This window comes from Mirounga angustirostris, unplaced genomic scaffold (assembly GCF_029215605.1).
Source record: "Mirounga angustirostris isolate CCGP_5_RB_7025 unplaced genomic scaffold, mMirAng1.0.hap1 SCAF_11, whole genome shotgun sequence".
In the NCBI taxonomy this organism is placed as follows: Eukaryota; Metazoa; Chordata; class Mammalia; order Carnivora; family Phocidae; genus Mirounga; species Mirounga angustirostris.
Genome location: NW_026991719.1, coordinates 30,998,419 through 31,142,597, shown reverse-complemented (window position 1 = coordinate 31,142,597; position 144,179 = coordinate 30,998,419). Strand labels below are relative to the sequence as shown.

General features: G+C 38.4%; 1 protein-coding gene across 1 annotated transcript; it reads right to left on the bottom strand.

Moving 5' to 3' along the window:
- Positions 1-25,279: 25,279 nt before the first annotated feature.
- MAGEB16 (MAGE family member B16) lies at positions 25,280-134,240 on the bottom strand. Its single transcript, XM_064574823.1, has 4 exons — positions 134,207-134,240; positions 49,048-49,137; positions 30,882-30,932; positions 25,280-26,864 (listed from the first exon to the last, which is right to left on the bottom strand). Exon 4 carries the CDS (start codon positions 26,796-26,798, stop codon positions 25,767-25,769), a length of 1,032 nt encoding a protein of 343 aa, XP_064430893.1. The 5' UTR covers positions 26,799-26,864; positions 30,882-30,932; positions 49,048-49,137; positions 134,207-134,240; the 3' UTR covers positions 25,280-25,766.
- Positions 134,241-144,179: the final 9,939 nt, after the last annotated feature.

Here is a 144,179-nt window from a genome sequence, read left to right as displayed (position 1 = left end):
GCTAAGTGAAAGAATCTAGAACATCAAAAGACACATAATTTATGATTTCATTTATATGAAATGGCCATAAGGGGCAAATTCATAGATATTGAATACAGATTAGTGGTTATAAGGAGCTGAGGGGAGGGGAGGAATGGGGAGTGACTGTCAAATGAGTATGGGTTATTTTTTCTGGGTGATGAAAATACTCTTGAATTGGATGGCAATGATGGTTGCACAACTAAAATCCACTAACCTTGTCCTTTAAAATGATTAAAACAGTTGATTTAAGTGAGGTGAATTTTACCTCAATAAAGAGAGCGAGAGAGAGAGAAAATGTTAAAGACCAATTTCACATATCTTGGGTGTCTCTCATTTAAAAAATACTGTGAGAATAACAAGCATCAAACATGTTGAGAGTATTTGGCAAGGTGCTGCACCAGCACATGGTCTTTGATGAAGAGAAATTGGAGTAAAATTTGACATGTCATGTGCTGCACTAAGCCATACAGGTAAATTTGGAAGGTGGCATCACCATGATGAAATTATGGTTCATCATTATTAAGAATATCTTTAAATGGCAGGAAATACAGGATAATATTACAAACAAGTTTAGATTTTAAAATGTTGATATTGAAAAATTGAAAATGTGGATTTATATATAAAAAGAGCTAACATAAAATTAGGATGACTAATCTTTACTGAAGCCATTGACAGCATCTCTGTATACTTACAATATGACTGTCCTCCCAAAAATGGAATCATAAATTTTGCAGAAAAGTAAGTACATGTAATAAGAGGTAAATCTATACTTTACCATCTAGAGATAGAAATAAAATAACTCTCTGACCTTTTCTTTAGAGTTTGAACAAATCTTAATCTCTCTCTGTGTCTTTTTCTTTCGCTCTTACTTCACTCTTGTCAAATGCTTCATTTTGACAGAGGCCATGTAGTATATATTAGGTAAAATTTGTTCACAACCAGAACTATTGCAGTTACATTTTATAATATTAATTTCATTATATGTGTCATTAAAATACATTTAACTACGTACTAATTAAAGACCCCAGGTATGTTGGCAAAATGCCAGCTGGAGCCACTCTGGATCACATTACAAAATAAAATGATTAGATAACTCAAAATTTTTGTTCAGTGGACACTTAAAGAAAATGTTATGGAATGACATTCAAATTGGTTATGAACATTTCTCCATAACTAAAAACCAAATATAGTCCCAATGACAAAGTAAAAGACCCCAAATCAGGTCTGTGGCCAACACCAGCCATATCTGTTGCTCATTTCAGAGTATAACCACACAGAACCTTTAGAAAAATCACTGTGCCTTAGCATACACAAATGAAGGGAATTTTTTTTATTAGATCATCAGTTTATTATAAAAGGATTTAACTCAGGAACAGCCAGATGGAGGAGATGCACAGGGACAGAGATATAGGACAGGGCAGTTTCCACACTGCCTTTGAGGTTTCCACTATCCCCAGTTTTGCATATGTTTACCAACCTGTAAGTTTGGGAATTTTTAATATATGGCATCAGTATATTAAGTGGAGTCCAGCTTAAAAAATTAAACCTAAGATGTATCTTCATGTAAATGGAATGGTTTCTGTTATTTACATATGTTTCGTTGGCCTTAGTAGGTGCTAATATGAGATTAGTGCAAAGCCAGACCTATTTAACTCAAAATATGAACCGAGGGGACCTACGTGGCTCAGTCAATTAAGCACCCAACTCTTGGTTTCGGCTCAGGTCATGATCTCAGGGTGGCGAAATGCCCCACATCAGACTTCTGCGCTGGGCGTGGAGCCTGCTTAAGATTCTCTTTCTCCCTCTCCTTCTGCTCCTTCCCATGTTCACACTCTCTCTCTCTCTCTCAAATAAATATATAAATAAGTAAAAATCTTAGAAGAAAATATGAACCCAAACCTTAGGCATAGAATTACCTAGGAATGCCTGTTAGAATGGAATTTGAGGCTTTACCCAAAATGGCCTAAATTAGAATTCTTGGGCTTATTTATTACCTGGTAATCTCCTCTTTAACAAACTTATCAGTGCATTATTTTGCATATTCTTTTTTTTAAGATTTTATTCATTTATTTACTTGAGAGAGAGAGAGAGAGAATGTGAGCAGGGGGAGGAGCAGAGGGGTAGGGAAGGGAAAGAATTTCAAGCAGACTCCAAGCTGAGCAAGGTGCGTCGTGTGGGGCTCCATCTCTTGACCCTGAGATCAGGGCCCAAGCTGAAACCAAGAGTCTGACGCTTAACTGACTGTGCCACCCAGGCACCCCTACTTTGCATATTCAAACTTGAGAACCACTTTTGCCCCAGATGTGGCAGTATTCATTCTGTCTCTCATTGTTTCTCTCTCTCTCCCCTCCACTTCTCTCTGTCTCCCAGCACCCCTCCTTACTCTCAGTCAGCCACTAAAATATTACCAGTGGTTTTGCTGCTGATAATCTATCTTAACCCGTGGTCATGTTTCAAAATTCATGGCAGTATCTGGGGGAAAAAAATCATGGCAGAAGGGGAACTATTATTTTTTCTTATCAGAATAATTGTAGAAGAATGAGTTTAAATGTTCCCTTAAAATAAGGGGCTCATTGATATTCTTATTAAATGAAGTCAGACCACACAGTTCTCAAGGAGAAGAAGGGTTGCTTGAAGCTACTAGTCTAATTCCCTAAAGGTCACAGGGGATAAAACACTACAGAGGTGTCCTTTTTTGCAGAGATTTTTTGGACTGGAATCTATTTTTGCTGAGAAACAGCCAGGATTAGAGCTGTATGCCAAGATATGACTGCTTAGAAGGAATAACTGTAATGATTAAAAACTCAGGAACTCTTGGTCACAAGTGTGTTCTCAGGAGCCAAGCACTATCCACATCTAGGAAACCTACTGTTGCTACATCATTCTCTCACAGGGTCTCGCTTGCCCTAATACACACTGGTGTAATTGTTTTAGCTGCACTTCCAGTTTGGCAGGCCAAGTGATGCTCTCCAGCTTTATATCCCCATGCCTTCTGATTTCCCCCTCTGACTCTTCCTTCTGAGAAAAAGACTTTCATTTCCCTTTTGAAGTATAGGATATTTATCATCCACTTTTCTAGTATATTTTCAGTATCCTCTATTTCAACATAATAAAATCTTCCAATATGAGGAACTATGCAAGGTCCTGTAGGGTCTAGAAAAATGAGTAAGCTTATCCCTGTCCCCAAGCATCTCTATCAGAAAAAGAAAAACGCAGTATAAATTATTCACCTGAAAAATATAATATAGAGAAAATACAATGAGTGTTGAAATGGAGGGGACAAAGAACACGAGAATCAAAGGAAAGCTGCCTGGGATTTTGACATGTGCAGATTACATAGAAATCATTTGAGGTAGAAAAGTCAATATAAGCAAAGAGCAGGAGGTGAGTAAACTTGCATCATATTTAAGTGGCAGCTCAGAATACAGATTAGGATATTTCATAAATACAGGAAGTAGTGAAAGATAAGATTTTAAATATTATGGAGATTATGGAAATCACTGAAGAGTACTTTCTTTTTCAACTACTTATTAGGAAGGCACAGGATCAGTCGCATTTTAGAGTAACTAGTCCACTGGCTATATGAAGGAGGAATTAGATGGGGGGGAGTGTAGTAAGCAGAGCAACAACTACTGAATAAGTGAACATAAAGTGATGTGGGGCCATGATGGCATTGGAGATGGAGAACAGAGAACAAATGTGGGTGTGGTTTTAAGTCCAGATCTGTGGAGCATCACCACTGATTGGATGCAGAATATGAAGGATAGTCAAAGATATGTTTAAGATATCTGAACTGAGTCCCTGTAAAGAGTGAAAGAAAGGAATTGACTTGGTGGTTAAGATAATGAGCTCCATTTTGACCATGTTAAATTGGAGATGGAGCCATGTGGGAACGTTTTGAAAAGCTGGAATGAGGTTGAAGTTATTGAGATGGGTTTGGGAGTCATTTGATGAAGGCCAAGGAAAGACTCTTGGATGAATATAGAGAGTGAGAAGTTGGAAAGGATAATTTCATAAAGGAGCAAAAAAAAAAAAAAAAAAAGATGAAGTGGTAAAACTAGGCTCTCATAGAAGATAAGTGAAGAGATCATGTGTCCAAAAAAGAAAATGACAGGCTGAGGAAGGTGACTATTAAAAACAATTGCATCAAAAATCCTGATCTCAGGTTTATTTTGAGTAACACTTCAAATTGTGGAGATGGATACAAAATGCTTTAATATATAGTCTCTGCTGTCTGCAATCCAGTCAAGGACCTAACTATACATGGCAAACAGCTAAGTGATCTATTAGGGCTATAGATTTGTTAAGTCTCTAAAGCAAGTGGCAGAAATGGAAAACACTAAAGAAATCTAGAGAACAGAGATGGTCAACGGGGATGCAAAAGCTTAGAGGACGTCTCTTAAACAAAAGGGTTGGGGAGTAGATCCAAAAAAAAAAAGAAAAAAAAGATACCTTGGAAGGTTAAACAGTAACTCCTAGACCTACAGTTATTTTAAGCACACTGTTTACTTCCATACAAGGAAACCCAATTGTTAAAATGGCAGCCTCAAATAGTCATGGGAGATGGATGAGGTGGGGACTGCATAACATCAGCATTTGATCTGGCAGGACTGAGAACTGACTGAAATGTCTTTGGCCTGAGCCTTCTGTGAACTCACCCAAGAGCACAAGGTACCAGACAGTCAATCACAGTTTGGAGAAATTTCTTTCCCTAACCACAGATGGTTGTGTGGTGCCATGTTAAAAAAAACAAAAGCAAAAACCCTAGTCTGTGTTTGAAAATTCATAACATGTGACGATTTGTTTTAAATGTGGTGAAAGTAAAAAATTATTTTCCATTTAATAAATAGACACCTACTCATGTGAATAAGGGGCCTTTGTAATGCTTGCCAGTGCTTGCTATTAAATACTCATCCTTCTGTTCCCAGTAGCTCATTGCATTGTGTATGCATTAACACTTTTAGCATTAACTCTAGAGTTAAGATTTTTCACTGATTACCATTTTCTCACACGTTAGTGGCAGTATCTTTTTCAATAGGTCATGGCTGTGATAGTGTCTTCTATGTGATTCCTTGGGACCCTTTGCTTCAATTGTTACATTGGATTGCTAATGGAAATTTTGTCATCATGGAATCACCTAGTGGTTCTGAGAGCAACAACAGATCATTTTGTAACCTCAAGTAGAATTTCTAACAGAACTAAATACTGCTACTTGGCTACAGTCTTAGCAAAATCTGGCAATTGGGGCATTTTGAACTGTCTGTTCAAAGAACTACTGTTCTACAGAATGAAGTACTACCATTTACCTTATGTCTATTTAGACACTTTTAATGAAATAATAACTGTAGTTCTTATGAATGAAAGATGCTGCTGTTTTGCTTTTTTTTTTTTTTTGAGAGGAGCACAGACTTCAGCATATTTGGTAACATTTCTGTTTAATTTTATGTACCATCTAAAGATGCCCTTCACTTTCAAAAAAAAAAAAAGATGCCCTTCACTTTCTGAATGAAATTTAAGAGCTGATTTTGTAATCGTTTGCTAAGGTAAAGAATATTCAATAAAGGCTTGGGACATTGGATGGCCTTTTAGTAATTTTATGTATTCTTAAAATTAATGTGGTGCTCAAGTCTTAAATCTGTATGCACTATTTCAGTGTGTCTAATTTTCAATTTCATTGAATCAGCAAGGAATCATTATTTACAAAGAAGTGTGTGTTTCTTTCAGATGCTACAAATTATTTCTTTAAATTTCAGCATTAAATATTTATCGTTGATGTTGCAAGATTGAAATGCCCATGGACAATAGAAATAGGATAATCTGATATTGTTACATTATGTTTACATTTGTATTTCAGTAGTGTGACCATCAGTCAATAGGTAGATGCTGTGATTAGTGTGAAGCTCAGCACTAAATTCAGAGAAGTGCCAAGGAAACAAAATGAATGTCAAAACAGACAGGCAAACCATCTCCAGTGGAATGGTGACATGGTGCCATAAGCCCTAATGAACAAGGCAATAATCATGTGTCCTGTAAAATAGACCACTTGCCAGACACTATTCTCTCTCTTATATTCATACCTATCTGTTATCACCAAGTAGAATTAATCAAGGACTCTTAACTATGACTCCATCTGCCTGAATCAATAAACACTAAAAATTTTTAAATAAATGTGAGGGCAGGAGATATATGGGAAATCTCTGTACCTTCCCCTTAATTTCACTAGGAACCTAAAACCGCTCTAAAAAATAAAATTTTTAAACTAGATGAGAGCTTCTACTATTATTTAAAACCATTATCAGCATTATTTATTAAGATTAAATGCCCAACATTAAATTTTGCCAGTAATTGCAGCTTACATCTTAACTCCTCCCCGAGGGACAGAGTAGGGAAAAGACATAATAATATAATGATAATGTAGCCAAATACTGAAATGGGATGCTTTTGGACTGTTTTGTTTGGGGATCCAAAGGTCAAGAACCAAGGAATTGTGCCATATATCCCAAAGGTATACAAAGATTGTAGCTGATGAGTGGGGGGCGCCTGGGTGGCTCAGTTGTTAAGCGTCTGCCTTCGGCTCAGGTCATGATCCCAGGGTCCTGGGATCGAGCCCCGCATCGGGCTCTCTGCTCAGCGGGAAGCCTGCTTCTTCCTCTCCCACTCCCCTTGCTTGCTTTCCCTCTCTCACTGGGTCTCTCTCTGACAAATAAATAAATAAAATCTTAAGAAAAAAAATAAAGGGCGCCTGGGTGGCTTAGTTGGTTGAGCGACTGCTTTTGGCTCAGGTCATGATCCTGGAGTCCCTGGATCGAGTCCCGCATCGGGCTCCCTGCTCGGCGGGGGGGCCTGCTTCTCCCTCTGACCCTCCCCCCTCTCATGTGCTCTCTCTCTCTCATTCTCTCTGTCTCAAATAAATAAATAAAATCTTTAAAAAAAAAGAAAAGAAAAAGAAAAAAAATAAAAAATAAATTCTAAAAACTTATTTACAAATGATACAACACACCACTCAAGTAGCAGCACTGGTCATTGTGCTGCAAGCAAGTCTTTTTAGTCATTAATAGGGGAAAAGAGAGCCCTTTCTTTACTTCAGAAATAATAGCAATATAATTCAATTCTGTTAATATTTATTTAGGACCTGCAGTGTGCCTAATATATTAGTGGAAGTTGATATTGATTATATAAAGCATATATGGAAATGTGCAGATTTTATGTTTTCCTTCCATCCATAGTTTTAAGTACAATGACCTCAATATCATATTTACATGTGCGGTTATATAAAGAAGTCTTCAAAAGCCTATATTTCACTATTTCAAAATAGTAAAATATTAAAAACACATTTAATAATGTTAAGATATGAAAATATCTTAAATTTTTTTTTAAAGATTTTATTTACTTATTTGACAGAGAGAGACAGCGAGAGAGGGAACACAAGCAGGGGGAGTGGGAGAGGGAGAAGCAGGCTTCCTGCTGAGTAAGGAGCCCAATGTGGGGCTCCGTCCCAGGATCCTCAAAGGCAGACATCTAATGACTGAGCCACCCAGGAGTCCCGAAAATATCTTAAAATTTAAGGACTAATGCGCATAAATAATGGAAAATTTAAAGTCAGAATTATAATGGTCTGCAAATTATTTGCTTGTCCACCTGGAAAACCCAGAATTAGTCATTGAAAACCCATTAGAACTCAGAAGAGAGCTTAGTGATATTGCCATTTGTTAAACAAACTGGTAAAAATCAATAGCTCTCCTGTATGCCAGCAATAAACAGGCCATTTAATAAAAATTACTACTTCAATAGCAAAAGCATATAAAAATAACTAGAATAAGTTTAATAAGATATGGACCAATACTACATTAAGAAAACAAAATAACTTCCATATTGATATAAAAGAAAATTTAATAAAAGGAATTACATAACATATTTCATTTTGGATAAACTCAAATGTATAAATGTCAGTTGGCTCCAAGCTAATTTGTAAAATTTATGAAATTTAATACCAATAGGAATTTTAAAGGAAGCTGATAAAATCATTTTAAAATTGACTTGGAAAAATAGGTGGTGAAAACAGGACAACATTGAGGATAACGAAATAGTGAAGCAGGCAGCAACTTATTATTCAAAATATTTTAAAATATATTATGAAGTGAAAATGGTTTAAAACTTTTGCACAAATAGACATAAAAATAGAACATAAAACTCTGAACAATGCAAGTACATATAATAGAAGTTCAATGTCATAGTGCTTCTCTGCGAACTAATTAAGCTTCTAAGAACAGTGACACTTTTAATCATGATATAAGTTTCATTGCTTGTAATATCTATGCAAAAACAGGAAAACAGGGAATGAGGCAGGCAACCAACCACCACATTCCAGGATAATCAGTTATTGTGTAGAAAATGTATCTTTTGGTGAGTTCTTACGTATTTATTTTGGTTTTATTATATTACATGTGGCACTCTAGTCTGCAAAACTGTGGGTTCCTTCCATCAATCCAGATATTAGACACCCTACAGGTATCCTCACAATATTTAGCTTTAACTCAAAATGCTTTAAAAAATCCTTAATGTCCTTGAGTTCTTTGATGGCAAGCAGACTCAGGGCTATTTACAAAAGAACCAGAGCTAGTCTACAGCATTACGTAAGGAAAGCATGTCTGGATAAGGCAAAATGACACAGAGATTTTACTTATACTCTGTTCTTCGATATTGTTAAGAAGAAAAACCACAGGCTCACAATGGAGTCACTTATATTATGAGCCCCATGTCGGTAAACCTGACTGCAGTTTCAACCCCTCTCCCAGGAATGTAACCTTTACGAGTCAACGTGGAATTTCCTGGGCAGCACTATGAAATTTATGGATAGATCTCTTCCTTTCCCCTTAGGAGGACGACCTTGCCTGAAACAATGCATTCTTTGCTAATAATTCTCTTTTTTCCACCCCACTCCCTGGATACCTTTAAAAACCTTTCCTTTTCTACAGCTTGATGGAGCTCCATCAATGCTGCCTGATTCATTAATTGTTCAATAAAGCCAATGTAATCTTTTAAATTACCCAGTTAAACTTTTGTTGTTTAGCAATATAATTTGCTTTAACTTTGACTGAGTATTTGACAAACCCATGATTAATAATATAATAATAACTAACATTTGTTGAATGCCAGGAAAGGACTGAGCATGTGACATATATGTTTCCTTTAGTCCTCACAACAAACAACGTGATTAAATATTATCACTACTATTATTAAACTTATGGAGAAAATGAAGCACAAAGAGTTTTAAGTTACTTTCCTGGAACATATAATTAATAAAGAGTCTACCTGGGTTTAAATTGAGGCAGTTCGACTCCAGAGCCCATGATTTTTATCATTGTGGGCTACTGCTTCTTCATAATATTAACATTAGACTTTTTTAACTTAGACCTCTAAGTTCTCACAAACTCTCTTCCTGTTGCAGCCACGGAAGTGTTTTGTCAAACCTGGGTGCATATAAAAATCACCTGGAGAGCTTAAATAATTACAGGTGTCTGGGACCGATCCCAAATCAACTGAGATTGGTAGGGGGTATCCTCAGCACCTGTAGTTTGCAAAAGCTGTCCAGGTGATTCTGATGCACAGTGAGGGTTGCAAACCACTGACTTGGGGAAATATAGAATTAGAGATAAAATTAAATAGTACTTTCCTGGTTGCCTTATAAGATAACTTATGTATGCAATAAATTACATAGTTTATATCTTTTATACTTGTAATGTGATATACTTCTTACCATTTATTTTTTATTAATTTCCCATGATGTACATAGGCCTAAATATTTGTTTCAATTTTGGTAAAATTATATACCCATCATGGCAGCCCCAAACGATCTCCTCTTCCCTTTGATCTTCTCTAGCATTTATTGTCTTCACCATTTAGCAGCTAGTTATGTAAGGTCTCGCAACAATTCTGTTTTCACTTGGAACAAAATTTGGGGGATAATTTTAAAAATTGGAAGAATAACTCTGAAAATATAATGCACACTCAATATTTACAATTCAAAGATGGCAGAAAAGTAAAAAAAAAAGATATCACCATGCATGATTCATCAACTTTTTTGTTGAGTGAACAGCATTATAGGCTTTTCCTCTGCTTACATGCAGTAGATGAGTGAATGGATAGAAACCTAGATTTCTTTTCCTTTTATTTTCCCAGCTTTATTGAGATATAATTGACATATAACATTGTGTAAGTTTAAAGTGTAGAGTGTGATAATTTGATACATATATATGTTGTGAAATGATCACCATAATGAGGTTAGTTAACCCATCTACCACCATATAAGTACAACTGTGTGTGTGTGATGAGACCATTTGAGATCTAATCTCTCAGCAATTTTTAAGTATATAACATGGTGGTGTTAACTCTAGTCACCACGCTGTATATTAGATCTGCGGGACTTCTTTATCTTACACCTGGAAGTGTGTACCCTTTGACTATCAACTTCCCATTTCCCCAACTTCCCAGCCCCTGGCAACCACCACTCTGCTTTCTGTTTCTATGAGTTTGACTTTTTTGTTTTAGATTTCACATATAAGTGAGATTGTACAGTATTTATCTTTCTCTGTACTCAGGACAGGTGTGGGGAAAATGGTATCTTTGGCAAGAAGCTAGATTTCAGTTAAGTATCATTGCTCAAAGAATGTTTCCTGGGTTTCAGTATGATATGTCTCCATGAAACTTGAATTTTAGTAATTCAAAATCTTACCTTTGAGGTTTTTATTTACTTGCTTGTTTGTGTGTTTTTGTTTCTCATTCCCTGTCCAGGGAGGACAGTAACATCTTTGGTGGAAGTAAAGGTGAACTGGCCATTGTGAAAATCTTATCCCAGGGTCCAAGCATTACAGCCTACTTCACTTCAGTCCCGAACTGCCACTTTGTGCAGAGGATTCTTCATGTCCCAGTTTGACCCCCAGAAATGTTGGCTGTAGTTTATTTCAGTATTTACATATCTCCTTTTAAGACACATTTTTTCGATCCAAATATTCTATGCTATATTGTTCTTTTTTAAGTTTGTGTATCCTATGAGTACTGATAACTTTTATTATTATAGACTATAAGTATAGGGTTTAAAGAAAATGTGTTTCTGCCAGAGTTGGAGATTTAAGAAAAAAATTTGTTTACATTTGGGATCCTAGCATAAAAGCAAGCCTTGGGAAGTTAGAACCTCGGAAAGATTTAGCTAAATCCAGAGGTATGTATTTGCATTTTAACAGAAAATGAGACCTTGGAGACATTCTCTAGGCTGTAGAATCTTGGGACATCAGGATTTGTTGGGCCCTGAGAAAGATTTGTTTATATTCCAAAGGTTAGGGTGAGGGTGTGGGTTTTGTTTCTATCCCATCTCCATAGAGCAAAGGTTTTTCTCCATCATTTCAAGAGGGGAAGAAAGGTAGCTGTCTCTTGCTCCTGTATAAAAGCAGGAAAAAAATCCATTTTTCTCCATTCTTCACTGATTGAATAGCTTTAAATTTGTAAGTATAGGACATTTGACTTGGCTTTCAGTAGGTCACTTGAGGAGTAAGAATCAGGGTGTGACAAACAATATGATTTTTATTTGCATTTAAGTGAATTTGTATTTTATTTTTTAAAATTTTTAAAAATTTACTTTATTATGTCATGTTAATCACCATACATCATTAGCTTTTGATGTAGTGTTCCATGATTCATTGTTTGCGTATAACACCCAGTGCTCCATTCAGTACGTGCCCTCTTTAATACCCATCACCAGGCTAACCCATACCCCCATCCCCCTCCCTTCTAGAACCCTCAGTTTGTTTCTCAGAGTCCATAGTCTCTCATGATTCGTCTCCCCCTCCGATTCCCCCCCTTCATTTTTCCCTTCCTGCTATCTTCTTTTTTTTTTTTTAACATATAATGTATTATTTGTTTCAGAGGTACAGGTGTGTGATTCAACAGTCCTACACAATTCACAGTGCTCACCATAGCACATACCCTCCCCAGTGTCTATTCTGAGCGAAATAAGTCAATCAGAGAAAGACATGTATCATATGATCTCACTGATATGAGGAATTCTTAATCTCAGGAAACAAACTGAGTGAATTTGTATTTTAAATGAATGATAAGTCTGTGTCTGAGCCAGAACGTGTCATGTGAGCATTCAGGATGAAATTAATAAAGATGACTGTTAAAAGCACAATAGCGAGTTTTAGTCCCATTTTCTCTGTGTGTGTGTGTAAGTGTGTGTGTGTGTGTGTGCATACATGACTGAACAATGCTGCATAATTGACAGGTTATTATGAAAGTTCTCCATGAAATTGTATTTAGCATGGCCATATACAATTGAGTGCCTTTATAACATGCATTCTATAACCATCTTATGAATAATCTTTATTACTCTACTTCTTTGTATTATTGCTTTGTTCATACATTTTTAATGTCTGAATTGAAAAAGAATTTTCATGGGATATTATTACAGAGTGGAAACTAAAATATGGCTCCATATAAATCTACTGCATTTCTAAAAATATGTAGAAGTATGTATACCCAAGTGTGCATAATTAGAAAGTAGTCTTAGTGAGAAGTCTGGGTTTCATAAGCCAAGAGAATGAAGGTTGAGCACTTTATTAACCTTACTCATGCTGTAAGAATAAATTTAAAAAGCACAATGGCATTCATATAGATGCAGTATTATCATTTTCTGTTTTAGTAGTAAAAGGAAAGTTTTTCATTTTTGTCAGTTTTTAATTAAGTATATGTGTGTCAAACTCTACAGTAATAGCATACATCCTTGTATTTGGGCCTCCTTGTTATAATTCTACTTGGCCTTTCACATCAAGTTGCTAAGAGCAATTAGCAAAAATGTTTTTTATGCTTACTATTTTGAGCCCTTTGCTCTTTGGGGGAAATTTGATGATATAAAAATGATTCCTGCCTTTGAAGTATATACAGAATGATTGGGAGACATACAGAAGAAAGAGTAGAATTAAGATAAGGGAAGAGATCAATTTAATCTAAATTTATCAACCAAAGACTTTTTGATGAGGCAGGAATTATTTGGGTTCCTAAAGGATGTATTAGATTTGGATCAGAAGTAGAGAGAGAAGATGTTTGCTAGGAGGGAATGGCGTGGCTAGATTATAGAGTGTGTACAAATGATATACATTTAGGAAATTGTGTGGATAGGTTGTTGAAGTTTGGGATTAGAAAATTATATATGACATGACACTTTAGGTCTCCTCAGCTCTTGCACCATTTGTGTTTCCAAAGCTAGGCCTGGATTATTTTCAGTTGGTAACTTGACTGCGTGTCATTAAGACATAACAGATTTTCATTTCATGGAAGTGTGGAGAGCTCCCTGTACGTTGACAATGACAGAGTTGATGAAGTGTATGTCTTTGAATCCCTGCTTCACATCAATCCCAAAGCTTCTTTTCTATAATTACCATCCACCAGCTCCCCCCTTTCCTAGGAGATCCTAAGCACTTTATAAACTGATGGAAAGAATACCTCCTTTCTCTGAAGCTGGCCTCTTTTTTACTGTAACTTACATTCTGGTTATTTATTGTCCCTGATGTCATTCCTCTGCATTTTTTGAATTTTATCTCAAATCCAATCCCCTTTATAATTTACCTTGTTTATCAGTATAATTACCTTTTCAGGCTTATTATAATATCTCTCTGGGGAAAAGGACATCCCCCAAACACTCCTGTCTAATCTGCCTGAATTGTTGCTCTTGTCATATTATCCCTTGTTCAGAAACGAAGTCCCTTGCGCTGGTATCCGAGCCCTCCACAACATGACCTCAGTCTCCTCACCCACTTGTCTCTTAGTTTCTTTTGCATAAGTCAAAGGGTACTTCTTCCCTGAACAAACACTATCTCTTTGCCTTATACTCATTCCCTTTCTGATAGAATACGCCTTTTCCCTTGCCCCAAACACAACCATTTCAAAATTCTAACATTCTTATTCTGGGCACCTGGCTCAGTTGGTAGAGCATGCGAGTCTTGATCCTGGGGTCGTGAGTTCGAGCCCCATGTTGGGCATTAGAGATTACTCAAAATTCTAGCATTTTTCACTGCCTATCTCAAAGGCCACTTCCTCCCTTGGAAGCCTCCCTTGGGCTTTTGCTTAAATAACCTTGTCATCTTTTACCTAATAACACAGTAGTTTGTCTACTTGTCATTGTCCTTTTATTTGATTACAGATTTCTTTAGAGCAGAGATGATGTCTTAGTCACTTTAATCATTATTTATAGTGTACAGTATTCTTTCTCACATCTGACTGGCTTTTATGGGGTCTTTGAGACTTTGAGGTCAGCGTTATTTTTAGAACACCCCTAATTCATTTTTTAACTCTTCTGATTTATCTTTTAACACTGAGGCTAAGGTCTTGTGATTGATCTAAATATACTGTTTGCTGGGTCTACATTTCACTGTCATTGCCAGTTAGTGACTTTTTAAAGTAATACAATGTTTCAACTAGGTTACAACCCTTTATTTTTTTTAAGATTTATATATTTATTTTAGAGAGAGAGAGAGAGCATGAGCAGAGGGAGAGGGAGAGACGCAGACTCCCCGCTGAGTGCGGAGCCCTCAGGGGGGTGAGGTTCATCCCACGACCCTGAGATCATGACCTGAGTGGAAATTAAGAGTCCCAGATGCTCAACTGACTGAGCCACCCAGGTGCCCCTGTTTCAACTCTTTTGATATATTTTAATTAATCTGTATAACTTTTTAGTTCATATTTTTCTTATTTGAAACTAGGCCACTGATACCTGTGACCCAAATCCAATCCTGATGCTCATGCTTTTTGTCTCCATTTGTGCAAGTTTCCCTATACACCTTCCCAAGAAGAAAACCCTTTTCATTTTACTTTCTCACCTCTGTGCTGTTGCAGGTATAGCTGTAGGGCCCTAAGGACACTTGTTGTTTTAGATTTTTTTTTATAAGCCCAAATTCACTGTAAGTACCTAGATGATGCTCCCTCTAGGTGAAAGGTTTAGAAGTGTGAAAGAAACTTGTTTTTCTTTATTTTTTTAAAAAGCTTTATTGAGGTATAATTGATATACAAAGAACTGTAGATGGTGTGTATAATTTGATGAGTTTTGACATAGGCAAACACCTGTGATACCATCACCACATTCAAGGTAACGGACATATCCAACATCCAGTGTGTATAAAGTTTCAGTGATGAAACTTTATAGTTTCACTATAAATTCACTAGATGAATAAGTTCTAACGATCTGCTGTATAGCACAATGCATATAAATAACAATATGGCACTGTGCATTCAACATCTGTTAAGAGGGTAGATCTCATGTTAAATGTTCTAACCACAAAAAGAATAAAGGACACTACAAGAAAATGTCTCACTTAATAAGAATCACCACCTGCAATGAAATAACCATCCTTTCATTTCCATGCATGAAATGGATGGCTTTGGGGAAACAGATGATCAAAGTTCAGAGGTTTTGAAAGTTCTTGAAAATCCTTCAAGACCACTCAAGATCCATTTCATGCACTAGAGGACTGACACTGTAAGTGGAAACATGTGATCTGAACTTTCCTTTGGGGAGCAGTTTATACACCCAATTGGATTGATTCAACTGAGGACATAAAAGGGAAATAATGGAAGTGCTCTTAAACTGGGCTAATTAACCACTAAAGATTTTTATATGTGCTGGTAACTGTGTAGAAATATACTTTTCAATTCACAGAAGAAATTGAAAGTACAATTTTTGAGTCCAGTGGTAATAATATTTCTATATAAATATACTCATGTTTATAGGTGTCCTCTTGGGAGGGAAAATATCTTGTCAAGGAACACTGATCTCAATTTTTTTCCAACCATTTGTATCTTATTAGCACTTAGGAAATATTTTCTAGCATAATTTTTAAATTGTTTATCTAAAATTGTCCCTTCACTAGTTTTCATAAAATCATCAACCAGATGTATAGGTCTCTTTGTACTGCTTTCTCAGGACAGAATGGGCTGATATAGCCTTATTCTGTGTAATAATTAATTTACCACGTTAGTATAATTCATGTTTATTCCTTTCCATCAGGCTATGTTGGGTATTCTTACTCATATTTTATAGAGAGGAAAATAATTTCACACCTTTGTGGCAAAACTTGTTGATATTTTTTCTGATGATCTTTGATTTGTAATTGTCATCTTCTTCAAAAATAATTATGCAGGCTCTGTGAGGTGGTGGGTGAGGGTTTACAAGTTTTAAGTTATAAATCAGAAAAGAATATGTTCTTGTCTCAAAAGGGCTTGCTTTAGGAAAAGAAAGCAACCACCTTCTGATTTTCTGCTAGTAAACATTAAGATATATTTTCTTGTATTGAATTTTTTTTCCATTTTAGTTTGGAGAAAAGAAATAATATTTATTTGAATTTTTTTTTTCAACAGCATTTCCTAGGATAATTCTTTAAGTGCTGTGCTATTTAAGGGCTTGGGGTCCTCAGGCTAACTGGCCTAGAGCTGTAATTAATTCACTTATTTATTTATTTATTTGCAGGGGGTGGGGGAGGAGGGAGCACAAGCAGGGGGAGCAGCAGGCAAAGGGGGAGGGAGAAGCAGACTCCCTGCTGAGCAGGGAGCCAGATGCAGGGCTAGATCCCAGGCAGATGTTTAACCGACTAAGCCACCCAGGTGCCCCAGAATTAGAAGTATTCTTAAACTTACGAGTGACTGGAGAAGACTGATCAGATTAAGAAATTAAGTCTTATTACAGTTAATTTATTACAAGTTCTCTGTTGCTATCTACATATTTGCATTTCTTTATATCATTAAAATATTTAATACCAATGCCAGCTAATGTTTAAACTTAAATTTTAACTGTGATGTTAAAAATCAAATTAAAGTATATTTAAGTGGACGGGCGCCTGGGTGGCTCAGTTGGTTAAGCAACTGCCTTCGGCTCAGGTCATGATCCTGGAGTCCCGGGATCGAGTCCCGCATCGGACTCCCTGCTCAGCGGGGAGTCTGCTTCTCCCTCTGATCCTCCCCCTCTCATGCTCTCTGTCTCCCATTCTCTCTCTCAGATAAAAAAAAAAAAAAAAAATCTTTAAAAAAATAATTAAAAAAAAGTATATTTAAGTGGAAACATGCTTTCTTTCCCCATTTACCTTTTTACCAGAAATAATGCTTAGGCTTCAAAGCTACTAATGAGAGCACCGGGTGATGTAGGGAAGTGTTGAATCACTGTATTGTAACCCTGAAACTGACATTACACTGTATGTTAACTAACTGGAATTTAAATAAAAACTTCAAAAATATTTTTAAAAGACTATAGATTGAGATTATACAGATATGGCTTTTATTTTTCACAAATGTAGAGTAGGTTTCTTTGAGAGAAAATTTAAAAATTAAAAAAATGTAATATAAAGCATCAGTTATAACACCTCTTGACTTTAAATCGCATTTAAAAAAATAACCTTTTTGGAAATTGCTAACTGAAGTCTTAGGCGCAGTTTGCCCCTGTGAACCAACACCATGAAATGACAGTGCCTAAGTCATAGATTGCCATTATTACCAAACCTTTCAACCGTCTAGAATATAGAAAAATCTCAAAAGGTAGCTATTATATTTGAAAAAAATATTTCTGTACACATGTATGACTAATGGAAATATAAAATGTTGGCCCCAGAAAAAAACTAGCGATCACGTTGTTCAGTAGTTTTGATACTGGTTTTCTAAAAACTGAACTGTTATATACATTTTTTTTCTTTTTAAGACAAAATTTACAAAGAAGCCCAGTAGTTAAAATAAAAATGTCTTTCACAGCAAAAGAGGAATGGAGACCACATTTTTTGTTTTCCTTCTCTTGAACAGTTTCCCTTCTCCCCTACCCACCTTTACCCACTCCATGAAATACTAAATTTCGGTGGAACAGGTGTGTTCAATGTCTTTGTGTCGTTACACATAATTAGACTGAGTGGCTTCCTTAAGATCTCAGAGCTGGTTAGGGAAGTTTCAGGGTTATCAGCTAATAATTCATGTTTAGTCTACTATGATTTTTTAAATTTCCCTCCTAAAAATGGAAACCAGCAACTTAAATCTTGTTATTACTGATCAATATGGGAATTAAAATTATCTGATATCATACGAACAAAAGAAAAAATCCTGCCCTCATCATTAGTGATATTTATAGGTCTTTGAGCAACCTGGCTGAAACACTGTCTTGGAGTTGGAAACGCTCACACCAGGATGGTATGTGATACTTCTTGCATTGGGCTCCTCACATCCCCATCACCAAATCAGTTCAAAAAGGAAGAGTACTATCTCCATAGGTTCTGAATCCAATCTGCAAATCTCTGCACCTTAGGTTAACCCTCTCTGTCAGCCAGTATCTGTTGGCAATGCAGGCCAGTGACCATAGTCATAAGATACCTACTCTCTGGTGGATGCCACAAACTCAGGAAACATGAGAAGCAGTCTGTGCTGGGGACGCCACCGAGATTATTTTAGGAGACATGTCCACAGCTAGCCCTTTATCTGAAGAGCAACTGAGGAATTTAGTACTAGGATAGCCCGTTAAGTTTCCTCCTTGTTGTTCTTGCATGCTGCCTCCCACTGCTCATTGGTACTTCTGGCCTGTCTCAGCTGTCTATCATTACTCACTAACATTCATGTAGCCTGGACCTCAAGAGACAGGGTGCACAGTGCACAGAGGATGAAATGCCTATTGCCAGCAGGAATCAAGACAGATCCCAGCCCTGATACACAGGCAAATGTTCAGTGGACCACAAGAGTAGTCAAAACATGTAGCTTTCCCAGAATCCACTAGTAACATTATCATTATTATTATTATTATTATTGGATGATGTAGGAGAGACTGCTATCTTTGGCCTAACAGTACATGCAGGACTTCTACAGAATGGTGGGTGTTTCTGGTCCTTTCATCCAGTAACTTCCACACTTAGATAACCATATAGGTTCCAGCTGTTAATGGTGATTCAGAGATTTCCCAAGCCTATCCATGTGTATTGTCTTGGGCCCTCCATGCAGATTCCCCACTCTCTCTTCTTCTCATCCTTTCTCCCCTACACTGAACTCTGGATTCAGAATTTTTTTTTTTAAACCATTAAGCTATTTTTTTTTTAAGATTTTATTTATTTATTTATTAGAGAGCGAGCGAGAGAGAAACAGCATGAGAGAGGAGAGGGTCAGAGGGAGAAGCAGGCTCCCCGCTGAGCTGGGAGCCCGATGTGGGACTCGATCCCAGGACTCTGGGATCATGACCTGAGCCGAAGGCAGTCGCTTAACCAACTGAGCCACCCAGGCGCCCCTGGATTCAGAATTTTGACTACCAACCTGGTCTGGGCTCTCTGGACTTGGATTTCCATGTAGTCTCTCTCATGAACCCTGGACATTGCTCTTTCTCTGGATCTTCATCTGTCACTAAATGTAAGTGTCTTGTCTGGCTCCATTCACAGTCAACTGGCCATTTTGAATTCTTGCTTTTCAAATTGCTTTTGATTTATAAAATAATACATGTGTGAGTGCTTATGGTATTAACATGCCTTAATTTGTGAGAATATGAACTGGTAGAGTATTTTGGGGATGAAATTTTGGCAATATTTATAAAAATTTACAATCTCCAGATACTCTCCACTTTAACCTAATTTCTACCTTCTATCAGACCAATAAACTTTAGCCCAATAAGTTGTGTTCAAAATATTTCAGTTCTTTAAGTCATAGCAAGAAACAGGAAACAAATTATGTGTCTGTCTGAAGGACATGGTTAGGGGCACCAGGGTGGCTCAGTCAGTTAAGCATCTGATTTTGGGTTAGGTTGTGGTCTTGGGGTTGAGGTCTTGGGGTCAAGCCCTGCATCCAGACTCCACAGGGAGTCTACTTGTCCCTCTCCCTCAGCCTCTGCTCCTCCCCCTGCTTGTGTTCTCTTTCTCTCTCAAATAAATGAATAAAATCTTTAAAAAAAAAAAAAGGACATGGTTAAATTAATCATGACACATACATGCTATGGGAGCAGTTATAAAAGTAAAGCAGATCTATATGTGTTGTCATGGAAAGATCTTGCATTCACGTTAAGAGTGAAAGACTTACAGCAGAATAACATGTATATCATGACCCATTATATTTTAAAATCATAGATAATTTTATAAACAGCTATGTTGAGAAAGTCTACAATTAGCTTTAAAATAATATACTAGATTAATCATGGCTATCTCTGAGACCGTGGCTGAATTATGAAGGACTATTGTAAAGGTGGAGATAGTGATTTTTCTGTATTTTTAACATTTTTGCACCAAGAATATGTGCATTATCAGCTTTGTCATTAAAATATTTAAATAAGCCTAACAGCAAAAATAATAGCTGTGTATGAATTAAATTTTATGCTAGTCTATGGAAGAGAAAACATCTGAAATCTGAATGGCTTAACATCACAAAAGTATATTTCTTGCACACATAAAATCTGATTGATTTGGCAAGGAATCTTCACTACCAGGTAACACAGAGATCTAAGCTGCTTCCATCCTGTACTTTGACAACTCAACATAGGGTCCCCATGTTTGCTGCTGAATGGAAGGAAGGACGTTATGGTGGCATCCTGGCTCTCAAATGCTTTGGCCTGTGACAAACATTGTTTCTGTTCATATTTCAGCAGCAAGGGCTGGTCATAAGATCCTTTCTAACTATAAGTGAACTGGATAATGTAATCCTCCCATGTACCCAGGAAAGAGTGGAAGACAAGTTGTGGATGAACACTTGTAGTCTCTACCATAAACTCTTACATAGTAGGGGCCTGGTAGAGAGCAACCACTAGAATTTGTAAGGTCAATGACCCTTTTCATTTCCTGGTGGAATTTCTGAGGAGGCAAAATATTCTCGGCAATTCCCCAACTTCGTGAGATCTTATGATTTAATAGGTCTTTTCCAATACAGAGTCACATATATTTTTCAAAAGGACCTTGTAAATCTTTGCAGGAAGTGTTTGCCATACTTCACTTTTTCAAATGCACCATTATACACTGTCCTTTTCAATAACCACTATGATCTCAGTACACTGAGAATTTTCTCCTTACTCTTGGTGCATTGATAAAACTTTACCTTATGGATCTCTGCTATCTATCACCTAACTGAAAATGCCTGGACATCTGCACAAATGCAATTATGCACATTGAAAACCGAAATTCTTTCTATTCTATCTATTCTATCATCTATCTATCTACCTACCTATCTATCTATCATCTACCTATCTATCCATCTATATCTATCTATCATCTACGGATCTATCATCTACCTATCTATCTCTATCATCTATTATCCAAAGGTAATTCCAAGGAACTTAGGTAATTCTACCTCCTAGAAGGACTCGAGAATTTACAGAAACTGAGACACTGTAGATGTTTGCTTACTTAGTTATTTCAATCATCTCTCCTCATCTATCACTTATAGGAAAGTCTTTGGTCTTTAACCACCAAGTTAGGCTCACTCATTGCTGTATGTGTCCAGTAGCCCCCTTAGCCCCCTCACCCTCTCAGCCTCATCTTGCCCTACATCCAAATTTAGCTTAAAATGAACTTTCACTGAAGAAATGGGAGTTTTTTTCTTTTTCTTTTTTTTTTTTTAAGAAACAAAGGGAAGTTCAGCTTTTATTAGGTTTTAGCGAAAATTTGGGAGGTTTGTTTCGAACAAAAGTTCACTGGAGAAGAATTTGAGGTTGTGGTGGTTTCTCACTGGCTGCAAGCAGTGGTTAGCACATTGCTAGGGCAGAGGGGGATCTTCCTTTTTCTTAAAAGCAGAAGATAAACTCCTATGTGAAAAGTGTTCTCTCTTGTCAAGATAATTCTTATCTTCCTTCTTCCTGTTGGTTATACAGGCTGCAAGGAGTGGTACTGGCATGAACGCTTTCCCTTCAGGGTTTCTGGACTTCATTTTATTTTATTTTACTTTTTATTTAAATTCAATTAGCCAACTTATAGTACATCATTAGTTTCAGATGTAGGGAGTTTTATTCTTATACTCAAATAATAAATCCCATTAAAATTCTACTGCAAATATCAAAATCCCATCTCTTGAAGATATAGCACCCAAACTAGTAGATTCTTTGCCAAATCAGACTACACTCACCAGATCATTTAGAAATCATTTTTTTAAAGATTTTATTTATTTATTTGACAGAGAGAGAGAGAGAGCGAGAGAGGGAACACAAGCAGGGGGAGTGGGAGAGGGAGAAGCAGGCTTCCCGCAGAGCAGGGAGCCCGATGCGGGGCTCGATCCCAGGATCCTGGGATCATGACCTGAGCCGAAGGCAGACGCTTAACGACTGAGCCACCCAGGCGCCCCTAGAAATCATTTTGAGAATGTGATAAAGACACCCAGTGATGATGACCAGGTCTAAGTTTCACTGTCAAAATGACCTTTTGTGTGGAATGGGATATTGCTAGGTACCATGGTGAGGGATGGGGGTTCCACAGTGAGGGATGGAATTGCCAGGGAACTGGAATACTCTAGGTCAGGGAAAGGGCAAATGAATCTGGGCTGTTCAACTGAGAGCAGGGTGCAGATATCAGAGGAGGATGCAGTGAAGAGCTGGTCAACAGATTCAGGTTCCAATCTGGACAAGAGAGTATACTGGAGAACACCTGGGGAAGGGTACTGTAATGCACATGTAGGAGAGGAAAAATAATTTATCCTCTACCCTTCAGGTGCTTGACTGAGAAGCCCCCCTGTAATAAAAAGACAGATTAAAAGGAGAAAAACAAATTTAATTACATACATACATATGTATGGGAGCCCTACAAAGATATGAAACTCAAAGAGGTAACCAAAGCAGGAAGCTTTTATACCCTTTTTTTAAAGATTTTTTTTTTTTTTTGACAGAGAGAGACACAGCGAGAGAGGGAACACAAGCAGGGGGAGTGGGAGAGGGAGAAGCAGGCTTCCCATGGAGCAGGGCCTGATGCGGGGCTCGATCCCAGGATCCCCGGGATCATGACCTGAGCTGAAGGCAGTCGCTTAACCACTGAACCACCCAGGCACCCAGCTTTTATACCTTTTAGACAAACACTAACTGCGTGAAGAATTGACAGGACAGAGGGGCTTGGGCTAGGGGTAGTAAATGGTGATGAATTAATAAAGCTTATTTATATAGCCTTCTTGGTCCCAAATTCCATGTCTCTGGTGAGAAAGATGCCTTGTACCCTCCTGGTACAGTGAGGGCATCTTTCACATGGGAGAGTCATCTCCTTTTTGGCGGGGGGTGGATAAAGGAAGGTTGGAGTGTCCCTCCTGCACCATCAGTTTCTCAAGTACCTTTAATTCAAAATAATCAATATGCCCAAGTGGCATATTCTGGGGTGATATATTCTGAACCTCTACACACAAAAGAGGTGGAGCTGGACAAAAAGTCTAGCCCCTGGGCAGTCAGCTCTCAAGGGACCCTGGGGTTAAGGGCAGTTGGACCCTAGGTAAATGAAGCCCACAGACAATTCCCAAATTGTATTTGATTATCATTTTTACCTTTCTTCTTCACATGTGTTTTTAGTACTTCAGATTCAAGGTCCTTTTTATCCTAAGAGGCAATGTGGAGTAGTGAGAAAAGAAATGAATCTAGAGACAGAATATGGGCCTCAGGCTGGAGGAATGAAACAACATGAGCTCTAGAATTCAGACCATGAGTCTAGCTTCAGCTCTGTCACATACCAGACCTGTGAACTTGGGCACATTCTCAAGCTTTGTGAATCTTAGGCTCCTCATCTGAAGAGTGAGTCTGATAAGCCTTGTCATATTGGACTGTTTGAAAGAGTGCAATAGGGCGCCTGGCTGGCTCAGTTGGTGGAGCATGCAACTCTTGATCTCAGAGTTGTGATTTCGCACCCCATGTTGGGTGTAGAGATGACTTAAATAAAGTGCCAACTGGATATTTCTAGAAAAAAAAGTGCAATATATGTAAGGCACCTGTTACAGTGCCTGGCATAACTTAGGTCTTTAATGAATAAGTTATTACTGTGATTATTTTGACTACTGACCCTACCAACCTCACATATGTGATTTCTAAAAATCCAGGATGTCTAAAAAACATGAAGTCCTACAGGCCATGGAATATTTGATCAACCAAAACACTGCTTAGCAAATAAACCTCAGTAAATATATCCTCTCTGAGGTTGTGTTCTTTAATAATAGGGAATTTCTGGGGCACCTGGGTGGCTCAGTCAGTTGAGCATCTGACTCTTGGTTTGGGCTCAGGTCGTGATCTCAGGGTCATGGGGTCCATGACCTGAGTTGGGCTCTTCACTCAGCACAGAGTCGGATTGGGATTCTTTCCCACTTCCTCTCCCTCCCCGTCTGTTCCATCCCTGGTCCCCCCAAATAAATAAATAAATAAATAAAATCTTTAAAAAAATAATAGGGAATTTCTTCCCCACATGGATGCAATTCAGAACTCCTAGAATTTGTGACAAGGACCAATTCCTTGCCTCCTTAGCTTCTGTTCCACTCAAACCACTCCTATTCTCATTAATTTCACACCCATAAAAATATAAACATTTCTTAGACTATGCCAAATTACACTGAAAATAGCTTATTTAAAATATGTCTTAAATGGAGTAGTCTCTGGCTCTCCTAGGCCAGGGCAACCAATGGTTTCTCGGTGTCTCATCTCAATAAAGTATCACTGTTATCTCTGAAAACTCTTTGAAGACTATGTGTATAAAAACTTGTTTGTGAATTATGTTCAATTGCACAGGGATACCAACACTTGACAACTTCCAAATCTGCCCCAAAGATTTCTTTCTTTTTAAACCATGCCCCCTAATTAACTACAAAGAACAGTTTTCCAGTTCAGGTTTTTGAGTCTCAACTTGGTGACATACTATCTGAAGGTCTGATCGCTGATCACCACCCCGTCAGGCTCAGCTTGCCCTAAATGCAAATTTAAGTTAAAAATTAACACTCATTACAGGAATTCCAGCTCCCCTGTCCCCCAAACTTCTTGTCCCAGGGCATTTACACTTGACAGTCTCATATGGAATACCTCCACTTATCTGCTAACTCCTTCTTTTACTTGCCCCTTGGTTATTAGAAGGCATCCCACTGTAATTATAGGATTGCTGATCCTATACGTAAAATTTATAAGTGCAGTTGTAGGTATTATTCATGCTATAATTTCCAAGACTAACATGGTGATTTCCAAACAGCCAATGTTCAAGGAAGGTTTGGGGAATAAAAGAAACAGTGAGCATGGGGTCTAATTTATTGATGTTTATTTTTAATACATCTATAAACAAGTTAAGCATATTCAAGCGTATATAATTTAATTGTATAAAACAAAAATGTAAAAGGTATAAGAGGGCCATAGGTTGGCAATCTTTAATTTGTTCTCTATTTTTTGAACCCAACCACCTTAAAGCTGATCACTCTCACATTTCCAGTAAATACCTATGACAATTCGACGTTATGTTATTCCAAATTACAAAATAAGATGGTTTCACATTTAGTTTTACAAAATAACAAAGCTCCTACTATTAAATCTCAATATAACATTAAATGTATGATCAATATCTTTAATAAACTTGGAGATTTTGAAGCTAATTAAATCTACATTAAAGAAACAATATTTGAACAAATACATATGTTAAAAAAGAATAAATTTTCAAGTTACACAATAATATAGGAACACATAGGCACATATAGTGTGTTCCTTTCAGCCCCAACTCAGACCTAAATTCTCTGAACACTACCTGCCCTTTTACAAACACAAAGTGAAAAACCTGCCTCCGGCTTCTCTAGGACAAAGAGAAATGAGTGGACTTGGCACTAGAACTTGCAGTGGCCACAGAAGCAGAGACAGACCTGGCTGAAATTCTGGCTCGGGCTCTCTCTTCTTCATCTTGCAAAGCCTCCTCATACTGAGATGGGAAAGAACTCGGGTCAGTCCCGTGAAACTTGGCCAGCATCTCCAGGACTTTCATCTTGGTGGTTTCAGCGTGGGCTCTCGGGCCCCACAGGAATTCAAACTGTGCGGGATCCCTGTTGGCCACCTGCCGGTACTCCAGGTACTTTTCCTTGACGAAATCTTGGGTGATGAGCTTCCTGGGCTCCCCAAAGATGGTGTGCTTCCTCCCAGCATATATCCCCGTCAAATTCAGCACTTCCCAGACTTCCTCTTCAGTGGCACTGTTGCCCTTCATGAAGATCACACCCAGGATAAAGATCAGGATGCCGGTCTTGGGCACGCCCTCTTCACCATCCAGCACCCCATCATAGGTGAGGCCCAATTTGATGAAGAGGCCGTAGCAGTGGTTGATGGGATCCACTCTCTTCACATCAAGGCCAAAGACCATCTCCATGTGCTCAGAGGCTCTCAGGAAGATCTCAGTGAAGTGGTCTTCATACTCTTTGATGACAATCTTCATGTCTGCCTTTGTCACTGGCTCTTTCATGTGATACTTGAACAGCATGAAATTGACCAACGAAATCACCTTCTTATCTAGAGCATCTATGGGCACATTCCTGGGGTCAGGCCCAGCCCATGAGGTGCTATCCTCTTCTTGGCTCCTGGAGCCCTCATTCAATTCACTTGATGAGGTGGTTGTGATGGCAATGGAGGATGAGCAGAAACTCTGATGACTCTCAGGGGTACTGGGTTGACCAGCATCAGGAGCCGCCTCTGAATTGCCAGGCATCAGAGGATAAGAGGAGAGATGGGTCTCTTCCAGAGCCTTGGAGACCTGTACAACTTCCATATCTTGGATCTCACTGCAGGTCTGAAAGCACTGATCGTATAAGCACCGTGGATTCTTTTGGTTCTGAAGCATGGTGACTTTTATGAGTGGCAATAGACAGGAGTGAGGACAGGGGAGTGGGCAATGGGGAATCACAGCCTAAGAGGAAGAAGGAGATGTGAATGGCCTCAGCTGCTAAACTCCACTGGGGTGGCTCTGATAAAACTGCCTCCAATGGACTTCTCCCCACAACACTGTTATAGGACCTCACAGGTCTCCCAACCTCTTGGTTGCTATGTCCCTGAAGAGCAATGAAGGAGGATGTCTGAATGCTCCTGAGGATGCAGCCAGCAAACCCAGGCTGAGAATTCTCAGAGATCGCAGTAAGCACGTGTGGTGGGGCTCTAGACAGCCATTTCTGTTCTGAGGAGGGTGGACCCATCGGTCCTCACTCAGGTTCATTAACTTGGCATTCAGTAGGGCCTGGTGTACCTCCCTTATACTAATATGGGGTGGTCCCCGAAGACCAAAGTCACATCTCCCAAGACAACTGATGGAGGAACTTCCTCCAGAAGGCCTACCTGGGGTTTCCCAGGGCTGACAGCAGGACCTAGACCGTGTGGAGGCTATCTATACTGCTGTTGGTAGTCCCCCCGCCCCCACCCCGGTTCTCACTTAGTTGCCTCACTCTGAATCCAGGCAGGTCCTGGGATCTCTTCATTTGCTGACCTAACATTGTCCCTTCAGAATAAAGCCTCCACCTTCTGATTTCTAGATGGTAATTAGGGCATATGTCTACAGATAGCCTTTCCCATAGCCTCTCAGTGCTGACGACAGTTCAGGGCAGGATTCATTCATCATGATCCCCACTCTCCTGGGGTCAGTGGACCCTCAGTATTCACTCTGGGTTCTTGACTTGGCAACTGGTGGGGTCTCAGGTCTGACCACTCGATGTGATGTCAACTCTTTTCTGTGTAAGAATGCCTCATCTTCACGAGTTACCTGAGAAGGAAGTGAAGAAGGACACTGCCTATCCCCCTCTATAAGGGCTTCCTGGGCTAACAGAAGGAGGTAGAAACTGTAAAGAAAAACTCTTTTCAGGCGCCTGGGTGGCTCAGTTGGTTAAGCGACTGCCTTCGGCTCAGGTCATGATCCTGGAGTCCCGGGATCGAGTCCCGCATTGGGCTCCCTGCTCGGCAGGGAGTCTGCTTCTCCCTCTGACCCTCACCCCTCTCATGCTCTCTCTATCTCATTCTCTCTCTCAAATAAATAAATAAAATCTTTAAAAAAAAAAAAAGAAAAGAAAAACTCTTTTCTGGGGTGGATAGACCCCCTGGATCTCACTTAATGTCCTACTGTGACCCATGAGAGGCTCTGGATCCCTTTCCTTGATGACCTCATATAATGTAGGTACATACACCAAGGATCTCAGCTGTGTGGAACCCCCCTCCCCTCCCACCACCACCACCAGCAAATTGGTGATCTTGTCATGTAGTCTCTGCCCAGAGTTCTCTGGACTAATGAAGGTCCAGGGTCTCTTTGATGACCCTATGTTTTGGGGTGGATCCTTTTCAGTTCTTACTCTGTATGTCCACACGGACTCCAGTAGTGCCTGGCCACCCTGTCCATTGCTGACTCTGAATATGTCCCAATCCCCTCGGTGCCCAGTGTATGAAGTGAGCCACTGAGAATCCTGACCATCTTTGTCTGGGACCTATCAGGTAATGACTACAGGGGGAGGACAGGTATCAAAGGGTCTCACTGTGCTCAAGTAGATGGTCACCTCCTTGCTCAAACAAGGTGTATACTTTGGAACTTGACACTTTATGAGCCTCTTCCCCTCTACTGAACTGCTCTTGCTCCCTCAGGCTAGAGACTCATTCCTGTGACCACTGAGGAGCAATTAAGGGGTGTCACATCCAGAGTTTCCAAATGTCACAGCAAGACAGGGCTCTTTTCAGACTATTCTGTTCTGGAGCAGGTGTCCTCATCAGCCTCACTTAGGGTCCTTCCCTTGACTAATAGTAGGACCTAGGATCTGAAACCCTTCCACAGACCATTCTTCATCACCCTGAGCTTGCTGAGCAAGAAATGCGGGCATGTCCCAGTTCTGCTCCAGGCCTCCCAGGGGTGACAGCAGGGCTAAGGAGAATTATGTTTGGCTCCAATCTACTGGGATAGGTGGTTCTCTCAGCCCTCATTCAAGGCCTCTATTTGGCTACTGGTAGACATATGCCCTCTCATGCCTCAGTCCCCACCTGCTAAAACCTAATGTCACCCCCACCAGAAAAAGGACTATTCTGCCTAAGACAACTGAGAAGGGAGGAAAGAGAAATCTCATTCAGTCACCATCGCCAGGCTTACCACTGCTGAGAATAGGGGCAAGAACTCTGGAGCTTCTCTGTTCTAGGGTGGCCAGGCCCCTCAAACCTCTTTCAGAGAACCTACCTTGGTCCTAACAGACCTTGGGACTCATCCTTTGCTCACCTAATGTGCTGTAGGCCCTGTACATACAAACACTCCTCACTGGAACCCCACAAGGAAGAGGAGCAGTATCTCATCAGGTGATCCTTGTTGACACACCCTGGACTGACAGCAGGAGTGCTTTGCCAATGGGCCCTCTGTCCTGGTGTGACTGATACCCTCAGTACTAATTCCGTGTCTTCATAGGTTCCTGCAACCCCTTGTGCACTTTTCTGTTTGTTAACCTGAGGCTGCCGCTCAGACAGACACAATTACTTCCCTGAGGCCCCTGTTAGATGAAGGGAGAATGTGAGAATTCTGACCACCGACCTCAGGCTTCCAAGGGCTAAATGCAGAGACAGAGGGGAGCTCATGGACTTCCCACTCTACTGGAATGGGTGGCCCCTTAGTCCTGACTCACTGTCTACACCTTGGTTCCTGGCACTGTGTGAGCCCTCCCCTCTGTTGTACCGTTGTTCACTCCTTATACCACACACCCACCTCCTAGTGACCTCCAAGGGAGAATTAAGGGGACATTTTACATGGATACCCCTGCCCGTGGCCTCCCAGGATTGCCAACAAGGGTGGATATTGTGGGGCCACCTGTGTTCTGAGGTGGGTGGTCCCTTTAGACATAACTCTGTGTCCTTACCCTGAATCCTTTTTTTTTTTTTTTAAGATTTTATTTATTTATTTGACAGAGAGAGACACAGTGAGAGAGGGAACACAAGCAGGGGGAGTGGGAGAGGGAGAAGCAGGCCTCCCGTCGAGCAGGGAGCCCGATGCGGGGCTCGATCCCAGGACCCCGGGATCATGACCCGAGCCGAAGGCAGACGCTTAACGACTGAGCCACCCAGGTGCCCCCTTTACCCTGAATCCTTTAAGCACCTGGAAATCTTCCATCTGACCACCTGACTTCACTCCCTCAGACCAAGCCTCACACCTCTCTCAAACCCAAAAGGATGACGTGAAGTCACCTACACGTGGTCATTGCTTTCAGGAACCTCCCAGGGTGGACCAAAGTGGTTGGTGATGTGCCCGCTGCCATCTATTACCTGAGGTTCCACCTTCTAATCAACGCCCCACGTGTCTGAGACGCCCAGAAAGGAAGTGAGGGAACACCTCATCCGCCCGACATGGAGACCTGACCACAGGGGTTCGATTCTGCGCCACAACCTCTACCCGCGGTCAGGGGAAGCATGAGAACTCACTCGGGGTCCTCGCCTGGACTCCTACAGGAGTCCCCCGCAGGGCCTGAGGCTCCTTCCTCTGCCGACGGGACACCGCCTGCCTCAGACTAAGCTCTTCCCTCCCTCAGACTCTGGAGGCAGAAGTCAGTCAGCAACACTTCCCGCCGCCCCTGCCCGAGGCCTCCCAGGGCTCACACACTGGCCGAGGCTCACTGAGTCCACCACTGTCTGGGGTGGGTGGTCCCCTCAGGACTCACTCGGGGGCCTTTTCCGGACTACCAGCAGGTCAGGGAACTCTTAGCCCCGCAACAGAAACGCTGTCGCCTCAATTCCTCCAAAGAGGAAGTGTGTCGTAGGTCAGCCTGACAGACCGGTCCGGGGCTTCCCTGAGTTGGACTGGGGCTCTCATCTAATGAGTCCCCTCATTTCTGTGATACGAGGTCTCCTCAGCTCTCATTTGGAATCTTACTTGACTCCAAGTAGCACCTGGGACCCCTCCCTCGGCTGACTCGGTTCCACGTACCTCAGATTGAATCCCGCACAGCCCCGAAGGAATCCCGCGCAGCCCGACAATCTGGAGGAGGAAATCAGGGGGCGTCACATCCGGTTACACCGGCCTGGGCTCTTCCGGGTCAACAGCAGGGGCGGGGCTGTGCGCGCCAGCCTCTTTCACGGTGGAGGTTGCGGCTGGTCGGTCCCTCGTCATAGTCCTATTGACTTCTGGTAGCCTTGGAATTAATCCCTCTCTTGAACCCATGTCATGCCTCTCATGCCAATGTCCTCATGCCCCTAGAACCCTCAAGAGGAATTGAGGGGATGCTTCAGTCGGAGAGCCCTGCCTGGGCCAATAGGGCTGAAATAGGCACTGGCTCGTGTCTATGTGACCCACCCTTATTCTTTGGTTTTGGCCTCTTTTCTGTCCTCATTCACTGGCAGTTCTCGTTTTGGCTCCTTTCTTATGACTCAAGGCTTTCTGGGAAATGCTACATCTCGGCAAACTCTTGATGACTTTACCCACCGAAACCCTTGCCAAGCGTGGAATGGGTCATGTCCCAGTCTTAATGTGAAATGAAGAAGTTGGAACACAAAACAGGCAGGGGCCAGGATCTGTGGTGGTCTATCAGAGATGAAGGCTGCAATCAAGATGTAGCAACTGAAGCAGAATCTACATAATGCAAAGGAAGAAGAGAAGTTTGGGGCACTCCCATCCTCCTGAGGTCTAATCTCCTCTGGGTTCTCCTGTTGCCTGAAATGAATTGGCATCTTGATGCCTAGGAATTGTGTATAGAAGAGTATGGAACAGAGCAAGAGTGAAGAATGAATCTGAAGTCAAACAGGTCAAGGACTGGCATACCACATCAACAGATGAATTTTAAAAATATATTTCAATTGATAGAGAAAAGTGTTTCATAAAAATAATCATTATTCATTCTTGATGAAAGGTATGTTTTCAAAGTAGATAAAGGATATCTATAAAAAAATCCCTAGAGTAAAAATCGTATCTCATGTGGAAAAGTTGAAACCTTTTAATATTGAGAAGAAAACAAAAATGCCTGCTATCACCATTTCTAGTCTACATTTTCATAAAGAAACTACATAATAAAGTAATGGGAAAGTAGTAATCATAGAGATAGAAACTAGAAAATAAGAAGCAGTGTCAGTATAATTAAACATGAATAAATTGTATATGAGGAAAATATACTAAAGAAAAACTATTAATAAAAATATTTTTAAATAAAATTGCTGGGTATGAGATCAATATACAAAAAGACACTTTTTTGGTAGCAGTGCAGTATAAAGATGAAATTAAACAAAGAATATCTTGTAAATTACCATAATAAATGCCTGATTCCTAAAAATATATATAACAAATATAAGAACTCTATAGAAAAATTATACAACTATTATTTAAATTACTAAAGACTTAACTAAATGGAGAAATATGTTTTTAGATGGAAGATTCAATTAGGTAAACATGTTAATTGTCCTCAAATTTAATCTATTAATGACTGTATTCCCTCCTTCTCAATGAAGCCACATAATTTTTATGTGTAAATGTTTATATACTATACATGTGCATTCTGTGTGAAAGCTGACAAGATAATTCTAAAATATATTCTTTTTAAAGATTTTATTCATTTGAGAGAGAGAGAGAGTGAGAGAGAGAGGATGAGAGAGAGAGAGTACAAGAGGGGGGAAGGTCAGAGGGAGAAGTAGACTCCCCGATGAGTGGGGAGTAATTCTGAAATTTAAATCTACTTGCAAATGGCTATGAATAGCTAATATACTCTTGAAAAAAAAGATGTGATATTAAAGACTGTAGTAATAAGAGTTTGTGTTATAGATGTAGGCATAGAGAAATAGACCAAAAGAAGTGAATAGCATGTTCCAAAACAGACCCACTATATATCATGTCCTGGTTTGTTAAAAATTATCTACTCAGAGATGTAGGGGAAAGAATATTGTTTTTTAATAAGAAATCACATTGGTACATTTTGATATTCATATTAAAAACAAATGTGACTAAAATCCTCCCTTATACTTAATAGAAATTCTAGTTCCAAGCAGATTAAAAACCACTTTAAAACTTTTTATTCTGGAAGTTTTATACTCACATAAGTGAAGGGAATACCACATTAACATATTAAATGAAAAAAAAAAACATTCCTAAATTGCTAAACTGGTTTATAAAATTCAGCATTCATTCATAAAGAAAAGATATGTTATCTCCCTCGATAAAGGATATCTAGAAAAACCCTACAGTAAACACTATACTTGATACCAAATCACTGAGAGCTTTTACTTTAAAACTGGGAAGGAGATGAGGATACCTGCTATCACCATTTCTATTCAATATTTTAATGAAGATCCTATATAGGGAAGTAATGGAAGCATAAGAAATCAAAGAGATTTGGATTGGAAAATAAGAAACAAAGCTAGTATCATTAACAGATGATTAGAATGTATGCGAAGAAAATCTAATGATAAATTATCAAATCAATAAAAGTATTTATAAAGTTTGCTGGGTGCAATATAAATATGCAAAAATATACCTGTATCTGTGGCAACAAAATGTCTGAAAAAAAATTAAACAAAATAGGGGTGCCTGGTTGGCTCAGTCATGAATTCGAGCCCCACATTGGGGGTAGAGATTACATAAAATTTTTTTAAAAATAAAAAAATGAATTAAACAAAATACAACTTGTAAATTACCATAACAAAATACTTGGTACCTATAAGTAAATATAATTTTAAAAGTTTATCAAGTCAGTGAAGAAAATACATTGATATTATTTAGAGAAATTAATGAAGGCCTAACTAAAGATAGAAATATGTTTGCAGATAAAAGATTCAATATTATGATCATACTGTCTCCCCAAATTTAATCTACAGATGACTATCATCCTTCTCATACAAATAAAACCCCAAATGTTAAAAAAAAAAACAAAACACAAATATTTGTGTATGAATGTCTGTGTCTATGTGTATATGTGTTTGAAACTTGACAAGCTGATTATAAAATTTAAATTGATTCACAGGGACACCTGGGTGGCTCAGTCAGTTAAGCATCTGCCTTCAGCTCGGGTCATGATCCCGGGGTTTTGGGATTGAGTCCCACTTTGGGCTCCCTGCTTCTCTCTCTGCCTGCCGCTCCCCCTGCCTGTTCTCTCTCTCTCTCTCTGACAAATAAATAAATAAAATCTTTAAAAATAAATAAATAATTTGATTCACAAGTGGCCCAAAATACCTCATAGCCTCTTGAAAAATAAAAATAAAATATAGCTTACTTTACTATTAAGAATTAGTAAAAGTCTATAGTAATCAAGAGCTTGTGGCATAAGTGCAGGCATAGGCAAAGAGAACAATGTAACTAAACAGTGTCCTCAGACAGACCTATTTATACACTATTGCTTGACTGATTCAGTGTGCCATTGCAGAGAAGTGGGGCAAGAGCAGTATTTTTATGAAGAAATGACAGTGGAAGAGTTGGCTGTAGGAGAATTCAGACCAGCGGTACAGTCCCACTTTTGTCATACTTTAGCCCTGTGAAGTTGGGCACATAACCAAACTGTATAATCCTCAGGCTCTTCATCTATTAAATAGGTTGAGAAGCTCTGTCCTCTAGGACTGTCCGAATACATGCGACATACATAAAGGGCATATCACAGTGCCTGGCGTATCTTAGATCATTAATGAATGGTTGATGGATGCATGTCTCAGAGAACATGAAGTGCTGTAGGACATGGTACAACAAATCAATCAAAATGCTGCTTTGCAAGTAAAACTTCACCAATTTTCCCCATTTGAAGATAGATTATTTGAGTGTTGGGGAGTCTTCTGTAAATGTAGCAACTCCAAACTCCTAAATTTTTTTGAAGGGCCATCTTCTTCTGTCCCTCCCAGCTGCCTTTCCATCCAATCCACCCCTATTTTCATTCATTCTACTGCAAGCAGAACTGTATCCCTTGGATGTAGATTTACAAAATCACATTCAAGATAACCTAATTCAAATGGCCTTTTTAATGGAGTAGGCTCTGCTCTCTCAGTGCAGAACAAAGAGTGCCAGCCCAGTGTCTCCTTCACATCCTGCCTCAACAGAGTCTCAAACTTATTTCTCAGAAACTCTTGGGACACAATATTCCTAAAACACCTAGTTTGTGTACTGAGCTCAACTGCCTGGGACAAGAGTGCACAAATCCTTCCATTACTGCTGCAGGGGGAGATTCTCTCTGGTTTATCTAAGATACCAAAGTAACTGTTGTGAGCAGTTTTTCATTCCAGGCCTAGTCTCTCAACTGTAAGATACATCATCTGAGTGTTTGGCCTCTGCTTACCACTCTGACAGCTTCATCTGGCCCACCACGCAATTTAACTTAAAATTACCTCCCACTAAAGAAATGGCAGTGTCCAAAACCTCAAACTTCCTTGTTTCATGACATTTACACTTGACTGTTCTGAAACCCACCCCCCCAACTCTTTCTTTTTATTTATTTATTTATTTTTTTAAGATTTTATTTATTTATTTGAGAGAGAGAGCATGAGCAGGGGGGAGGAGAAGAGGGAGAGGAACAGAGGGAGAGGGAGAAGCAAACTCCCAGTTGAGCAGGGAGCCTGATGCAGGCCTCGATCCTAGGACCCCAAGATCATGACCTGAGCTGAAGGCAGACGTTCGATCAACAGAGCCACCTAGGCTCCCCTCATTTATTTATTCTTTAGGTCTTAGAGAGTATGTCACCGTCTTCCTTATGTGATAACTGTTCCTAGACTCCAAAATGCTGTGGGCTACGGCTGAACCTTCTTTATTTTGGCATCCCCGGTACTAAGAAGGAGCCTTCCAAAGAGCATATTCTCAATGTCTGAATAGTGAAAGGGCTGGGGTTAATTTACTACAGTTTTATTTTACCTACATCCTTGAATAAGTTAAGCACATCTATGTGTCTTTAATTTTACTGGAAGACTAACATATAAAGGAAACCAATAGTTAAATATTTTTATTTCTTCCCTCTATTTTGTGATCCTATTTTACTGTGTGATTCTCTCATATTTCCAAGAAAATACCAAAACTGTTACTCTTAAACCTGATAAACAACAATAGATGTGTGATAGAGGTCATTCATAAACTTTGATTCTGATGCTACATAAACCTTCTGTATAATGGACATCTGAAAAATACAAAAAAAAAATTATTCACATAGAACAGGAACACAAAGACTATATACACCGTGTTCCCTCCAGCCCTGTTTTGGCCCTCCACTACTTAGAACATTCACTGCCCCCTTCATCCACAATGTGAATAATCTGCCTCAGACTTCACTAGGGACAGGAAAAGCTACTGGACATAGCTTTGTAATTTTCCCTGGGCACAGCAGTACTGCCAGCCTTGGCTGCAACTCTAGCTCAAGCTCTCTCTTCCTCATCTCTCGAAGCTTCTTCATACTGGGACTGGAAGACACTGGGACACTATTGTTGACCTTGGCCCAAACTTCCATGATTTTCATCTTGCAGTTTTCAGCCTGGGCTCTGAGACCCCACAGAAAATCATAGCACGGAGGCTCACTGTTGGGCACCTGCCCCTACTCCAGGTACTTTGCCTACATCAAATCTCTGGTGATGAGTTTCATGGTTCCCTCCAAATTAACTACTTCCCCCCAGCATTTATCCCAACTATGTTCAGGAATTCCAAGATCTCTTCCTCAGTGGTATAATTGCCATTCATGAAGATCACACTCAGGAGAGGGATCAGGAGTCCAATCTCAGGCAACCCCCTGCCAACACACTAACTCCCTTTGCTGGAAATGCCCAACTTACTGACAAGGGCACAGGAGTGACTTCTGGGGTCAACTTCTTTCATATTAATGCCAAAGATAGCTCCATGTACTTAGAAGTTTTCATGAAGATTTCGGGGTCCAAGTGCTTGTACTTTATGTCAACAATTTTTAGCATGTCTGCTTTTGCAGTGGGTCTTTCATTTTATACTTGTACAGCAGGAAGTGCACCATTAACTGCACTATTCTTTCTTATTAGAAGGCCTTAGTGTGAGCTCTTAATTGAGAGTGGGGCCTTAAAAGTGCTTGGTCTTTCTTCATCTTGGCTCTTGGCACTTTCATCTGATCTCATACATGAAACACTTGCAAGAGCAGTGGTAGTAGATGTGGCTTTCTGAAGTTCCAGGGGAATACCAGCAACAGGGAAGCTCTGGAGTGTATTTCCTGAAGTGGAAGGGTGCGGGGGCGGGGGGGGGGTGTTTCACCTTGGATCTTAAGTTTCTCACAAGCACATTGCTTATTACTATGATCTCAAGGCATGGTGGCACTGGTCAAGGGCATCAGGCAGAAGTGTGGGCAGGAAAACAGGTAATGCCGGCCCACTGGAGGAGTGAGGATGAGAGGGTGTGTTCATCTTCAAAAGGGAAATACTTCCCTGGCTCTAATAAGGACCTCCTCTGAAGATTTCTTTGAAGTTGCTTTTCTAGGAACCCACAGGAATGTCTTCTGTTCTCCTGATCGGCCTGTCCCCTGAGAACTCTGGTGTAGTGAATTGAATTGTGTGTGCCCCCAAAAGATGTTCAAGCCCTATCCTCCAGTACCTATAAATGTGACTATATATGGAAATAGGATCTTTTTGCAAATGTAATCAAATTAAGATGAGGTCATACCGCAACAGGGTGGACCCTAACTTTAATGACTGGTATCTTTATAAGAGAAAAGAGAGAGAAATTTGGATACATGCAAGAGACACAGAAAAGAGACAAAGCGAAGAAGGCCATGTGATGGCAGAGGTAGAGATTGGAGTGGTGCCTCCACAAGCCAGGAATGCCAAAAATGCTGTCAGACCATCAACAGTGAGGAGAGAAGCACGGAGCAGGTTCTCTTTCAGAGCCTGCAGAAGGAACCAACACCGCTGATAACTTGATTTCAAATCTCTAGCCAAAAGGACTGACTGAATAAATTTTGTATTATTTTAGCCACCAAACTGTGGTAATTTGTTATGGTAGTCCTAGAAGTCAATACACCAAGGAAGGAAGTTACAGTGAGCCTTAGGGTGAGGTTTTCCATTACTGCCTGAGATGTACTGGGGTGGCAGGAGGAGTTGGCAGTGGACCCCCCCCTCTGTTCTGGGTTGTCCTTTCATTTCACATTCAGGATTAACAACTATTAGCTAGGCTTGGGTCCCCTCTACTCTACTGCTCCAAATTTGACACTTTAAACAAAGGCACTTACTTCCCTGGTGCCTCAGCTACCACCCTTATCATGGGGTACCTAGTGTTGACTATTCTATGAGGCAGTCTCCATTCTGGGATACTTATGGTCAGAACTCAAGGAGGGTCCTCGCCTTTTCTCCAGATAGGATCTGAGACTACTTGCGACCTTTGGTGACCAGTGGCTACATCTTTAGACCAAGGACTCATGCCCTTAGACCTGATATAAAGAAGTGAATAGAACCCTCAGACTGACAGTCTGGCTCAGGGCCTTCAAGGGCTGACCAAAGAAATTGTAAGATAATAACTTTGTGTTGTTTTAAGCTACTAAACTTGTGGTAACTTATTACTGCAGCAATAAAAAAACTATTATGCTAATTTAAAAAACTGGATATTAGTATTAATTAAATTATTAATATAAATCATTAATAAATCATTAATATTAATTATACATGATATAATTAATATCAGGCAAATTTATTTTAATAAATAAAAATTTTAAAAATCAGGCAAGCTGTCTTTAGAACAAAGAAAATTATTAGTGACAAAGGAGACTATTATATGATAAAAGGGTTGATCCACCAAGAAAACATAACAATCTTAATATGTATGCTCACACAGAAGAGCTTCAAAAACATAATATAAATGTGAGAGAACTGAATGGATTTATAGACAAATCCATGCTTATAATTGGAGATTTAAACGCCTCTCTCCAAGGGATCAGCAGTAGTAATAGAAAGGAACTCATCAGGGATTTAGAGGATATAAATATAGGATAAAGGTATAGAACTGAACAGTAGCACAATCCAACAGGATCCAATTGATGTTTATACAACACAACCCAACACAACAGAACACATGTTGTTTTCAAGCATATGTAGAATATTCAACAAGTTAGACCGTATCTTGAGTAATAAAAGAACCTTAACAATGGTAAAAGAATGAAATGACACAGAGTATGTTTAGTGAACATAATGGGATGAAACTAGAAATCAAAAACAGCTATAACAGGGAAATCTCTAAACCACTGGAAATTAAACAACATAGCTCTAAAATATATATGGGGCAAAGAGGATTTCTCAAGGTAAATTTAAAGTTGTGTTCAGATAAATAAATGAAAAATACAATACAGGATATTAAAATCTACAGAATGCAGGTAAGGCAGTAATTAAAAGAATTTATAGCACAAACTGCTTATACTAGCATATTAGTTTTCTCTTCCTGCCTTAACAAATTATCACAAACTCAGCAGCTTAAAACAACACACATGTATTATTTTACAGTTCTATTTGTTCAAAGTCTGACATGAGTCTCATCAGGCAACAATCATTGTGTTGACAGGACTGTACTACTTTCTACAAGTTTTAGGGTCAATCTACCAAGAAAATATTTCAATGCTTACTGTGGATTCACCAAACAACAGAGCTGAAAAATATGTGAAACAAAAGCTGATAGAAATGAAAAGAAACACAGATAAATCTATAATTATGTTTGGAGTTGCTGAGAGTTTAGCTAAGCTACTCCATGGTATTTTTGCCTTGGCATCCATTTTGTTTGGCAAGCAGCCTGCAGGGACCTTAAACTGACATTAACCTCTCATGCAAGTGCATGTCCTAGGTAGGATCCTGCAGACTCACAAGCAATATAAGTTCCTGATATGACTTCACCGACAGCCCTTTTGATCAAGTCTCTCCCCTGCCTCCCAGAACCTTCTCTTTGATGTGCCCTTTAGATAAGATCCCTGTGTAATTTACCAAAACTCCACTCCTTTGGTTTGAATTGACCAATCCAGCCTTAGCCTGGAATTCACCCAGAAACCCTAATAAAGACATGTGCTCCATGTCCTGCCTCTTTCTACATTCTGCTTTGATCTCCCTATGTGGTCCTTCAAGGCATGCTTCCTCCAAGATCTGTGAGTAGTAAACTCGATTTCAATGTCTCTTGTGGTCTGTTGTTGAACTGCATAGCTCACCATCTAGCACCTTGTGCTCCATTTAACAAATGTTAATTTAATAAAGACATAAGAGGAGTGTTTAACACTCCTCTCTCAACAAATGATAGAACAGATACAAGATACAAAATCAACAAGGATATAAAAGAATCATCAATCAATAGAATCTAACAAACATTTATAGAACATTCTACACAAAAACAGGAGAATGCACATTCTTTTCAAGACCCTATGAAACATATATCAAGATAGACCATATCCTAATTAATAAAAGAAACCTCAACAAATTGAAAATAATTACAATAATACAGAGTGTGCTCTCTGACCATAATGGAATCAATATTAAAATCAATTAACAGAAGAACAAGAAAACCCCAAATATTTGGAAACTAAAAAACATACTTTTATATAAGCCATGGGTCAAAGAGGAAGCCTCTAAAAAAATTTACAAATGCACAAATTGATTTAAAATAAAAATATAACATTGCAAAATTTGTGGGGGCACAGCTAAAGCAATGCTGAGTGAAATTTATAGTACTAAGATAGTACTTTTAAAAAGTGGGGAAAAAAGGTGGAAAATTCTCAAATCAGTAATCTAAACTCATACCACAAGAACCTAGGTAAGGAAGAGCAAAATAAACCCAGAGGGAAGGAAAAAAAATGGTAAGGAGCAGAACTTGAAATTGTAAGCAGGCAACAAATTGATGGGGACAATTAATGAAACAAAAAGCTGGTGTTTTTTGTGTGTTTTTTTTTTTTAAGGAAGAATCAGTAACATTGATAAACCTCTAGTAAGACTGACAAAGAAAGAAGAAAAAAGAAAAAAGTCACCAAAGTCTGGAAGGAAAAGAACATCATACTGACAGAAAATAATAATAATGATTATAGTTATTATCACAGAAAAAATTAGCACCTATTTGTGGCAAAAGTCTTAGGAAATAATAGAGGGGGGTTCCCTCAACTTGATAATGAACATATATAAAAATCCCTATTTTGACATTATACTTAATGGTAAAAGACCGAATGACTTTCCCCTAAGATTGGGAACAAGGCCAAGAATGTCCACTCTCACCACTGTTACTTAACATAGTGCTAGAATGTCTAGATAGCCCATTAAGGCAAGAAAGAAAATAAAAGTCATAAGGACTACATATGAGTAGATAATCCTGTGCCTCTTTGAAGATGTCATGACTGTGTATATAAAAAAACCCAAGAAATCTATAAAACAACTCCTAGGTCTAATAAATGAGTGCAGCATGGTTGCAGGTTATAAGATCAACATGCAAACATCAGTTGTATTTCTTTTTTTTTTAAGATTTTATTTATTTATTTGACAAAAAGAAAGAGAGATAGCAAGAGAGAGCACAAGCAGGGTAAGCGGCAGGCAGAGGGAGAAGCAGGCTCCCCGCTGAGCAGAGAGCCCGATGCAGGACTTGGTCCCAGGACCCTGGGATCATGACCTGGGCCGAAGGCAGATGCTAAACCATTTGAGTCACCCAAGTGCCCTGTTTTATTTCAATACACTATCAATAAACACATAGAAACTACAGATGCAATACCATTGGCAATTGCTCAAAAAAAAACCCCAAATCTGAAATACAAAGGTGTAAATCTAACAAAACATCTACAGACCTTGTTTGCTGAAAAGAACAAAACTCAGAGATCAAAAAATATCTTTTTTAAAGATTTTATTTATTTATTAGAGAGAGAGCACAAGTGGGGAGGAAGGGCAGAGGGAGAGGGAGAAGCAGACTCCCCGCTGAGCAGGGAGCCCAAGGTGGGCCTCGACCCCAGCACCCTGGGAACATAACTTGAGCCAAAGGCAGATGCTTAACCAACTGAGCCACACAGGTACCCACAAATAATACCTAAATAAATGGAGTGCTATAGCATGTTCACAGATTAAAAGAATCAACATAGTAATGATATCAGTTCTTATCAAATTAATAAACAGGTTTAACACAATTCCTATCAAAATTTCAGCAATATTTTTTCTATATATAATCTTATCTAAAAATTTATATGGAAAGGCAAAGGAACTATAATAGCTAAAACTACTTTTTTTAATAAATATTTTTATTTATTTATTTGACAGAGAGAGACACAGTGAGAGAGGGAACACGAGCAGGGGGAGGGGGAGAGGGAGAAGCAGGCCTCTCATGGAGCAGGGAGCCCGATGCAGGGCTCGATCCCAGGACCCTGGGATCATGACCTGAGCCAAAGGCAGATGCTTAACGACTGAGCCACCCAGGCGCCCCTAGCTAAAACTATTTTTAAAAAAGAAAAATAAACTGGGAAGAACTGCTTTATCAGATTTCAAGACATTATTTAGCTATAGTAATCAAGATTCTGTGATATTGATGGCTGGATGGACATATAGATGACTGGAACAGAATAGAGACCATAGAAATAACCCCACATAAGTATGGACAACTGATTTTCAACAAAGTTGCAAAAGCAATTAGATGGAGGATGGATAGATTTTATAAACACTAATGCTGGAGCAATCGAACATCCATTAGGGAAAAAGTAAACATTGACCTAAACCTCACATCTTACATAAAAATAAATTCAAATATAACAGATTTAAATGTAAAATGTAACATAATAAAATTTTAAAAAATAAAAATAAATAAATAAATAAATAAATAAATAAATAAATAAATAAATGAATGTAAAATGTAAAGCTCATTTTTTAAAGAAATATTGGAGCGCGGCACCTGGGTGGCTCAGTTGGTTGAGCATTCATCTATGTAAAAAAGATTTATATGTGGAATACCTTAAGACCTCTGAAAGCTCAGTATTTAAAAAAAGGAAACAATTTAATTAGGAAATAGGGTGCCTGGGTAGCTCAGTTGGTCAAATGTCAGACTCTCGATTTCAGGTCAGGCCATGATCTCAATGTTGTGAGAGCCCCCATTGGGCTCTGCACTCAGCGGGGAGTCTGCTTGAGAATTCTCTCTCACCTTCTCCCTCTGCCCCTCCCCCTGCTTGCACACACACACTCTCTCTAAAATAAAAATAAGTAAATCTTAAAAAAAGAAGAGAAAAAAATGGGTAAAAGGTATTGTGAAATAAAAAATACATATAGTGGTCTCTGCTCCCATTCCTGGAACAGAGCTCCTAAAATCCTTATAATTTCCTAAATGATAAGAACACTAGGAACATCTCACATCTCTTATTGTAATATTTGTCTTTGATCCCATCCCTGAAACAAGGATCCTAAAACCCTTGTGATTTCCTAAGTGATGAGCACTAGGGGCATTATTTTTTCTAATGAGGTGACTCTGGGTGGGCTCCTGGATGGCTCCTGGATGGGGCCTGGTCACCAGAAAGGCCAAGTAAGCCATGATTAGAAGCTTGGAAATATTAGCCTCATCCCCATCCTCCAGGGGGGAGAGAGGCACTGGAAAGGGAGTTAATAATTGATCATGCCTACATGAGGACGCCTCCATAAAATCCCAATAGTGGACTTGGAGAATTTCCAGGTGGGCAAACACCAGACCTCACCCTATGTACCTCTTCATCTGGCTGTTCATCTGTATCATTCATCATATCCTTTAATAAATTCTGTGAGCTGCTCTAGCAAATGAATTAAACTCAAGGAGGGGGTCTTTGGAACTTCTGAAGTTCACCAGCAGCATAGGTCACTTGTGTATGAACTGTGTGTGTGTTGTGGGGTGGGGAGAGGGTCGTGGATGGTGACAGTCTTGTGGGACTGAGCCCTTATCTTTAGGTAGATAGTGTCAGAATTGAGTTAAATTGTAGGATACCAGCTGGTGTCACAGAGAATTGTTATGGAGAAAAAAACCACATATTTGGTGACCAGAACTGTCAGAAGTGTGAATGTTCTGTGTATCTAGTAAAGGAGACACATAGGACAGAAATATACAGTAGGGAAGAACTGGATTTTTCCTTACAGAGGAAGGTAGAAAATTGAATTATTTCCTATACAGATATGAAGGGACATTTCCCTAAAGAGGATATACAGATAGCAAATAAGCACATGAAAAGAAGTTCAACTTCACTTCAGGAAAATGCAAAATAACAATCATGTTAAGATACTTCTTCATACTTATCAGAACAGCTAAAATGTTTAAAAAATGGTAACAATACCAAATGTTGGTAACGATGCAGAGAAACTGGATGACCCATACATTGCTGGTGGGAATGTAAAATGGTACAGCAACTCTGAAGATAGGTGAAAAAACAAACAAACAAACACAAAACACTAAATATACATTCACCATATGAACTAGAAGTTGCACAACTGAATATCCCAGAAAATGAAATCTTTTGTCCACAAAGAAAACCTATACAGGGGCGCCTGGGTGGCTCAGTCGTTGAGCGTCTGCCTTCGGCTCGGGTCATGATCTCAGGGTCCTGGGATCAAGCCCCGCATCGGGCTCCCTGCTCGGCGGGAGGCCTGCTTCTCCCTCTCCCACTCCCCCTGTTTGTGTTCCCTCTCTCACTGCCTCTCTCTGTCAAATAAATAAATAAAATCTTTAAAAAAAAAAAAAAGAAAACCTATACATAATTGTTCACAGTAGCCTATTCCATTATTTTAAAACTCTCATTATGAAAAAATTATTCCTGCTAACCACACTCTCTAATGTGTCAGTTTAGGATCACCTTTTTCAAAGTGAACAAATACTTACCTTTTTTTCCACATTGTAAATGGGATAACTGAAAATTTGAAATGTGTAACCAAGTATAAAGAAAAATACAAACTCCCATCAGATAAACACAGTTATATTAACAGAACTGGTAAATTTCTCTCTGATCTTTTAGTATGTACATGTCTGTGTTTATTACACATGTGTGTATATATGTATACATATATATGCACACGACGTGCTACATATACACATTAATATCTATTATTTAATGCTTACTACATACCAGATGTTAAGAACATGTATTTTATGTACATTTTCATATTTAACCTTCATTATAAACTTATTTACCTCCTCATGTTTAAAAAAAATTGAAGCAGAGAAACATTAAATTTCCCAGTATCCACAGCTATTAGGTTACTAAGTGTTGGAGTAGAGGTTCAGAATGGCATCTGATCAGCCTGTCTGTCATACAGTAGGCATGTAACCATCATATAAATACATACATATACAGACATATACCTGAATATATCCCAGAAAACTTGGCATTAATTTAACAAAATTGTTGACTTAACTATCTGTAGGAAGTCCTGAAGATCCATGGTCCTTGACATTTAATTTATGGAAACAAAACTTAATCATATTTTTGGCAGAGCTAGTTTGCAAGAATAGAACATTTGTGTGAACCTAATAGACTGATTCCCACCAAGTGTGTCATGGATGTTGAGGGAAAGGTGAGAATGAAACTGAACTGGGGACATGCAGTGGGGACTCGTAACAATGGTAATCCATGAACATAACAAATGTTAACTACATGAAGATATATGATAAATGCCATCCAAATAGAAAAAGTCTATGTGAGCTTTTAAATTACACAGAGAATGAATTATATTTTGTATTTCTAATTACAAAATAAATCATAAATTATTTGCATCATTTGGTTACCCTAATTGATTTTTCTTTGCCTACTTCTAGTTTCCAAAGATCCTGATGATTTAAATAGTCTAAGTCATCCATCAGATAATAAACATGACCAGTCAACCTCATGTACTTCATAAAAACATTTTTCTTTCTTAATGATCATAGGGATGAATATGAAGACACTCTAATCATTGAAACCCATTCATTTGAACTCAATCTTGGTATTTTAATTGTCTGCAGGATATTGAGTGCTCATCAACACTGCTTATTTCATAATTAATGCAGAAATTAAAAACTTATTCTTCCTGACCTTTGCTATCATAACATCTGGATACTATCACATCACAAAGTATCTATTTCTTTTTCATGTATGACATCTAATTTTTTGTTTTAGTGTCAACTAAATTTACCCACCCTTGCTTTACTTTTACTTTAGAAGTTTTAAGGAAGCTATAATGTATGAGAACTTTACATTTTATTTTATGAGATAATATGATTTGGTTAGAAAAATATAATTAATATGATGGATTATGGAAACAGAGACATACCACAACTGATCAAATCAGTCATTTCTTTTCTAGGGCCTCCTCTTTCTTTAACAACCCAACTCCAAGTCTCTTCTATAGCTTTACTGAATTCTAAAAGTTTTTCTTAGATCCTTGATTCACCAATTGTCCTCTAATCTCCTCCGACTGCTACCGGTCCATCAAATTTACAGCGATTAGTCTATTAACTAATTTACATTACGAAACAGATATATTAGCCAATTTCTTATCATTGTAATTATTTGACCAAAACATTTCACTAAGATTCTAGTGATTATCATTACCCTCCTCCAATCAACTGATGTTTGCTTCCCCTGCCATTTATTTGTCCTTGATTTGGAGTGAAATTCTATTCCAGTCCTAATACTCTTTGGATGATAGATAATGGGGTTTAGGGAAGGCCGCCGAAGAATAACTTTGGCCTATTGATTATTTTGGATTAAAGCTACCTGAGAGGGGCGCCTGGGTGGCTCAGTCGTTAAGCGTCTGCCTTTGGCTCAGGTCATGATCCCAGGATCCTGGGATCCAGCCCCACGTCAGGCTCCCTGCTCTGTGGGAAGCCTGCTTCTCCCTCTCGCCCTCCCCCTGCTTGTGTTCCCCCTCTCACTGTGTCTCTCTCTGTCAAATAAATAAATAAAATCTTAAAAAAAAAATAATAAAGTTACCTGAGAAACAGCCATGCAAAAAGAATATTCTGACCTTCCTTCTGCCTGCCTGAAAGCAGGAAATAAATCCCCAATGTGAAAGGTACCCTCTCTGCACCAGGAGGTAGAGAGACATCCTTATCACCTGAGATAAGGAATCAGGGCCCAGAAGACTATATAAACAATCCCTGCTTAGATTCTTCACTAATGAATACGCAAACCTACATTTCTTTGTTTTGTTAATTCCTCAAAAATTTATTATTTGTCTAAAAAGTATAAAAGCTGACTGCTTTGGTCCCTTCTTAGGTCCCATATCTATAAGACCATCATACATACTAATTAAATTTTTTTCTCCTATTAATCTGTCTTGTGTCAGTTAAATTATTAGAAGAACCAAAAGAAATCAAGAGGTGTAGGAGGGGGCACCTGGGTGGCTCAGTTGGTTAAGCGACTGCCTTCGGCTCAGGTCATGATCCTGGAGTTCCTGGATCGAGTCCCGCACTGCTTCTGCCTCTGACCCTCCCCCTCTCATGTGCTCTCTCTCTCTCATTCTCTCTGTCTCAAATAAATAAATAAATAAATAATCTTTAAAAAAAAAAAAAAGAGGTGTAGGAGGGATAATTTACCCCTCCCTTACAAAGCTGGTAAGTTCTTTGGTGAATGAAGTATTTGCTGAATAATTTTCTCTCTACCTTTCTAGGTCCTTGGGTGAGACCCCTCTCCCCCTATAATAAAAGACAAAGTAACAAGAGTAAAACAAACAAAAGTTTAATAACATATATACATCCTATATACATGGGAGAAACCCAGAAAAACTGAGTAACTCCCCAAAATGACCCAAGTTACCACCTTCAGCTTACCATCTTCAGCTTAAGACAAAAGAGAGATGCTGGGGGTGGGGGGAATTCATGGAAAGGTGAGAGAAGGAAATATTTACTACACAAAGTTTGCCTTGCCATGCAGATAAATCTCTCACATAAAAAAGTTATCTCTGGTAATAGCTGTCTGTTTGGTAAGGACCCCTTTCTAATATAAATTTCCTTTATAAATGTAGGTTTTCCTACGAAGAGGTAACTTCTCTGTTCAGAGCTTCTCCTATCTCTAGTTTCTCAAAACCATCAGCTCAAATTAATCCTTATGCCAAAGAGGCATATTTTGAAGTGGCATATTCTACTCCCCTTCAAAAGCATCATTGGACTTTCAAGTATTTTCAATGTTGTTGTTGCCATGATGAAAAATTTCAAATTCTGTTCACATTGCTTCTCCAGAACACTTCTTTGATTTCTATCATTCCTCTTTTTCCTTACATGAGCATAATCTATTTTTCCAGTTCTGGATTATGCCAAGCATGGGTTGATGGATTTTGTAAGTGAGCAAAGAAGCAACTATATTTATTGAAATAGTTCACTGAATGATCTTACAACGGATTGCCTTGCTATAGCTGTGTAATTGATGGATTAAGAAACTTCTTTTGTGTTCCACTTAGTGCATGTATATGTATGCAAATGTATGCATGTGTCCACATGTACATATGAATGGTGTATGTTTGTAGCAGAAAAGAGGAAGGAAGTCAGTGCACATAATGCAGAAGGAAAATGATATAAACTTCATTAATTAATCTTTTTTTATGATTTTATTTATTTATTTGAGAGAGTGAGAGAGAGCACAAGAGCGGGTGAGGGGCAGAGGGAGAAGCAGACTCCCTGCTAAGCAGGGAGCCCTGTGTGGGACTCAATCCTGGGACTCCAGGATCATGACCTGAGCTGAAGGCAGCTGCTTAACCAACTGAGCCACCCAGATGCCCACTTTATTAATTAGTCTTAAGACTAAATTAATCTCACTAGTTTCTTACCATTACACTAACTCACTTATCACAGAATCAAGAAAAATATTTCAGCTCAAATATAAGAAGTTCTCAAGGATATTAAAACTACACATCTGCTCTATATAACTAAATTGTTATTTCTTTCATGGTCTACATACACTATTTCTTCCTTGCAAAGTGCATTATCCATTTATATTTAGCATTTAAAAATCTTCAAAATTTTATGCAAAATACACATATTAGGTTTTCTTTTCAAACCATTTACTAAACCAATCATTCTATTAACTGTAGCCTAAACACATACATTGGATATCCCTGTTGAATGTTAATTTGCATTTGTATGCTGTCATAGGCAGAATTCTAAAAATGGTCCCCAAGATTCCAGCCCCCTAGTTGTTCAATAAAACACTAAGCTAAGAAGAAATTTTACAGATGTAATCAAAAGTTCCAAATCAGTTTACCTTAAATTATGGAGATTATCAGTTTACCTTAAATTATGGTGGGCCTGACTCAATCAGGTGAGAAGCTAAACAGTTGAGTTTCTCTGGATGTGCAGAAGTCAGAGGGATCTGCTCCTGCTGGACCAAAAAAAGAAGGAATAAAGTACCATTGAAACAATGCCTATACACTTAATGAGGTTAAAAATGTCACCAGTAAGACCTTCACTGACCCCTTTTTTCTTCACAGGAATGTTAACCTTATCCTTTTGGTTTTTTAAAAAATTTATTTCTTTATTTGGGAGAGAGAATGAGTGTGGGGGGTAGAGGAAGAGGGAGAGAGAATCCCAAGCAGACTCTGTGCAGAGCGTGGAGCCCAACTCGGGGCTTGATTTCAGGACCCTGAGATCATGACTTGAGCCAAAACCAAGAGTTGGATGCTTAAACGACTGCACCATCCAGGTGCCCTTAACCTTATCTTTTATTTATTTTTTTAAAGACTTTTTATTTATTCATCTGAGAGAGAGAGAGAGAGAGCTCACAAGAGCACGAGCATGGGGGAGGGAGAGAGGGAGAGGGAGAAGTAGACGCCCTGCTGAGCAGGGAGCCAAACGTGGGGCTCGATCCCAGGGCCCTGAGATCATGATCTGAGCTGAAGGCAGATGCTTAACTGACTGAGCCACCCAGGTGCCCCCCTAAACTTATCTTTTAGAGGCAAACAACAAGAAATGCTCTGGCCAGCCTAGACCAGTTTGAACTTGGCCACCTACTCACACCTACACAGATGGACCATGGAATGTCAGACAGCTACCTCCACCTAATTATAAAGTTATAATCCCTGCCTAAGGAGGAGCATAAACCTCATTAACATAATATACAATGCATATATAGGCATGTTTCCTAAGTATGCATGTGTGACCTTATACCCACCTCTACATGCAATGAAAAAACTCCCCTTTCTGAATATTCATCCTAACCCTAGATAAACCTAACAACAACAACAAAAAAGACAAACCACTCATGCCTGGTTTGGGAGTCACAGCTTTGAAAATTAATCCCCATGATCTCCTTATTTGTGGAAATAAAGTTTCCTTTGTGTGACAACTCCACATGGGATAGCATCTATCTGTAACTCACCAAGGAGCAAACTGACTTTAGTTTGGTTGCACCATGTTGTGGGATGGCTCATGAGTGTGAAGCCTTTAAGAGCTGACAGCTGCTCCTGCTTGACAACCAGCAAGAACATAGCCCTCAGTCTTACAAGCACAAGGAAACAAATTCTTGTAACAACCACTGTGTTTGGAAAAGGAGCTAACCAAGATTTAGATGAGCACTGTAGTCTGGATGATACCTTGATTTCAGCCTGTGGAACCTGAGCAGAGAACCCTGCCATGCCACGCTGGAATTTGATATACAGAACTAAGATAATAAGTGGTATTATTTTAAGACATTGAGTTTATGTTAATTCGGTATGACAGTGTTGGGAAAGAAGAATTTCCTCTGCCCTTCAAGGTCCTTCTAACTGGACTAAGAATCAAATTGACATGAGATGGATTAACAGAGAAAATCAAATTTAGTAGCATATGTACTTACAGGGAATTCACACAGACATGGAAATTCCGATAGGGAAGCAACATGATGCTAAGGAGAGGTGTAGGGGTCTGAGGATATAAAGGAGAGAAAGACCATTAGCAGGAAAGTGAAAGATGTTTGGAAACCAAAGTTTCTGTATTATGTGGATAAGTTTCTTAGGTAAAGAAGAATGTGTTAATAGTTCTCTTCCTGGTAAAAGAAGACAGTTGAGGGAAAGGCAAAGAGCTTTTTCTGAATCTGTTGGGTTTGGATTGCTTTTAACTCAAAATAATGTTCATGCTAAAGTGGTTGATTGTGGGGCACTCTGCCCCAACCCCTATAAAAGCACCATCAAATAAGTGGTATTAAACCCTCTTAGATTATATTTATGTAGGTATGTTATTCAAGTAAATGTTCCAAAAATTATATGAAACTCCTAGAAATCTGATGTCCTACCTAGTATGTTATTATCTTGAAGTTTTGTGTGTCACAGAAATAACAAAATTTCCTTGTCAATTGAATTCTAATCAGATATTTAACCTTGTCCATTTTTAAGTCTTTTATCATTTACAGACAATTATACTTTTACTCAGATGCCTTCATAAAAATTCCCTGCAAGTTTGCTTCATCTTCAATGAGACTCATGGGAAAAACTCTTGAGTACAGGTTTCTGATAACCTTAAGATCATAAAACTGAACTAGATAAAAATTTCCAAAAGTAATGGAAAAATCAGATTCAAGCAGAACAAGAATTAATAACATGGGACTGAATAAACTGAGGAAGATAATTATACTTTTTATGACTTTTTGCTTGAAACATTGCTGACTTTAAAAAAAAATGTTTTATTTTCTTCCAGATTCAGTAAAATTGTTTCTCTTTAAGCTAATGGGCTTACAGCAGTTTGATAAAATGTACTTTTATGAACAAATTGAAACATTTACCTTTTCTCCCTACCTGAACCCTCAAAATTCAGAAACTCTCAGAGAGTATTCTTATATTTTTATGACAATATATTTATTTGCATAAGTTCAATAAGAATCTGTTCTCCTTATGACAGGACACAATTGGAAATACTGGTTATATTACCAAGGCTTTGACTGGAAAGCCATAGCTGGGAAAAACATGTATAGGATCAGATATGACCAGACAGCTTTAAGGAACTAAGGTTGATTTTATGGAGCCAATAAAGTGCCTTGGAAATCTCAGCCTGATACCTTGCTCACAGAGTTCCCAGCACTCTTACCAGGTGAGCAAAGGTCACTTCCTGGCATGTGTGGGAACCTCAGGATATTTGGGGGAGCTTGAGAAGAGAGGAACTGACCCAAATCTATAGGTATATTGCAGACAAAATCTGATGGCAAGTATTTGGCTTGGCTTTTGGCCTTGAGAAGCTGTTAAAAGTTCAATCTAGAGATTTCTTATAAAAAGTTCCAGCAGGGGCGCCTGGGTGGCTCAGTCATTAAGCGTCTGCCTTCAGCTCAGGTCATGATTCCAGGGTCCTGGGATCGAGCCCCACATCGGGCTCCCTGCTTGGCGGGAGGCCTGCTTCTCCCTCTCCCACTCCCCTTGCTTGTGTTCCCTCTCTCGCTGTCTCTCTCTCTGTCAAATAAATAAATAAAATCTTTAAAAAAAAAAAAGTTCCAGCAAAGCAGGTTTTAAAGAGTCTATATGGTGAATCACTATTCTTGCTGTACTTATGTAAGTGCAAGTTTTTTTGAAACTAGTCTTATTTTGCAAACAAATTAATATTAACTTAACTATCTTTAGTAAGAATGAGGGTGATTTGTGGAGAGAAAATATGCTTCAATAACACATCTTTGTAGATATTCAATTTTAATAGTATTCATTATAAACTAGACTAGATCCTGATTTCTTCTAGCGTCCTCCAATGCCTGGTTACAACTCTCCAAACTAACATTTTGATTTTTCTCCCATCTTTCTAACTTGGAAGCATTTGAAAGCTAAAACTGCCTTTTTTCCTGAAGCCCTAAATATAAATGACTTGATGTAAACTTCAGAGAAATCCCCACAATAGCTCATATATAGACAATCTTCATGCCTGTTTCTTAGTGAGCACTCAGAGACCACCAGAAACATCTGAACTACAAACCAGGAAGATCTATCAGATTGCCACTACCTGCCCTCACTGTATCTGAAGATGCTTTGAGACTGACATCTGCAAGTCTTCTCAACTGGCTACCCTCAGAACTCCAAAACCGGCTTAACATTTGAACCAAACATTAACCCACTGCTTTCCTTTTTTTTTTTTTTTCATAGAAATGCCTCTTATTGAATGCCTGAGTACTTAAACCACAGTCTTGAGTCTGCCTTGATCTTCCTAACTAGCATGGTGATGTTTAATAGATGTTCTTAAGTTCATATGATTGATTTACTGACCCTTCTTGTGGATGTATAAATCTTCCACTCCTTTCTAGAAGGAGAACAGTAAGTTCATGCAAGTCACAGAATAGGAATTAGACCTCTTGTACAAGCCTCAAGCACTGAGATAACATCTAAAACCTGTAAATAGGCACCATTAAATCTACATGGAGTCAGGAAATGTTACAGGCCATTGCACCTCTTCACTGATTAAGGACTCCCTGTTCTTTTAAAACCCTCTTGGCTAGGCAGAAACCACAGAGTTGGCTTTGGAAAAAATCCTGCCGTCTCTCCAGGTGGCCTGCTTCCTGAATAAAAATCATAATCCTTTCGAATGAGCACCTGTCTCTTGAGTATTGACCTTTTGGGTGAGGAGCAGCCAAACTTGGGATTCGGTAACAAATTCTGGCCAGCCAGCCAGCAGCCAATGCCCTTGCGGGGTCCGGTTACCCTGGGAATCCACAAAGTGAAGTTGGCTGTGGCAGCTCACTAGAGCTCGCCCATATTTGGGCAGAGGAAGCAGCTGGCCATGGCAGTATGAGTTTGTTTCCAAGGCTAGTAACTTGGAAGACCACAGGTTAGCTGCTCAGGGCTAGTTGGTCTTGAGGAGGGAATCTGAGGGATCTGTCCCTTCAGCTGCCTAGGCTTCTTTTGTCTAGAGGAAATTATCTGTTGATTCCCTACCAACACTGCCAGTTTCACTTTTTGACTTGAATGGAAAAGAAAAGAGCATTTGGGGCAAGAGTTTCTGTACTGGGTACAGAAGTTTGTCAGAAGTGCACATTGACAGTTTCTCTTTTGTGAAGTGCTAGGTGCTTTTGTTTTTTGTTGTCTGTACTTTTTCCTTCTGGAAGAGGCACAACATTTGGGAGAAACTAAGAACTTGAATGACAGTCAAGTCCTTTGGGATTCAGGGCAGATCTGTCTTTGGTGTCTGTGTGTGTGTGTGTGTGTGTATGTATTTGTGTTCGAGTTTATCATCTTTGGTATAATGGGAGGTTCTATCTCTATCCCACCAACTAACTCATTGGGTCAAATTTTGAATAAATGGAAAGAATATAGCCAGGAACCTAATAAGAAAAAGATGATTTTCTATTGTAATATTGCCTGCCCATTGTACCATCTAGAATCAGATGAGATGACCCCTCGATGGATCTTTAAACTATTACACCATTTTACAATTAGAGTTGTTTTGTCTAAGGGCAGGAAAGGGTGATGGGATACCATATATTCAGGCCTACATGTCCTTACACAATGAAGATGCTGCCAGGGAAAACAGTAAGTTAATGGTGCAGAGACAAGGAGAAAAACCAAAGATTTGTCTTGATGATGCAAATGAAAAACAAAGAGAGAAGGAGAAAGAATATATGGCAAATCTAGCTCTACCACCCCCTCCTCCAGGGCTCTTACCTCCACATCCTCATCCTCCTGTTGGGGCTTTGGCCCCATTATCCTATGGGAGGGGAAAAAGTAATCCTGGAACAGTCTCTTTACCACCCAGCAGGGCTCCCAATTTGGACAAGGAGTACCCACTGCTGGGGGGCCAGGCCATGTCCTTTAAGATAATACCTAGTAGGGGGCATTGGTGCTCAAAGACAGCCTCTCAGATATTATTGGACACATACCCACTCCTTTTTCAACTTCAGACTTAATGAATTAGAAAAATGTCAACTCCTCTTATTGAGATGACCCCCAAGAGATGGTGGAACTCTTTTTGAGGATTTTTGTGACCCATCAGCTGACTTGGGTGGACATACAAGCTTTAATGAATATGATGTTAGCCGCCACAAGATGGCTAATATTGGCCAAAGCATATGAGGAAGCTCAGCGCCTACATTAGGAGACCCCAAAACCAACTACTGCCATCCCATTGGTTGAACTCAACTGGTACCTAAACTGAGGAGGTTTATCTTGGCTTGAGCATTACCCACAATGTGTACTGACAGGGTTGAATAAGGGGGTACCCAAGCAACATAGTTTGAACAAAATTCAGGAACTGAGGCAAGAAACAACTGAAAACCCAGCAACCTGGTTAGAAAGAATTTATCAAGCCTATTGGAAATATACGGATATGAACCCAGGAGCCCCAGAAAAAATCCACAGGGTAAACATGACATTCATTGGACAGAGCACCCCTGACATAAGGAGAACATTCCAAAAGTAGAAAGAAACAATAGAAATGAAATGAAGAGGCCCCGGGGCTCCCTACCACCTCATTGGCCATTTCCTCACAGGAACCCCAGGTACAACTGACAGTGGGAATCCAACTGATGGACTTTTTAGTAGACATAGGGGCCACATACAGTGTCTTGAATACTAAAATTGACATGGAATGCCCAGAAGGCAGTCTCTATAGTTGGGGTCAAGCACAAGTCAAACACAACAAAGAAGGGGCCATATCTACAGAAAATAGTCCATAAAGTCACCCAGAGATGCCTGATATGTGCAAAGAATAATCCAAAAAAAATGAGAGATCCCCACCAGGCCAAGGGATACAATATAAAGAGGAATATCCTTTTGAGGATTGGCAGGTAGACTTTACCCAAAGGCTCAGGACTCTGGGGAATTTTAAATATTTACTAGTGTTCATAGATATCTTTTGGGGATAGGTTGAAGCTTTCCCTACCCAAATAGAAAAAGTTTTGGCCATTGTAAGACTTTTGCTAAAGGAAATTACTCCTAGGTTTGGTTTATCCAATATTATTCACAGTGATAATGGACCAGATTTTGTATCTGGTGTAGGGTAAAAGCAAGTGCGATTTTCCATATCAACTGGAAATTACATGCTTCATGGAGACCTCAATCAACAGGAAAGAGAGAAAAAAATGAATCATACATTGAAAAAGATTTCGGCTAAAATCAAACCCAAAAAGAGGTAAGGTTCTACTCATTGCTCTGCTCCACATTAGGGTTGCTCCCAAAAGTGGGCTAAAATTAAGCCCTTTTGAGATTATGTATGGGAAACTCTTTCTGGCCTCGGCTCTAGGGATACCACATTTAGACTTAGAAAATGATAATAGGATTAAACAGTATATACAACATTTGAGTCAAATATTAACTGTGTTGTACCGGTTGGTCCTTTCCAGGTCTATACAGCCTTCAGATGAGCCACTACATCTTTTCAGCCCTGAAGACAGAGTATTGTTAAAGACCTAGAAAAATCAAGGACCCAATCATCAGTTGGCTGAGAAATGGCTGGGGCTTTAAGACATCTTATTAACCACTCACCTCTGTAAAACTAAGGCCCATAAAGACATGGATACACCACACCAGAATGAAGAGGTCTCCACCTATGACAAAGAGGCCAATAAAACCCCCTGCTGGGAAAGCCATTCTCTTCAGGATTTAAAATACCTATTTAGGAAAAGAAACCTATGACAACTATATTCATTCTGTGATCCATATTAACCATGTCTTCTCTCTCCCTAGGTCGGAAAGACAATGCAGTAGTATGGGCAACAGACTTTGGCTACAGCCACGTATGCTGTCAATTATTGGATATGTCATCCAAAAGCCCTATCAATGCTGGACCACAGAGACCCCTTGGTTCACTCTGTTTATAACACCTCAGAAATCCTCAGAGGCAATTGGTTTCCAAGGCCCAAACAACGTATAGGGTTTGAATAGCTACATTCTCTCAAAATGATCCTGAGGCACCTCTATATCTATGTAACAGTCCCTCTATTACTGTACTAAAAGAGGTTATTTTCAAAGGACAGAAAACAGGCATGTATTCCCAATTAGAAAGATTGGGCTAGCTCCCTGAAATTATTTGCCAGATTGACTTGTCACCTCTCAAGCAATATCCCTGATGGGGATAAATATTTCTTTGGTTATACGTTATTGCCATGGTGGGGGGCTTGATGCCCACCAACATGTGCTTTGTAACTTGTCCCAAACTCTGACCATCCTGACTAATGAAACTGCCAAACCTTTGGCTAACTTAAAAAATCCTTAGATTCCTTTCCTAAAGTTGTCCTAGATAATCATATGGCCCTAGACCATATCCAAGCTGAGCAAGGGGGAGTTTGTGTTGTTGCTAATTCATCTTGCTGCATGTATATCAATACCTCCTTGGAGGTGGAAACCGGTATTGATAAAATCAGACAGCAAGCCACTTGGGTGTAGCAAACCCTAGATTGTCATACCCCATGTTTCAGGGAGGATGGGATTGGTTCATGAACCTCTGATCCTGGATACCGTCAGGACTTAGGTCCACATTAGAAGGCATTCTAAAATTAGGACTCACCCTCATGTTAGGGGCACTATGTGTATACATAGGAATTAAGCTCATTACAAGGTATGTAACAAAACTTGCAAGCAAGCCATATCAGTTATGCCTAAAGAAATGCTTCAAACCCATGTTAACATATTCCATTCCAAGGTCATGACTATGCACTATATCAGCAAGAAGAATCTATAGAAGATTGACCTTCATCCTTAATCCCATAGATATGGAATGGTAATATTGGGGACAGTGGGGAATTGAGGCCACCTAGATCTTCATAACCAGCATGGTGATCTTAAAGGTGTTCTTAAGGTCATATGATTGATTTACTAACCCTCCCTGTGAATCTATAAATCTTATATTCTATTCTAGAAGGAGAACAGAAAGCCCTCACATGTCACAGAACAGGAATTAGACCTCTTGCACAAACTTCAGGCACTGAGATAACATCTAAAACTGTAAAGAGACATCATTAAATCTACACAGAGTCAGGAAATGTAACAGGCCACTGCACCCCCTTCACTGATTAATGACCCCTGTGTCTTTAAAACCCTCTTGGCTAGGCCGAAACCTCAAAGGTGGCTTTTGGAAAAGATGCTGCCTTCTCCGCAGGTGGCTGGCCTCCTGAATAAAGCTCATATTCCTTTCCAGTCAACACTTGTCTCTTGAATATTGGCCTTTCAAGCAACAGAGAGCCAAACTTGGGATCTGGTAACAGGCCTAACTTTGAGAATACACCTGCATCATTGCTTCCTGAAATGAGTTTGACTAAACTAACCTATTGTCAGGACTAAGAGACTGGTTCAACAAGATAAAACAACCTACCAGCTCAACTCTTAATGTGTAAAACTTCAGGAAAACTTCAGAGGAGGGAATTGTAGGAGCTGAGGGCAGGCTGCTCTAAGATGGCCACTTTGGCATGAAGATTACTCTGAGCTGAAGGCAACTGAGACCATGTGGGCTCAAGAGAAACCTTTTGCTCCTCCCTTAACTACATAAAAGAATCTAGGGGGGGGGTCTTCTTGGGGGGGCCATTTCCAGAATAATGGTTATTATCAGAGATCAATTTTATCTGAGTGACCCAACTGAGTATGGCAGGGCAAACATCTAATCACCAAACATCTGCTCTTCTTATTGCCCTGTCAATTGCATTCTTTTCCTCTCAAGTTCCAGACCTTTACCCCCTTCCTTCTCCTTAGTTCAAGATGACATATATACCTCACTTTGTGTGACTCTCTTTGGAATTTCTATGTCTGTGTGGATTCTCCATACATATAAAATTAAATTTGATTTTCTCCTGTTAATCTGTATCATGTCAATTTGATTCTTAGTCCAGTTAGGACTTTTGTAGGGGACAGTAAATTCTTGCTCCCTGACAATATTTTAATTTTAAATAAATTATAATTTGATATTAATACTACTTTTTTTTTTTTGATAGAGCAAGTGGGGAAAGGGGAGGGGCAAAGGGAGAGGGAGAGAGGTAATCCCAAGCAGGCTCCATGCCCAGTGTGGAGCCCGATGCGGGGCTGGATCTCACAACCCCAAGATCATGACCTGAGCCGAAATCAAGAGTGCACACTTAACCAACTGAGCCACCCAGGTGCCCCTGATATTAATATATTTACAGTTATTTTACATATAATACCATAACATATTATAAATAATAAGTACTATTAAAGTTTTTTAAAAATTAAATTTAAGTAAAAGAGCTTATTTTAATAAAATATTTCCTGAAATATAGGACAATTTGTGGTACCTTATCAGGAAACAATGGTAATATTTATGGATTCCCTATGGCAATCTATGCAGAGAGGAACAGTTAGTGGTAAGGAATTTATTCGAAAAATACTCAATATTAGAGTGACAGCAAAATGAAAAGGCACAGGAAACCATGAATTTCAACTCCATTCTGGGATTTAAATAACACTCTTCTGACATTAATGATTTAGAATGTTTCTACTGGGCATAAATGAGGATGGACATGCTTAGTGACACCAGGGAGGATGATCTGGTGTGGATTTTGATGAAAGTGATGGTAATGGGCTTGTACTATTTGTGTCAGGTACTGTGCTGAATACCTAATGTGCATTATCTCATTTCTATAAATCCTCTCAATACTCTTATAGGGTAGATGTTATTATCCTTCTCAGACTTCATTTATAACAAGGCCCTGAGATGTCATTAATTGTTTAAAGTCACACAATTAGAAAATAATGGGGCCAAGTTCAAGTTTAATCTGACTGAAACAAAGCTATGTTCTTAGTCACAGAATGGGAGTGGTTAGTTTCCAGATCTGTTTTGCTGCACAAATGCTTAAATTTAGGAGGTCTGGGTAAAACCATATAGACAATGATAGGTGTAGGCACTTAAAACTTTTTCACTAACTTACATTCTCACTTATATCATCAACACACACTTTAGTAATTTCTAGCTGTTCCAAAAATGTGCAATAGTATACATTCACAGTAGAAAGTAGTTTAAATAGTAGCCTTTTTGGAAGCTATAAATATTCCCCTGGTTCTCAGGAAGAAACACATGATTTAAATGCTCCCCAGAGGAAAGAATAACCCATACTTACAAAATTGACTTGACCAAATACTTTTATGAAGCACGTAAGTTCTTACAATGGCAGAAAGTTTGAAGTTTTGTACAGAGAAAAAGGTACTCTTGAATCCTAAGGAACACTATAAAATGAAACAATAGAGAAGAAATTCTAGGCAATTTCTGTCTAATGCTAATTCACATGTCATTCTCATGTACAAACTCCTGATATATCTGTACAATGAATCAAATAAAAAATACCGTAATGCATAGAGAGACAAATCTGGAATGCACTATTTAGTTTTTATCCTCTTTATGTTCAGACACACTCAATATTTCTTTTTTTTTTTAAAGATTTCATTTATGCATTTGAGACAGAGAGATACAGAAAGAGAGAGAGCATGAGCAGGAGAGAGGCAGAGGGAGAAGCAGGCTCCCCGCCGAGCCAGGAGCCAGCCAGACGTGGGGCTCAATCCCAGGACCCTGGGATCACGACCCGAGCCGAAGGCAGATATTTAACCATCTGAGCCACCCAGGCGCCCTATCACACTCAATACTTTTATTTATTTGAGAGACAGAGTGAGTGAAAGAGAGAGCATAAGCCAGGGGAGAGGCAGAAGGAGAGGGGAAAGCAGACCCCCCACCAAGCAGGGAGCTGGACAGAGGGCTTGATCCCAGGATTCCGGGATCATGACCTGAGCCAATGGCAGATGCTTAACTGACTGAGCCAGGCACCCCTAACTCTCTACTTTAAAATATTCTAAACTTACATAAGAATTGAAGACTAGAACAATAAACACATATACATCCTCCATTAGCTCACCAATTAACATTTTGCCATAGCTGCTTTCTGCTGTTGGGGAACAAGAACATCTTGTCCCCTTTGAGGTCTTTCAAGGTCAAGATTAACAAGAGAATATCAAATAGTGTACATACAGGAATCCACACTGACATGGAAATTCCAAATACAGGCAGAATGAGGTATATATGTCATCTTAAACTAAGGAGAAGGAAGAGGATAAGGGTATGGGACTCAGAGGAAAGGAATGCACCTCATAGGGCAATGAGAAGACAAGCAGATGTTTGCTAATTAGATGTTTGCCTTGCCATACAGTTGGGTCAGTAAGATAAAATTTGCCTCTGCTAATTGTCCTTATTCTGGAAAAGACCTCTCAATTAAGCCTCCCCCCCAACCCCCGACCATAGATTCTTTTATGTAGTTAAGGGAGGGGCAAAAGTTTCTCTTGAGCCCCTAGGATCTCAGTTGCCTTCAGCTCAGAATATTCTTCATGCCAAAGTGGCCCATCTTGGGGTAGCCTTCCCTTGGCTCCTACAATACCTTCCTCTTATTTTTGCCCTGTTTTATTTGCAATGTATTTTCTTAAGGTATATGCTTGTGTGTACATGCACATGCACACACACGCACACCCCTAAATATTTAGCATGCCTCGTCTAAGAAAAAAATTCTCCTATATAACAGCAATTCCATCACTACAGCCAAGAAATTTAACATTTATAAATTTAAATTTAATTTAATTTAACAATTTAAATGTAAAATTTAAATTATATAACAACATTATTTAATTTGTAGTACATACTCAAAAGTCCCAGTAGTGTCAGAGTCCAAACTGGGACCACCCATTGAATTTAGTCTCCTTTAATCTAGGACAGCCTTCTTTGGTCCTTCATGGCATTGACATACTTTCAAGGGTCAAGGCCAGCTATCTGAAATCTCTGCTGTCCTTTCATGATTGGAGGCGTTTACATTTTTTCTGCAAGAAAAATTTCTATGTACTGCAGTATAGTTCTCAGGAAGAGAACCATTAAGAAGCACAGCAGGTCAGAGTGCCAAGTCATTAGTAATGCTGAGTTTGGTAATTTGCTTATGGTGGTATCCACCAAATGTTCTCATGTTAAATCTATCTTTCTCCCTCAGTGATTAATAAGTAATCTGTAGGTGAGACTTTGAAACCATGTAAACACCCATTTCTTTATCAACCTTGCCCTCAATGGTCCCACATTTGGGTTGTGTAAAGCCTTCTGGAAGGACTCACTCCAAGCAGCTAGGTCAGTAGTTCTCAGGGCTAAAAACTACTGAGCCAGATCCCCAAACTGAAAAGTGCAGGGCAGGACAGCAGCAACAGAAGATGAAAAAGAAACCAGATGCCTTTTGCAACAGTATGAGAAAATAAGTGTATAAATTTGTTTTATGTCCTGTAGGTACAAATTTACAGAATCAGTACATCTCCTTCCAAGTAACACAGTCAGAAATTATTGCCCCTCTATACAAACTTCAGGCCATGCATGCAGTCCTCGAGATGAGAACTATAGGAAATAAATTCTTTTGAATTCCACCAAGGCATTAATAATAGCAGTCTTTCAGAGCCACAAGAAACTAAGAATTAGGAAGATATTTTATCTAATTCAGTATAAACCAATTATTCTTATGATAATACTTTTAATATGATGCATCCTTTTTGCATAATTTGATTTCTAAACACAATGTATTACTCTTTTATTGGTCCACATTTTGTAGGATTTAAGTTAGTTTATTCAATAAAATCATTTGTCTAACTTTTGCTAAAGATTCTATGACAAAAATCTGTTGATCTCTGGTATAAATCACTATACAATAGATGTCACTGATTCACAGTTGGAATGATCTAATAACATGGTTCTAAAAATGAACATTTATAATGACTATGTTTTCACAGCATGGATGCTTTCAGTCTCCTATTAAACACAGAAAACTAAGATTATGGACACTGCTTTTATAATTTCCATGTATCTTAGAGAGTTCTGTTGTTTCTTTTATATAAATACTCAGGGAAGTAATTAAAGAATGATAATTCCAATTTGTTTCAGATCAGAAAACTTCATTAACGTAGTTTATGAATCAAATTAAAGAGCTACGTAAATCAGTAAATTATTTAAAACTACTATTATGGAAACGAGAATGTATTTACTTCAATTTTATTTGTACAAATTTCATTTGTTTATTTAATGTATCATTCTAATGTCTGTGTAAATTTTAACCAAACCTAATATAGAGATACTACTATTTTCTTTCAGTGAGCTTATCAGTTTAATCCTAGATAAGTTTTTTTTTTAATTTTAATCATTTGACAGAGATACAGAGAGGAGCGAGCATGAGCTGGGGAGAGGGGGAGAGGGAGAAGCAGGCTCCCCTCTGAGCCAGGAGCCCAATGTGGGGTTCGATCCCAGGACCCCAGGATCATGACTCGAGCCAAAGGCAGATGCTTAACCATCTGAGTCACCCAGGTGCCCCCTAGATAAGCAGTTTTTGATGTTGGAACACTCAAGCATGTCTCAATCTCTTGTGATGTCATTGTGATTCATATTTTTAGTCATTAATAAAGTAGAATTTTTGAAATATGTATTGATTTTTATTGAATTAGACTCAAAGTTTTCCTGATAATGATGTAACTCTCACTTGTATATTAATAGCTTCATGATGTTATTTTAGGCTTCTATTTCCTCTTATTAAAAAAATGATAACTTTTGGATAGTGTGAGTATAATTATGGCATATGCCTGGAGCTGTAGTGGTACTTATTAGATCACTACTAAAACTGGTTGCATCAGAAGAATTTTTAAATATTGGGTTGAACCATATGAAACTGTCAAGTACAAAAATGGCAATCTAATTTGATTCATCTAATACATCCGTTTCCCCAATATATTGGACACACACACACACAGACTTGTGTGCCCATATAAATACCATATCCCTCTCTCCAAATCCAGGCACACATTACTATCTTAATTCAATTTTCCATTTCTCCTCATTGCCAAATTGTAGGGGGAAAGTCACAGTCTGCTATAAAAGGGGAAAGCAAACAAAAATACCTTTTAATAAACAAAAACATCAGTGTAAATCACTCAAAAAGTTTTAAATTCACAGTGGAGAATAACCACTACAATGCAAACGATGGTTTTAAGCACCACGATTTTGAAGTTGAATGACATGATGACTATGTATAACATATTAGGGAAAGTGTGCAAAGTCTCACCATTCATCACCTTGGTCATTAACTGGGTAATCCTAACATTCAAATCTCATATCTGACTTTTCCCATCAGTGAAGATAAACAACCCTTATTCTCGTCTTTCCGAATTATGGTGGGCTTGCAACTTTGAATCTTCATGGTAAATATTTGTGATAAAGGACTTTGTAATTACAGTATTTTATTGCTTACCAATAGCATATGAACTACAGTGAAGGCCTATTGAAAATATGCTATGTACTGTAAAATTGTGATATTATTTATATCTTTCTGCTCTTAACTAAGGTTCTATTCCTATTTGTATTAATGAAAGACAGATCTTGTGTCCACAAAGGAATTCAATTAAATATGGCTTTAATCATAGAAATAGGGTCAGAGCAAGATGAGGCAACAAGGTTCCAGTATGTGGTTTTTAGGAGCAGGTCTCACTAGTCTTAATATGGTTGTGTATATAAGCTTTCTCGACAAGGCAACTAAACTAAAAATTACATGTTAACAAAATAGGCAGTGCCTACGGTTAATGAAGAGTTTACTGCTAACAGTGCTTTAGACTGATATACCACAAGTCTTGTAATAGGGCTAAATAAACTCAGAAATAGAAGGAAAAAAACCCATGCTGGGTCAACACTTTGAAAGTGCTTTATATAATAAATCCACTACCACCACTCTCACCATCCAAAAGAAATGCTTATTACCATCCACCTACTAGTTAAAGAAAACATAATCAATGAAATTGATTTTGAATGCCTATGTTTGCTTCAGAGACAGTTATTACAGAAAACAAATTTCATTCAACAAGCTTTCTAAAGTTGATTGTACTTCTCGTATCTATTCAAAGTATTTCTCCAGGCACCTGGGTGGCTCAGTCAGTTAAGCCACCAACCCTTGGTTCAGCTCAGGTCATGATCTAAGGGTCCCGAGATCAAGCCCTGTGTTGGGCTCCACCCTCAGTGTGGAGTCTGCTTGTCCCTCTCCCTCCCCCTCTGCTTCTCCCTCCACTTTCTCACTCTCAAATAAATAAATAAAATCTTTAAAAAACATGCTTCTCAACTTAATAACTGGTAACAAAAATATTCACATGTAAATTTATTTATGCACAAAAGGGTTCATCGATGCTTATATGAACTATGGGTAGCATATGTGTGTTAGGACAATTGACAAGACAAGTAAATTTTAATTCTGATGCAGTAATATATTTGTAATGATAAGAGTTCATACATGGTGTTGTAAAACATAAGAATGTTTCTATCACAAATCATTTTGTTAATGAGGAATAAAGTTCTTGTTTTCATTTATTTTCAAAAATCAAAGCAGACTCAAATATTCCTGATGATAATGTGACTCTCACTTATATGTCATTTTTTTTTTAAGATTTATGTATTTATTTTAGAGAGAGAGAGCAGGGGGAGGGGCACAGGGAGAGAGAGAGTACTGAAGCAGACTCCCCACCGAGCACGGAGCCCAATGCAGGGCTCCATCCCAGAATCCAGAGATCATGACCTGAGCTGAAATCAAGAGTTTGCCCCTTAACCTACTGTGCCACCCAGGCCCCCACTTATTTGTCTTTCAATATCCTTCCTTTAGAGGAGGAAATAGGGAGTAGATTTACAGCTACTCTTCTAGGTATTGCAATAACTCAGAGATTATGTTATCTGCAGTTCACGAAGTCACTGTTATATATGAAAATTAATAATTCTAGCAACTATAACTAATTTAGTGCCCTAAAATAGATTTTTGGTTTAATCTAAAATTTCCTAAATCCATGGGAATATGTTGCATATGTGAATGTTTTCCATTGATTTACATCAAGAGCAGAGTAAGGGCAGATAATTCTTTTTTTTTTTGAAAGAGATGCTTTTATTTTTATTTTTTTAAGATTTTATTTATTTGAGAACGAGAAAGAGAAAGAGAGAGAAAGCACAAGCAGGGCGAGTGGTAGAGGTAGAGGGAGAAGCAGCCTCCCTGCTGAGCAGGGAGCCTGATGTGGGGCTCTATCCCAAGACCCTGGGGATCTTAGGATCATGACTTGAGCCTAAGGCAGACGCCCAACAGACTGAGTCACCTAGGTACCCCCAAGGCAGAGAATTCTTTAGATCACACAAGAGATCTGTAGATATTCAACAAGTATAGAAACATATGTCCCTTTAGCAACAACTTAAATTTATGTTATTTTCACATGAGTCAACTCACTTGCTAGATACCCAATACTGGTAAAATAAGCAGAAACTGTGATTTCTGTAAAACATTTGAGAGATCTGAATATTTCTCATAGGGGGTATCTTCGGTATTTTAAAACATTACCTCTGGGGCGCCTGGGTAGCTCAGTCGTTAAGCATCTGCCTTCGGCTCAGGTCATGATCCTGGGGTCCTGGGATCGAGCCCCACATCGGGATCCCTGCTCAGCGGGAAGCCTGCTTCTCCCTCTCCCACTCCCCCTGCTTGTGTTCCCTCTCTTGCTGTGTCTCTGTCAAATAAATAAATAAAATCTTTTAAAAAAATAAATAAAACATTACCTCTGATTAGTATCTACCAATATAAATTTTCAAGAGTGCTCCTAGAGGAAAACACTATAGCTTATTGTTAACAAACTCCGAAATGTGCTTTTAGGAATGAATTGTGACAAAAAAGAGAAATTATCAATCCCTAAACATATTTATGTTTGGGCAAAATTATATAAGTATATATACTCTAAATTTACAGATCTTACAAATTTTTGTGTTTACAAAGATATATGTAAATAACTATCAATACAAAAAGATATAAAGGTAAAATTTAAACTTTAAGTATTCAGAAAGATATACATAGTACTTTAACACAGTACTAAATAGCACTGTCTAAATGCCCAAGGAGTAGGAATGTGATATATAATAGATTGCTCTGGTAATGCGATCAGCTTTAAAATATGTAATAAAGCTGAGACTAAGAATTATTTGTAAACTATATGATACAATAGCTTTTCTTCTGTTTGCATCCTTACATCTTTAATAGTTAATTCCAATGAATTTTGAGAAGACGCAAAAGCCATTAAATATATTATGTGAATCAACATCTGCATCCTGCTGGTAACCAAAAGCTAAATTCCCACTGTGATGACAGAAACTCCTATGAGCACAGTAATCTCATTTTCATTAAATTGTTCCTTCAAATTTGTTAATGCATTTTATTTTAAGGCAGCCATGATCTAGCTAAAACATAACCTATAAAAAATATTTATAGGTTATTCCCATTTTATCTCTAGGAAGATTTTAGGATTTTTTTTTTTAATGAGCGTAACAAAAAGAAGGCACAGTTACGCTTGAAATACTTGGACTTAAACTATTCCATTGAAGAGGCTTTTATAAACAGAAACTAAGGTCAGAGCTGGCCTTACAAGTTTATTAAAGGAGGTCATCAACTCTGTAACATGATAAAAACCTCTCTGATAGAAACTTTTATTAAAATGTATTTCCCTAACAATGCAATCCAATGCCTGAAATCCCACACATGAAATGTGTGCTGTCATTGATTAGGGGGATGCTGAAGAAGAATAACTGTTGATTATAAATTTGTAGCTTGAGGGTAAAATATTGATGTTTAAGTAAGAGAACAGATATTAGAGAACAACTAGGTTGTAATGAAATCACCACAGTAGCTTGGGAAACCAGCAGATAGTCTGACATCACTTTCAAGAGAAATATGATTGCAGGGGGTAGAGTCATCTGGGGACTCCTGACCATCTAGGAATGGCTCAGAAGGGAAGCAAAAAATAAAATTAACCAGGAACTACAGTGTACAAAGTATAGCATAAGGTAGCCTATCTCATGTAATTTTTCAAAGATAGATGAGCTTTTTCAGAATATTCCCATGGGACGTATGTCCAGTGATAGGGAAACAAACTATGTTTGTACTGCATTGTTTTGTTCCCTTCCAAAAAAAGGTCAGTGAAATGCATCAAAAACACCTGTATTGAATATAAGTTATAGACTTGTGAGGATAACATTACCAGCAGATTTCCATCATCTTTGAAAATAGTTCCTAATCTCTAGGCTGCAGATAGCTAAGGGGCAGCAGAAACCTAGGAAACAGCTCAGGTTCTGTATTGCCTTATGTACACCAAACAGTCTGACAAATAATTTGCCTAACATATGTTTTTAAACTGATTTTTGGGCATCAATGAATGCTCTAATAGTTAATAAAATGAAGTTTTTGCTTTAAAGAGTGGCTGAACTTAGAGTAAACCTCGGTCAGATTTTCACACACACACACACACACACACACACACACACACAGAGAGAGAAAAACAGTAGAGGGTCTGGTAATTGGTTTGATGTTAAAAGAGTTTGCAGTCCTAGAAAAGTATGAAACCACTGCTCTTCACCTTGAATGTAATCTAGAATACAGCACACCAGGATCCCATTAGCTTATGCAAGACTGAAATGAAGATCATTTAAAGTGCATGGAAAACAAGTGTAGCTTTAAGCCCAAAAGTAGAATTCTGAACTACCTTTTGCACTTCAGCAGGGGAGAAATGAATTTAACTTCATGATGTTAATGCTTCTTTTTGTTGACTTTTCCCATAGTAACAAGAATGCAGTATAGCTAAGTCATTGGAAAAGGTCACATTTGAATGTTTACAAACATGCATGTGATGGCTGCAAAATCCAGGTGAAGACTGACTCTCATGGTTACAGGGACTAGGTTATTAAAATTGTGGAGCTAAGATTTACTGCTGGACTAGGAAACTGGAAAATAATCCCTTACTATATAATAAACGTTGAATTTAACAGTTACCAAGAAATTAACAGAGTGTAGGGGGAAGGAAAGGGAGGCATCAAAAAGGATATAGAACCAAATCAATTTGCATGCCCGTTTCAATAAATTGAATAATTAGGTTTGAGGTTTTACTAGCTACTGCAAAGGTTCTATCTGGGAGTTGAGTAACATAGAGGGTATGTTATTAGCAAATAAAATAAAATACTTTATTAATCACAACAAACTAACAAGAAAAAAAATCCTGCCATTTTGAAACTGTACTAGTTATAATCAGGACACAACTTCTGTTATCAAGGCTTAAATTTTGTTTTAAAGACTAAATTTTCTAGGTGTTTAGAGCAAGTTACAGAGATTGGTCTATGATTGCACAGGGCCCTATTCACATGTATACATGGTGCCTTTTAGTACTATTTTCTTTCAAAAGATTTTTAAAAATTTATTTATTTTAGAGAGAAAGAGACAGCATGTGCAAGCAGGGAAGGGGCAGAACAAGAGGGAGAGAAGCAGACTCCCTACTGAGCAGGGAACCCGACTTGGGGCTCAATCCCACGACCCCGAGGTAACGACCTGAGCCAAAACCAAGAGCTGGATGCTCAACTGACTGAGCCACCTAGGTGCCCCTCCTTTCAAAAGATTTTAGAGGCCCCACACATTGCCATCAGTCTGCACATGCTGTTGTTTATTCCATCAAAAATTACTCCTTTTCCATCCATCCCTTTTTATTCTTTCCAACTCCCACCACTATAGATCTCACCTCCTCACAGCATCTGTCCAGTAGTTTATTTACTGCTCTGGACTTCTGCCCTTTCTCTTTCCACAACCACTTTCACACAAATATCTTACCACTTTCATCTGGTTGAAAGTGCTTTAAGGGGAAAGACCAGTGCATAGCACACAAAAGATACTTTGAAGTTTTGACTGCATATATGGAATTAGATGTGTAGATGGATGGGTGGATGGAGAGAGGGTGACATCCGCATTCCAGAAACATTTGAACTACCAGAAAAGACTGCTTTGTAGTCATCAGCATGGACCCCAAAAGTGCCACATTCGATCCCTAATTGTGAAAGGAAGTTGTATGAGTAGGATTAACTTCAAGCCAGGTGGCCAAGATGTAGGAGGTAATAAATAGAGGTAGTCAGCTGATCACGTTCCACATGGCTGAGCAGCATGTCCCACACCTTAAAGAGGCACTAAGAGGTGCACTAATCAACCCACTTTTTAAATATTATGATAAAAACACATAATTCCAATTTACCCTAAGCAATTTTCACATATACACTACAGTGTTTTTAACTTTGTGCATAATATTGTGTAATAGATCCCTAGAACTTTCACATCTTGCATTACTTAAACTATATACGCATTGAACAACTCCCTGTTTCCCCCTCCACCATTCCCTGGCAATCACTATTCTATTTTCTGTTACTAGAAGTTTAATTATTTTCAGTATCTCATAGAAGTGGAATCATACAGTATTCGTCTTTTTGTACTTGGTTTATTTTATTTAGCATAATGTCCTCAAGGTTTGCCCATGACATAGAGTTTCTTCTTTTTTAAGGCTGAATAATATTCTATGTATATACCACATTTTCTTTATACATTCATCTATCAATGGACTCTTTTTAAACTTTTAATTCCAGTTACTTAACATACAGTGTTATATTAGTTTCAGGAGTATAATATAGTGATCCAACACTTTCATACATCACCCAATACTCATCACAAGGGCCCTCCTTAATCCCCATCACCTATTTAACCCATCTTCTCACCTACCTCCCCTCTGGTATCCATCAGTTTGCTTTCTATAACTAAGAGTCAGTTTCTTGATCTCTCTCTCTCTTATTTTTTTCCTTTTGTTTGTTTTGTTTCTTAAATTCCAAATGAGTGAAATCATATAGTATTTATCTTTCTCTGACTGTATTATTTTGGTTAGCATTGTACTCTCTAGCTCCATCCATATCATTGCAAACAGCAAGATTTCATTCTTTTTTATGGATAAATAATATTCTATCATGTATATATACCACATCTTCCCTGCTGAGCAGGGAACCTGACACGGGGCTCTATCCCAGAATCCTGGGATCATGACCTGAGCTGAAGGCAGACGCTTAACTGACTGAGCCACCCAGGCACCCCCAGTTTTGGTAGTTTATGTTTCTGGGAATTTATTGATTTCTTCTAGGTTGTCCAATTTTGTTGGCATATAGTTTTTCATAATATTCTCTTATGATTGTATTTCTGTAGTGTTGGTTGTTATTTCTCTTCTCTCATTTGTGATTTTATTTATTTGAGTCCTTTCTCTTTTTTTTCTTCATAAGTCTGGCTAGACATTTATCAATTTTATTGATTTTTTTCAAAGAAACAGCTTCTGGTTTCACTGATCTGTTCTATTATTTTTTTTAGTTTCTATATCATTTATTTTTCTCTGATCTTTATTATTTCCTTCCCTCTGCTGGTTTTAGGTTTTGTTTGTTTTTCTTTTTCTGGTTCTTTTAGGTGCAAGATTAGGTTGTTTATTCTAGATTTTCTCTTACCTCCTGAGGTAGGCCTGTATTGCTATGAACTTCCCTCTTAGAACCACTTTTGCTGCATCCCAGAGGTTTTGAACAATTGTGTTTTTATTTTCATTTGTTTCCATGTACTTTTTAAATTCTTCTTTGATTTCCTGGTTGATCCATTCATTGTTTAGTAGCACATTATTTAACCCCCATGTATTTGTGGTCTTCCCAGGTTTTTTCTTGTGATTGACTTCTAGTTTCATACAGTTGTGGTCAGAAAATACGCATGTTATGATTTTGATCTTCTTGAATTTGTTGAAGTTTGTTTTGTGGGCTAATATGTGATCTATTCTGGAGAATGTTCCATGTGCACTTGAAAAGAATATGTATTCTGCTGTTTTAGGATGGAATGCTCTGTTAAATCCATTTGTTACAGTGTGTCATTCAGAGCCATTGTTTCCTTGCTGATATTCTGTTTAGATGATCTGTCCATTGATGTCAGTGGGGTGTTAAAGTCCCCTATTACTACTGTATTATTATCAATTAGTTCCTTTATGTTTGTTATTAATTGTTTTATATATTTGGGTGCTTCCATGTTGGGTCCATAAGTATTTATAATTGTTATAACTCCTTATTGGATTTTCCCCTTTATGATTATATAGTGTGTCCTTCTTTGTGTCCTGTTACAGTGTTTGTTTTAAAGTCTAGTTTGTCCAATATAAGTATTGCTACTCTGGCTTTCTTTTGACATCCATTTGCATGATTAATGTTTCTCTATCCTCTCACTTTCAATATGCAAGTGTCTTTAGGTCTAAAATGGGTCTCTTGTAGGCAGCATATCATTTTTACAGAAATGTCTATTCAACTCTTTTGCCAACTAGTTAGTTGTTTTTCATTTTTGTTGGGTTACAGAAGTTCTTTATATATTTCTGGATATTAACCCCTTATCTGATATATGGTGTGTGACTATTTTCTCCCATTTTAAAGTAATTTGTGATTTGTAGTAATCACTCTTGATTATTTCCTTTGCTGTGCAGAAGTTTTCAAGTTTGATGTAGTTACATTTGTCTACTTTTGCATCTACTATATGTGCTTTTAGAGTCATATCTCAAAAACTATTGCCCATGCCAATGCCTTGAAGCTTTTCTCCTGTTTTCTTCTAGGAGTTTTATAGCTTTCATTCTTACAGTCTTTAATCCATTTAGAGTTAATTTTTGTATATGATGTAAAATAAGGGTCTCTCTTCATTTTTTTACATGTATACCCAGTGTTCCCAACATCATTTGTTGAAAAGACTATCCTTTCCTAATTTGGTAGTCATGGCACTATTTTCAAAGATCATTTGGTCATACATACAAGCTCTCTATTCTGTTCCATTGGTCTATTTATCTGTCCTTATACCAATACCATACTAGTTTGATTATGATAGCGTTCTAATATGTTTTGAAATCAGAAATGTTAGGCTTCCAGCTTTGTTCTTCTTGGCTATTCAGGGTCCTTTCAGATTTCATATACATTTAAGGATTTTTTTTCTATTTCTGCACAAAATACCAATGAAATTTTTTTGAATAACAATTTTTTAAGTACTTCGTAGCTTCACAGCAAACTTTAAAAGGATCTTCAACCATAATAAAGAATGAAATCTTGCCATGAAACACCCTTGTTACTATTGAGAAAAATCTGATGGTTACCTGAGGGGAGCTGGGTACAGGGATGGGTGAAATAGGTGATGGGGATTAAGAAGGGCACTTGTGATGAGCACTGGTTGATGTACGGAATTGTTGAATCACTATATTGTACACCTGAAACTAATATAACACTGTATGTTAACTATACTGGAATTAAAATAAATAAATTAAATTAAATTAAAAAGTAGAAACTAAAAAAAAAAATTAAGAAGAAGGTACAGAGATTTCTCATACACCCCCTGCCTCCACACATATATAACCTCCCCCATTATCAATGTTCCACACCAGAAAGTACATTTGTTGCACTTGATAAACCTATATTGACCACAGTTACCCAAAGTCCATAGTTTATCTTAGGGTTCATTCTTGGTGTTATATATTGTATGAATTTGGACAACTATATGGCAGGTACCTATCATTATGGTACCTTGGAACTCCAGGCCCTCCATAATTGTGTAAGCCAATTTCTTTCTCTCTGTGTGTGTGTGTGTATATATATAACCACATCCTATTTTGTATACACACATCCTACTGGTTCTGTATCTCTGGAAAACCCTGATTAATACATCACCTCTTTTATACAAAATGCCCCAAATTACAGAAAACAATAGTTGAAAATAACCAATAACTACAGAATTTATAACATGCTTTGGTTGGGAAAGGATATACATCAGACCTCTGGAGTGCCAGTAGTGTTCTATTTCTTGACAAGAGCTGTAGATACAGGAGCATTTACTTGCAATAATTTGTTAAAATAAGCAAATAAGTTTTAAGTCATTTTCTCTATGTTGTTTCAAGGGAAAAAACTTTTAAAAATAAGCAAAATATTATTCAATAAACTGACAATAAATCAAGATGCCCTTAATTCATACTCTGCTGTTGTAGAAAATTAAAATTGGTATGGCTTCCACTAAGTATAAATTTAGAACTGATTGGAAATTTCTTTGCAAATGTGTAATTATTGCTGGGGGTTCAGAATTTGGAAATTCTAGCATAAATATATCCCTACATTGTCCCCAAACCAAGATTATAATCAAAAGCTATAACGATTCCATTTACAGTAGCTCCAAAAACCATAAGATACCTCAGAATAAACCTAACCAAAGAGGTAAAGGATCTATACTCTAGGAACAACAGAACACTCATGAAAGAAATTGAAGAAGACACAAAAAGATGTAAAAACATTCCATGCTCACGGAACAGAAGAAGAAACATTGCTAAAATGTCTATGCTACCCAGAGAAATCTATACCTTCAATGCCATCCCCATCAAAATTCCAATGACATTTTTCAAAGTGCTGGAACAAACAATCTTAAAATTTATATGGAATCAGAAAAGACCCCAAATCGCCAAGGAAATGTTAAAAAAGAAAAACAAAGTTGGGGGCATCAAGTTGCCCGATTTCAAGCTATATTACAAAGCTGTGATCACCAAGACAGCATGGTACCAGCACAAAAACAGACATATAGACGAATGGAACAGAATAGAGAGCCCAGATATGGACCCTCAACTCTATGGTCAAATAATCTTCAACAAAGCAGGTAAATTATGCAATGGAAAAAAGACAGTCTTTTCAATAAATGATGCTGGGAAAATTGGACAGCCACATGAAGAAGAATGAAACTCAACCATTCTCTAACACCCTACACAAAGATAAACTCAAAATGGATGAAAGACCTTTATGTGAGACAGGAATCCATCAAAATCCTAGAGGAGAACATAGGCAATAACCTCTTTGACATTGGCCACAGCAACTTCTTTCAAGACACATCTCCAAAGGCTAGTGAAACAAAAGCAAAAATGAACTTTTGGGACTTATAGATAAAAAGCTTCTGCACAGCAAAGGAAACAGTCAACAAAACAAGGAGGCAACCCACAGAATGGGAGAAGATATTTGCAAATGACATATCAGATAAAGGGCTGGTATCCAAGATCTATAAAGAACTTCTCAAACTCAACACCCAAAAAACAAATAATCAAGTCAAAAAGTGGGCAGAAGACATGAACAGACACTTCTCTGAAGAAGACATACAAATGGCTAAAAGACACATGAAAAAATGTTCATCACCATTAGCCATCAGGGAAATTCAAATCAAAACCACATTGAGGTACCACCTTACACCAGTTAGAATGGCAAAAATGGACAGGGCAAGAAACAACAAATGTTGGAGAGGTTGTGGAGAAAGGGGAACCCTCTTACACTGTTGGTGGGAATGCAAGTTGGTACAGCCACTTTGGAAAACAGTGTGGAGGTGCCTCAGAAAATTAAAAATAGAGCTACCCTATGACCCAGCAATTGCACTTCTGGGTATTTACCCCAAAGACACAGATGTAGTGAAAAGAAGGGCCATATGCACCCCAATGTTCATAGCAGCAATGTCCACAATAGCCAAATTGTGGAAAGAGCTGAGATGCCCTTCAACAGACAAATGGATAAAGATGTGGCCCATATATACAATGGAATATTACTCAGCCATCAGAAAGGATGAATACCCAACTTTTACATCAACATGGATGGGACTGGAGGAGATCATGCTAGCTGAAATAAGTCAAGCAGAGAAAATCAATTATCATATGGTTTCACTTAATTGTAGAACATAAGGAATAGCATGGTGGACATTAGGAGAAGGAAGGGAAAAATGAAGGGGGGGGAAATTGGAGGGAGAGATGAACCATGAGAGACTATGGACTCTGAGAAACAAACTGAGGGTTTTAGAGGGGAGGGTAGGTGGGGGGATGGGTTAGCCCGGTGATGGGTATTAAGGAGGGCACGTACTGCATGGAGCACTGGGTGTTACACGAAAACAATGAATCGTGGATCACCACATCAAAAACTAATGATGTATTGTATGGTGATTAACATAACATAATAAAATACAATTAAAAAAAAAGCTATATACAACATAAAGCTAATCTCACTAGTCAATGGAGAAAAACCCAATATGCCCTTCCTAAACTACCTGAACAAAACTATTTTTTTAATAATAGATCAACAATACCAGGGAATGTGTCTGGAGGAATTTGAAATTCAGAGTAGACAAACCTAGAAGCCAGCATATGTTTAAAAGCAAATCTAAACATTCAACACATTCTTAGTTCACACTAAGTATGAAGTTTCCAAAAGATGAAAATGTCCTAGAGTGTTATTCTTCTTAATCCTTAAGGGAGCTTTGAGTACCTCAAAAGTTGCTTCTAGCTATATGGTATTGTTCCTTAGATATACTTAACTCACTTTATGTATTTTGAAAAATATATATTTAATGCATTCATCCGAGAAAAACACATAAGGACCAAATATTAATTTATCTACATTACAGTTACTATACTGTTGCCAACCTGAGTGCATTCCAAATGGTTTAACTCTGGGTCTGACTCATTTTTCTGCTGGTCTCCTCTATGTGATTCAGGTTCCTATCTCTTTCAAAAACAAAGATAAGGTATCTAGAAGAGGCATGCTTAAAATTCTTTATAAATATTAGAATCCAACCCAACACGCGCAGATGCACCCTTCCCAAACACCACAGTATGCATTGAAAGTTTTTAAAAAGCATAATTTCCTTGGGGCGCCTGGGTGGCTCAGTTGGTTAAGTGTTTGCCTTCGGCTCAGGTCATGATCCCAGGGTCCCCAAGATCTTGGGATCGAGCCCCACATTGGGCTCCCTGCTCAGCAGGGGAGTCTGCTTTTCCCTCTCCCTCTGCCCCCCTGCTCATGCTCTCTCTCTCTCACTCTCTCTCTCAGATAAATAAATAAAACCTTAAAAATATATAAAAATAAATAAAAAGTGTAATTTCCATTTGAATGGCAATGTCTTGTTAATGAAATGAGCATAGGAAGGTTTATTATACATCTAAAAATTTTAGGATTCCATAACAAGTTTGGCAAAATGTTACTGCCATATAAGAAAACAGTAAATATAATTAAGTTTTACATGCTCAGTTTTAATATCAGACTTATACATTTTAAAATATATTTCCCATCAGCATAATATTCCATACTTTCATGATAAAGACTCAGCATTGCTTCAGCTTTAAAGTTAGAGTAGAGGGGCACTTGGGTGGCACAGTCCATTGAGCACTGCCTTAGGCTCAGGTCATGGTCTCAGGGTCCTGGAATCAAGCCCCACATTGGGCTCCCTGCTCAGCAGGGAGTCTGCTTCTCCCTCTCCCTCTACCCAACCCCCTCACCCACCCCCCACCCCCGCTACTGCACATGTTCTCTCTCTCCCTCTCTCCCTCTCTCCCTCTCTCAAATAAATAAATAAAATCTTGGAGGGGGGATGGCGTAACTGGGTGATAGACATTAAGGAGGGCTTGTGAGGTAATGAGCACTGGGTGTTATATAAGATTGATGAATCACTGAACTCTACCTCTGAAACTAATAATACACTAGATGTTAATTAACTGAATTTAAATTAAAAAATTAAATAAATAAATAAATAAAATCCTTAAAAAATTTAAAAAGTTAGAGTAGAATGCTTAATTATCATATTAACAAATGAGGTAAAAATGATAATTTAATTATTCTTTAACCTCCCTATTAAGTTAACATATTAAAATATATGTGGAAGATCCCATTTATATGTGTTTTAAAGTCTGAAAAAACTTATATAACCTAGTACTTTAAACCCAGCAAACACCAAAATAAACAGGATTGTGCCCAATTATTTTTAAGAAAAGCCCAAGAATTCTGCTAAAACATATCTTGCCCATAATTAGAAAAGCACTAATTGGGCGCCTGGGTGGCTCAGTTGGTTGGGCGACTGCCTTCGGCTCAGGTCATGATCCTCAAGTCTGGGGATTGAGTCCCACATCGGGCTCCCTGCTCAGCGGGGAGTCTGCTTCTCCCTCTGACCCTCTTCCCTCTTGTGCTCTCTGTCTCTCATTCTCTCTCTCTCAAATAAGTAAATAAATAAATAAATAAGAAAAGCACTAATTAATATTAGCTTAGAGTGGGTAACTAAATCAGACACAATGCAGGAGTCTGTGTGCCAAGAAATTCATAGAGGAGACATTTCAGCGACAGCTTTGTTATAAATGTCACTGAAGCTTTTAAATACCAGCCAATCCCAAATGTGCAGGACCACTGCTCCTGATGTTATTAAAAATATAGTAACAATGTGTTTTGGAAACACCATCATGTTTCATATGGAAAAAGGGTGATGTTCAGAAGAATTAGCTTCCATTGCTAATGAATCCTACAATATAAAAGGGAACTACAGATAAATAGCACAGGCTCCTGAAGAATCCTGACTGTATCAGGCATTAACCTTTCAGTTACTAGGTCTTGAATAGGTTACGAGGTCCGGAGAGCATGGGTAGACAGCCCAGGCATCAGGTGTGGGCAGCGAAGACAGTGGCCAGTTACCATCTAGCAAAGAAGTTCCTCAAGACTTGATCCACTGGCAAATATATGCCAACTGTGTGCGAGTGGAAAACCAGCCCTGAGTTTAATTCAAACTCATCTACCAAACATCCCCTGCGCCATTCTTACTGTGCATCTCTAATTGGCCCTCGTTTAGAACATAATATGTAGATTAACATTCACTAAAACATCAAAGTTTTGCTATGTAAGTAATGCATTTGTACAACTTAAAAATAATTTTATACAAGTTTCTTAGTAAGCTGAACATTAGCAATAAAAACATGGTTGATAAGGTCGGTTCCCATGGTGTTGCAGGTTACCAATACCAAAAGTACTACACATGTAAACCAAATTTAACAATTTAATAGATGGAGGATGATGGATACAGATCCCTCACTGTTGAATCAAGAGGTTACAGAAAAACAATGGGGAAAGGTTAGAATGATCCATGTGGTATTGGATTAGAATTGGAGATAGCAGAAAGAACTCATGTTTTAGTTTAATATAGATATGGATGGATACATATAGAAACATTTATAGATATGTGTATGGGTAGGAGTTAGTACACACACATATATTTCCTTGCTCTGTCAGCTGAGATGGATCAGAAGTATTGACATCCCAGTGGCAATGAGCACACTTGGCACTCACTTTCCAATACATGATACCATCCTCCAATAAAAGGCATCAGGACTTCTTAGAGAAATGGCCAATTCCAGGGTTGGGACAGGAATATGTATAATGGCTGTAAAGCATCTTGTAGTGAGAGTATGCATATTCTAAAAAATAACCACAAAGATGAGGAAGTGTCAAAGGGACAAAGAAGCCAACAGAACGAGTTCCCAATAGCCAAAACTGGAAAAATGTGAGCACCAAAATACATAAAGTAGTTTAAGATTATAATCCAGGGTTTAAAATAAATACCCAAGAATCCCAAAATAATATAAATAAATGATTGAATAAATAAAAATAAACTGAAGAAAACACACAAATCTCCTTTGAAGAACAATTCCAAGTAATTTATGTATGTGAATACTCAAGCTCCTCAAAGAGGTGGCGTATAACTCCCAGCTCCTTAAGTGGAGGCACAGCATAATGACTTCATTCCAAAGAGTACAGTATAGAAAAGGGGAAGAAAGTATAACTTCAGTGGAGAAATCTGACAGTTTATCTTAGGTAGATGACCAAGGTTAACATTAACAGTGATATGTCCTGGTGATAGCATGTTCCCTTGATAAAATGTGATGAGAATGGTGTTTTACCTCAGTGGTCTTCTGCCTCTACACCTATATAAGTCAAGTCTAATCATGAGAAACACATCAGACAAAACCAAAATGAGGAACACTGGACAAAATACCTGACAAGTACTCGAAATACAACTTGAGTCTGAGAAACTGTCACGGCCAAGTGGAACCTAAGGAGACAGGATAACTAGATGCAATGTGGTGTCCTAGATAGGCTCCTCAAGGAGCAAAACATTAAGGCAAATAAGGAAATGTGAAAAAAGTGTAAACTTTAGTTAACAATAAGGTATCAGTATACATTTATGAGTTGTGACAAAGGTGCCATAATAATGTCAGATGCTAACAAGAAGGGAAACTGGGTGTGAGTGATATAGAAACCGTACTATTTCCAAAACTTTTGGAACTGTTAAAGTCCAAAAGTCACTTATTAACATAACAAAAGACACCACTGTCATTCTTATCACTTAGGAAATTCCAAGCGTTTTGGGAGCTTTGGGACAGAAACTGGATGAAGATTGTGTGTGTGTGTGTGTGTGTGTCTTACTATAAATGACAATATCATAGGATCTCTGAACAGCACGATGCAGTCCAATAAATACATTAACCACATATGAGGATGTGCAGCAGAACTTAGAAAAAAAGCTTGCAAACTGAACTTATGAAAGAGCATGAAGATTAGAAGAAGAGAAACTGGAACTGAGTAGGAATTAGCAGAATGCAAAGACTCTACATTCCTTTCATTGTTCACTTAATGTCATAGAAACTCAAATCCAGAAAAAGAAATTAAAAATTTAATGAAGAGGGGCCCCTGGGTGGCTCAGTCGTTAAGCGTCTGCCTTCGGTTCAGGTCATGGTCCCAGGGTCCTGGGATCGAGCCCCATATCGGGCTCCCTGCTCGGCGGGAAGCCTGCTTCTCCCTCTCTCTCCTCCTGCTTGTGTTCCCTCTCTCATTGTGTCTCTCTCTGTCAAATAAATAAAATCTTTAAAAAAAAAATTAATGAAGAAAGTGTATATTTGAAGAATAAATAGCTGATTCAAATAGTCTTAAGAAACTTAAGAATACAGTGACGATTTTGCCAAGAACATGAAGATCCACACCTAGATTGAAAAGACTAGAAAACCAGGACTGTGGGGTGCCTGACTGACTCAGTCCATAGAGCATCCAACTCTTGATATCTGGGTCATTGAGTTCAAGTCCCATGTTGGGTGTGGAGATTACTTAAAATAATAATAATAATAAAACAAAATCTTAAAAAAAAACAGGACTGCAGCATGAGGCAGGAAAAGATTTTCATAAACAACTGGTTGAACCTTCCGACAACCCCAATCCCAGACAAAACAAAACAAAACAAACCCACAAAGACCCCTCTCTCAGTAGCAAAAGCTGGCCCTGTAGGAATTCTCAGAGATAAGAGCATGCCCGGCTTACAGAAGCTAACTTCCAGAAAGCTTAATGACAAAGAAGAGGTGGAAATGGACTTGCAGAAAAGTGACTCCATGAAACAGGAAATCTCTGAATCCAAGATGTTCAGGAAAGAACTAGCTTAGTGTGAGTATACTTTTGCCAAGGCTTCAAAGGAACACCGGCTTCATCAATGCAGACAGAACTTCTCTGAAACAAATAGGAAGTGAGCTTGAGGTGAGACAGAACTTCTTTGAAACAAATAGGAAGTGAGCTTGAGGTGTTCATGATGAAGCAAGGAGGGTAAGGTCCAAGTGCCACTCTGGAAAATCAGCAAGAGATTTCTAAAATAAAATCTGAACTTGAAAAGAAAGTCTTGTTTAATGAAGAGAAATGTGTTGGATGTGAAGCCTCCAGTGTCTTAGAAGCAAAAAAGAAAAACGCAAAATATGAAGTGTGTGATTCAAAATCATCAGTTTATCCTGCAGAAAGAAATATTAAAGTTAAAAGAGAAATTATTAAAGTCAAAACAAGACCATCACGATAAAATGGAAAAGCCAGAAGACACAGTAAAAAGTACATATTTGAAAAAGAAAGTGCAATGAGGTGTGAAGAAAACAAGAAATTAAAGGGTGAATATGAAAGGCTTTGATCTATTGTGGATAACCTAACAGCTCAAAATAAATAATATGAACATGAGTTTAAGGATCTGGCAGCTAAGAGAAGGTTGCCTGGAGGGAAGCTTAAATTGCAAAACCATGCATTGGATCATCAATGAGAAAGATGTTCAGGAGTATTTTCAAGCTCTTGTTTCCAAGATGACCAAAGAGGGCAAGACTGAAAAGTTCTAGTCTGAGATCAAGAACACTGGATCCACTTTGTAAAGGTCAGGATAGTTAGAAGCTGGGCATGTATGCAGGGTTTGCCAGGCAACCCTTTTATTTGTGGCAGGCAACCAGGCCAGGCAACGTGTTCAAAATTAACAGAGAAAAGTCAAAGATACAAATCTCTCTATGGAAATGAGCTAAAGGATTCTGAAACAACAAGCAGAGATTAGATGATATGGAGAAGACTTTAGAATACACACAGAGCTCAAAATTCCAGATTTTCAAGATTTTCTAAGTATTGAAACATTGCACCTCATGCAGATGACCTGAAATTTAGAACTGGCTCAGCTAGTAAGAAACATAAACTCCAAACCCAGAAGTGTCCCCATGAATTTTCATGCCCATAGTTCAGAAGAGCAAGGCATGTCTCAGCTGCAGTGAAGACCAGCTGCTGTTTCATTGATACCACACAGGTTCTCTTGCCAGCTGGATCAAAGTCAAAAAGCTCATTGATTTAACATCACATCATTTTCCAGTCCTACCCATTGCAGTCATTGCACCTCACTTATGGTTGGACTAATTCAACAAGGCTATGGCTTGGAGGTTTGCTCATTCACACGCTATGCATCCTGCAAAGACAGTGCTCCCAAGGTCTGTCCAACCTCTAGGCAGTCCCAGAGGCCTCTTGAAGTGGATATGCAGAAAGGCATAAGAATACCCTACAAAGTATACAACAAGGTCCAAAACATACCAGTGCAGAGAAAGGATGGCAAAGGTTCATGTATTGGTACAAAATTTTTGTATTATTTGCCCAAAGGCAAATCCACCCAGCCTGACTTTGTTGTGAACCAATCTTACACTTTAGAGATAAAGATTTTCTGATTAGCTCTGTCCTAGCTTTAGTTGTTACACATGCTCTGAAGTCAGATATTCCTTATAAATTCAGGGTGACAGCTTCTCTCTTAGGTACAACCTGAAGATCAGTTCCCTATCTATTCTAACAGAAAATGAGAAAGCAAAGAGGAAATTGGCTAGGGTTCTAGAAAAACTCCAGTCTATCCTACATAAAAACAGACTGAAAAATAAAGTTGTGTATATTCTACAAAAGGCCTATGACAATATATTACCTTTTACTAAAGTAATTCTGACAGCCATTACCGAAAATCATCTAAGATTGCAGTTGGTTTAAAAGACTGTATTTAGGGGTGCCTGGGTGGCTCAGTCATTAATTGTCTGCCTTCATCTCAGGTCATGATCCCAGGGTCCTGGGATCGAGCCCCATGTCAGGCTCTCTGCTCAGAGGGAAGCCTGCTTCTCCCTCTTCCACTCCCCCTGCTTGTGTTCCCTCTCTCACTGTCTCTCTCTCTCTGTGTCAAATAAATAAATAAAATCTTAAAAAAAAAAAAAAAAAAGACTGTATTTAGGGATGCCTGGGTGGCTTAGTCGGTTAAGCATTTGCCTTCAGCTCAGGTCATGATCCCAGGATCCTGGGATCAAGTCCCGTATCGGGATCCCTGCTCATAGGGGAGTCTGCTTCTCCCTCTGCCTGCCGCTCGCCCTTCTTGTGCTCTCTCTCTCTGGCAAATAAATAAATAAAGTCTTTAAGAAAAATAAATAAATGACTGTATTTAAAAGAGATTGCCTGTGATGTGATCATTCAAGCTACTGTTTGTAAGAAAGTGTACCATACTGAACTTGTTCCCAAAGAGAAAATTAAAGCCCTTCTGTTATTGGAATAGTTGGATTGCTGGGACCATGCTCCATTTTTTTCCATATTCTTCCTTTGAGAGGGTAGAAGGGGGCTTTGATAACCAACCTCCCAAAAATAAAAGACTGCCTATTCATTGTAACTTCAACACTTAGGAAGAGTTCTTCAACCTGTCTATTGAAGTGAAATGCCTGATCTTTTGCTATGAAATCCATAGAGCTAAAATTTCTCACAGAAAGTTCAATGAAACTATGGCTCCAGGAACTGTCCAGTGGATGGCAATGTTCAAAATTAAGCTTTGTGTTGCCTGCCCTTCTGGGTTCTCTTTGTTGAGCATCCGTGAAGATGAGCAATCTCTAAGCCTAGTAAATTCCAGTTGCCCCTCAGTTATGTTCTTGTCACTGTAATCTTTTGATGCCCTTTTATTCTGTGGAGCTCAGTAAGGACACATACTTGCTTCGCTTCAGCCATATGGGATTACACATGAACTCACAACAAAAGTCATGCGTGCAGAAACTAAAATGTACCACAATGATGTTAAGACTGTGGAATGAGTTCAAATCACTGGGCTGAGAAGAATAAGACCACTAAACTCTTAATGCATCCTCAACCTCCTCAACTGTGAGCTCCCATCTTAATCTACTTTAAGAACAAGTTCTCTGGAACAGTTCTAAAGGTGCCACACACGCAAATGTGATTTGTCTTTAAGGTTCTAAAACAAGGGGGATTACAACATGGGTGAACAGTATTTGAACCATGTTTAAGAGACACCTGGGTGGCTCAGTTGGTTGAGCATCCGACTCTTGATTTCGGCTCAGGTCATGATCTCAGGGTCATGGGATCGAGCCCTGTATTGGGCTCTGTACTGAGCAGGGAGTCTGCTTGGATTCTCTCTCTCCATCTCCCTCTGCCCCTCCCCCTGCATGCTCTCTCTCTCTTTCTAAAATAAATAAATAAATCGTAAAAAAAGAGAGAGAGAGAGACTCAAAATGAGTTTCCAAACTGTATTAACCTAAGCAATTTCAGCCTCATGACTCACACAGGGCCTGGTGATGGAATGCAAGTCCACATGGCTCTCAGTCTGAATGTTTTGCTTCCCTTCCTGGAGGATAGGCTAGGTCCTGCATCAGCCAATCCTTTGTAGGCTCAGTCTAGAAAAAAGATGTACATTTCAAGGCCCTTGATGGATGGATCAGTGCTGGGAGTAGCCATGCCTCTGAGAAGTATGTCTAGTGTTGACTAGGAATTTGACAAAAAGCCTCATTCATATTCCATCAAACACTCAACTCCAGCAAACAGCTCCAACCCTAAGAGCCCACTGAGCTCCACCTTCTCTGAGGAGAGCCAGCTTCCACTAGAAGGCATGGAGCAGTTGTCCTGTGACACCTGAAGTTCCTTGTTGTGTCCTCTCATGATCAACTCCCATGTCAGTGCCAAGGCTGATGTTGAACTTTTACTGTTGTCTAAGGAAAAGTAGAATTGAATTACAAATATAAAAAGAAACTATTTTTTATTGTGATGATGAGTTTTAGGTCACACTGTTCCATAATGGTAGGCAACTTCTGTACAGCTATGAGACAACAATGTTATGTTTGCCCTTAAAAGGCTGCTACGTATATCTTCTATTCAGAACACACTAAGATACCTAGTAGAGTTTATGCTCAACTGTGCCTATAGATGACCTACCTCTCATTCGGAGGAAACCCTTTTGGGGACCATCAATTCTTTGCCTGAGAATGTTCCACACCTGACAACTGCCTGCCCCATCCTGTTCTACTGGGCTTCTATGGACCTGGCACATGCTTAGCGTTCTAGTTTTTACTTTTTAAATGTAAATTGTATCTTTGTAATTATTGAATCATGAGATCATTTTCAAACAATTTACCTCTCAATAAAGCGAAGGCAATAGTTTAAGTTAAAGCAGTTAAAGTTAATTTTTTGAAAGTAACTACCTGTATATATTAATTGGTAGTCACTCCATTCTTTCATGAGCTCAGAACCATGCAATAGCTCCTAATTTCACTCAGGGGAAAAGCTTAAGTCCTTAAAACAACCTCAAAGTCCCTACAAGGTCCAATGTTCTGTTATCTTTCTAGCCCTTTCTCCTACCTTCCTCCCCCTTTGCTCATTCCACTTAAGCCACACAGGCCTCCTTGTAAAATCTGCCCTGATGATCTCATAGCAGCTATTTCTTCTTTCTGGAAGAGTCTTCCACCAGATTATCTAACTCCCTCCATTTCTTCAAATCTTTGCTCAGTTCTCATCCTAAGGTAATCTATCCTTATCACTCTACATTATACTGTAAACTATGCTCACTCCCTGGTGCTCCCCATGACTTTACCCTGCTCCTTTTCTTTTCTCTGTGGCCTCTATCACTTATCACATACAAGAAAACTTATCCTTCATTATGTGTACTGTTTATTGTCTGTATCCCCCTGTTAGACTCTAAGCTCTACAGGGAAGGGATCTTTGTTTTGATCACTGATGTAAATGGATTGCTTAGAACACAATCTGGCACACAGTAGGCACTCAATAAATACTTGTTGAATGAATGAATGAATGCCTCAAATCTCTATCCACAAGGTCAGATTACTAATTGAGAATTAAAGAGATTTGGATAACCCAATTGGAAATATGCTTTGAATGCTCAAGGCCACCCTTAACTTTGGGCTGTGCTAAATTGAACACCTGTACATTCTTATTATCCAGCTCCAATTTAAATGTTTATCAGTTATTTAAAGCACCCATCAGGGGTGCCTGGGTGGCTCAGTTGGTTAAGCATCTGCCTTCAGCTCAGGTCATGATCTCAGGGTCCTGGGATTGAGCCCTGCATCAGGCTCCCTGCTCAGTATGGAGTCTGCTTCTCCCTCTCCTCCCTGCTTGTGCTCTTGCTACCTCTCTCTCTCTCTCTCAAATAAATAAAATCTTTAAAAAAGAGAGAGAGAAAGAAAATATCTGATGGGTAGATGTTAAGGAGCATAAGTTACAACTCAAGGAAGAAAGCATTTTCTCAATGATATCCATCAGTACAATGGTTTCCTCCCAAGACAATGATTTCTTCAACACTAAAAACAGAGCAGGGGACATTAAGAATCTCTCATCTCAATAAAGGGTGATTCCATTGGTTATGTAAACAGATGTGTTTGTGTTATCCTTGATTAATTAAATAAAAATTTGGCTAAAGAAATAATCAAACTCAATCTCTTATTGGATCTTTCCCCAAATATAAAGTCTAAATAGATAATGCTCTCTTTTGTGTTTTGGAAGTAAAAGTTAAGGTAATTACCTTTTTATTTTACTCTATTTATTTGCAGTCTTTTATGCTCTTTAATACCTCAAAGTTGAAGAAGACTGGGGCACCTGGCTGGCTCAGTCAGTGGAGCGTGTGACTCTTAGTCTTGGGGTTGTGAATTGAGCCCATGTTGGGTGTAGAGATTACTTAAAAATAAAATCTAAAAAAAAATGTTGAAGAAAGGGGTGCCTGGGTGGCTCAGTGGGTTAAGCGTCTGCCTTTGGCTCAGGTCACAATCTCAGGGTCCTGGGATTGAGCTCCATGTCATTAGGCTCCCTGCAGGGAGCCTGCATCTCCCTCTCTCTGCCTGTGGCTCCCCCAGCCTGTTCTCCCTCTCTCTCTTTCTCTCTCTCTGTCAAATAAAATAAATAAAATCTTTTTTAAAAAGTTGAAGACTAAGTTTACTTTATATATAACAGAACTGAGCTCAGAAAATCTACATTCCTCAGATTCCAGAAATTCAAGCTACATTGACTCAGTCTCAAGAAGGTAAACTTTAAATAAAACAGATGATCAGTAACATGTGTACTGCATTATCTAACACTGTTCCAAATACTACGAAGTACTAAAAAAGAGAGCATTCTTACTAACAAGGTATTCATATTATAATTGAGGAGAGGTTCAGCTACATGTATACCAATTATTGAATGATATTTTACATTATAAATAAGCAAAATATTACATCACAGTTATCTAAATTATGTACTGAATTTGGGTGCTGAACACTGGTACTGAAATTTGCAGACCCATCCTTGTTAAAGAGTAGTTATCTAATATAGACAATAAGTGCACTTTGAGAAAGGTGAGCTCTTGCTTTGACAGTGAACTTGGTTACAGAAGTTGAGGTGAAGTTGAGGTTCAGGCTGACTGTAAAGGAAAGGAGGGATATTGACGGCAAAACCATATCAGAGGAGAACAATATGTACTTTATGAGTAATTTATTTGTGATCTGGACTAGAGCCTGTATGCTGAGTACTTAAGAGACTCCGGGTACCCCATTGTTCTGTTTTTGTGATCAAGAAGAAATAAGCCAGATTTAATATAAATATTGATATACTTATATTATTAAATACAAGTGATAACATATAAACAATGTGGCTAATTATTCTGAACTATTCCAAATTACCTTTCTTTTTTCTTATAGTTCCTTCCAAACTGCTGCATAATAATAGGAATGTAATGTCTTCTTTAGGGTTATTCCTAGAATGTATATAGTATAGAGAGTATATATGGATATATATGGATTCTAAGGGTTTGTCTTTTTTTTTTTTTTTTTGCTAAATTTGGTTTTGTTAAATTTTCATTGGTGATTTATGTTAACCAGAGTATAATTTTTTAAAAGATTTTATTTATTTATCTGAGAGAGACAGAGATAGCGACATAGATAGTGAGAGCGCACAAGCAGATAGAGAGAGCACAAGCGGAGAAGAGGGAGAAGCAGGCTCCCTGCTGAGCAGGAAGCCCAATTCAGGGCTCGATGCAGGGCTCGATGTGGGGCTTGATGTGGGGCTTGATCCCAGGACCCTGGGATCATGACCTGAGCTGAAGGCAGACGCTGAACCCACTGAGCCACCCAGGCGCCCCAACCATAGTATAATTTTTAAGTCTGAAAGAGCAAGGGCTACAAATTGTAAGTTACAGGGTACTCTGTTCACATGACCTTCCCAGAGAAGTGGGATCACAGATTCAAATGCTAAGTGGCCAAGTAGATAAGAAAGATGTTAGAAATAGGTCTAATATAAGCAAAAGGGATGATTTATGGGCAAATGGCAAATTAGAAAGTAGATGTCCAGACTGAATATTCAAAATGAACAAAAATTTCAAAGCTTGAGCCAGCCAAACAACTATGAGACAAATTTGGCTTAACAGCTGCCAGTTTGGGATCCCTCATCTTCAGCTGGTTTTTGTTTGTTATGTTTTGATCTTTGTTACCTGCAGCTTTTTAAATGTGCTATTAATTTTTTTCTTTTTCTTTTTTAAGTTTTTATTTAAATTCTAGTTAGTTAACATACATGTAATATTAGTTTTAGGTATATAATATAGTGATTCAATGAGCGCATATATCACTCAGTGCTCATCACAAGTTCACTTCTTAATTCCCAACACTAGTTTCACTCGTCACTCCACCCACCTCCCCTTTGGTAACCATCAATTTGTTCTCTATAGTTACAAGTCTGTTTCTTGGTTTGCTTCTCTCTCTTTTTTTTTTTTTCTCTTTGCTCATTTGTTTTGCTTCTTAAATTCCACATATGAATGAAATCATATGTTGTTTGTTTTTCTCTGACTGACTTATTTCACTTAGCATAATACTCTCTAGCTCCAGCCATGTCACTGCAAATGACAAGATTTTGTTCTTTTTTATGGTTGAGTAATACTATACACACACATCTTCTTTATCCATTCAATCAACATGATACATCACATTAACAAAAGAAAAGAACCATATGATTATTTCAATAGGTGCAGAAAAAGCATTTGACAAAGTACAACATTGATTCATGATAAAAACCATCAACAAAGTAGATGTAGAGGGAACATACCTCAACATAATAAAGGCCATATATTAAAAACCCACAGCTAATATCATCCTCAATAGAGAAAAACTAAGAGCTTTTCCTCTATGGTCAGGAACAAGACAGGGATGTACACTCTCACCACTTTTATTCAACATAGTAACAGAAATAAACACAATATGGATTAAGGACCTAAATGTAAGACCTGAAACCATAAATGTGCTATTAAAATTTTAAGTGAACTTTTTGGGGCAACTTTGTTTTTGTTTTTTTCTCTTTTAAAGACTATTTATTTGAGAGAGTGAGAGAGAGCACAAGCAGGGGGAGCAGAAGAAGGAGAGGGAGAAGTAGACCCCCCACTGAGCAGGGAACCCGATGACACACGGCTTGATCCCAGGACCCTGGACCATGACCTGAGCCAAAGGCAGATACTTTACCTACTGAGTCACCCAGGCACCCCAGGACAACTTTGTAATCCCATTTGAAGTAAATGGAGAAATATTTGTGTATTTTAAACCCAGAGAATTGTCAGTCCAAACCATTCACTTATTCAACCATTCATTGAACATTATTGAACATCAATTCCCTTGGGTAAAAGATGAAATTGCAATAGTTTTCCTTTTGGTGGTCTCACAGGTAAGTAGCTCTTATAATACAATTGGATAAGTGCTATTGAGAGGGAGTCATTTATATAGAATGTGTTTATAAATAAAACTAAGAATTAATACAACTGATTATATAGAACAACTCAAATTTTAAAGGACTGCTATTTTGAGAATTTAAAATATTAATAAAAGGGTGCATGAGTGGCTCAGTCAGTTGAGCATCCAACTCTTGATTTCAGCTCAGGTCATGATCTGAGGGTCCTGGGATCAAACCCTGTGTGGGGCTCCCAGCTCAGTGGGGAGTCTTCTTGTCTCCCTCTCCCTCTGCTCCTCCCCCTGCTTGCGCATGCACATTCTCTCTCTAGAATGAATAAAATGTATTTAAAATGAGAGAGAGCACCCTAAGATACGCTTAAAGTTCAAAATGGCCCATCAACGAACATTTTTATTATAACAGTGTACCAAAAGGCTGAACATAAACCTTCCCAAATTCACTGTTCCGTAGTAGAAGTAGGCTTTTTGAGATGAGCTGCAAAGAGCCACCAACTTCTTAGGAGCACAGTATGGACGGATCAAGAGGGCATCAGAACCTCAGGCCTTAATGTTTTGGTGCCAAAACAAACTTAAAACTTTCGGACATCCTTAAAAAGGCATCACTAATTATTGAGAAGGCTTTTTTCTCCCCTTCTGTGTTGACTCTAGCATTCCCACAAATACAAAATAAATTATTGCAGTTTTGTTGCAATATATGTAAATTAAAGTTAACATTAAATAAGCAGGATGAAAAAATATTATTTATTCCTCCACAGAACACAAATTTAGTGACTACCATTGGCACAGTACACTTTTCTGGGCACTGGTGGTGTAACAGTTAACTAAACAAATACCCTCTCACAAATCCCCTTGCTGGAGACAAAGAGTAAACAAATAAATATGTTACTTTCAGGTGGTAAATGCTATCTATAAAGAAAGCTGAAGAAAATTTAGGGTTTAAATGGTGGCTGATAGAAGTATGAGATGTAAAAAAAAAAAAAAATTAAGTTGGTAAAGCAGAACCTCCTTGGTACCATTCTAGCAGACCTGAAGTAATTAAGGGAGACAGCCTTTAATACCTAGGGAAAAGCAACAAAGGAAGTGCACAGGCCATGGGGGTGTATGCCTGCCATATTTGCAAAAGAGCAAAGAGGCGTGTGCTGAAGGAGAGATGTGAGTGAACGGGCTTCAGTGGAGATGTTGGAAACCAGGGAAGGGGACGAGACTGACCAGGACGGTCATGAAGACCATCCTGAGAATGTTACTTTTTTTATTTTTTAAAGATTTTATTTATTTATTTGACAGAGAGAAAGACAGCGAGAGAGGGAACACAAGCAGGGGGGTGGGAGAGGGAGAAGCAGGCTTCCCACTGGGCAGAGAGCCCGATGTGGGGCTCGATCCCAGGACCCTGGGATCGTGACCTGAGCTGAAGGCAGATGCTTAAAGACTGAGCCACCCAGGTGCCCCGAGAATGTTACTTTTTATCCTGGCATGAGCTGGAAAGCCAGTAGAGGTACAACACTAGCAGGTTTATATTTTAGAAGAATCACTTTGGTCGCTTTGTGGAAAGTAGACCATGCCTTATTTAAATTATAAAACAGAGGTCAAGTAATAGTAATAACAATAACAACGATGCCATACATACTGAGAGCACTTACTATATACCAGCTCATATGCTCGCATTTTGCATAATTATTTCACTTAGTTTTCATTAATGCCCAGTGTCTTGTAAAACAAATGTTAAAATTGAGGCTTCAGGTGTTTTAGGTAAACCAGCCATAGTCAGCCAGCGAAATAATGTTAGAGTCTGGATTTTCAGCCTGGTAATCTGATCCCAGAGACAATCCTCTCTGGATGCGCAGTAGAATATACCAGGCAACTTTTAAAACATGTCCCCACCCACCCCCTTGCAGAGATTCATATTTAATTGTCTGAGGGCAGGGCCTGGACGTGCCATTATTTTAAGTTCTCCAGGGCACTCTATTGTGCAGCCAGAATTGAGGGCCGTTGTGAAATAATGGCTACCCTGCAATGCCTAAGATTACACAGCAGAACACTTTGTTTCAAATACATTATTAGGTGAGGTTAAAAAAAAAAAAACCTGATCTATCTTTCTGGGGGGAAAAAGCCTTCAGTGCAAACCCCACCTTTTTCTATGACAAATATGGTACTGAGTAAGTAGTGACAGCTGTGTACACATTTCAAGAGAAAGTAATTTAAGCACATCATCTGTCCTCCATTCCCACCAGGACCTTGGTCACCCTCAGAAGGGCAATGGCCATTCTGACCCTGCTGCTCTCCACAGGCCTGTCATCAACCTTTGCTCATACTCTATATCCGACATCTGTCGCTATGCTGCAAATGCCAAAGTCTTTTCCTTGGCTCCATTAGTCAGTGGCAATTTGAGCTGCACATTCAGTATTTAAAGGAACTTGCATTCCAAATACAGAACTAGGTCTTCCTTACTAAACACTAGGGGAAGCCAAAACATTCATGACTGCCATGATCATTTATGTCCTTGTCCTTGTTATCCAGGATGGACATGGGAGACATGCAACATGAAACTGCAGTTATAAACTTCATTAAACAGGGTAAAATAAATGGGTAACATATTTCTGTTTGCTCTAATTCAGTGATTGAAGAAGAATTAAAGAGGCATTTTACTGATAAAATCAAATACGTCTTCTGATCAAACGGTTCTCTCAAAGAAACATCAACACACTCAAAAACGTTAGTGACCATTATGCTTATGCATTAGAAGGCAAAGGAAATAGAAACAAATATACAGAAACATACCACATCAGAGAAATTAACAAGTGTCAAATAAAAATAAATCTGGACTTAGATAAGGAGAGACTTTATTCAAAACCAGTATTGAAACTGGGAGAATGCTCTGACCTTAGGATTTGAACATATTTCAAAATCAAATTTAAAAACACTTTTCTTGGGGTGCCTGGGTTGCTCAGTGCGTCTGCCTTTGGCTCACTTCATGATCCTGGGGTCTTGGGATTGAGCCTTGTGTCAATGGGCTCCCTGCTCAGAGAGGAGCCTGCTTCTCCCTCTCCCTCTGCTGCTCCCCCCCCCCACCGCCCACCCCCTGCTTGTGCTCTCTCACTCTTGCTCTCTCTCAAATAAATAAATAAATAAATAAATCTTTAAAAAAAAATCACTTTTCTTTTAAAGGAAGAGATAAGGGGCGCCTGGGTGGTTCAGTCGTTAAGCGTCGTCCGCCTTGAGCTCAGGTCATGATCCCAGGGTCCTGGGATTGAGCTCCACATCGGGCTCCCTGCTCCGCAGGAAGCCTGCTTCTCCCTCTCCCACTCCCCCTGCTTGTGTCCCCTCTCTCGCTGTCTCTCTCTCTCTGTCAAATAAATAAACAAAATTTTTTTTAAAAAGGGAAGAGATAAACAGGGCTAGCAGGAACTTTTGAAAGGAAACTGGGCAAATGAGAGGGAGTGAACAGACTGCATGATCAGAGCTATTTCTCACTGTGATCAGCTAATTGTCAGGATGACATGCTAAGGCAGGGGAGGATGTTCTGCATTTTAATGTTTAATCAAACTTGAGGGCAAGCCAAAATTGAGGAATCTGTAGGGCAGAGAAAATCCTGACTAAAGGCTGGTTAAGGTAAGGGAAGTGTATGTAATGGGCAATAGTGAATGAACACTTGGTCACAACTTTACCACTCAATACTTTATTCTTTAGTGGTTATTGATCAAGAAAATAAAACACAGAATTCCAGGTCATATTGTAATATATAGATTATAAAAGTATAGTGGTTCCCAAATCATTTGAGAAATGGAAAGTTTCGCTGAGTAAGTATTTTGCATACCAAATTTTGATATTAATCTCAAGATTGGAAGTTAAACTTTTAGAAGAGCACCATAATCAACATTTTTTAGTTGGTAATATGTTGCTCTGTTACATATATGCTAATATAATAAAGTTAAAGAGGTGCTTTCCAAAAACCAATTGTTTACTGGAAAAGTTTACTATGAGGATAGTTAGGTAACTATATAAAGAATAGCCCTATCCCTTAGCATTATAAATGAAATATAATGTATATATACTCTAACTTATTCTTGAATACTGGTAAGTTAAGTGGATTTAAAGAATTGGAAGGTGGAAGGCAGGGGGATCATATTTGTTCTTTGCACAATGTATATTAATTCTGCAATATATAACGTAATGACAAAAATTTTTTTAAGTTCATAAAAATTGTGTTAAATCATAAAACAAAACTGTTTCCATATTAAAGGCAGAATGAAATGGTTGCCAAGGATGACTAAGCATACTACACAATAACATCCATACATTGTACAACATAGGCCCAAAGTGGGTAGAAAAGGTAAGACATAAGTATAGCCCTACCATAGTGTGGAGGAAACTTTGCATGTAGCCAGAACATGGGGAACATGGGGATAGGCTCAGAAAGTCCCAGGATGGCACTGACAACAGTTGATACTTCTAGCTACATATAATCTTTGAAACAACGCCATCTTAAAATGAATGAACAATTAAGAAAGCAAGCAAAACAAATTGTTTCTCCTCATTCAGTAACTTATTGTTGGAGGGTAGTGACATCCTTTGGGGGTGTGTCTGACTCCTCAAGGGTCTAGAGTTTAAATTTTGGGCTTCCCAAGTGGACACACGTGAAGATGAAAAATCTTTTCGAATGAATGGGAAGGCAAGAGGTCAATGAGTTAAATGAGAGTGAAGAAATAAAACCGGACAAAGTAAGGGCAGTAACATGATACAGAGAACAATCAGTGGAAGTGGACAGGCCTGGTTTGAATTCTGGTACTGCCATTTACTAGCTACTTAGCCTCAAACAAATTTACTTAAATACTGAGCTCCAGTTTCCTCCTTTGTAAAGCACAGTAACAATTAAATTCATTTAAAGGAACCTAGAGATTAAATGAGATTTAGGGAGAGTATTTAGTCTGGCACCCAATTCCAATGTATGTGTGTGGTGGGGGTTTCTTCCCATGCCACCAACCAATGCTCAGGACACCAACTGGGTGTCCTACAATTTCACTCAATTCTGACATTATCTACCTAGAGATAGCATCAGATCCCCCAGGTCATCACCTGTACTTCTGACTGACCTGCTGTAGATCTGAGGTTCCAATAACCTGCCCCCCTGGGTTTGATTAATTTGCTAGAGCAGCTCACAGAACTCAGAGAAACATCTTACTTACTAGATCACCAGTTTATTATAAAAAGATAGAACTCAGGAACAGCCAGATGGAAGAGATGCACAGGGCAAAGTAGGGGGAAAGGGTGGGGAGTTTCCATGCCGTCTCCGGGAGTACCACTCTCCCCAAACCTCCATGTGTTCACCAAGCCAGTTCTCCAAACCCCATTCTTTTGGGTTTTTATGGAGGTTACAGTACATAGGTGAGATTTTTCAACCTCCAGCCCCTCTCCCCTCCCCTGAGGTTGGGGGTGGGACTGAAAGTTCCGAACCTCTAATATGTGGTTGGTTCTCCTGGCAACCAGATCACATCCTTAGGTACTTTTCTAAAGTCACCTCATTTTTTTATTTATTTTTTTTTACATAGTAAGTCTGGTTCATTAAGAAGAGTTCTATGGTGGTGTGTTCTTTGCCTTGCTAGACTGTTTTTCAGTATGAACAAATAGAATCTCTGGCCTGGAAAAACACTGGGCCCATGTGGCATGGCCAAGGACAATATCTGAGAGTGGATTTATAAGCAGAAAGAGTTAGGGTCCCCAGAAAAAGAAAGACTTGGGACATAGCTTTCATGACACAAGAGAAGTCATTTTAGGTCCCCAGATAGTTTCTGTGATCTATGCCCTATGGGTCTACTTGCCCTAGCAAGCTTTTTTTTTTTTTTAATTAACATATCATGTATTATTGGTTTCAGAGGTACAGGTCTGTGATTCTTCAGTCTTATATAATCTAAAGTCACCTCATTAACATAAATCCAGTTGTGCTGGAAAAGGGCTTGTTAAGAATAATAAGACACCCATTCACATTTATGGCTCTGAAGTAATTTCAGGAACTGAAGATAAGGGACCAAATACTATGACAAGATGCTCTCACTGCTCTTACAGACCTGAGAGTTCCAAGGGTTTTGGGAGCTGTGATTCAGAAATGGTGGGCAAAGTCCAAATATATATGAGAAATATATTTTGATTATCCCAATGACTAAATATGTATATTTCTTATGTTAAGAAAAAAGGAATGGGGCACACGGGTCGCTCAGTCGTTAAGCGTCTGCCTTCGGCTCAGGTCATGATCCCCGGATCCTGGGATCGAGCCCCGCATCGGGCTCCCTGCTCAGCGGGAAGCCTGCTTCTTCCTCTCCCACCCCCCCTGCTTGTGTTCCCTCTCTCGCTGTCTCTCTCTCTGTCAAATAAATAAATGAAATCTTAAAAAAGAAAAAAGGAATAACAGGCCCAAGGCGGAGTCGCTTGTCTCCCAGGACAACAAAGCAAAACTTAATTGCAGTTTCAATCTCTCTCAGAAGTGAAATTTTAAACCAATCAGCCCTGGTCGGCAATACTGAGGTAATCTGCCTGATAAAACTCCCTGCCTCCCCCTTTGGGAAGGTAACCTTAACTGAAATAATCCTTTCTTCTACTAATAGCCTCCATGTCCCATCCTGCTTTTGCCTATGAAATCCTTCCATTTTGAACAGCTCTTCTGGGCACCTGTCTATTTACTAATGGGATGCTGCCCGATTCATGACTCATTAAATAAAGCCAATAAGATCTTTAAATTTACTCAGTTAAATTTTGTTTTTTACACGTACAAATCACAATATTATAGAGAGAGATAGTTGAAAGATGTATCATACAATCTTAACAGATGAACCTTATTTAGATGCTAATTGAAACAAAGGTACTTGGAAATGGCAGCAAACACACAATTAGGAGACAATTAGGGAAATATGAACACTGCCTGGATGTTTGATGATATTAAGGAATAATTTAAAAATATTTTTAGTAGTAATGGCATTATGGTTGTGTCAAAAAAAAAAAAGAGTCTGCTTGTTTTAGAGACACTGAACTATTTAAGGATGTGATGATTGGGATTTGATTTGAAATAATCACAGAAATGTTTGGCTCTGCACTATTGAACCTGGGAGAAGGATACAGGGGGATTTATTGCTAGTTTTATCTCTGTAATTGTATATATTTTATATTTTCCATAATAATTTTTTTTTTTTTAATTCTCATATCTTAAGAAGCAGAATGCGACGGGGCGCCTGGGTGGCTCAGATGGTTAAGCGTCTGCCTTCGGCTCAGGTCATGATCCCGGGGTCCTGGAATCGGGTCCCGCATCGGGCTCTCTGCTCCTTGGGAGCCTGCTTCTCCCTCTGCCTCTCTCTCTGTCTCTCATGAATAAATAAATAAAAATCTTTAAAAAAAAAAAAAGCAGAATGCGAGTAAGGATGTGGTGTGGACTACATGAGGCAACACATATCAAAAACCTAACCCTTTGCCTGGCACTTACCAGTGAAGGGGTTCAGGACAGTCCTCCCCAGAATGTAGCACTTTGGCATGCGGATTATTTTGAGCTGAGGCAATCGAGACCCTGTAGGCTCAAGAGAAGGTTTTCCCCCTCCCTTAACTACACAGAAGAATCTAAATTGAGGGTCTTTCCCAGAAGAAGTGTTATTAGCAGAGTTAAATTTTATCTGAGCAATAGGGTAAACATCTAATTAGCAAACATCTGCTCTTCCTATCACCCTGTGAAGTATATTTTTTTCCTCTGAAGTCCCAGACTCCTACACCTTTCTCTTTAGTTTAAGGTGATATATATATCTCATTTTGCCTGTCTTTGGAATTTCCATGTCTATGTGGATTTGAGGCCAGATGCTTGGTTCCTGGGCTTGTTTTTTGTTTGTTTGTTTTTTAAGATTTTATTTATCTATTTGAGAGAGAGAGAGCACAAGTGGGGAGGGTAGTGGGAGGGGCAGAGGGAGAAGCAGACTCCCCAATGAGCAGGGAACCCGACTGGGGTGGGGGTATGGGGCTCGATCCTAGGACCTGGAGATCATGACTTGGGCAGAAGGCAGACCCTCAACCGAATGAGCCACTCAGGTACCCCCTGGACCTGTTTTAAAAGCATATGCAGGACTATAGTTGTATTAGTTACATTATTAACTTAACTCCACATTCTGTTTTGTTCCCTACTTAATTATGTTTTATGCACTGCTTAACCTCATGCAAGATCAATCATTAACTTTGCCTTTTTACCTCTACTTCCTGCTTACCCACTGATTATAAAAACCTAATGGGTGATGTATGAAAGACGTTATTAGGGTTTGAAGCAAACGTCCAAGAAAGAATTCTTGAGACATCTTTGGTGCAAAAAGGTGGTTTTATTACAGCACGGGGACAGGACCTGTGGGCAGAAAGAGCAGCACCGGGGTCATGAGGAGTGGCCCATTATATACTTTCAGGTTGGGAGGGGGTTTAGGGATAGCGTAAGTCTCTAAGGAATTTTGGAAGCAAGGTTTCCAGGACCTTGAGAGGGCTAGCTATTTTTGGGAAAAGGTCATTTATTACGGTCTAATAAAACCTTAGTCATGAGACCCTTCAGATTTATATCGGTGGGCCATATGCTTGGGGGATGATTGCCCAACACGTATCTTGGAGGGTTTAGAGATAAGGAAGTTTCCAAAGGAATTCTTTTTTTTTTTTTTAATTTTTTTTAAAGATTTTATTTATTTATTTGACAGAGAGAGACACAGCGAGAGAGGGAACACAAGCAGGGGGAGCAGGAGAGGGAGAAGCAGGCTTCCCGCCGAGCAGGGAGCCCGATGCGGGGCTCGATCCCAGGACCCTGGGATCACGACCCGAGCTGGAGGCAGACGCTTAACGACTGAACCACCCAGGCGCCCCCCAAAGGAATTCTTATATGTTAAAGTAGACTTACAGGATCCTGGTTGGGGGGCGGGGCAGGGTGGAATCAGGCTAGGATTGCCTTTTGCAAAGTATTAACATTGAGGCAGTTGAGTCCCTAGAGGAATGTCACTCTGCCTGTTTCAAGGACTTGTCAGTGGTCTCTAGGTAGTATGGAAATTTAATAATTTTTCTTCTGCCTTTGTTTCCCACATCAATGGGGACTGGATGGTAACATTTGTCTTGAGATATCTGATCATACCAGGTCCCAAACAGTGCCTCATTGTCTGGAAAAATGTTTACCTTCACATTGTTTCAAGCACTCCACCGCCCACGCCCCCCCCCCCCCCCCCCCGGCCTGTCTCAAGTTTTCAAGAAACACTTTACCCTCCTCTCATGTATATAAGTTGTCCCTAGGCTCAGCAGAGCAAGACAGCTTTGAGAATGATCCCTGCCTTCTTGTTGGGCTGCCTTTCTGATAATAAAGTTTTCTTTGCTTTAAAAGTGGTGTCTCAGGGGTCCTGGGTGGTACAGTCAGTTGAGCATCTGACTCTTGGTTCGGGCTGAGATCATGATCTCAGGGTGGAGATTGAGTCCCACATCAGGCTCCGTGTGCTCAGCACCGAGTCTGCTAAAGACTTTCCCTCTCCCTTTGCCCTCCCCCCACCCCATGCACGCTCGCACTCTCTCCCTCTCTCTAAAATAAATAAATAAATCTTTTAAAAAAATAAATAAAAGTGGTGTCTCAGACATTGGCTTACTGCACATCAGGTGCACAGACAGGTTTAAGTTTGGTAACAGATTCTCCATAGGTATGCTATTAAATTTGATTTTCTCTTATCAATCTGTCTCATGTCAATTTAATTCTTAGTCTGGCTAGAGGGACCTTTGAGGGGACAGGAATTCTAGCTCCTTGACACCGGGCACTTACAAGATCCATCTAAATGCAGTGGGCCCATTCTTTGGGAGCAGGGCTTGTTATACTATCATGAGCATACACACCACCTGGGGATCTTGTGAGACTCAGCTTCTGACACAAAAGATCTAGAGGGATCAAGATTTGAGAGAATGAATGAAAACAAAGGCTGGAAAATTTGGGTTTGGCTCCACAGTGGAGAATCTTGCAACTGAATGGGCTTGTGACAGGCATGCTGATAACTACTAGAAAACTAAGGAGCATCAAATTCAGCTTTGAAGAAGAAATGTAACAGGTTTAAGTGCCCCACAACCCTAAAACAGATTAACAGATTAAGACAGATATCTTTAAGTAGGCAACCAATTTTTAAATGGATCATATGTAAAATATTCCAAAGAATATAAATACCTTAGATAAGTTAAATGGTAGAAATTGAAAATTAAATAGGAAAACAATGTAGAAATAAATAATTTCTTTGCAAGGTCATATTGTTCCTAGCTTCATTACCTTCTTCTCAAATTGATATTTGTTTACAATATAATTCATTTGGTGGTCTGCTTCCATAGGATAAAGTTTCCTAGAATTTCATTAATTAAGATACACAATTATCTTCAGCTCAGTTACTCCAGGAAACAAATAATATTTTTATATAATTTGCATATAGTATATTTCCTAAGCAGTCATGCATTTTGAGGGAACAAAAAACCATTTTTTTTAGTACAAATACAGCTGAGTGATTAACGCCAATGATGGAAAATTTTCAAAAGTAATTAGAGGACAAAATGCATCAGCTCAACAAAGCAGAGGCTTGAGAAAACAAGAAATCATTTTTTAGTTGTATTCAAATTGTCTTGGCATCCTTATTTTAGTTTAAAATTCTGTTATTTTCACTCCCAAATACAGTATTCATAAGCAATTAGACTCAGTGATTATAACATTATCACAATTTTCAGTGTCTTTGTGTGTGGCTGAAGGAAAACCTGAACTAAGTTTGAGTATTAAGCCATGAGAGTCTATTTAAAAGGAGAAAACTACTTGCCAAAATATGTCTCTAATATAAATTACAAACAATACCCCCTCTATTGATTAGCCAATTTTTATTAAGATATCAATAAATGAGTCTCCATTCAATTCTATTTATTTCTACATCTTACACAGATGATGTTGTAGTGACCAAGGGCAGGCCACCCCAAGATGGGCCACTTTGGCATGAACATTATTTTGAGTTAAAAGCAATCCAAACCCAGCAGATTCAGAAAAAGCTCTTTACCTCCTCAACTGCCTTCTTTTACCAGAAATTGAGCTATTAACAGAGATTTCTCTTTATCTAAGAAACTTATCTACCTAAGGCAGGGCAGACTTTGTTTTCCAAACATCTCCTTTCACCTTCTTGCTACAGATCTTTCTCCCCCTTGTCTCCTCAGACGTTACCCCTTTCCTTAGCTCATATCAGCTTCATGTTGCCTCAATGTCTTTGGAATTTCCACGTCCGTGTGGAGTCCCATCAGGATGTATGCTATTAACTTTGATTTTCTCTGTTAATCTGTCTCATATCAATTTAATTCTCAGTCCAGCTAGAAGGACCTTGAAGGACAGAGGAAATTATTCCTCCCTGACAGTGTATTACCATTTGCCTAAAAATTATTTTATCTAACTTTTTCACTTTGAATATGTTCTCTTATTTATTATATAACAATACTAAAAATAATTATTATTTTGCTTATGTTAGAGAATTTATTCAGGAGACTATAATCTGTAGTATAATATAGTCTAATATAATTATTTTTCTCTACTTTTCTTAAAATAAAATCAGACCAATAAAAGAATGCAAATGCAATAAGGAATGTTGTAAGTTATAAAATAAGTCCTGGAGAAGTGATGTACAGCATCCTGACTATAGTTAATACTGTGTTGTACGTTTAAAAGTTGCTAAGAGGGTAGATCTTAAAAGTTCTCTACACACACATACACACAATTGTAACTATGTAAGAGGATAGTGGTAATCATTTTACAATATATACATATATTAAATCACCACATTGTATACCTTTAACCTACACAATATTATGCCAATTATATGTCAGTAAAGCTAGAAAAGAAAAAGAGAAATTCCTTAATTTTCAAGTCTAGAGGTTGTGACCAGAGAAATGAAATTCTCTGAATGATAGCAGACACTTGTCATTGTGAGGTGTTCTTAGAGTCACCTGAACAAGTTCCTTCCTGTTTTTAATTCCATGTTTTCGGTACACATGATTAATTGTAATTATATTTTCTGGGGAGAAACTAAGAACACCCACAAAAAAATATTTTCTTCATTCTCTGTATCTGGATAATTGTATTCCTCAAATAGCATGGTTGCATGCAACTTTGCAAAAAGACCAACTATTAATGACCCAGAAAGGAAGAACACAAAATTGAATGGGCAAGAAAGGTCTAATCCCAGCTCTGTAACTAATTAGCTTAGTAACCTTGGACAGGTTGTGGATGCCCTTTAGATACAAATAACCTCAATCTTATAAAAAGATGTTGACCTAGATAGATAATATCTGCATTATTGTCTTTTAGATCTTAAATTCTACTTATTCTCTTACCTTGAACCTAGATCCTGTCAGGTTTTGTAAATTATTTGTTTAAACTGTATAGGCAAATTATATGAGTTTGAAGGCTAGATAGGCCAAAAGAGAGCAAAACTGAAATTATAAAATGTTAAATTGTATAGCCTAGAAAGAGGTCATTCATTAATCATTCAAGATGATTACTTGACTTTTAAAAATTATACAATAACCTGACCAGGGCAGAATAACTGCTGTTATTTTGAAAAAAAAAAATTTTTTTTAGCTGAATAATTGATAATAATTAAGTCAGAGAGATATGCTAGAAGGCTTAGTGAGGGTTAAAGACTCAAAGATTTATATGCCTGCGCTGAAAATTTCAGTCATTTTAACATAATCTTATGTGCATGCCTGAGAGATTATTCCGTAGACATTTTGAAATGGTAATACATATATTTAAATAGAACAACATATAAATGGATTGCTTTTTTTGAAGATTTTATCTATTTATTTGAGAGAGAACATAAGCAAGAGATAGAATGTGTGAATGCGTGAGCACAAGGCTGGAGGGGGGTGGGGGAAGGGGGTGGTGAGCAGAGGGAGAGAGAGAAGCAGATACCCTGAGCAGGGAGCCCCGACACCTTGGGGCTGGATCCCGGGACTCCAGGATCATGACCTGAGCTGAAGGCAGACCCTTAACTGACTGAGCCACCCAGGCGCCCCATAAATGGATTGCTTAATAAATATAATAAATATAATTTCCTGAGACATTATCTCAGGAAATACCAGGAAGCTGTGCCTAAACTCTAGAATGAAATGAATTTAACACTTTTCCTCCCCACCATTACTATGCTTATTGGAAAAATTTCTGTTCAAAAATTTGCCGATTTGCTCTGCAAGTAAATTGAAATTTGCTTTCCTTTAAGTGTGAATATCACCAAAACCATCATCATGATTGATCTTTACATCCAGATTCCTCATAACTGTTCTCCCCTCCCCCTTTCCTACTTCCTATTCCTTCCCTCAAGTGCAATATTGTCACCTCTTTTTTCACTATTGCTCCTCACATACTTCTTTCTGTTTCTATGCTAGCAATCAAATATTGGCCATAGGGTATCCCTTGCCAGAATCACATAAGCAAAACCAGAAAGCAGTAGAGAAAAATTGCCAGAGTTAATCAGCCACTATGCCTGACTCTGGTTTCTATCTCCAACTCTTAATGTACTCTCCAGAGACTCTCTCTAAAACAAAGATGAAATCAGATTTTACCAGTGATCAATACCTTCCTTTGAGTTCCTGCCTTCAATAAAATAAAACCTAAGTTATTCAACTTAAAAATTACTGGCCTCCTCAATATTATTTTATTTTATCCATGCAACTAATTTATTGTCACTTCTTACAAACCATTCTCAAAATTGGCCACTCAAGTATCCATGAAATTTCATGCTTAGCTGCTGTTTTTGCAGTGTTCTCTCAAGCATAACTGTCCCTTGCCATTTCATTATTTTACTGGCAAATTTGTACTCATCTTCCTTGATCGAGCTCTTTTGTTAACCAATTATTCCTGTCTCTGTCATCATATAAAAATGTATTCTTTACTCTAGAAATTGTTAGTGTATGTCTAACTGTATTACAGAAATTAGTGACCATGTACTAGGACACCATGTATACTAGCAAAAATTATGCTTTGCAAGGGGCATCTTGTTGAGGGCAAAGTTGTTCTAGCACAAGGCTGCACTCACTGAAGCAAGAGATGCATTCTCTAATTCTTACAAATGTGACATATGCTCAGCAAGCTTTTCTCATCCACTCATTCAGGCTTGAAAGTGGCAAACTTTAAAATTTGTTATAGTCTTTCTCCATATCCTACAGTTTACTTAAAGAGTAAGTGGGTTCGAAAAAAAAAAATAAGTGGGTCCATACAATTAACATTGTTAAAGAACAAAAATTCAACTGAGTTAATTTTAAAGATCTAATTGGCTGTATCAATTCATGAATTGGGCATCATCCCATCTAGCAAGTAGAGAGATGCTCCAATAGGTTACAAAAGGGAAAGGTTTCTAAAAGCAGGACAAGGAAGTCATAAAAAGAAAAAAAAGGATTATTTAGGGTGAGGTCACCTTCTTTTGGGGACAAAAGGGTCTTATTAGGTGGATTACCTCATCTTCCTTTAGAGGATGGAGAGGGTCCATGTGACAGATTACCTAATTGGTGCTGATCAGAAAATTTCTGACTGATTGGCTAAAGTTGCATTTCTGGGAGAAGTCAAAACTACAAATAGGTTAGGGGCACCTGGGTGGTTCAGTCAGTTAAGCATCTGACTCTTGATCTCAGATCAGGTCTTGATCTCAGTGTTGTGAGTGCAAGCCCTGCGCTGGGAATGGAGCCTTCTTAAAAAACAAACAAAAAACCCTGCAATTAGGTTTGATAGTAAGCCCATGTTTGGTGACATAGACTAGGATAAGTGACTCCATTTTGGGCCTGTGGTTTTGTTCTGTATTTTTTTTTTTTAAGATTTTTATTTATTTATTTGTCAGAGAGAGAGAGCACAAGGTGGGGGAGCGGCAGGCAGAGGGAGAAGCAGGCTCTCTTCTGAGCAAAGAGCCCGATGCGGGGCTCGATCCCAGAACCCTGGGATCATGACCTGAGCCAAAGGTAGACACTTAACGACTGAGCCACCCAGGCACCCCCTGTTTTGTTTTTTAACATCATCAACATTGGAAAACAGGACTTTCTCTTTCTTCACCTGGTAAAAGGCATTTGAGGAGATGTCCCTTTGTGCTATAATATTAGTATCCTCAAAGCATGTGGCATCTTACAGACTAAATAATAGGTCCATTGATAGGAACTCAGACACAATCTCCAATAATAATTAAATACCAATTGAGTACAAGTTTCTCATTTCCAGATTTTCTCCTCACATGTTCTTCAAAAGCATGCAGGTGCTTACTGTGGGATGACAAGTTATGGTCAAAGGGAAAGAAGGATGGCTGAAGTGGGAGAGGCTACCCCTTGGAGAGGGGATTTATATTATGTGTAATTTTATGAATATTTACTGCTTTGATTAACACTTTAGCTTTCATGTAGCCTCCTCCCAAATTCCAGCAGTCATGATGAAATCAATAATTGTTTTCAGGTGTTTGATAGCCAGATGCGTTTTCATCTTTATTTTACCCAGGTAATTCACTGGTTTGGACATGTGGAGAGGAGTGTAGCTACAAAAAAAATGGGAGCAGTAATCATAAATTGAATCAATATCAAAGAGCATATAGATTGGGACTTATTAAAATTATGGAAAAAAAGAGAAACCACCCTCAAATAATACTCGGTTCCTTTAGATATAAAAATGACTTTTATAGGGGCACCTGGGTGGCACAGTTGGTTAAGCATCCAACTCTTGATTTGGGCTCAGGTCATGATCTCAGGGTGATAGGATCAAGTGATCCCCCCACACTCAGTGCTCCCCACTGCTTGAGATTCTCTCTCTTTGTCTCTTCCCCTGCTCTTTCTCTGTCTAAAAAAATAAATAAATATTAAAAAAATAAATAAAATAAACAATAAAAATAAAAATAACTTTTATAAATAATCAAAAAGGGCAGAGTAGGAAACTTCAAAATTTTGTCCCTTCACAAAAGTAATGGATAGGCTGATTTAAACTCTCAGAATCAAGTTTTTTAAAATTCTGGAATCTAATAAAAAAACTTAAAAAAAAAAAAAAAAACAGGGGCGCCTGGGTGGCTCAGCCGTTAAGCATCTGCCTTCGGCTCAGGTCATGGTCCCAGGGTCCTGGGATCAAGCCCCGCATTGGGCTCCCTGCTCAGCCGGAAGCCTGCTTCTCCCTCTCCCACTCTCCCTGCTTGTGTTCCCTCTCTCGCTGTGTCTCTCTCTGTCAAATAAATAAATAAAATCTTAAAAAAAAACAAAAAAAATAGGGAAACTCAATGGAAAAAGAAGCTGCTGAGTTTGGGTAAGAAAATGCTCTGGTGTTTTAACTGTTTACATAACCTACTCCCCAGCTTGGCAGCAGCCATGAAAACAAAAGCCCACATTTCTGGTAAAAGTTTCTGGTACCAGGGAGACCAATATAAACCTCATTCTTAAAGAAAAGTGGTTGTGTGTTTTCAACTGTGATGGATCCCTGAAAGTTCAACTCAAGTGCTTGCATTTGTTTCACCTGCATACAGTATTTCCAGGGCTGAGTTTGCTTTCTGAGCATTTGTTGAAAGCCAATCTGAAATGCAAATGTAATAAAAGAAGCCACCTGGGGTAAAGGACAAAAACCTGTACAAACAATAGACAGAATGAAAGCTGGTAAGGAAGAAATTAGTGAAGAAGATATTTGGAGCAATTAAAACTTTGAAAAGTTCCCACATGTGCTGGGAAGCCTTCTAGATTTGGACATGTACGTGTCCAGGGCCAAAGGCATACTCAGAAAATACCTAAGAAGATCATGACCTTCCACTACAAGCTGACATTTTAGCTCCACGCAAGAAGGAATTGAATGCTATGGTAGAGTTGTTAAAAACATGGTTAAGCTCTGAATGAGTTCCAACACAGACCCCACCTGCAAAGAATGGAAGGTATAGATGATAGATGAGGATGGATGGATAGATAGGATTTTTTTCTTTTCTTTTCTTTTTTTTTTGGCTACTGCTGTTTCAGAAAAATAGCTGACTTCTAAGCTAGAGGAACAAATAATTGGTAGCCACACATGACAAAGAATATAAATTTTACAAAATTTACATCAGTGATTCTCAAACTCTCCTATAAACAGAAAAGGAGGGGCGCCTGGGTGGCTCAGTTGGTTAAGCAACCAACTCTTGATTTCAGCTCAGGGTTCTGGGATGGAGCCCGTGTGAGGCTAACTGCTCAGTGGGGAGTCCGTTTCTCTCTCCCTCTGCCCCTCTCCACACTCTCCCTCTCTCTCTCCTTCTAAAATAAATAAATAAATCTTAAAAAAAAAAGATTAAAAAAACAGAAAAGGAGGGAACACTTCCTAACTCTTATATGAGACCAGTATTACTCTGATACCAAAGCCAGAAAAAGACATCGTATGAAAATAAAACTACAAATGGATGCACAACTCCTAAACAAAATATTAGCAACCAAATCCAGCAGTAAATTAAAAGAATTATGTATCATGACCAACTGGAATTTATCCCAGGAACTCAAGGGCTGTTCAACATAAGAAAATCAATGTAATATACCACATTAACAGGATGAAGGAAAAACTACATGATCATCTCAATTAATAAAAAAAAAATGCAAAAGAGAAAATCCAACAGCCTTTCATGAAGACATTCAAACTACTAGAAATAGAATGAAACTTCCTGAACCTAATAAAGGCCATTTAAGAAAAAGCTGCATCTAACATTACAGTCAATAATGAAAGATTGAAAGCTTTCCCCGTAAGATCAGGGACTTCTGCCACTTCTATTTAACAATGGATTTAGAGCATTAGAGCAAGTAGGCAAGAAAAATAAATAAAAGACATCCAAATTTGTAAGGAAGAAGTAAAACTAATTCTAAGCTTAGATTACATTATCTAATGTACAGTAAATCCTAAAGAATTCATAAGGAAATATTAGAGCTAATGATGAATTCAGCAAAGTTGCAGGAGACACGATTAACTCAAGTATCAGTTGTATTCTATCTACTAATAATGAACAATTGAGAAGGAAATTAAGAAAACAATGCCATTTACAATAACATGAAAAGAATAAAATATCTAGGAATAAATTTAACAAAAATGGTACACTGAGAACTGCAAACATTGCTGGAAGAAATTAAATAAGGTCTAAATAAAAGAAAGACATTCTGTGTTCATTAATTGGAAAAGCTAAAATTCTTAAGATGACAATACTACTCAAAATAATCCATACATTCAATGCAATCTCTATTAAAAATCCCAATATGCAGAATCCCTATTATGCAAAAATGGAAAAGCTGATCCTAAAATTCATGTAAAATTTCAAGGGAGTTTGAGCAGCCAAAACAAAGACTTATCATGTGACCTAGCAATTCTACTCCCAGTTATATTCTCAAAAAAACTAAAAACAAGTGTTAAAATCTTGTACACAAATGTTTATAGCAGCACTAATCACAAAAATTTGGAAATAACCCATGACCATCAACTTATGAATGGATAGCAAAATGTGGTATATTCATAAAATTGAATGTTATTCAGCCATAAAAAGAAATGAAGTACTGATACATGCTCTAACATGGATGAACATAAGAGAGAAGGCCAGGGTGACATTCAATATATTTAACAACTGGTACGGTATAGCCTAGACCAAATTGTTATAGGGCATAAATCAACAAGGCCTTCCAGGGTCTTCTATCTGGGAGTGGGCACCCATGCCCTGTCAACTTTTTGTTTGCAGTGGTGCAGCTAAAACTCTTTGGTATGTGGAACACTGATGTGGGACTGAACTAGTTTGCATAAATTGTCAGGAATGTGGATTCCCTTCCCAGCTTCCTTAACTCAGCAAACCCTGGACTTTGGTCTCTATTGTTTCTGACCAAGATGTATAGACAGAAAAAGACAAAAAAAGGGGCACCTCGGTGGCTCAGTTGGTTAGGCATCCAACTCCTGATTTGGGCTCAGGTCATGATCTCAGGGTCATGAGATCGAGCCCCAGGTTGGCTCCATGCTCAGCGGAGAGTCTACTTGAGATTCTTTCTCTCCATCTCCTTTTGCCCCTCCCCACCCCACACACACTCTCGCTCTCTCAAATAAATAAATAAATCTTAAAAAAAAAAAAAAGGACAAAAAAGGCTTGGAAGATAAATCTATCCAGGGGAAGGAGGAATCTAGATTAGCCTCAAAAAATGGCATAAGGTTTGGTGGGAGAGGGATGATTATGACACAGTAAGTGGCTGAAATTGGAACCTTCTCTTAACCCAGCCCCAAGCTCAAGGATTCCCTGTCTTCCCCACCGCATACAGTTAATAATCGATGCCCACACTTGATCCTCTTTCCTCTCCCATACAGATAAGCCCAGCAACGCTAGGTGGTTTCCTACTTGGGAATCCAGGATTGTGCAGAGCAGATGTTCACATGCTGGGCACCACAGTGAAGACAGAGCCCCAGGGTTATGTCAAGACATTGCTTTGTACTTTGCATTGTTTGTGTGCTTTGTGTAGGGGTCTGTCAACTCCTCTTCCCAGAAGATGCATTTTCTGATGTACTCAGTTATGACTTAATCTGCCCCGTCTACACAAAAGCAGGAATTTCTTTGGATTTCTAGTATTTGACAGCATGAATTTTCAGGGCTTTTGTAGGATTTGCCCTAATCTTAGAATCTTTACAAATCTCAGTGGGAGTTTTGTAGAACTGTTTCTACTTTCACAGAGATTTTACATAAATCATTTCATTTTTATTTAGAAGTTCAAATTGAATAACTAAAATGAAACAAATGGCCTTTCCTTGAGCAGTGTTAGTAGAAATGTTTTTATTGCACACATGTAAAGCCATCAAACAGAGGCCTAATTACTTCACAGGTTTCAACATGTGGTTCTTAATGGCTAAGAAGTTAATGCACATTTAATTAGAACAAGAGCCAACTAGTTGGGCTTAGAGATTGATTTGATTACATATTTAAGTGTATACGTCTATTTTTCAATATACTTAGCAATATAATTGAATGCATGAATTAATAGATCCATTTCTACTTAAATGTTTGTAATTCAATATAATCTATTAGATTGAGAGCAATATTTATTTGACAGCAATGTAATTTCATGATTGTAGTTTTTGCCTAATATTTTCTCTAAGAAGACAAAGTACATGCAATCAAAAGTGATATTTTAGTAAGCTGAGATGCCAAATTAAGTGCAATTATATTTTGATTAATATAAAATTATGGAGTAAAATATTAATATTCCCATTGTCTAATTCAAAGAATAAAATTGACTTTGTTATTATGCTATTATAAATTAGTATTAGCATTTTTCTAAGGCTATGTTATAAATTAATACAAGGGGACTCAGAGAATTTCATTAAATCACTGATCACATTGCAGTTTATACTTTTCACAAATTTTTATATAGAAGAATTCAGTTAAATCAAATGTTCCCTTATTGGAAAAGAGAAACAAGATTTACTATTACTATACAGCATCAATAGATGTGTCATTTTATGTGTAAAATTAAACTGCATTTACATATTTAATATGCTTTATTATTGTTCATATATAAATGATTCTGTGTATACTAGGTAAGTCTGGCCCATGCTTTGATTGAAAATGTATGAGCCCCTAAGCACATGACCCATCCAAATCGTGTCTGGACTCCTGACCCAAGGAAACTGTGAGATAATAAATGTATATTGTTTTAAGCTCCTACATTTGTGTTAATTTCTTACACAGCTATAGATAACTAACACAGATAAGTTCAAGGTAAGATCAAGCATGCCTCCACTCTGCTCCCAAGGGACTTTCTATACACTCATTTAGAATTTACTCACAACTCTGCTTATCTGCCTTCCTCACTAGTCTGTATGCAACTCAAGGACTGAGATTGTTATGTATAATTCTAGAGCTTCATACAGTGCCTGACACATACTAAGCACTCAAAAATGTTTATTTGCAGATATTAATCACTATGGTGGGGTAAATTAGGAATATTAATGAGATCATCATGACAGTGAAGTGATAGGAAGGTGCTAGGAAAAACACTACCAAAAGGATAAGATTTGGTTCTTGAAAGAATGGTTAAATCACCAGTTGCTATCTTTGAAATTTGGGATTCACAGGTTGAAAGAAACCAACATCACTAATACACTACTTGTGACTTCAAAACAATAAGAGTAACATGGGATTCCTGGGTGTCTCAGTCTGTTAAGCAGCTGCCTTCAGCTCAGGTCATGATCTCAGGGTCCTGGGATTAAGCTCCTCTGCTGAGCAGGGAGCCTGCTTCTCCCTCTCCTCCCCACTTGTGCTCTCTCTCGCTGCTGCTCTCTCTCTCAAATAAAGAAATAAATAATCTTTAAAAAAAAAAAAAACAATAAGAGTTAACTACATAACAACTGAAAATTAGCTTAATTGCTTTATAATCAAGTTTCCAGTATTCCTCTGAGGTGAGAATAGTGGAAGCAAATAAATATATGTATCTTCACAATATACTATGAGAACAATTGCATGGGACTACAGAACAATTTTTTCAGAAAACAGAGATAGAGATAACAGAGAGAGAGAGAAAAAGAGAGAGGATAAACTGTTTAATACCTACAGGCCTACATCTCACCTTAACAGAATTGGGTTCAGTATTATTTAGGTTCACACAATGATGAGAGCAAGCAGGGATGATATATGTTGAGGACACACTGTTAACTGTTCACTGTTAACTGATTTGCTATTACTCCTCTGAAAGAAAAGTATACTGTGTAAAGGGCTTAAAAAGCTAGTAAGCTGTTTTCAAATCAAAAGGCATCTTTGTTTTCAGTACATAGAAAATGAATGTCGGGTACACAGTGAGAATCTTAATTGTTATTAAAAACCATGGATGTTGGGCTCCTGGGTGGCTCAGTTCACTAAGTGTCTTCCTTTAGCTCAGGTCATGATCCCAGGGTCCTGGGATGGAGTCCCGCATCGGCCTCCCTCTACCCCTCCCCCCTGCTTGTGATTTCTGTCTCTCTCTCTTTCTGACAAATAAATTAAAAAAAAAAACCCATGGATGTTGATTGCACATTAAAAGAAACATACTTAGTTTATAGATATTAGGCCAAGAAGAAATAAGGATGTTAAAATCCATCTCTCATGGGGTGCCTGGGTGGCTCAGTTGGTTAAGGGTCTGCCTTCAGCTCAGGTCATGATCTCAGGGTCCTGGGATAGAGCCCCACGATGGGCTCCCTGCTCTATGGGGAGCCTGCTTCTCCCTCTCCCTCTGCCTGCTTCTCCCTCTGTGTGTGCTCTCTCTCTGTCAAATAAATAAATAAAATCTTTTTAAAAAAAATCCATCTCCTTGGTTGAATCGCATTTTAGACATAAAAAATATTAATAGGCTTCTAGCAGGAAAAATATTTTAAAAATACAGGAAGTATAGAGTTTCAACTAATTTTATATTAGCTACAAACTTCTAGTGATAGTTTGATAGACTGATTTTGCAATGACATGTTATGAATATATTCAAGGGTGTGGCACCTCAGATGAAAAAGTACCAGGCACTATTTCTGTGAAGCATCTGAGACATTTGTGGTTCCCGAGAAAAATAAGTCTTTAAATTGCAGTTGTAAAACAATCCTGGTTTGTGAAGTGAATACACATGTAGGGGTTCTGATCACCCAATTTCCAATGTGTGGGGGATGCCTCCTCACACCAATAATTCTCAGACACCAGCTGGGGGTCCTATAATTCAATTCAATTTGACACTACCTACCTGAAGATAGTGTCAGGTCCTATGGGCTCCGGGTTCAGTCCCACAAGACTGCCCTCCACTTCAGATGACATGGCAAGCCCAGGGTGTTACTTGTGCTTCTGACCCACTGGCTACAAACTGGAATTTCCCACAATCCCCTACTCAGGTTTGATTTATTTGCTAGAGGGGCTCAGAGAACTCAGAGAAACCCATTTACCCAATAGATTATCAATTTGTTACAAAGGATATTAAAGGATACGAATCAACAGCCAGATAGAGCAGGGTGAGGTCCTGGATGAAGGAGTTCTGTTCTCGTGGAGTTGGGGACCCAGCACAGTTGCACATGGAAGCATTCTGTTTCCCCAGTCTGGAAGTTCTCTAAACCCTCTCCTTTTGGGTTTTAATGGAGGCTTCATTACATTGGTGTGATTGATTAAATCACTGGCCATTCATTGGTGATTGATTCAACCTCCAGCCCATCTCCCCCTCCCCTGAGGTCAGGGAGGTAGAACTGAGTGTTCCCACCCTCTATTCATGGTCGGTTCCCCTAGCTACCAGCCACCAGCTGTAGGTGCTTTCCAAAAGTCACCTTGTTTTTTGTTTTTTTTTTTAAAGATTTTATTTATTTATTTGAGAGAGAGAATGAGAGAGAGAGAGAGAGCAGGGTCAGAGGGAGAAGCAGACTCCCTGCCGAGCAGGGAGCCTGATGCGAGATTCGATCCCGGGACTCCAGGATCATGACCTGAGCCGAAGGCAGTCACCTAACCAACTGAGCCACCCAGGCGCCCCCAAAAGTCACCTTGTTAACATAAACCCAGTTGTGGGGGAAAGGGGCTTCTTTTTTTTTTTTAAGATTTTATTTATTAATTTGACAGAGAGAGAGCAGCAGAGGGAGAGGGGAGAAGCAGACTCCCTGCTGAGCAGGGAGCCCAATGAGGGGCTCGATCCTAGGACCCCAGGGTCATGACCTGAGCCAAAGGCAGACAGTCAATGCCCCGGAAAGGGGCTTCTTATGAATAATAAGACTCCCATTTCATCTTCATGGCTCTGAAGCATTTTCAGAAACCAAAGACAAGTGGTCAAATATTATAACAAAAATGCTCCCATTGCTCTTATTGCTCAGGAAATTCCAAGCTGTGAGCCAGGAACCTAACTGTGGACAAAGACCAAACATATATTTCTTATTATAAATCAAAATATCACAACACGGAATGGGTATATTCGGTCATTGTTTTCCCTCAAAGCAAATGGGATTCACAGGATTTGTGCTGATTTGTGAAGATCACCTATTTGTCTCCATCCCATTCATACAAGAAATCATCTCATCCCATTGAAAATCTAGGCTAATTTGGAAACTCTAATTACTGAGATGCCTCCATTCAACTCAGCAGTAATTTCCACTTTTAAATCACCTCCACCTCCCCCAAAATAAGATAATCTTTCAGATATTTATTTAGTATTCAGATGGTTTCACTTTTTGTTCCAATCTATGTAGTAATACTTTCTGTAATTGAGAATTCCTTTTATTATTCCTTCACCTTGCTTTGTCTTTTATAAGTCAAATAATTCTGTCTTCCTTAAGCCATAAAATTTTTCTTATTTAGGGGCACCTGAGTGGTTCAGTCGGTTAAGCGACTGTCTCTTGATTTTGGCTCAGGTCATGATCTCAGTGTCCTGGGATCAGCCCCATGTTGGGAGTCTGGTGTCTGGCTCAGCGGGGAGTTGGCTTCAGGATTCTCTCTCTCCCTCTGCCCTCCCCTTCTCCCCGCCTCATCCCTGCACTCGCTCTCGTTCATGCTCTCTCTCTCGTTCATGCTCTCTCTCTCATTCTCTCTCTCAAATAAATGAATCTTAAGAAAATTATCTTATTTATTCCAAGCCTTCCATATACAGGCTCTACATGTGTGAAAATTTGCTCAACAGAGGGAAGTCAACACTGAAACTTTAAAGTTACAAGTAATCTGTCCTTTCTGAGAGTTCTTACTCATTTTGATGATTATTGATGAAACATTTGTACTCTATGGTACTTACCAGAAAGAAATTTTGAAATACTGGCTTTCCCTTCCATTGCCATATGATAGTGTACTGTTTAAAGTGGTTCAGATAGGGGCGCCTGGGTGGCTCAGTCGTTAAGCCTCTGCCTTCGGCTCAGGTCATGATCCCGAGGTCCTGGGATCGAGCCCCGCATTGGGCTTCCTGCTCCGCTGGAAGCCTGCTTCTCCCTCTCCCACTCCCCCTGCTTGTGTTCCCTCTCTCATTGTGTCTCTCTCTGTCAAATAAATAAAATCTTAAAAAAAAAAAAAGTGGTTCAGATAAAAATAAAGGTTATTGCTTGGAGTTATAAAATCTTTCAAATATCTTTCATGATATTAAGCTTCTGTGATTTTACAGTTGCAGAAATTACACTGCATTTGTTCTATTCACAATTTATTATTTTCATATATGCACATGCATATGATATATAATTTCTTAATAGGATGCAAATTTTCTCTGTAATTATTTTTTAAATTTCTGAAAGATTGACGTTTAGAAAATAAAACCGATTCTTGTTTTATCTCACTTCGTTTTGGAATACGTGTATTCTCTATGAGATGTGGATAATAAATGTTGGCAAAGTCCTTTTTAAGGCCTAGCTTTTGTAGCACAGTTCAAAATGTTTGGTAAGAGCCATTTTTATACAGAATTGTTAATGCAAATCACTTTATTATTGAAATTTGAAATAGTATTTCTATAAATTGATTCTTTTCAATTTATTAATTTTAATCAAATGTCAGAATTTGATTTGCTAACAATGCTTTATTTATGTTGCATTTTGCACTTAATATACTACCATGGCCTAAGTGTTAACATTTAAATACTTTTTTGTTAAACTACAAATAAAGCTAATGGAGCAACAATTTCCTTCTATTATGAAAGGATTCAATATTGTGTTTCCCAGACTTTCATTTTATAGATATATGCACAAGCTTGGATTGTCCTAAACAGTATCTGTGCAATTGCCTGATCCCTGTGAATGCCCAGTGTGAAATTTACTTTGACACAGATACATAGGTATATGTCTTTCTATCATGCAGTCTATAAACTTGTTATGAGTATCCTCTGCTACTTTATTTCTTTGCAGTAATACATTGCACATAAATTGTAAAAGTCTGAATTGAAAAAGACTTCATAGGATGTTGCTACAGTGTAGATATTAAAATATGATTCCATAGAAATCTACTACATTATATATATTTACATATGTAACCCAACTGTAAATAATAAGGAAGCCATTCTGTTGAAAGGTCCAAGTGTCATAAAACACATGAACGAAGTTTGAGTGCTTTATTAATATTACCAGAACTACTGAAACTACTTTTTCCTGAGGCCTTGCAAACTGAACATGAATGATGTGACATAAGCTTCAGGGAAATCACCACAAAGCTTATATACAGACAATGTCTGAGCCTGTTGCTGAGTGGGTCACTCAAAGAGATCACCAAAGATTCTAAATGCAAACCAGAAAATCTCTCCAATTGCCAGCTTGCCTTCACTCCATCTAAAGATGCTTCTACCCTGACTTTAGAAATCTCGACTGGCTACCTTCGCAATTCAGAAACTGGTTTATCATTTTCTCCACTCATTAGCCATTGCTTTTCTTTTATTTCCATAGAAATGCCTCTTGTTTAATACCTGATAACTTGAACCATAGGCCTACCTTTGGAAACACACCTGCATCACCACCTCCTGAAATTAGTTTAACAGAACTGACCCATTGTCAGGACTAAGATTCCTTCTATGAGATAAATTACCACCTCAGCTCTTAGTATGTGAAGCTTCCAGGGAAGTTTCAGAGAAGGGAACGCTAGGGGCTTAGGGCTATCCAACACAAAATGTTCCACAGTGTCGTACTGATTATTTTGAATTAAAGTTACTTAAGAAGTGGCCAGTGCCAGAACACTAAGACTTTCCTTTGTTTCGGGAAAGGAGGAAATAAATTCTACATGTGAATGCTACCCCCTCACACACCAGAAGGCAGAGAGACCACCTCATTGTCAGTGACAGGGAATTCAGGGCCAAGAATTCTGTATAAACAAATCTTGTTACTTTCACTAATTTACTACCCAGTCCAAATCCTGTTTAAAACCCCTTACTAGGGGCACCTTGGTGGCTCAGTTGGTTAAGCATCTGCCTTCGGCTCAGGTCATGATCCCAGGGTCCTGGGATCAAGCCCTGCATCGGGCTCCCTGCTTGGCGGGAAGCCTGCTTCTCCCTCTCCCACTCCCCCTGCTTGTGTTCCCTCTCTCGCTGTTTCTCTCTCTGTCAAATAAATAAATAAAATCTTTAAAAAAAAGAAAAAAGAAAAATAAAATCCCTTACTAATTACAGCTCCTGAACATAAGAACATAATTGTCCTGCACATTCTTCACAGATTTGTGCTTCTTTGTCCGAAATGTACAAAAGCTTCCTACCTTGGTCATTCTTTGCATCTCAATTTCATCATTAGTCCTCAGAGCGCATGTAATAAAACGTCGGTTTTTCCTTTTGTTAAAAAAAACAACAACAGGGGCGCCTGGGTGGCTCAGTCGTTAAGCCTCTGCCTTCGGCTCAGGTCATGGTCCCAGGGTCCTGGGATCGAGCCCAACATCGGGCTCCCTGCTCCGTGGGGAGCCTGCTTCTCCCTCTCCCACTCCCCCTGCTTGTGTTCCCTCTCTTGCGGTGTCTCTCTCTGTCAAATAGATAAATCTTAAAAAAAAACAACAAAAACAACAACACATTACCAGAACTCTATGAATGAATTTAAGCAGAATTGTATGCATACAGCTTTGTTTTATTTTGTTTTTAACATTTTCTAATTCAGTAGCAAAAATTAAAATATCATTTTTCTCACTTTTATTTTTAAGTAAGTTAAATGTGTGAAGATCTCTATAGTAATACTATATTTCATTTTATTTGGACCTGTAATTCCATTTGGACTTTCACATCCAGTCCACAATTGCAACCATCTAAAATATTTTGTATACTTACTGTATTTTAAACCTTTTTTACAGTTTGGTTTAATGCTGTGATATAATAAGCTGTCCCTTGGAGGAATATAAAACTCATTGCAAGTATCATATAATGTGATTCACTTTTTTGCTTTTTTATAAAATTTCCACAGATATGTTGACTCAAGATACGCTTATTTTATTGCATAGCCAAAATTTAAATTTGGAAGTTTGAGCATATTTTCAGTAAAAACATACAGATGTCTAAGATTTGCTGAATGGAGGAATATTTAACTTAGTGGATAATAATCAAGCTTCTACCAATTCCAATACCCTACTATTTTATCAGCCAAATTTATTGACCACATTACGTGGCAGAGAGAGTTAAATTTTAAAATGTCAACATTAAATTGATGTCTCCACTGGTAATTATTACTAATATTTAGCACTGTACCACAGTAATATACTGTGCAATACAGCATTGTGCTCATTTATTAATATTTAATTTGTTTTCTTATGTCCTCTTTGGCAAATGGAAGGGCAACTGGCTGAGTTGCTGTGCCAATGATAGGTCCTGTTGTAGAATACTGCCAGCAGGAATATATAGTTATTATATATTCTCCCTTTCATGTCATTCTTCCCCACGAAAATATTCTTTATTTCTTTTTTTTTTAAAGATTTTATTCATTTATTTATTTGAGAGAGAGAGAGACAGCATGAGCAGTGGGGAGGAGCAGAGAGAGTGGGAGAAACAGGCTCCCTGACGAGCAGGTAGCCCTACATGAAGCTCCAAACCAGGACCCTGGGATCATGACCTGAGCCGGAGGCAGATGCTTAACCATGTGAGCCACCCAGGCGCCTGGAGCATGTGACTCTTGTTCTCAGGGTTGTGAGTTCAAGCCCCATGTTGGGTGTAGAGCTTACTTAAAAAAACAAAAAACAAACAAAAAGCCTTTAAAAAAAAAAGATAAATTTTCAACTCACTTGAGTAGATACCAAAAAGCATGACTGCTGTATCATACAGTATAGTAAGAGTATGTTTAGTTTTGTAAGAAATTGACAAATTGTCTTCCAAAGTGGTTATAACTTTTTGCATTCCCATCGGCCATGTATGAAAGTTACTGTTATTCCACATCCTCATCAGCATTTGATATTGTCAGTGTTTAGGATTTGGGCCATTCTGACAGGTATGTGGTGGAATCTCACTGTTGTTTTAATTTGTATTTCTCTAATGACATAGGATATGGAGCATTTTTTCATATCCTTATCTTCTGTCTGCCTATCATTTTTGGTAAGGTGTCTATTCAGGTCTTTGGCCCATTTTTAGTGGAGTTTTTGTTTACTTGTTGAGCTTTAAGAGTTCTTTCTATATTTTAGATAATAGTTCTTTATCACATATGTCTTTTGCAAATATTTTTTTAATATTTTAATGAAGTCTAGTTTATCATTTCTTTCATGGATCATGCCTTTCCTGTTATTTATATTTTATTGCCTACCCAAGATCATCTAGATTTTTATTTTATATTATCTTCTCAGAGTTTTATAGTTTTGTGTTCTACATTTATCCATTATGAGTTAAATTTTGTGACAGGTATAAGGTCTGTGTCTAGATTATTTTTTTGCATATGAATGTCCAGTTTTCTTCAGAACCATTTATTGCGAAGACCATCTTTGGTCCATTGTAGTACCTTTGCTCCTTTGTTAAAGGTCAGTTGGCTATATTTATGTGTACTTATTTCTGGAATTTCTATTTTTTTCCATTGGCCTGTCTATTCTTTCATCAGTACCATACTATCTTGATTACTGTAGCCTCATAGTAAGTCTTAAAGTCAGGTAGTGTCAGTCCTCTGAGTTTGTCCTTCTCCTTCAATATTGTGTTGGCTAATCTGGATCTTTTGCCTCTCCATATAAATTTTAGAATGAGTTTGTTGATATCAAAAAATAAATTGCTGGGATTTTGATTGGGATTGCAATGACGCTACAGATTAAGTTGGGAAGAAGTGACATCTTGACAATATTGAGTCTTCCTATCCATGAACATGGAATGTCTCTCCACTTCTTTCTTTCTTTCATCACAGTTTTATAGCTTTCCTCATGTAGATATTGTATTTATTTTGCTAGATTTATAAATTTTATTTTTTTAAAGATTTTGTTTATTTGAGAGAGAGAGAGAGAGCACTATAGAGAGAGAGAAAGCCCAAGTGGGGGCCAGAGGAAGGGGGAGAGGCAGGCTCCCCCCGAGCAAGGAGTCCGACATGAAGCTCAATCCCAGGACCTCGAGATCATGACCTAAGCTGAAGGGAGATGTTTAACCAACTGAGCCACCCAGGCACCCCACATTTATAAATTTTAAAATTTTGTTAGATTTATTTATGAGTAAATAGATAAATCTTTTTTAAAAAATAAGATTTTGATTAATTTATTTATTTTAGAGAGAGATAGAGAGCATGAGCAGAGGGAGAGACAGAGGAGGAGGGACATGGAGAGAGAGAATCTCTTAAGAAGACTCCACAATGAGCACCAAGCCCACATGGGGCTCGATCTCACAACCCAGAGATCATGACCTGGGCCAAACCAAGAGTCAGGCACTTAAAAACAACTGAGCCACCCAGGTGCTCCTCATCCCCCCAAAACAAATCAAATTAAATTAAATTGAAAACATTTATGTAGCTTTTACTATGCAGTATATACTGAGCACTGAAGGGACTTAAAGGTGAATAGATACTTTAACTTCGCTCTTAAATATTTTCTATTTTTGTTTTTGTCACTTAGGACTTTTTAGCCACAAATAACAGAATACATGAATACAAGGGGTTTAAAGATAAGAAAATCCAGGGGTGCCTGGGGGCTCAGTCGATGAAGCATCTGACTCGATTTCAGCTCAGGTCATGATCTAAGGGCTGTGAGATTGAGCCCCACGTCAGGCTCTGTGCTCAGTAAGGAGTCTGCTGGAGATTCTCTCTCTTCTTCTCCCTCTCTTCCTGCCCCTCTCCCTGCTTGCTCACTCTCTCACTCTCTCTCCTTTAAATAAATAAATCTTAAAAAAAAATAAAGATAAGAAAATTCAATATTTTATATTACATGAAATCAGGTGATGAAGATTATATGGGTAACTGTTCATTTCATCATCAAAATGATAAGAGGGGGCGCCTGGGTGGCTCAGTTGGTTAAGCGACTGCCTTCGGCTCAGGTCATGATCCTGGAGTCCCAGGATCAAGTCCCGCATCGGGCTCCCTGCTCGGTGGGGAGTCTGCTTCTCCCTCTGACCCTCCTCCCTCTCATGCTCTCTGTCTCTCATTCTCTCTCTCTCAAATAAATAAATAAAATCTTTAAAAAAAAAATGATAAGAGATTCATGGGCACCTGGGTGGCTCAGTTGGTTAAGCATCTGCCTTTGGCTCAGGTCATGATCCCGGGGTCCTGGGTTCAAGCCCCACATTGGGCTCCTTGCTCAGCGGGGAGCCTGCTTCTCCCTCTCCCTCTGCCTGCCGCTCCCCCAGCTTGCGCTCTCTCTCTGTCAAATAAATAAATAAAATCTTTTTAAAAAATGTTAAGAGGGTGCCTGGGTGGCTCAGTTGGTTGAGCAACTGCCTTCAGCTCAGGTCATGATCCTGGAATCCTGGGATCAAGTCCTGCATGGGGCTCCCAGCTCAGCGGGGAGCCTGCGTCTCCCTCTGACCCTCTCCCTTCTCATGCTAGTTCTCTCTCTCTCTCAAATAAATAAATAAATAAAATCTTTATTTTTTATTTTTTTTTAAAGATTTTATTTATTTATTTGACAGAGAGAGACACAGCAAGAGAGGGAACACAAGCAGGGGGAGTGGGAGAGGGAGAAGCAGGCTCCCCACAGAGCAGGGAGCCCGATGCGGGACTCGATCCCAGGACCCTGGGATCATGACCTGAGCTGAAGGCAGTCGCTTAACCAACTGAGCCACCCAGGTGCCCAAATAAATAAAATCTTTAAAAAAAATGTTAAGAGATTCATTTTTGCTCAGCTATTCTCAGCCTGCTGGCCTCATTTTAGGTATGTACACTAATAAACCCCAAAAAGCTACTGAAGATCTTACATAACACCTTCATTCAGCTATTCCTGGTGGAAGACAAATGTCATCTCTCCTTGTGCTTCTATTTTCCTGGGAGGCAAATCTTTCCCAGTCCCATACAGCAGAGTTCCCCTTGCGTCTCATTTTGAGAATTGCATACCATGCTTGTGGATAAACCAGTCTTTGGTAAAGGAAATGGTACATTTACAAAAAGTGGGATAAGTAGTGAAGAAGAAAGGAAAAGTGACTGTTAGGAAGGCAATCAACAGAGTGCTCTCTAGGGTTACAGTATATCAATGGTACTGCTAGTCTAGTGTGAAAGCTGGGGAAATTATGAAATCATAGCATATTAAATCCACCACTAAGTTCATGATCATCTCCCCTCTTCTAGTTACTAATGAGGAAAATGAGACCCAGGTAATCCAATTCAATACCATCCAATCCGAGGTCATAGTACAGTGTAGCAGCAGGACTTGCATCTAGTTTACTAGACATCTAGTTACTAGATGATTTCTGCTCCAGCATCCTTTCTATTAAGAGGTTTTCCCCCATTTGTTGGTTTAATTCTCTGTCTTTTGCTAGTCTAGTAGTGCAACATGATCCTCAGAAGAAAGAAATCAAAGATCTAAACAACTGAAGTTCTTTTTGGTTGGATAGATATAGAGGAATCATTATGTTTTGAAATATATTTCACATTTGAATCTTGTTTTTAAATAAATTTGATTTATTTGAACAATTTTTAAATGTAAGAGTGGCAAAGCATAATTTCTTTTGCTTTTTTCATTGAAATGTATCATAAAGAAAGTTATGAAAATTCTTTCATTCAGAGTTTTATCTGGTTTCCCACTGTATTGTCTTAATTATGAAGTATATTTTTCCTTTGAGATGAATATTTTTTCATTTACCAAATAAATTATTACATGCTTATACTATTATATATGTTTTCAAAGAGTTTTTGAAATAACTTTTATACTGTTACCTACTTTAAGTCATGTATACTAAGAAAGGGTTCAAAAAATTTTATTAACCCCAGACTTGAGCCTAGAGCGTTCTGCTACTAGTTTTCCCCATTCTCCAAAAAACCCCCCACATTTCCCATCACCCTAGACAGCACTTTTTGGATCAGACCCATAAGCTAGTCCATCACACATAGGGCCAAGTAGGGACATATTTTTTTTTTTTTTTTGAGAGAGAGAATGAGATAGAGAGAGAGAGAGCATGAGAGGGGGAGGGTCAGAGGGAGAAGCAGACTCCCTGCTGAGCAGGGAGCCCGATGCGGGACTCGATCCCGGGACTCCAGGATCATGACCTGAGCCGAAGGCAGCCGCTTAACCGACTGAGCCACCCAGGCGCCCCGGGACATATTTTTCATTTTGAAATTTACTTCCTTAGGCTACAAAAGTGAACCTGAGAATCAAATTCTTTAATTTTGTTTTTATTCTGTTTATCTCTGAAATCATTTCCCTGTGTCTATTGTCTAATGTTTTCTCTATTGAAGAAATGTGAGATCATGGAATATTGGTGAGAAAATCTGGGGTCCTGATATATTTCTTAATTTTCCTCAAATAATAATCATAGGCAATTTTCCTGCAGAGGCAAACCAGCTATCCTATTTTTTACTAACAATCCTCTTCCAAGGCACTTTTATTGGTAAACCTTACTGCTTATTGACAAAAAAAAAAAAAACCCAAAAAACAAAAAAAACAACCACAACAACAAAAAACCCTTTCCTTCTTCCCAAGAAGGAGAGGAGTTTATAAGGAAGTGTGGACTTTGGATTATCTGAGAGGATAGTGTTATTCTCCAATAAATGCTACCAAATATCATCACCTATTTCTACATGACACTTTAAGTCTCTTCTAACATTTTACCACTTGCATTTCTAGGCCAGGCCCAGCTCATTTTCAGTTGCTAACTTGAGTATGTGCCATTAAGACACAGCAAATTTTCATTTCGTGGAAGTGCAGAAAGATGATGACTCACTTGGTGTCTGTGTGTCTTTTAATCTCTGCCTCATACCAACCTCAATACTCCTTTGCTATGAATACTTCTCCCCCACTACCCACATCCTTTTCTAGGATATCTTAGGCACTATATAAACTGACAGAAAGAACTCTTCCTTTTTCTGATCCTCGTCCTCCAATAGGTTGGAGCCTATTTTTGACTCCAACTTACATTTTGGCAACATTTATTGGCCTTGCTATTTGTTATTCCTCTGTAGTTTTGGATTTTATCTTGAATTTATTCCTACCCCCATCTTTAAGTTATCTTGTTAATCAATATAATTATCATTCCTACCTTATTATAATATGTCTTTCCTGAGAAAAGTACTTTTCCCAACCACTTCTGTTTGATCTACCTGATTGTTGCATCATTTCTTGTTCACACACCAAGTCCTTTATTCCGATATCCAGTATCTCCACAATGTAGCCCTGACACGACTCAGTCTTTTCACCCACTACTTGTCCCCTCTTATCTCATGCATGATCCAAGTTGTACTTCTTCTTCTTTCTTGAATGTCATTGTGTTACTTATCACCTTCCATAAAGTGCTTTATATAGCTTGTACAGTTTCGTACATTTTTATATAGTGTCTTATACAGCTTTTCCTTTCTGATAGAATACACCATTTTCCTTGCCCCAAACACAGTCTATTCAATATCATAGCACTCTTTAAGGCCCATCTCAAATGCAACCTCCCCCAATGGGTTTTTCATTCAAAACCTCTTGCCATCCTTTTTTCATTTGTCTATTTGCCATTTGAATTTTCCTGGATTATATGATTCTGTAAGAGAGGGATAATGTCTTAGTCACTTTACTCATTTCTAGACTCTAGTATTCTTCTGGGCTCTGACTGGTTATTACAGAGTTTTGAAGCTGTGAGTTTAATGTTTTACTTAGAACACAACTCATTTATCTTTTAGTAATTCTAATTAATCTTTTAACACATAGGGCAAGCTCTTCTGATTTGCTTTCATTTTCCTGTTGGCTCTTTCTACACATCAGTGCTATTGACAATCAGTAACTTCTTAAAAAATAATGTAAACATTGCTGTACTGTTTTAACTCTTTTTTTTTTTTTAATTTATTTGAGAGAGAGAATGAGATAGAGAGAGAGAGCATGAGAGGGGTAAGGATCAAAGGGAGAAGCAGACTCCCTGCTGAGCAGGGAGCCCGATGCGGGACTCGATCCCGGGACTCCAGGATCGTGACCTGAGCCGAAGGCAGTCGCTTAACCAACTGAGCCACCCAGGTGCCCTTAACTCTTTTTCTATATTTTAATAATCTGTATGTCTTCTAATTTATATTTTTCTTCCTTGAAAGTGGGTCACTGACATTTGTGACCCAAATCCAATCCCCATGCTCATGCTTTCTGACTACATGTCTTTTCATTGTACTGTATATGACACTGTGCTGAGACAGCCATGAATACCTTTGGGACCAAAATAAATGTGAGTGAAACACCTATCTTAAGTTTTAGATATTTCCTTTATAAGCCCCAAATAACAGCAATTATCGATATAATTTTATTAAAATTGAATGACTTAGCAAATGTGCCCCTTCTAGGCCCAGGATTTATGCACAAAAGAAACATTTTATATTTAATAATAATAACCACTTTCAATGAGTCATAGTCCTTTCTTATTTATGAAATTGAGTTCGAGGAGGTGGAAAATGAGAGTTAAGTACTTTTGAAAATCCTACCCCTTCAGGCTACTTGAGACTCATTTCATGCATGAAAGGACTGACACTTTAAGGGGAATCTAGTGATCTGAATATGTTCAGCTTTTCTTTAGTCATTTACACAATTAGATTTTTTTCAAATGAGAATACAACAATAGGAGTAAAATTGAAAATTCTCCTGACCAGGGTCACCTAATTCCCAGTAAACGTTTTTATATACACTGGAATTGCTAAAAGGGTAATTGCAGATTTATCAATTTGCAGAAGAAACTGAAAATGAAATGTGAGTGTGCTGCTGATAACATTTATACAGAATTACATCAATGTTTGCAACTATCATCTTTGGTGAGGAAATACTGTCTCTATTCTTATCTCTATCTTGTCAGGCTACATTAACCTCATTTTGCTTCAAATTATTTGTTCTTTATTAGCACTTAGGAGATAGTTTTTAGCATACAATTTTAAATTATTTATATTTATCTAAGATTATCCCTTCTACTGTTTTCATAAAGTCATTAACCAGATTTATCTGTCTCCCCATACCTTTTTCTCGGCACACTATGGGCTGATATAACCTTATTTTGTATAAGTATTTTACAACTTTGATCTGATTCATGTTCATTCCTTTTCTTTGAACTGTTCTATGTATTCTTATTCATGCTTTATTAGGATAAAAAAAATTCATTCTTATGTTGAAAACTTGTCCATATTGATCTTCAAAATTGTGTTGTGGTGATCTTTAATTTATAACTGTAATCTCTTTGAAAAAATAACTGTGAAAACTGCAGAAGAGTGTGAGTGATGCTTGATAAAGATTCAGTTATAAATTGGAGAAAAAAAAAATTCTTGTCTCACCTAAATGTCAGACCTGAAACCATAAAAATCCTAGAAGAGAACACAGACAGTAACTTCTCTGACATCAGCTGCAGCAACTTTTTTCTAGATAGGTCCCCTGAGCCAAGGAAAACAAAAGCAAAACTAAACTATTGGGACTACATCAAAATAAAACCTTCTGCACAGTGAAGGAAACAATCAACAGAACTAAAAGGCAGCCTATGGAATGGGAGAAGATATTTGCAAATGACATATCCAATAAAATGTTAGTATCCAAAATATATAAAGAACTTATACAACTCAACACCCAAAACCCAAATAATCCAATTATAAAATGGGCAGAAGAAAAAAATAAAAGTGAAAAATTCTCAGAACACATGAATAGACATTTCTCTAAAGATCACATCCATATGGCCAAGAGACACATGAAAAGATGCTCAACATCATTCATCATCAGGGAAATGCAAATCAAAACCACAATGAGATATCACCTCACACCTGTTAGAATGGCTGAAATCATGTGTTGGTGAGGATGTGGAGAAAGGGGAACCCTCTTGCACTGTTGGTGGGAATGCAAACTGGTGCAGCCACTGTGGAAAACAGTACAGAGGTTCCTCCAAAAGTTAAAAATAGAACTACCCTGTGTTCCAGCAATTGGGTATTTACTAGGTATTTACCTAAAGAATGCAAAAACACTAATTCAAAGGGATACATGCACCCCTATGATTAGAGCAGCATTATTTACCATAGCCAAGATATGGAAGTAGCCCAAATGTCCATTGATTGATGAACAGAATAAGAAGTGGTATAATTATACAATGGAATATTATTCAGCCATAAAAAAGAATGAAATCTTGCCATTTGCAATGACATGGATGGAGCTAGAGAATATAATACCAAGCAAAATAAGTCAGTCAGAGAAAGACAAATACCATTTCACTCATATGTGGAACTTAAGAAACAAAACAAATGAGCAAAGGGGGAAAAAAAGAGAGAGAGAGAGAAGCTAAGAAACAGACTCTTAACTTTAGAGAACAAACTGATGGTTACCAGAGGGGAGGTGGGTGGGGGGATGGGTGATACAGGTGATGGGGATTAAGGAGTGCACTTGTCATTATAAGCACTGGGTGATTAAAATAAAAACTGAAGGGGCATCTGGGTGAGTCGGTTAAGCATCTGAGTCTTGATTTTGGCTCAGATCATGTTCTCAGGGTTGTGAGACCAAGCCCCACGTTGGGATCCACACTGGGCAGGGAGCCTGCTTAAGATTCTCTCTCTCCCTCTCCTTCTGCCCCTCCCCACCACTCTCCCTCTCTAAAAAAATAATAATAATAAATATAAATAAATAAAAACTTTAAAAAAAGAGGAGAGAATCTGATATTAGTTTTCAAGTGTCAAAATATTACAGGTGTATGAATGTGGGTGTGTGTGGGTAGGTATGCACATATGTGTGCAAGAGTGTAAAAAAAAAAACCCTTTAATTGCTCTGCCTGGGTGTCTCAGTCAGTTAAGCATCTGCCTTCAGCTCAGGTCATGATCCCAGGGTCCTGGGATTGAGTCCCACATCGGGCTTCTTGCTCAGCAGGGAGTCTGCTTCTCCCTCGGCCTGCTGCTCCCCCTGCTTGTGCTCTTTCTCTCTCTCTCTGACAAATAAATAAATAAAATATTTTTTAAAAAGTTAAAACAAAACTTTAATTAATCTTATTACTGATCTGTTTTTATTGATTAAATTTTTCTACATTCAGAAGTTGCCCTATATTTTTTATTCTAAATTTTTGCTAGTACAGCTATTAAAGAAGAATACTCAATCAAAATGTTGATATAAGGAATAAAGTATTTAAATTAAGCTTTGGCATAAAGATGATAAAAAAGAAGATATATATATAACACAGCATCATGTATATACATGTTATGGTTTCCCCTCCTCCTCCTTTTTTTTCTTTTTCTTTGAATATTGGTTTGAGGAACACCAAAATGATTATGAAAAAGTTGGCTGGAAGAAGCAATCTCTCCACTTACCCTAAGATCTTTTTGCTCATAGGAGTGGGCAAGGCAATATGAGGCGTGACTGACGGAGGCACAGAAGTGGCCTTTGGTAGATTATGGGCTTTCCCAAAATCTCCTCCTTAGGCTAGCTCACTTCTTCTCAACTTCTCTGATAAGGCTATCTCGGGGTATTTATTTTAATACATCGATTTCTGGGTCCCATTCCACATCAACTGAATCAGACTCTCCACAAGAAGGGGCCTGGGAATCTGTGCTTTCTCTTCAAACATGTATGTTTTGAAAGGCAAAATGAGAAGACTTAGACTTTTTAAATTGTATAATTCTGATCATAATGATTTTTCATGATGGAAAAAGGGAGAAGAATTTTTTTGTGGTCATGTGGATTTTGGTGCATTAGAATTCTAAATAATTCTTGTTTCATTTATTTCAGTGTCATTTTGGTGGAATCCTGAACATTTGTATCTTTACCATAACAATGAACTGAATCTGGACAATTAGTTAACCACATGAACCACTGGTAAATATTTTTATTTTATAAACTGCTAATTATCAGAGGGAATTCAGTATAATTTGCACTAAATAAATTTAATCTAAATTTACAAATTTAATTTATTCAAATAATTTATATTATTCACACTTTTATTTAAATATATCTGTTTATGTGTTACTAGGTTCATGTGCATGGTAACCGAATAAATATGCAATTGATAACATTAATATTTAAACTTCTTCTATCTGATTTGTGAAGTCAGCGTTCATAGTTTAGAGTCATTGAATTCTGAATATGGAAGTAGGGTTTTTAAAACTTAAATTGCTTTATAATTCTAATATCTTTTATCTTTCTTTTTTTTAAAGATTTTATTTATTTGAGAAAAAGAGAAACAGTGTGAATGAGCATGAGCAGGGGTGAAGGGGGCAGAGGGAGAAGCAGACCCCCAGGACCCTGGGATCATGACCGGAGCCAAAGGCAGTCACTTAACTGACTGAGCCACCCAGGCACTCCATAATTCTAATATCTTTTATTTATTTTTTTAATTAAAGATCTTTACGTATTAATTTGTCAGAGAGAGAGAGAGCACAAGCAGGGGGAGCAGCAGAGGGAGAGGGAGAAGCAGGCTCCTCACTGAGCAAGGAGCCAGATGTGGGACTTGATCCCAGGACCCTGGCATCATGACCTGAGCTGAAGGCAGACGGTTAATGACTGAGCCACCCAGGCATCCTTCTAATATCTTTTAAACTACAGAAAACTATCAAGGGTGAAACAGATTAAGAAGTATTGATATGACAATTATGGAATGGCAAGGCAAAAGAAAATAATGTAGATTTATATTAATGAAATCGATTGATATACTAGCCTTTATCACTATTCCATTAGTATATTTTACACCCTTTGTTTCTGTCTGTGTGATCCCTTTAGATGTAAAAATGGCTCAACAGGTAAAAGTTGGGGTAATTTTGATTACATGGGACTTCCCAACGTTAACGTCATCTGAAATCATTACAATGCTTGGGCCAATCTTGCCAAGATTAAAATTAATGTATTTTAATTTCCAAAAGTGAATTGTACTTAAGCCAATATTTTTAAGAAATTCTAAAGATTGTATAAGATGTTTGATTTCCCTATTGGTTGTTTTGTGAGAAAAGTTGTTAAAGAAGATACCATTTGCTCTCAGTGCATTTGCTTTATTGAATGCGCATGTTATGCTTAACTAGGGCATTCAAAGCCTTGCTTTCTCTTTTGACTTTAGTAAACAATACAACATGAATTAATAAGTTGAGCTTTAATACTATACCATACCATACCACACTACATATCATACTATAACATATCATACCAGGAGATTTTAGATATCTTATGTTAACTTATTTGTAGATATCAAATATTATTATTGCCAAACACTCAATAAACAGTTCATCTAGAAATCTAACTTTTCAGTCCCTTGCATCTTCTTGACTAAATGGTTGCTTTATGATGTAGATTTCACCTGAGTTGTCTCAAAAGATTTTCTTTACTTGTACTTTTGAATAATTTACAGTATCACATATTAAACTAGAGTCAAACTTCAAAGCAGTGCTGTAGGTATCTTTGAGCATAAGAAACAAAATATTGACTCAGTTTAATGAACAGCAAAATTAAGTCTACTTTCACAATTTGGGATGCAATATAAGAATTCTGTCTCACAGACTTTACCATGTTTGTTTCTTTATATAATGTTCTGGAATGTATTTGACTAGATCCAAAGTTCCAAAGTTACTGAAGCCATAGACACTAAAGTTATAGGTAAAGGCATTTTTCTTGTTATGGTATATTTGCCAAGCCAAAAATAAAATGGAATCACGAGTTTAAAAATATTTATAATTTAATTTTGGCAGGAAAGGAAACCTTAGAAGTACTCATCTGAAATAATTACCAAGTCAGCATGAAGTAAAGCTTAAGAAGTGTGTCTACCATGGTCTCAAGATTTATTATTTTTTCTCATGTAGTCTCTTCCATTTACATTTATATTACTGAACTTTCTCAGTTCTCTCAACCCTCCCTGTGATAAAAGAAACATAAAGTTGGTGAAACATTGAGTGAGGGAGTCATGATCCAGCATAAGTCAGGAAGAACATGAGCCAACATAGTGGAGTCAATTTCCTGCAGATTGACCTCCAAAGAATAAGACAGAGCCATTAGTTTAAAGGATTAAGGATTTACTCCATATACCTCTGTGAAGACTATCACCCAGATCAAAGGCAAAGGTGGGACTTACAAAGGCAAAGCCACAAAATTTCTCGAGGAAAAGGGACTGACCAGTTTATACAAGTCCTTGGTTTGTCATTTTATGACTGACATGGACGGCTGAGCCCCAAATCCTATGATGAATTAAGATAGAGTAATCACAAGTTCACTAAAAGGTTGATTTCTCTGAAATGTTAGAGTTTCTTCATTTTCTGGGATCGTGACTATTTGCTTTATGGCACCTCCAGGCTCTGGGTCAAGCAGCAGGAAATTCCCTATGCACTTACTGAAAATTTCCACAACTCCAACCATCATATCCACATCCTAGACAGCAGCAGAAAAAGAGGAAGGATGGTGGAAAGAGTGTGCCCTCTCCATTTTGAAAAGCTTCGCAAAAATTCAACACAGCACTTCTGCTTATAGTCCAGGGGCCAAATCTTTTTTTTTTTTTTTTTTTAAGATTTTATTTATTTATTTGAGACAGAGAGAATGAGAGACAGAGAGCATGAGAGGGAGGAGGGTCAGAGGGAGAAGCAGACTCCCTGCTGAGCAGGGAGCCCGATGCGGGACTCGATCCCGGGACTCCAGGACCATGACCTGAGCCGAAGGCAGTTGCTTAACCAACTGAGCCACCCAGGCGCCCCCAGGGGCCAAATCTTAATCAGATGACTGAACCTAGCTAGAACGAAGACTGAGAAACCTCTCTCTCCTCCTCACATGACTAAATAAAATCAAAGTTTTGTCATTGAGGAGGAAAGGACAAATAGTTATTTGGGTAAGCAGTCAACAGTCTCCTTCACAAGGGCACACAAAAAGAGTTTTACCGCAAACAGCACAAAGTTATCTAATATTTCATCAATCTGCTTCCATTGGCATAATGAGTCCTTTTGATCTTTAAATATTTCTTAATAAAATAATACTTAGTAATGTTACAAGATCACAGTTTTCTTAAAGCTCTTATTATTATTTGCCTTTGAAGAAAATTCCAGGCACAAATAAGATGTAAGAATGCACATTTAAAATCATGACTAGGGGGTGCCTGGGTGGCTCAGTCGTTAAGCATTTGCCTTCAGCTCAGGTCATGATCTCAGGGTCCTGGGATCAAGCCCCGCATCGGGCTCCCTGCTCTGCGGGGAGCCTGCTTCTCCCTCTCCCACTCCCCCTGCTTATGTTCTCTCTCTCGCTGTGTCTCTCTCTGTCAGATAAATAAATAAAATCTTTAAAAAAAAATTAAAAAATAAAATCATGACTAGAATGGAAGTCCTGTATAGTAGCTCTATGGTTAACTTTTTATGTAATCTAAAATGTAATAACATTACATTGTCTCAACAAAAACCCCTGGTCTGGTCTCTAGGTTTTACCCAACAGGTAACACTGGGAAATAAGAAAAAGTTAAAAATAAATCCCCATAAACTGATTAGATTAATATTAGAACTTTTAAAAAATATTCATGTTCTTTTCTTTTGAGGCACATGGTAATGCACTTCCTTACCAATGTTGAGGCTATATATGAACATATAACTTCTTTGGCCAAAAAAAGAAAAAGTGCTGTACGTTATTTCTAAATTAAGTATCATTGGGTGATTTTTCAGATTCTCTTTCCCTGCCACATGTAAAAACTGATCCTCGCTCAGCATGGGTGTACCTTCTGAATGTACCTCTGAGTATACTTTCTCCATCTATGATGAACATGTAGTATGAGCAAGAATTAAACTATTATGTGAACCCACTGATTTTGTATGTTATTTGTTGCTGAAACATGATGTGTCCCAAAGGATATATTTTCTCTTCTCAAATGAACTTTATGGTACTGAAATTATCTTTCAGGTGTTGTTAAAAATATCATAGAAAATGTTATTAAAAAAATGAAACATCTCTATAAATTGCTCTTTATAAGTGATAGATAAATATTTAAAAAAAAACTTAAGGGCACCTGGCTAGCTCAATCGGAAGAGCATCTTAGTCTTGGGTTGAGAGTTCGAGCCCCACGTTGGGTGTAGAGATTACTAAAAATTAATTAAACTTTAAAAAATTTAAATAGTGTAGAAGTTAGACTTTATATTCATCACACATTTTACTTTATGAGAATATGAAGCATTCACATAAGCAAGAACAGTTAACAAATTCTTATTCTAATTAATCCCAAAAGAATTGCTTGGCAAGGACCAGTTTTAGGCACAAGTTAAAATCGATTGACGGATCAGCTATGCTCAGAAATGACCCCTTTGAAAATACTTTTCTACACTAATATGATTTGCTCTTCTTTCCAGCAATATTAACTTATGTATTCATTCAACAAATACATACTAGGTGGTATCTCAAGCACTCTTTCGTACTAAAGAATACAGTGATGAGTCAGTTATATCTGGTCCTCAAGGAGCCCACCATCAAGTAGAAAAAAATACACAAATATTTCAGTTGCACAAGGCAGGATGCTTTCAGTATTATATGTTATTTGAAAAAAAAATGATCTATGAGTTGATAAAAAAAAGAATATCACTAGGTATTAAAGAGAACTTCATGGAAGAGGAAAAGATATTTAAGGAGAATTATGAGATACTAAACCCTTTTTTCATGTATATACTGTACTGTGTTGTTTTTATTTATCATATACAAATGGGGCTTTGAAAAATGAATAAGATCTTGATGGCCAGAGTCTAGAGAAGAAGGAAAGGGAGCACAGAAAGAATAACAGAAGCAATGGGGACACAACAAAGGGGTAGCACCAGCCATATGTTTGTGCATATGGACCACAGGGTTGGCATAGGAGAGCGTGAATGAAGGCTGAAAAGGTGTTGAAGTGTTTATCATTCTGCATTGTAATTATTTCTTGCAGGCCTGCATTTTGTGGAAGAAATGGTACATGAGCTTAGGGGCTTCATCATTCACCTTATGACCCAGAGTAGCTTGACCCAGAATAGTCAGCCAAGTGAAAGAATGCTATAGTGGAGATTTTTATGTGGGTCCTGACCCTAACTAAAAGCCCACTAAAAGCTGGATTCTGGAGAGCCATGATTTTAAAATATTTCATTCTACTGCACTGAATTAGCAATTAGAATTAGGCAAGTCTCTAAGGAAACTAGAGCAGATCACAGGCCAAGTGCACATACTAAGTATAGGAGTCTCCTCTTATCCACCAAGACTCCCAGCGGATGCCTGGAACCAGGGATAGTACTGACACCTATATATACTATGTTTTTTCTTTAATTGAAGAAGGGTTGACGTATAATATTATATTAGTTTCAGGTGTAACACATCGTGGTTTGACAATTATGTACACTATAAAATGCTCACCATAGTAAGTGTTGTTAACATCTGTCACTATACAAGGTTATTACAATATTCCCTGTGCTTTTCATTCCTGTGACTTAATTATTCTATAGCTGGAAGTTTGTATTTCACCTAACCCTCCACCCCCCTTACTATGTTTTTTCCTATACACACACGCCCGTGATAAAGTTTAATTTATAAATTAGGCACAGTAAGAGATTAACAACCATAACTAACACTAAAATCAAACCAACCTAACAAAATGCTATAAATGCTATAATAAAAGTATCTTATTATATGTACTCACCTTTCTAACAATGATGTGAGATAAGACGCCTATGTGACGAGCTGAAGTGAGGTGAATGACGCAGGCACTGCGACGTAGCAGTAGGCTACTATTGACTTCTGATGATTCGTCAGAAAGAGGATCATCTGCTCCCCATTGACTGCAGGTAACTGAAACCGCGGAAGCGAAACCGCGGTAGCGAAACTGCATAAAGCGAAACTGCAGATAAGAGGGGATTGCAGCGGCACCTGGGTGGCTCAGCCTGAGCCTCTGACTCTTGGTTTCTGCTGGGGTAGTGATCTCAGGGTCCTGATCTCAGGGTTTGTGGGGCTGGGCCCTGCGCTCAGCGCAAAGTCTCCTTGTCCCTCTTCCTCTGCTCCGCCCCGCCCCCACTTGTTCGCGCGCTCTCTCTCAAATAAATAAATAAAATCTTTATTTTAAAAAAAGAGGGGATTGTAATAATTTGCTTTGATCCTCTTGCTCTAGTTCAGAGTTTCTTAACTTTTTTTATGCCATCAGCCTCTTTGGCAGTTTGGTGAAGCCTATGCCTCTTCACAGAATAAGGTATTCATACATAAATACTTAAAATAAGATGCAAGGATTATACGGGTGCCTGGGTGGCTCAGTCAGTTAAGCGTCTGACTCTTGATCTCAGCTCAGGTCTTGATCTCAGGGTCATAAGTTCAAGCCCTGCATTGGGCTCCATGCTGGGAGTGGAGCCTACTTAAAAAAAAAAAAAAAAAAGATGCAAGGATTATAGAAAAAACTAGTAATATTCCAGTAGGTTATCAAAAAGTAAAAAATAATATAATACATTAAAATATGTACTTCTTCATTAACACAATGCATGATAAGATCTTATGATGGGGTTAATATAACTGTCATACTTTAAAAGTAGAGATAGTAGTGATAAATATAGACAATATTTCAAGATAGCTTTAACAACTGAAATGTGATATAAATACGTATGTAGTTTTGTGGTGACCGAGTTATAGGCACAACCAATATCACTGTGGTTTGGGAATGCTATATTGCAGCTAAAAGTCAATGAAAATAAAGATGGTATTTCGCATATCCACTCTGTTCTTGGACCCCAGGTTAGAGCCCCTTGCTTAAGATAACTCAATGTCGGGGTGCCTGGGTGGCTCAGTCGTTAAGCATCTGCCTTCAGCTCAGGTCATGATCCCAGGGTCCTAGGATCGAGCCCCGCATCGGGCTCCCTGCTCAGCGGGAAGCCTGCTTCTCCCTCTCCCACTCCCCCTGCCTGTGTTCCCTCTCTCACTGTGTCTCTCTCTGTCAAATAAATAAATAAAATCTTAAAAAAAAAAAAAAAAAAAGAATTCAATGTCCCAGCGGCAAAGTGGTACCAAATGTAGCAAACATCCCATTTTCACTACCCTCTAGATAGCCTCCTGGGTATGTATATGAAAATATCTCTATTCTTTTTTTTGTTCTGTTCACTTTGTGTATGATCTTTCTTATAAATGTTAAAATATCCTACTATTATGTCTATGACAGCTTTAAAGTAAGGTGTACATCAAACCCTCAAAATACATATAAGTATGCGGGGGGGGGGGATATATATATAAATACCAGGTATTGTTCTTTACTTTAAAAAAAAGGTATTATTTAAACTGCCAATCAAAATATCTGCAAGTAGAAGTAAGACACAGAATAATAGATGAGTTGGGATATGTAATCTCATTAAGAAGGTTGTGCAAAAAGATGATATTATTCATAAAAATCAAATGGAGAAAATGAGAAGATGTTGTGAAAAGAACTTTTCTTGGAAATAGTCAATATATGTATACAACACCAAATTTAGGCAAAAGTAGATGTCTGGGTAAGCAAATCTTTTCTCTTTATTTTTCTTTTTAAAGGAAATATATCAAGTAAACAGTGCCTGAGCAGCCAAATATTAATTGATAGCTTGTTGAGCAAAGCGATTAGAAATACTAAGAGAAGAGTAATTGGACTAGAGTTGATGGGTTCTAAAACCAAAGAATCTTTTAAGGGAGATAGCTGTCATCTGCTAATTAATTTTCAGAAATGCAACCAGAGTTTACAGCTGCAGAATACTCCTTATAACTTTATGAGGAAAAAAAAAAACAAAAAACAAATGTGGGAAACAAGAGCTGATAGAATTTTTCAAGAAAGCTGGCTCAGTCAGAAAAGCATATGACTCTTGATCTGGAGTCGTCAGTTCAAGCCCCACATTGGCTTAGAGATTAAGAAAAAAAAAAAGAAAAGAAAGCATCATTTTTGGAGAGAGTATCTATTTAGTCCTAACATTTGACCACCTATTTTTAGTCTTTTGATTAGATTTATTATTATTATTACCATCATCATTATTATATTATCAAATTTATTCTTCTCTTCCCTGTTTGAAAGTGAAGATGTATCATTTTACTGAAAAAGTGAGTGGTAGAAATATGAATGATTGTTAATTTCCGTTTTGGATTTTTCTCATGTTTTAAATCTTTAAAATAATATAAAAGATCAAATGATATATGAACTACATCTGTGGTCTTTGCATATCATGTAGGTAGCCATAATTTTTAAGAATCTATAAGATTGGGACGCCTGGGTGGCTCAGTTGGTTAAGCGACTGCCTTTGCCTCAGGTCATGATCCTGGAGTCCCGGGATCGAGTCCTGCATCAGGCTCCCTGCTGAGCAGGGAGTCTGCTTCTCCCTCTGACCCTCCCCTCTCTCATGTGCACGCTCTCTCTCACTCATTCTCTCTCTCTCTCAAATAAATAAAATCTAAAAAAAAAAAAAGAATCTATAAGATTTAGTGAAGATAAAGAATTGTTTTTGAGTTTTGTGTCATCAATGTTATTTACCTTTTTACTTATGACAATGACGCTGGGAATAGCCCTGAACGTGATAATGCTGAGGGTTGTTGCCATTCCCCAAATGCCTTAAGAACCTGTGAGTACCTCAAGCAAAAGCTTTTATTTGTCTTCATGCCTCACATTTTTTAAAAGATTTTATTTATTTATTTATTTATTTATTTATTTAGAGCAGGGTTGGGGAGGGACAAGGCAGAGGGAGCCCAACGCAGGGCCCAACATGAAATCATGGCCTGAGCCAAAATCAAGAGTCAGATGCTTAACTGACTGAGCCACCCAGGTGTCCCTTCATGTCTGACTTTTATGTGCATAGCATACCAGTAAATGAAATATTCAACAAAAGATGGTTATGACAATAGACAGAATGTCAAGCCCTGGGGATTGCTGGCGGAGTGGCAGGCCCAAGGGCTGGTCCTCAGCCTTTCCTGTTCATGACCCTTTGGAGGACTCTGCCCACATCTTTCTTTTCACTGCGAGTCCTATTTGCTTTACCTGTACAATAAATTTATTTAGATAAATGACTTTTAGGTGACAAGTATCACCATGATTAAAATTATAAGAAGAACACAGGGTGCCTGGGTGGCTCAGTTGGTTAAGCGACTGCCTTCAGCTCAGGTCATGATCCCGGAGTCCCGGGATCGAGTCCTGCATCGGGCTCCCGGCTCGGCGGGGAGCCTGCTTCTCCCTCTGACCCTATCCCTTCTCATGCTGTTTCTCTCTCTCTCTCTCTCTCTCTCAAATAAATAAATAAATAAATAAATAATCTTTAAAAAAAAAAGAACAGAAGAACACAGATTTATTTTGTTTTATGAAATAACTGAAGATTTAGAAAAGATGGATAGAATGATGGATAAGACAACGGATATAGGAATGTTCTGGTTATCTCTAACTACAGAACAAACCACCCCAAATGTGGTGGCTTAAACAAAGAAAATCAATTATGATTATTATCTCTCACACTTCTGGGGTGACTGGGCTCAGCTTGGTGCCTCTTCCTCAGAGTCTTTCCTGTAGTTCCGGTCAAACAGAGGCTGGGGCTTGAATCATCCCAAAGGTTTTCTCACTCACATGTCTGGTGGTCAATGCTGCTTTTTGGAGGAGACTTTAGCAGGGACTTTTGGCCTGGACACTTAAAGATGACCTCTGCATGTGGCCCAGCCTATTTCACAGGATGGCAGTTTGGTTCTAAAGGAAAGTGAGTCAAAAAGAGAAAGAGGCAAAAAGTTTTGTAAAATTTCCTGATCTAGTGTCAGAAATTACATCACTTCCCTTCTGCTGCATGTTAGCATACTACGTTAGGATGAGGTCACTAAACCCGGCCCACCGTATGACCACATTCCAGGCAGTGCCAAAAGATTTGTGGCCATGTTTTCAAATCACCAGAAAGAGGAGTTTATAAGTACATAAAATAGTCCTTGGTTTCCCAGTTCAGATTTTCCATTACACCCTGTATTGTGAACTGTTAAATAGTCCATAAAAAAAAATTGAAGATTCATGGGTGACTCCTTTGCTATGTATATACAGGTTAATTTTTTTTTTTTTTTTTGGATTCAGCCTAGCTCTTTTTTTTTTTTATTCTTATGTTAATCCCCATACATTAATTACATCATTAGTTTTAGATGAAGTGTTCCATGATTCATTGTTTGTGCACAACACCCAGTGCTCCATGCAGAATGTGCCCTCCTCAATACCCACCACCAGGCCAACCCATCCTCCCACCCCCCTCCCCTCTAGAACCCTGTTTGTTTTTCAGAGTCCATCATCTCTCATGGTTCGTCTACCCCTCTGATTTCCCCCGCTTCATTCTTCCCCTCCCGCTACTTTCTTCTTCTTCTTCTTTTTTTTTCTTAACATATATTGCATTATTTGTTTCAGAGGTACAGATATGAGAGTCAACAGTCTTCCACAATTCACAGCGCTTACCAGAGCACATACCCTCCCCAGTGTCTATCACCCAGTCACCCCATCCCTCCCACCCCACCCCCCACTCCAACAACACTCAGTTTGTTTCCTGCGATTAAGAATTCCTCATATCAGTGAGATCATATGATACATGTCTTTCTCTGTTTGACTTATTTCACTCAACATAATACCCTCCAGTTCCATCCACGTCATTGCAAATGGCAAGATCTCATTCCTTTTGATGGCTGCATAATATTCCATTGTATATATATACCACTTCTTCTTTATCCAGTCATCTGTCAATGGACATCTTGGCTCTTTCCACAGTTTGGCTATTGTGGACATTGCTGCTATAAACATCGGGGTGCACGTACCCCTTCGGATCCCTACTTTTGTATCTTTGGGGTAAATACCCAGTAGTGCAATTGCTGGGTCGTAGGGTAGCTCTATGTTCAACTTTTTGAGGAACCTCCATACTGTTTTCCAGAGTGGCTGCACCAGCTTGCATTCCCACCAACAGTGTAGGAGGGTGCCCCTTTCTCCGCATCCCTGCCAACATCTGTCGTTTCCTGACTTGTTAATTTTAGCCATTCTGACTGGTGTGAGGTGGTATCTCATTGAGGTTTTGATTTGGATTTCCCTGATGCAGAGCGATATTGAGCACTTTTTCATGTGTCTGTTGGCCATTTGGATGTCTTCTTTGGAAAAATGTCTGTTCATGTCTTCTGCCCATTTCTTCATTGGATTCTTTGTTCTTTGGGTGTTGAGTTTGATGAGTTCTTTATAGATTTTGGATACTAGCCCTTTATCTGATATGTCATTTGCAAATACCTTCTCCCATTCTGTCGGTTGTCTTTTGGTTTTGTTGACTGTTTCCTTTGCTTTGCAAAAGCTTTTTATCTTGATGAAGTCCCAATAGTTCATTTTTGCCCTTGCTTCCCTTGCCTTTGGCGATGTTTCTAGGAAGAAGTTGCTTCGGCTGAGGTCAAAGAGGTTGCTGCCTGTGTTCTCCTTTAGGATTTGGATGGACTCCTGTCTCACATTGAGGTCTTTCAACCATTTGGAGTCTATTTTTGTGTGTGGTGTAAGGAAATGGTCCAGTTTCATTCTTCTGCATGTGGCTATCCAATTTTCCCAACAGCATTTGTTGAAGAGACTGTCTTTGTTCCATTGGACATTCTTTCCTGCTTTGTCGAAGATTAGTTGACCATAGAGTTGAGGGTCCATTTCTGGGCTCTCTATTCTGTTCCATTGATCTATGTGTCTGTTTTTGTGCCAGTACCATGCTGTCTTGATGATGACAGCTTTGTAATAGAGCTGGAAGTCCGGAATTGTGATGCCGCCGGCTTTGCTTTTCTTTTTCAATATTCCTCTGGCTATGCGGGGTCTTTTCTGGTTCCATACAAATTTTAGGATTATTTGTTCCATTTCTTTGAAAAAAGTGGATGGTATTTTGATGGGGATTGCATTGAATGTGTAGATTGCTCTAGGTAGCATTGACATCTTCACAATATTTGTTCTTCCAATCCATGAGCATGGAACGTTTTTCCATTTCTTTGTGTCTTCCTCAATTACTTTCATGAGTATTTCATAGTTTTCTGAGTACAGATCCTTTGTCTCTTTGGTTAGATTTATTCCTAGGTATCTTATGGTTTTGGGTGCAATTGTAAATGGGATCGACTCCTTAATTTCTCTTTCTTCTGTCTTGTTGTTGGTGTATAGGAATGCCACTGACTTCTGTGCATTGATTTTATATCCTGCCACTTTACTGAATTCCTGTATGAGTTCTAGCAGTTTTGGGGTGGAGTCTTTGGGGTTTTCCACATAAAGTATCATATCATCTGCAAAGAGTGAGAGTTTGACTTCTTCTTTGCCAATTTGGATGCCTTTGATTTCTTTTTGTTGTCTGATTGCTGTGGCTAGGACTTCCAATACTATGTTGAATAGCAGTGGTGATAGTGGACATCCCTGCCGCGTTCCTGACCTTAGGGGGAAAGCTCTCAGTTTTTCCCCATTGAGAATAATATTTGCTGTAGGTTTTTCATAGATGGCTTTTATGATATTGAGGTAGGTACCTTCTATCCCTATACTCTGAAGAGTTTTGATCAAGAAACGATGCTGTACTTTGTCAAAAGCTTTTTCTGCATCTATTGAGAGGGTCATATGATTCTTGTTCTTTCTTTTGTTAATGTATTGTATCACATTGATTGATTTGCGGATGTTGAACCAACCTTGCAGCCCAGGGATAAATCCCACTTGGTCATGGTGAATAATCCTTTTAATGTACTGTTGGATCCTATTGGCTAGTATTTTGGTGAGAATTTTTGCATCCATGTTCATCAGGGATATTGGTCTGTAATTCTCCTTTTTGATGGGGTCTTTGTCTGGTTTTGGGATCAAGGTAATGCTGGCCTCATAAAATGAGTTTGGAAGTTTTCCTTCCGTTTCTATTTTTTGGAACAGTTTCAGAAGAATAGGTATTAAATCTTCTTGAAATGTTTGGTAGAATACCCCTGGGAAGCCATCTGGCCCTGGGCTTTTGTTTTTTGGGAGATTTTTATTGACTGCTTCAATTTCCTTAGTGGTTATAGGTCTGTTCGGGTTTTCTATTTCATCCTGGTTCAGTTTTGGTAGTTGATACATCTCTAGGAATGCATCCATCTCTTCCAGGTTATCTAATTTGCTGGCATAGAGTTGCTCATAATATGTTCTTATAATTGTTTGTATTTCTTTGGTGTTGGTTGTGATCTCTCCTCTTTCATTCATGATTTTGTTGATTTGGGTCATTTCTCTTCTCTTTTTGATAAGTCTGGCCAGGGGTTTATCAATCTTGTTAATTCTTTCAAAGAACCAGCTCCTAGTTTCGTTGATCTGTTCTACTGTTCTTTTAGTTTCTATTTCATTGATTTCTGCTCTGATCTTTATGATTTCTCTTCTCCTGCTGGGTTTAGGCTTTATTTGCTGTTCTTTCTCCAGCTCCTTTAGGTGTAGGGTTAGGTTGTGTACTTGAGACCTTTCTTGTTTCTTGAGAAAGGCTTGTATTGCTATATACTTTCCTCTTAGGACTGCCTTTGCTGCATCCCAAAGATTTTGAACAGTTGTGTTTTCATTTTCATTGGTTTCCATGTATTTTTTTAATTCTTCTTTAATTTCCTGGTTGACCCATTCATTCTTCAGTAGGATGCTCTTTAGCCTCCATGTATTTGAGTTCTTTCCGACTTTCCTCTTGTGACTGAGTTCTAGTTTCAAAGCATTGTGGTCTGAAAATAGGCAGGGAATGATCCCAATCTTTTGGTACCAGTTGAGACCTGATTTATGACCTAGGATGTGATCTATTCTGGAGAATGTTCCATGGGGACTAGAAAAGAATGTGTATTCCGTTGCTTTGGGATGGAATGTTCTGAATAGGTCTGTGAAGTCCATTTGGTCCAGTGTGTCATTTAAAGTCTTTATTTCCTTGTTGATCTTTTGCTTAGACGATCTGTCCATTTCAGTGAGGGGGATGTTAAAGTCCCCCACTATTATTATATTGTTGTCGATGTGTTTCTTTGCTTTTGTTATTAATTACCTTATATAATTGGCTGGTCCCATGTTAGGGGCATAGATATTTACAATTGTTAGATCTTCTTGTTGGATAGACCCTTTAAGTAGGATATAATGTCCTTCCTCATCTCTTATTACAGTCTTTGGTTTAAAATCTAATTTGTCTGATATAAGGATTGCCACCCCAGCTTTCTTTTGGTGTCCATTAGCATGGTAAATGGTTTTCCACCCCCTCACTTTCAATCTGGGGGTGTCTTTGGTTCTAAAATGAGTCTCTTGCAGACAGCATATCGATGGATCTTGTTTTTTAATCCAGTCTGTTAGCCTGTGTCTTTTGATTGGGGCATTTAGCCCATTTACATTCAGGGTAACTATTGAAAGATAGGAATTTAGTGCCATTGTATTGCCTGTAAGGTGACTGTTACCGTATATTGTCTGTGTTCCTTTCTGGTCTATGTTGCTTTTAGGGTCTCTCTTTGCTTAGAGGACCCCTTTCAAGATTTCCTGTAGGGCTGGTTTTGTGTTTGCAAATTCCTTTAGTTTTTGTTTGTCCTGGAAGCTTTTTATCTCTCCTTCAATTTTCAATGACAGCCTAGCTGGATAGAGTATTCTTGGCTGCATATTTTTCTCATTTATTGCTCTGAATATATCCTGCCAGTCCTTTCTGGCCTGCCAGGTCTCTGTGGATAGGTCTGTTGCCAATCTAATGTTTCTACCCTTGTAGGTTACATATCTCTTCTCCCAAGCTGCTTTCAGGATTTTCTCTTTGTCTATGAGACTCGTAAGTTTTACTATTAGATGTCGGGGAGTTGACCTATTTTTATTGATTTTGAGAGGGGTTCTCTGTGCTTCCTGGATTTTGATGCCTGTTTCTTTCCCCAAATTAGGGAAGTTCTCTGCTATAATTTGCTCCATTATACCTTCTGCCCCTCTCTCTCTTTCTTCTTCTTCTGGGATCCCAATTATTCTAATGTTGTTTCGTCTTATGGTATCGCTTATCTCTCGAATTCTGCCCTCGTGATCCAGTAGTTGTTTATCTCTCTTTTTCTCAGCTTCTTTATTTTCCATCATTTCATCTTCTATATTACTGATTCTCTCTTCTGCCTCATTTATTCTAGCAGTTAGCGCCCCCATTTTTGGTTGCACCTCATTAATAGCCTTTTTGATTTCTACTTGGTTGGATTTTAGCTCTTTTACTTCTCCAGAAAGGGATTCTCTAATAACTTCCATATTTTTTTCAAGCCCAGCTAGTATCTTTAAAGTGATGATTCTGAACTCTAGATCTGACATCGTACTAATGTCCGTATTGAGTAGGTCCCTGGCAGTCGGTACTATCTCTTGTTCTTTTTGTTGAGGTGATTTTTTCCGTCTTGTCATTTTGTGCAGAGGAGAATAGATTAATGAGAGAACAAAATGCTAGCAGAGTAACCACGTCCCCAGAAAATATACTCTAAACAAATCAGAAAAGACCTGAAGCAGTGGGATAAGAAAGGGAAAGAGAGAAAAAAGAAAAAGAAAAAAAAGATAAAGATAAAGATAAAAACAAAAACAAAAAAACAAAACAACAACAACAAAAGAAAAACCAGAATGTGATCAAATATGATCTATATGGTATATAGGTCAGTGCCACACACTAGATTTCGGGTGTATTTTGGTCTTTTAGAAGAAAGTGCCTCCCAAAATTTTAAAGAAAGAA

Coding starts and splice junctions, on each gene's coding strand:
- MAGEB16 (XM_064574823.1), bottom strand. CDS start 26,798: ATGCTTCAGAACCAAAAGAATCCACGGTGCTTATACGATCAGTGCTTT.